The sequence below is a fragment of the Trichomycterus rosablanca genome, chromosome 3 (assembly GCF_030014385.1).
Source record: "Trichomycterus rosablanca isolate fTriRos1 chromosome 3, fTriRos1.hap1, whole genome shotgun sequence".
Classification (NCBI taxonomy): Eukaryota; Metazoa; Chordata; class Actinopteri; order Siluriformes; family Trichomycteridae; genus Trichomycterus; species Trichomycterus rosablanca.
This window is the reverse complement of record NC_085990.1, coordinates 53,271,028-53,415,206: the sequence shown is the minus strand read 5'-3', so window position 1 is coordinate 53,415,206 and position 144,179 is coordinate 53,271,028. Positions and strand designations below refer to the sequence as shown.

Sequence of the window (144,179 nt, the reverse complement as noted above, 5' to 3'; positions counted from 1 at the left end):
ACACCCTGTTTCAGGGTGTCCTGCCTTGTGTCTGGTGTTTTCTGGTGGAACCGGATTTGCCGTGAATTAATGTGTGGCTAAACTGGGATCAGCTGTCGTTTGTTTGTTTGTTTATTAGGATTTTAACGTCATGTTTTACACTTCGGTTCCATTCATGACAGGAACAGTAGTTACTCATTACACAAGATTCATCAGATCACAAGTTTATATCAAACACAGTCATGGACAATTTAGTATCTCCAATTCACCTCACTTGCACGTCTTTGGACTGTGGGAGGAAACCGGAGCACCCGGAGGAAACCCACGCAGAGAGGACCCGGACCGCCCCATCTGGGGATCGAACCCAGGACCTTCTCGCTGTAAGGCGACAGTGCTACCCACCGAGCCACCGTGCCGCCCGGGTCAGCTGTTGAGATGTACGACTTTCTCTTCATGTAAGAGTTTCAGGTCGGTTTCATGATGCAGCGGCGGACTGTGTTAAGCGACAACGGTTTTGTGACTCCTGAGCCCTCGTGACTATATCTATCACAGCAGCAGGACTGTATTTTCATGCAATGCTGTCTGATATCTCAAAGATCACCCATTATCAACAGTGGTTTCCGGAGCAAGATCTCTCCGGATTCGCTGAACCTTTTAACAATTTTATGAACGGTAGATGGTGAAAGATTGTGGATTGCGATTGGACAGTGGCACGAATACAGCACCGCTTGGACTGAAACACACTGAATGTACTGCGTTTTGTTTAGGTTCATTCAAAGCAGCACTCAGTAAAATGTAGTCCAGCTGTGAGTCCATACATGTCAAGCTGATTTCTATTCAATTCTGACACACATTTAGGTCAAGCGACGTGAAATCAATTCGACAGATTATTATTATTATTTTATACAACAGTTAGTTCCGACCTTACAATCTGATTGGTTGAGAAGCGTTCTAACTGTGCTGATATTGGTGATAACAGCGCGGCCTTTTCACACCACAACTGTATTACTCCGCTGACGCGTTGCCATTAACGACGCGTTGCTTCATGCACATAAACGCGCACGCAGCGACACCGACTTTTTTCCCGATCGCGTTTTAAATCCGTTATCTGATACACAATCTAGTGCACTATGTAGGGAACATAAATCCGTGATCTGATACACAATCTAGTGCACTATGTAGGGAACATAAATCCGTGATCTGATACACAATCTAGTGCACTATGTAGGGAACATAAATCCGTGATCTGATACACAATCTAGTGCACTATGTAGGGAACATTAATGTGTTTGTAACGCGAACAGTTAGCTTAATAGCCCAGTTAGCAGCTCATAAAAGTTCTGTTATCACCCATAATCCTTCGGTGTGTGCGAGAGGTTTTTTATTTCTTTTTTTCCCTTCGGAGGTTCTTGCTTTCTTCTTCTTGTTCTTCTTACCTCCCTGAAATGAGTTTTTGTAACTTGGGATGTCTGCTTTGTGGTGTTAAACTTTATATTGGTTGTGGAACTACTTTTTGGCGGAAGGTATTGTCAATATTAAAGCATATTTATTATGAAATTCAGGGCTTCTTTGATTTATTTTCTTTCTTTATTTTGTAAAAACTGTTGTATAAAAGCAATAGAACACGAGAGGTCGTGTGTTATCGCCAATAACATCACGGCTCTGATGATCTACTCACCTTCAGCTCGTGCCTGCGACCGAATCACAGCCGTGATGTTATTGGCGATAACACACTCCCTCTCGTGTTCTATTGCTTAATTGGCACGTATTCTGCATGCCACTGTGGAAAAGCAATGACGTGAGTGTGTTACACTTCACATTTTTACACTGTAGTGACTGCATTTTAATTTAGCACTGATTCCTCTCCATATATATACTACCTCCTTAATGATGAAAAAGGAATGAATGAGTAATAGATAAGATAATAATAATAATAATAGTTACACAAAATACAATACAATACTCTTTTCATTTTGTTTGTTTGTTTGTTTGGAGGAATCTGAGGATTATTTCTGTTTTATTTTGGGTGCATGTTGTCGTTGCTGTTCTCTTTTGTACACTCAGGTTGTGTTTTATGGTGATGGTTTATGGTGCCACTGTTGATAATGGGTGATCTTTGAGATATCAGACAGCATTGCATGAAAATACCGTCATGCTACTGTGATAAATAGTCACATGGGCTCAGGAGTGCTTCAAAACCGTTGTCACGTAACACAGTCGGCCGCTGCATTATGAAATGCGACCTGAAACCCTATTACATGAAGAGAAGGTCGTACATCTTTCTCTGGGCCTTCGCAAAGTGTGAGGTCTTCCCCTCGACCTATTCTACATCTAATGTAGGTCAGTCTGTACATTTTCCATCATGTATTTTTGGTTTATTCCTGGCGTAGGGGTAAATCCTAGTTAACTGATTTTTTTGTATGTTTCTTCCTGTTGCCAACTGGTATCCAGCATCGTCTAATATACAATTATCTAAAATAAAGCATCCTAATGATATTCTTTCATACTTAGCGCTATAAGACTTTTCCACTGAATACATTTACATTTTCAGCATTTAGCGGACGCTTTTATCCAAATCAACTTACAGAACTGTGGCAGTAAACAGTCGAAGCAAGAGCATTAGGGGCCTTGCTCAAGGGTCCAACAGTGGAAACCTGGCCTATCGATTACTAGTCTGGTACTTCTAACCAAAACTTTTTTCTACTCTCACTGTCCATGTTATCAGCTCCACTTACCATATAGGAGCACTTTGTAGTTCTACAATTACTGACTGTAGTCCATCTGTTTCACCCTGTTCTTCAATGGTCAGGACCCCCACAGGACCACCACAGAGCAGGTATTATTTAGGTGGTGGATGATTCTCAGCACTGCAGTGACACTGACATGGTGGTGGTGTGTTAGTGTGTGTTGTGCTGGTATGAGTGGATCAGACACAGCAGCGCTGCTGGAGTTTTTAAACACCGTGTCCACTCACTGTCCACTCTATTAGACACTCCTACCTAGTCGGTCCACCTTGTAGATGTAAAGTCAGAGACGATCGCTCATCTATTGCTGATGTTTGAGTCGGTCATCTTCTGGACCTTCTAGGCGCTGTTGGCTGGATATTTTTGGTTGGTGGACTATTCTCAGTCCAGCAGCGCTGCTGTGTCTGATCCACTCATACCAGCACAACACACACTACCACACCACCACCATGTCAGTGTCACTGCAGTGCTGAGAATCATCCACCACCTAAATAATACCTGCTCTGTGGTGGTCCTGTGGGGGTCCTGACCATTGAAGAACAGCATGAAAGGGGGTAACAAAGCATGTAGAGAAACAGATGGACTACAGTCAGTAATTGTAGAACTACAAAGTGCTTCTATATGGTAAGTGGAGCTGATAAAATGGACAGTGAGTGTAGAATGACCCCAGAACTTTTAGATACCCCCCTGTGTGACCCTATAACTGATATAATAGCAGGATGACACAGTGTTTAGATGTGACACACTACAGGCCTGAGTAAATATCAAACACTACACAAACAGCACTGAATAACACAAGACACCTTCAACACTCACCTAACCAGTCCTTACAGCTCTAACACGTTAAATAAAACACATGAATAAGTAAATAATAACTTACTGTGAGCTGTTTGTGAGGTTTAGAGGTGAGTTCTTTCTCTTTATGGTGCTTTTCCAGTGACTCGCCTGAGCACGGTATCAATTACTCTAACCCAGGTTAAAGAAGGGGGCGTGGCTGCTACGGTCACACACATGACAGACGTACACTTCAAGCAATCAGAACACCCGGATCTCACACAGCAACCAATCAGAATGTACAGTGGGCGGGATTAAGCGCGGCTTCGACAGAAAGGGGAATCAACTTTAGCGAAACTTGGACGTGGACACGTGACATGTCTGAACATGGGCTGTCATGTGACCTGCTCGGCTCACACGCTGGCTGCATGGTTAGCATTCCTGACGCTGTGTGCTAACTTTAATAAGTAATAATCGCTCAGAGGTTAAAGTGAGTCGAATAAAGTGACTTTGAGACTTATTTCACACTGAGATGTAGCCTAGTGGTTAAGGTACTAAACTAGTAAGCATAAAGTTGCCGGTTTAAACTCCCCCAGTTCCAGGTTGCCACGGTTGGACCCCTGAGCAAGGCCCTTAACCCTCAATTGTTTAAACTCAGACATCCCAAGTTGCAAAAACTCATTTTAGGGAGGTGTCACCGGACCCGCCAAAAAAACAAACAAACAAAAAAAAACCTAAAAAACCTCTCACACCAAAGGATATGGGTGATAACAGAACTTTCAGGAGCTGCTAACTGAGCTACTTAGCTTACTGTACGCGTCACAAACACATTAATGTTCCCTACATAGTGCACTAGATAGTGTGCAAGATAATAGATTTGTGTTACATACATAGTGCACTAGATTGTATATTAGAAAATAATTTATGTTCCTTACATAGTGCACTAGATAGTATATTAGATAACGCATTCATGTTCACTACATAGTGCACTAGAAAGTATAACTAGATGATTTGTGTTCCTTACATAGTGCACTAGATAGTGTATTACATAATTAATTATGTTCCCTACATAGTGCACTAGATTGTATATTAGCAAATAATTTATGTTCCCTACAGTGTGCACTAGATAGTGTATTAGATAACGCATTCATTTTCACTACATAGTGCACTAGAAAGTATAACTAGATGATGATTTGTGTTCCTTACATAGTGCACTAGATAGTGTATTACATAATTAATTATGTTCCCTACATAGTGCACTAGATTGTATATTCGACAGTTTATTTATGTTCCCTACACAGTGCGCTAGATTGTGTATCAGATAACGGATTTAATACGCGATCGGGAAAAAAGTCTGTGTTGCCTGCGTGTGTGTGTGTGTGTGTGTGTGTGTGTGTGTGTGTGTGTGTCGCTCTTGGCCGCTCGTTCTAGATTCCGGGAGATTTTATCTGACTTGTGGGCATCAGGGAGCCGCTGTGTATACGCGGGAGACTCCCGGAACTTCCGCGAGACTTGGGATGCCTGTTAAACTGTATACTGTAAGATGCTTTGAATAAAAGTGTCTGCTTAAAATGTAAATGTGTGCACACGTACCTACACTCAAATGTAGCTTTACTGTCATGAAAAATAATAAAAAGAAAGTATTAACATTAAAAAATATAATATATGGACCAGATGGGTGGAAGGTTGGGTTCGGGGGGTGGGGGTTGTACAGTCCCAGCTAATTAAATTACGTTCTGAGAACGTTCACCAATCGTTCCATTTTGGTTGTGGGAACGGTGCATTGGAATGTATCCTCAACGTTATTTTGTCCAGTTTTGTTGATGTTCTCAGTACGTTTTTTTAAAGTTATGAAAACGTTCATAGAACGTTACCTAAACCTCATTTGCAACAATAATTTAACGTTCTAGGAACGTTGTCTTGGAATGTTCTAAGAACATTTTAAATAAGGTCCTCTGAACGTTCCCTTAACGTTCCATTTTGGTTGTATGAATGTTTTATTAGAACGTTCCTTCAACGTTATTTTGTCATTTTTTTGTCAGTTTTCTTAATATTCTCAAGACATTTAATACAACTTAAAGAACATACCCAAAAACATTTTTAAATGTTTTAAATGTTACTTTAATAAACTTTTAACATAACTACAGATAATGTTAATCCAAGACAATGTTAATCCCTCTGTCTCTGTGATATATTGGATGAAGGAGATTGCAGGCAGAGAGAGAATCCATTTAACTCTGCACATTTATTCTCAACATACACACACACACACACACACACACACACACACACTCATGCTTCCAACCTGTTACATGTGCATTCTGAAGTTATATTGAAGTTATGAATAAAAATTAGTTTTTTTATTATGTAATAAAGGGTAAAAGTGTCAGTATAAGAGTTGTAGTATGTAATGTGGGTTACACTTGATAAAATACAAGTTGTTTTGTAGCAATTTGATGAATATTTTAAAAGCTATTGAAGTTATTAATATGCTGAATACTTTAAATGCTGATGAAGTTATGAATAAAAAATCTGTTTTTGCACTGATGAAGGACTAGAGGACGACTAACACAAACTGTGCAGCAACAGATCAGCTATTGGTTGCTTCCTCAATCTGTGCTCTTCTCTGTACTTGCATTCTTATGGACTTGAGAAACGTCATCATTCGCAGCCCAAGTACTGTTCCATTTAAATGTTCACATCTAACAAAGTACAGTCCATATAACCAGATGTTGTTCTTGCTCACCCATATTATTAAGAATGCATCACCACTCTCACTTGTGCCATATTGCTTAAACATTCTAATGTGAGGCTCTATAAACTTACCTGTTATGGTTCTGATTGTGAGTCAGCAGCTGGTTTGACTGGTCAGATTAAATCTTTCTCTTAGGAAGAGCACTTTTCTTACTTGGTCTCTTGGTACAACTCTCTTGGCTGCAATATGGTATTAAACTCTATGAATGTTTTTTTAATAGTAGCAGCAAGTGAAAAAAGATCTTTAAAACGAAAAGAAATACTTTTATGGTCACAACATTGATTGAACCTGAACAGGAGTTAAAGGGACAGAGTATCGTTATTTTCAAAGATAATGTTATTTTTAAAGATAATCTGTTGTTTGGGTGGTCAGTATATTGCAAGAGATATATAAACTTTTGTGATCTCAGCATTCATTTTTATGGTGCACAAAATATTTTATTGCTGAAAAACATGACTTACCTTCACCTGCACTAATGCACTGCCTCAGACAGATGTTCTCTCTCTTTAACTTCTTTATTTTATGCTGCAGTACATCTATTTTGCAAAGTAGCTCAGGTGAACACACCCAATAAACTGTGATAACAGTCGGGGCTTTTTAAGCATACAGAGGTGGGCGAGTGGGCACAGAGGTGGATGAATGAATAGATATTGTCAGCACCAGAACTGAAAAAAGCGAGTTGTTCTACAATATATTTTTACACAAATATATTTTCAACACAATATATTTTAATAAAAAAAGTCCACTAGCACTTACTTCAGTTGATGTAGGATATGGGCTACAGAAACATTGACGTTGTGTGAATCTGGTTGTGGAGCAGTGTACTAAATGTCAAACTTGTTGCCACTATTATAAACCTGAATATGGGCGACCCATCCTGTTGTGCTGATGTGAATGAAGGCAAATACACTGAGACTCTCTCTACCTCCTTCACATGTGGCCATTTTCCTGGAATAAAAAACCTGTTTTTAATTTCATATTTTAAATCTGTAGTTAACAGAATGCTACAATGACTAAACACGATGGCACAGATGCAGGGTTTTACCTGGGTTGTTGGTTGGCTTAGGTGGTTTAAAGCACACATATAAGCTATTATTTGAAAAAAAATTTTGGACCTCCAGTATTTTAAGTGTAACATGCAGGTTAACGTCCACATTTAATTCATGTGTACAGATATGTGTATATGTCATCAAAGGTGAATTGTCTCGTAAGAGATGTTAAAAGCATTTACAAACTTCTCTATGTTCATTTCTAAGTAATATTATCTTAACAAGCATTACTAAGTATTTAAAATGCACAGTGAGAAGGCTAATGTTAACGTTTAGCTAACGTCCCAAGTTACTCATTTGAAAACATTTCATGCTGATACCTGGGTTGTTTTCGACTTTCTACAATGAGCACTTATTTTTAATAACATTTCAGAGATAATCATGTTTATTATTATTAACTGTTTAAGTTTAGCAGGGCGCCGCTTGACGAACATCTTGTTTTAATTTCTCACTGTGGTGTGAAATGCAAAACCTCCCTATATGCAGGAGCAACAACATCTTCTCATTTACCCTGCTGAACTCTCTCCTTAAGCTGCACTTTTGTGTTTTGCTGAACTGGCACCTTTATTTAACACTGACACGTATATTAGCTTTGCAGGTTGTGCATTCTGCTTTCCAAGGATCCCGATTGAGACAAAGGGTGTGTTCGAAAACCTAGTGAGCTCTCTACATTTTACGTCATCCTATGCTCGCTCCCGAGAAGGAGGCTGTTTGAAATCCTAGATGCCTTAATATGTTGTCTAGTTAGGCATCTTAAAATTTCAACTGTTTTTTAACTCAAGAACGAGTGAGCATCGGAAGCGTCCTTAGTGATCAAGACAATCCCAGCATTCAATATGGCACAACTTTTCTCACAGAAAAATAAAAAAACATGGCTGACGGTACGGAGAAACGAATGGAATTATTAAATTATTATTGATGTTTAATTTGTATAAACTTGCACAAGTGTTTTTATTTGCAAGTTCGGGCTTGTCAGTGAATTTAACCGTTTTCGGTACACGGAGGGAGATGTTCGTTGACATGCTAGTGCGCTGTGCCACCTCATCCCATTGGTTTGAATGGCATGATGCTAACTGTGTTAGCTTAGTAAGCAAAACCCGAAGAAATGGTTGTCTAATGCCTGGTTTACTCTACATGATCTTTGCCCTGATTTTCACTCGGCGACTGGTCGGCGCTAGATTTGCCGGCTCGGGAGCAACTCAGCGTTCGCTCGGCGATCAAAACTCGGCTCTCAATCGCTATGTGTGAACTATCAAACAACTCGATCCGACCGGCTCGCCGAGCGCTCGGTGACCGGATCGAGATTTCTAGCATGTCAGATATCTGATCTGAGTTGCACGTCTGGCAGTGAGTGCTGTGTCGAACAGCCAATGAGAATGCAAGATACAGTGTGAGGGGAAACGCAGGAGTGTAAACAGGTGGGACAGGGGGATAATATAGTTTATATCAGAATACATCGGCACACACACACGTTTTACAGTTTTTCTGACCTGATCGTTCTCTACAAAACACCGACACTGCATTGCAAAAAATATTTATTAACCTCCAACTCACTATAGAACAATCCATACTGTTCGTGTTGCCAAATCCACTCAGATTCATTTATTTTTCCTCCTTGATTTTACGCTGCACATCAGCGCACAAACAACTTTGATCACTCGCTACTTGTTGACGTGCATTTTTGGACGTGGTATCATTAAACTTCTCGTCACTACTCACGTTTGTTTTCGTGACAGAACGTAGTTTGTGAGACCAGAGAAGCTCGCCTGCGATTCCAGTTGGTGATGGATCGTATAGTGTGAAACTATCACCGATCAGTCGTGTAGTGTGAAATACACACCGACTGAAAGACTCCCAAGTACAAGAGATCCAGTCGTGTAGTGTGAACTGTACAGCGACCCGGCAAATCAGAAAGTCGTGTAGTGTGAACTTGACATAAGTAGCGCGTTCGTATAACCTGACTTATAAGTCAATGATTTATTAGAATCCTCTCTACTGAGGCAGCTGCTTGTGTAGGCATTAAGACAGCGAGGCAGCTCACTGGGTTTACGAACACACCCAAAAACACAGAATTTTTTTCTGTAATTCGTCTGTGAATTTTCTTTACGCTTGGGAGAAGTGCAAGAAGGCGGGATCCAAAGAGAAAGGTGAAATCAGCGCCAAACACACGTAAAGAATAGCGCACACAGACTACAAAAACCAAATCCCGGAGATTTTTGGTGATTTAGAAATCCCGACCGGACGAATTTTTAGGTCCAGGAAAGAGGACTATGGTCACCCCAAATTATAAAAGATTTTAGAACAACCTATAAAGTTCTGCAATAAAATGGTTGCCATACTCGTGACAAGTGGTGGCTTTAAACCAATGCATTTTAGTTTGGACTTTGGTTTCAGTTTCCCAATTAATCAGATACTTTGTTCTGAGTGTTTGTGTAATATGGTTCATTCTAATTGGTCTTATTGTGTTAGTGTGTGTTAGTGGTGTTTAGGTTGTGTGTCGATGAGTGTTAGCAGTGTGTCGGTGCAGTGACCAGTTGGATGAGGGGACTGGTGTCTTTGCTCAGCTCTTGGTATTGCAGAGCTTTATAATCATGAGATTATAAACACACATACACATAGACTGTAAGGGTATTTATAACATTTATTGACTTCAGACACAAAATAACAAGACATGAAAACTAGACAAGTAATACTTTTCTTTTCTGAACAAGCCATACAATTAAATAAATGATTCATTAAATGAGTTCATTTGGTTTACCCAAAGGTTCATGAATTTATTCAGAAACATGAGTGTAGTGTGGTCAGGATTTGCAGATTACTGTATTTACTGTACACGATATGTTCTAGTGAAAGTAATATAATTGATTATTTAACACTCATTTAAAGAATATCGGGTCGTTGTCGGACTTCCAGGCGTCTGGCCGTTTCCCCCACTTTTCAAACAGGCATGAAAGCTTGTGATTGGCCTTCATGACCACCACGCTGGAGCATGAATCTGGCTTCCGGATCACCTCACACCAGTCTGGATAATCTACTGGTTGCGGATTGCTGTTGGAAGAACGTGGAATTAGCCAACAGGAGAAGGCGACGCACATACTGGAGATGTTTCATTAATTACATCCAGGTTAAAAAATCCAGGTTAAAAACCTTTTTATGATTGAGCTTGAAATTTTTGCTATTACCCTCATTTTACCATATTTCTTTTAGTTTTTCATGCTCTTAATAATTTTTTATAGAGTAGTGTATGAGTGTTTGTTGCTTGTTATAATTTTATATTCTCTAAACTGTAGGGTATATTTTACTATATTTTCTTTTAGTTTTCATGTTCTTAATTGCTTATCTCTCTTGTTTTAATTTCATATTTCTTAAATTGTAGGGTATATTTAACAATATTTTCTTTTAATTTTTCATGTTCTTAATTTTTATCTCTCGTTTGAATTTCATGTTCTTAATTGTAACTAAATGTTTGCAAGAAGTCTTTCTGAGGTTCTAGATCTCAGGAATGTTTTAATGCTTTTAATTTTTCCTTATGTAAAGCACTTTGAATTGCCACTGTGTATGAAAGGTGCTATACAAATAAACTTACCTTGCCTTGCCTTGCCTTACATACAGTTTTTTACTCTAAACTTGGGCTTTAAATAAACAAGATCCACAGGAAGAGAACAATACGTGACTTACTGATCACAGCAGCCCACGCCAAACGGTTCCATACACACACACTGGTAGCAATCTTTAGTGATCCAGCTTTCACCAATACCGAAGGTTTGACCCTGGTACTCACAGCTACCTGTGTACAAGGTACCACAAAACACGTTTAGATGCATCAGCTCCAGTTTTCATTCATTCATTCATTCATTCATTCATTCATTCATTCATTGCAAACTCATGCAAACTCCACACAGAAAGGACCCGGACCGCTCCGCCTGGGAATCAAACCCATGACCTTCTTGCTGTGAGGCGACAGTGATACCCACCGAGCCACAGATCTACAATTCAGAGCATTTTAAGTTTTCTTGTTTGGTTGGTTCGGTGGGTAGCACTGTCGCCTCACAGCAAGCAGGTCCTGGGTTCGATTCCCAGGTGGAGTGGTCAGGGTCCTTTCTGGACTGCCACGTGTTTGTCCTCCTTTGGAAGCGAACCAGATGCTTGTACCGACCATAATTAATTTGCCTCTCAATGGCTTACGAACATTCATTCATTCACTGTCTGTTTTAACAACGTTTTATCATGGTCAGGGTCACAGTAGGTCATTTGGCGAGGTAGGAAACTAGGAAACAACCTGGACAGGTCACCAGTCCATCACAGCAAAAAAAAACACACACACACACACACACACACACACACACACATTCCCATGTTATCCTGACTGCATGTCTTTGCATGTCTACTGTGGGAAGAAACCAGAACACCTGAGGGAAACCCACACAGACACGCAAAGGACCCTAACCACTCCACCTGGGAAACAAACCCTGAGCATTCTTGCTGTGAGGCGACAGTGCTACCCACCGAGTCACCCCCCCCCACAGAATACATTCTTGCACACATACGATCGCCTATCAGAGCAAAAGTCTATTTACTCGTCTGCTCCCGTTAGGGGTCGCCTGCGGATCGTGTCCCGCACCACCGATTTGGCACAGTGTTTACGCCGGATGCCCTTCCTGACACGACCCTCCCTATTTATCCGGGCTTGGGACCGGCACTACAGTGCACTAGTTTATGCATCTAGCGGCCGGGTACCTATAGGACAATTCAGTGTCTCCAGTTAACCTGACTGCATGTTTTTGGACCGTGGGAGGAAACGGACAAAGTGAGAACATGCAAACTCTGCAAGGAAAGGACCCGGACCGCCCCTCCTGGGGATCGAACCCAGGACCTTCTTGCTGTGAGGCAACAGTTCTAACCACCAAGCCACCGTACCACCCCAGTTGTTTTTAATAATTATCTACACTTCAATCTATTGTTATCTATTAGTCTTGTTATTATGATGATGATTATTATTATTGCTATTACCAACTGCATGTCTACACACACACAATCACCTACCTAAGCAAAATTATTCACACCCCCCACCAAATACATTCTTGCACACACACGATCGCCTATCTGAGCAAAAGTATTCACACTATTTTCTATTAAGTACACTTAATGTGGTGGCACGGTGGCTCGGTGGGTAGCACTGTCGCCTCACAGCAAGTGAGTTTGCATGTTTTCCCTGTGTCTGCATGGCTTTCTTCTAGGTGCTCTAGTTTCCTCCCACAGTCCAAAGACATGCAGTCAGGTTAATTGGAACTACTAGAAATTGTCCCTAGTGTAAGTGTGTGTGTTTGCCCTGTGATGTACTGGTGACCTGTTTCCTACTTTTTGCCCGGTAAATTGTACCCGCCACGACCCTGAATAGGATACAGCGGTGGTAAAACAGGCAGTGAATGAATGAATGAATTAATTAATTCATTAATGCACTTAAGGTTCCAATGGGTTCTGACTGGGAACCTACTTTCCATCATGAGTGGGTTGCAGGTATTTAAAATACAAACCAGTGTAGGCAAATAAAATAAAACCTCAGAAACCAGGACGGTGGCACCACCAAGACTCAGTACTGATGGCACCACCCCAGTGCCACGACAAAATAAAACTATATTTTATAAAATGGGAGAGGTGGGAGAGCGACTGTGACTGATACGCTAAATGGTCTGTTTGGTTTTCACTATCACATTAATAGATATTGAAGCTGAAAAACAAAAAACTTACCTTTAGTGTTGAAGGTGCACTCTCCACCGCCGAATCCCGCTGAAGCGAAGGACGCTAGACTTAGGAACACAGCCGCCAGCAGCAGTGCATTGTGGGTGTTAAGCTGTACAGCACCCATCTGCAAAACAGGGCACTGTTCATTCATTCACTTACTCTTCACTTCAGATTCGATAGCATATATATTTAGATGTCATGTGACCATTTTCTACAGAAAATGCTAAGCTTCTAAGCTTGTGGATGTTTAAATAATGGGGACATGTTTACTGCCACGAAAGCCTGTACACGGATTAGGCATAACATTATGACCACCTCTTAATATTGTGTTGGTCCCCCTTTTGCTGCCAGAACAGCCCTGCAACTGTGATGCTCTGTGTATTCTGACACCTTTCTATCAGAACCTGATATCAGAACCTCATAACTTTGAGCTACAGTAGCTCATCTGTTGGATCGGACCACACGGACCAGCCTTCGCTCCCCACGTGCATCAATGAGCCTTGGCCGCCCATGACCCTGTCGCCGGTTTACCACTGTTCCTTCCTTGAAGCACTTTTTATAGATACTGACCACTGCAGACCGGGACACACCCCACAAGAGCTGCAGGTTTGGAGATGCTCTGACCCAGTCGTCTAGCCATCACAATCTGGCCCTCATCAAACTCGCTCAGATCCTCACACTCGACCATTTTTCTGCTTCTAACATCAACTTTGAGGATAAAATGTCACTTGCTGCCTAATATATCCCCCCCACTAACAGGTGCCGTGATGAAGAGATCATCAGTGTTATCTCCCTTTTTCTCTCAATTTATTGTAGCCACTTGGTGTATACCCCGATGGTGTACAAGCAGCGTATATTCTCCTGACACGCCCTCCCATCAATCAGCCAGCAGAGGTCGTAACTGCAGCAGCACACCCTCTCTTGGACTGGCCAATCATTATAAAATATATATGCATAACACTGTAATAAATAAATATGTCAAAAAGTATTCCGTTCTTAATTCTAAATACTGGTACTTGATTTTAAATACTGGTACATTGAATAAATGGAATAGCCTGAGTAATGATGCTGTTTACTCTTTTTAAGCATGTGGAATGAAACCTAAAAGGTATCAAAGAAATTAAACACTTAAAAACACTCTGTAAAAACGTGTTCTAAAGTCTTTTCTAGCTTTGACTCATTTGAACATAAAGCGTACCTTAATTATTTCCCTTATTCTTCAGGGTCTCCTTCTCCGTCTTGATTCAGCTCTCTCGTCTCGTCTTATTCTCCTCCTCTTGGCTCCAGAAGGATCAGGCTGAGCTGTGACGGCTCTGACCCCTCATCTCCGGCATTTATACGTTTCTCGGACCCTCCTCCGTTACGTACGGTCAGATAACAGCCCGTCCGACGGACGCGTACACAATGGCTTTCTCCTGGAGTCTTTTATTGCCGGTACAATGACGCTTGTTTACACAGATGAGCTTTTTATTCCACCTGCCACCCGTCGGTGATCGTGTGATTATTCTTTTCGGGGGCAATTTTAAAGGTTTAGAATGGGAGTGTTTAGAATCATGTAAGTGAGGGACTAGCATAGCTTAAGTTATTTAAAGTGCAAATCGTATTGTAATTGTACGTTTTGAAAGTTGGCAATTAAAAAATACACACGCTCCTCTAGGTACGATCTGTCGGCTTACGATATTTGGAGGTTACGATGAGATGACAGTGATCAGCACGGTTAATATCGCTGTGGTTATAGAGAGCATTTTTTTGGTGATACAGCGGTACCTTGTAACTCGACGTCCCCTAAACTCGAAATTTGTCAAACTCGACACCCTTCGTCAAAGAAGTTGTACCCGTAAAACATCATCATCAAGTGTGAATATGAGCTGAATCTGCATTAGTGTGGATATTTATTCCATTTGACCTTATTTCCTCATATTTTCTACCCATGTCTGATGTACACAATGCACAGAATGTGCACAATTAGAAACGTCTAATATAACTTAACACACTCGTGCTCACAGACTGGTTTGAACCCAGGTCACCAGGTCCCCTATTTCTTGTACCACCTGCTATATTTTAGTTTGTTTGTTTTGTTTATTAGGATTTTAACGTCATGTTTTACACTTCGGTTACATTCCTCAGTTCTCAAGATTATATCGAACACAGTCATGGACAATTTTGTATCTCTAATTCACCTCACTTGCACGTCTTTGAACTGTGGGAGGAAACCGGAGCACCCGGAGAAAACCCACGCAGACACGGGGAGAACATGCAAACTCCACACAGAAAGGACCCAGACCGCCCCACCTGGGGATCGAACCCAGGACCTTCTTGCTGTGAGGTGACAGTGCTATATTTTAGTAAAGGGCCTCAATCCTATCTCTAGTTTAAAGACCAAACATCTAAACAGGCAGAAAATGATTCTACAGTTACTGTAAATATGCAAGTAATTCAAGGATTCATTCATTTACTCATTCTTTGTCTGCATTGTTTTGCCACAGATTCATCCTGGTCAGGGTTGCAGTGGGTTACCTTGTGTCTTTGGACTGTAGGAGGAAACCCACACAGATATGGGAAAAAAAAACAGAGAAAGGGGAATTGAACCCAGGACCTTCTTGCTGTGAAGCAACAGGACCCCGTGCCTAAAAATAATATTACAGTAATAATAATAATATACTTGTGGTAAATGATATATCAGTGGTTAAGGTACACGACTAGCAATCAGAAGGTTGCTGGTTCAAGCCCCACCACCACCACAGGTTGCCACCGTTGGGCCCCTGAGCGAGGCCCTTAACCTCCTCTTTGTAAATTGTATCCCATGGTAATCGTAAGTCGCTTTAAATAAAAACATTGTTGGATTTGTTTGCTCGTGTAATTCATTCATTCAACCGCTTCATCCTGGTCAGGGTCGCTGTGTGTCAGGTTTACCCAGAAACAGGACGCCAATCCATCTCAGGGCTTCGGCCACCCCCCTCGTGTCAGGTAAGCAGTGACCAATAAAGAGAAGCGTGTATGTTTACTGAGCTTATCTGACTGTGTACAGTCTGTATACACTCTGCTTATTGCCCCCATAATACTGCTAATGTGTGTGTGTGTGTGTGTGTGTTGTCCTTTCTTCATATTAGTCTCTTTGTACTTAAATTCTATTCAATTCAAGCGTTTAAGGTCACACCAGACGCACTGTGATGTCATAATGATTTTACAGGGGTTCCAGTGGTCGTTATTGGTCTAAAATGCTGAACTGCTCTTGGTTTGTATTTGACTGGTTTATAAATGCTCCCAAGTCGTAAGTATGTGTGATGATCAGGACACCAGTGATCTAAAGCACGGCACCGTTACACCTCTGATTTGTGGGCACTTAAAGCTGGAACCTGTAGCTCTACAAGCGCAATTGTGGGTATTTTGGGATTATTATCTATGAAAAGAACTCATGAGCAGAAGTAACAGCATGGAAAAATAATACTTGATTAATAAATCTCATTTGTGCTGCTGTTTTGCTGCATTTATAGCATTTTTAACTCACATATTATGATATTATTTTGTTCTGGGTGGGGCAGTGGCTCGATGGGTAACACTGTGGCCTCACAGCAAGAAGGGTCTGGGTTTGATTCCCCAGGGTCCCTTCTGTGTGGAGTCTGTGTGGGTTTCCTCCAGGAGCTCCGGTTTCCTTCCACAGTCCAAAGACATGCAGTCAGGTTAACTGGAGATACTAGAAATTGCAAGTGTGTGTGTGTGTGTGTGTGTGTGTTTGCCCTGTGATGGACCGGGGTGTTTTCTGCCTTTTGCCCAATGAATCAGACCCACTTTGACCCTGACCAGGATAAAGAACTGGTAAAACAGACATTAAATTAATGAATGATTATTTACTTTTGGGTTAAAATTGTTAGTAGTACTTTTACTGTGTGTGTGTGTGTGTGTGTTAAGTGAGCTTGTCTGGCGTGATGCCAGGTACTTTTAGGTGGTACATAAACCTAGTTACTCAGTGGACACATCAGCTCAGATAAATAGGATGGTCGTGTCAGGAATGGCATCCGCTTTGGCGCCCCCTAGTGTGAGCAGCTGAAAAGAGTCATTCACTGTCAACCATTCATTTCATGTGTTTTTTTTAAGGACCCGGTCCATTCCACCTGGGGATCGAACCCAGGACCTTCTTGCTGTGAGGCGACAGTGCTACCCACTGAACCACCGTGCTGCCCTGTAATAGAAATATGCAGAATATGCAGAAAAAAAAAGTGCAGAAAATTTGAAGAATGTTGTGTTTTCATAGTTGGCCAGTGTATGACACAGTATTTATTAATCTACCACTAATAATAAAAAATAAAAAAATAATAATAATGATAATAATAATAATAATAATAATAACAATAATGATAATAATAATAATAATAATGATAATAATGATAATAATAATAATAATAATAATGATAATAATAATAATGATAATAATAATAATAATAATGATAATAATAATAATGATAATAATAATAATGATAATAATAATGATAATAATAATGATAATAATAATAATAATAATGATAATAATGATAATAATAATGATAAAAATAATAATAATGATAATAATAATGATAATAATAATAATAATAATGATAATAATGATAATGATAATAATAATAATGATAATAATAATAATAATAATAATGATAATAATAATAATAGTAATGATAATAATAATAATAATGATAATAATAATAATAATAATAATAATGATAATAATAATATAATAATAATGATAATAATAATAATGATAATAATAATAATGATAATGATAATAATAACGATAATAATAATAATAATAATAATAATAATAATAACAATAATGATAATAATAATAATAATAATGATAATAATAATGATAATAATAATGATAATAATAATAATGATAATAATAATGATAATAATAATAATAATAACAATAATGATAATAATAATAATAATAATAACAATAATGATAATAATAATGATAATAATAATAATAATGATAATAATAATAATAATAATAATAATGATAATAATAATAATAAAAATAATAATGATAATAATAATGATAATAATAATGATAATAATAAAGTTTTATTTATAAGCACCTTTCAACCACAGACATAAAACAGCACAGAGAATAATCAATATAAAGAAAGAAAGAAATAACAGACTTAAAAATAACAAAACTTAAAAATAAGGAGGAAAAATAATAATAATATAAAATAAAAATTCTATGGTACCTTCGTTTTACCTCCTCTTGAGGAGCGTCGGTTCTCCTGTGTACAGATGAGCTGAGCAGAATTGTACCAGGCTCTGTAGGAATATGTCTGATATTTAGTTGACGTGATATGAGGAAAACAACCGAATATCAAACATATCACACAGCGCCCGGCCGGCCTAGGGCATAACCCGGTACCTGGGGTTGTAAAAGGGCGTGAGGGGGTCAGCGGATCAGATCTGGAGAGATAAGTAAGCGAATAAGCAAAGGAAGAGCTGTGCAAAGAAAGACAGGATTGTTTTGTGTTCGGTGTGTAAACAAAGAAGCAGCTGCACACAGCAACACTGTTTTACAATTACAATACGACGTCCAGTGTAAGTAAAGGCGGGGTAACAAACACGTACAATAAAAGACCAGGACCAGGATCGGTAAACACCACTGTCAGTCGAATCGATGATGTCCTAGGGCTGCTGGCGTCCTCAGTGTGTGGAGGGTGAGATGGATTCAGTCAAGTATCAGGAGAACGTCAAGCCTTCTGTGACGACGCTAATGCGCTGGTGTTGTTGAACTTCACAACAGGACAGTTATCACATTTACATTTATGTCATTCAGTGGACGCTTTTATTAAAATCGACTTACAGTACTGTGACAGCAAACTGTCTAAGCAATTTAGGGTTAAGGGCCCAAAAGTGGCAACTTGGCAGTGGTGGGGCTTGAACCAGCGACGTTCGGATTACTAGAATTATTTCTTCGCATATCCAAGCTCGTTTGGAAGCTGCGGTCAGAGCACAGGGTCAGCCATTGTCCAGCGCCCCTGGAGCAGAGAGGGTTAAGGGCCACGCTCAAGGGCCCAACAGTGGCTGGGATTCGAACTCTCAACCTTACAATTGACAGCCCAAAGCTCTACCCACTAGGCTCCCACTGTCCATTACTGACCTGTATGTATATATGACAAATAAAGGCATTCTATTCTGGTAATCCAAAGGTCGCTGGTTCAAGCCCCACCACTGCCAGGTTGCCACTGTTGGGCCCCTGAGCAAGGCCCTTAACCCTCAATTGCTTAGACTGTACACTGTCACACTACTGTAAGTCGCTTTTTACTTACTGGTACAACTGCCTTATGATCACACACATACCTACCAAGACCTGGATTCAGAAGAAGTCCTGGAAGATTCTGGAGCTTGAACCCTGTAGAACATCTATGGTGGGGTTTGAAGAAGATGTAGTACCACTCAAACCCGAGAATATTGGTAAACTAGATGCCATTACCCATGAGGAACGGTGTAAGAAGCTGATGAGGCCTCAGTCGTCATTAAAAGTCATATTTTGTGTTCATCATCAGCCGTAGAACTTACCACAAGTCTGAAAGCTACCACACATCCACCCATATCACGACCACCAGAACGGACGTACCCGGATGCCCCAGCATATGAGTGTGTGAAGTAACTGACGGGTTTATATACACGTAGTTTTTGCACCACACACACACACGTTAATTAGAAGCGTATCGATCGCGAGCCCGCGGCCCTTCCTCCTGCATTAATCCGATCAATAAATGTGATTTTCACACTCACGTTCACAGAGAGGACGGACGGCGGGGTCACAAACGCCCTCGTCCATGTCGTAATCATCCCATCAGGTCGATTCTGTAAATGTGTCCCGATGAGGGTCTGAGGCTGATTTATTATACAAGAAATATAGCAAAATATACAGTACATATAAGCATATATAATAATGAAATATACAGTTTATATTGCATTTAAAAACAAATCCATAGTGTGGCACAGTAAAATGTTACTTACTATAAAAATTGCCGTCTGCAATGAACCAAGAACCAATCAAACACGAACGATTCACACTCAATGAGCACTTTATTAGGAACACCTTTACCTACATTTACTGATTATTTAATAAGCTGCACCCACCATACAGATAAACTTTGTGCTTATTTAATGACTGACTGTAGCCCATCTTTATAGACCCCATTTATTAATAGGAAGGGCCCCCATAGGACCCCCACTAACACCAACAAAGTCACAGGGCTGTGTGTGTTCTGGTATGTTGCAGGTGCAGCAGTGTTGTTGGGATTTTTAACCACCTCAGTGTCGATGCTGGGAGAAGAACAGCGCTCCAGCCAAAAAAATATCAAGCCAACGGCGTCCTCTGGTCGGTTAAATTGGTAACTTGGGTACAGGGAGAGACAAAGGTGTAATGAATAAAGACAGGTGTTTCTAATAAAGTGCTTGATGAGTCTAAATAGCTCAACACGACTAATATAACAAACGGTTTTGCCAAATTCAACACAAAATACCACTTTTAAAGATGACTGCGGTCTCAGAATTATTCAGCCCCTGAATAGAATCCTTTGTAAGAGCACACGTTTGCAAATCAGGTGTTGAATCAAGGGCTTCACTGGTTGTAAACTCATCAAATACCTGGACTGGCTTTGGGTTTGTTGATTGTGACATTTCATAGCCTGTTAAAAACTTGGCTAAGTCAAGAGAGTTGTCCAAAAAGTAAAGAATGCAATTAGGTGATGATATAAATTGAGAAAAAAGTTTTTATTAAAATAAGTAATTAAAAAAAGCAGTCTAAACGTCTAAAAGTCTTTCTATGATACTGTTATGACCTTAGAATAGAAAAGTCCTTGTAGAAGATTAGATAATAATAAAACGAATGAATAAAACACCTGCTGGATGGAGCTAAAAGTGGTCAGATGGGTCAGGATGCTGATGTCTAAAAATTGTTTCATGGATATAATGGTCTTCAAATTTGAAGAAAAGTGGGGTGCTTAACTTCCCCTCATAGAAAAAGGCATAATATATTTATTGATCTAAAATGAAAGTATTCTCTAAGCTGTATTTTCCATGTGATCCAGATCTGTATCAGGTTTGATGCTTTTAACTTAGAGAGTTTTTCTTTATTGGTTTTGTGTTAGTTTAATAGTCTGGTGTAAGAAACTGGAGTCTTTGCATCACGACAAAAGATCGCAAAGGCATTAAATGTACCTCCAGATACAGTTGGAAGCTAAGTTCACAAGTTAAAAGAACAATAGTGACACTACCTGAACGAGAGAGAGGGCGCATATCATATCACCTGAGGAATTCCAGAGGTTTGCGTACTAAACCCTGAAGGACCTCGAGACGTTCACCCCTGCTGACCCAGAAGTACAAGAAAACTCGGCTTCAATCCACTCGAAACTGTATCAACAGGTCGCAGAGGTTTTGCGATTCTGCTCTGTGGAACCATGAAACGAAACTGGAACTTTGCAGGCCTACGGATCAGCGGTACGTCACCATGAATTGAACATTGGTGGGACCAAATATACAAGGGGTGGTGGTGATGGTGCTGGTGGGGGGTTCCCACCGTTCTAAAACATTCCTGCTGTATTAAAAACAAAGTTGATGGGAACACTGGCAGATCCAAAGTTTTTAGATGAGATATATTGGCATTTGGAGCATTTCTAAATGTGTGTTGTGATCACGGTCTTGTTCCAGCTAATGAAAAAAAATGCAGGAAATATTTAAATGTCCCTTAAAATATTATATAAAACTGGGGTTATGTATACGACCTACATTTAAGGTCCAAGCTAACCAGAAGTTACTATGGACTCTTTAAGTTCCAATGTGAAAATACATAATTTATGTACATTCTATATTTACTACCTTTGATTCCATTTAATTATGTTAATTTTTATATGTGCAAATGCTGTGTTGCACCAGGGTGCACTGGTGTTTTTTGGATAACATCTATAAACCCTGTTTCCCTCACCAGTACAATTTAGCCACTTTTAAAATAAATAAAGTGTTTTTATAATAATTATATCAGTAATTTGACATGTTTTAAAGAAAATAAATAGACCAGGGTGCATGTGTTAAAAACTACACGCCTAAAAGTGATTCTGGTGAAAAGAATTCAATAAAGATGTATTTTTTTTTCGCTCTCCACTGTGGCTCTGCTGGATTATAACATGTAATGACCTTCTGGGTGAGCTGGGGCGGAACACAAAGCCCCTAATTGCCCCCTTTCACAGTCGTGAGCCTGGGGGCAACAATGTCATTGGAGGTTTAGGACAGCGAACGTGGGGATTTGGAGGGAGGGGGGGGGGGGGGGCGCTGAACACATGCACACCCGATCCCGAAGTTCACACAGAGTATGTGCAACAGGGAGAATATTACAGACTTTAATCTGACCTGCTCAAAACGCAGAGATAAAATTATAGTTAAAAACAAGTTGCATAATTTTATTTATAATAGTGTTTTCTTAAAACAATGTCCACATCCTGCTACCCCCCATCAATCCCCACAGTTACTGTGCAGACATAAAAGACACAAAAGCTTTTATACGTTTTAGTTTTATTGTGTTATGAATCGATATCTTAACAATACGATTTTATTTATATAGTTTACAGTGGTAACCAGGTACTGGTACTGTAGAGGTTTCTAATTGGTTTGTATCTGTATGAACAGGAATACACCAAGAGAACAGACGGAGGACAATTATGGGTGACAGTAAGAGGTTTCTATACAAAAATTTAATTCAGTTTTTTTATTCTAATATTCTCATTGCAAGCAGTAAATCTACACACTCATGAACGTTGTGACGTCTAATTCAATCACGCTCTCTTTCATTATTAAAAAATGTATTTAGTAATTTATTGAGTATTTCCAAGCAATGTTGCTGTTGTGCAGTTAGTAAGTAATGCATAAAATCTTATAGCTCGGTTCAGAAAGTGTATAAAAGTCTAAAAGATCTCAGCCAATCACTCCAGGACAGAGGAACATCTATCAAAAATCATTATTTTTTAAAATTATTTTTAAGTTTAACCAAAGGCCAGATCTCTCATTCCTCTTCTCCACTCAGGCTCAGCTCAGGTGGCGCAGTGGTAAATCACACTAGCACACCAGAGCTGGGATTTCAAACACATCGCATCGAATCTCAGCTCTGCCATCCGGCTAGGCTGGACGGCTCTATGAACAACGATTGGCCATTGTTCATCCAGGTAGGGAGCTCATAACTGATGCAACTGCAGAGGTGAGGGTTAATGTGATCAGGGTGTGGCTCTCCATAAACAAAGCTGATCTGCATATGAACCCGCCTCGCGCAGGTGAAGAGATGCAGTCGGGTACTGCACACGTATCGGAGGGGGCGTGTGTTCGCTCTCCTCAGTCTCCTCAGTAGAGAGGAAGCGTAATGCAATCGGGTAAAAATTAGATGTGTTTAAAAATGGGGAGGAAAAGGGAGAAAAAATGCAGAAAAAAAGAAGGGACCCACGTTTCCACTGGTGAGAGCCCAACGATTCGGTATTTGTGCTTTTCGACCACAAGAACTCTGATTCCTGAACTCTGTTCCGGCTTCTAAGAACATTGGGGCTTTTTAGAGAACCAGCCCGTGTTTCCAGTTTTTGGGAGCCAAGGATGTGTCAACGGCAGTGGCGATTTCTCTAAGACTGCAAGAGAAGCTCAGCTTCCCCTAAAATGTCAAAAATTAAATGGTCAAATATGTACAGTTGTGTTAACATTTCATTGCCTACAAATGCATTACAACACGCTCATCTCGTCAATGCATTTGCCCGCAGAAGCTCAGCGTCTATTCACTTCTATGGGACTGCATGGAACGGGTTTTTTCATTGCTTCGAAACTCGCCGGTCATTGGATAAATGCCGTGATTTTGTCCCGCCCTTGGACGCTGAGCGTCTCTGGGGGTGAATGGAGCTGTCGGCGGGTCTGGACGCGGAGCTTCTGCAAGATGATTGGAGGATCAGTCGAAAGGCTGAATCCCGTTTTGATTGACAGCTATTTTGAGATCTACACCGTCACTTAATCACTGGGAGCTTCAGTCCCATCGCGGATTTTGCGAGTGAAGTCGAAAGACAAACTGCTGCAACCCATTTCTTGGTATTTGCTTGGTGAAATTACTTGACCATTTCCATTGTTCATTGTGTAAATAAAACACACTCATAGTATTTGTTTTAGGACACTCACTGGTCAAGTCCCTGGAAAAGACGCCTACTTGGTACGATAGGATCACAGGCCATTTTCTCGAAAAGGAACAGAGGGCAGAATTTATGTATAAATAAATTGACAAATTTTATGATGTAAGCCGACAATGAGCTTCCACTCTTTGAAAGACCAGCAGCCGCTACTGGTCAACGGTGACGGCGTGTAGATCACCTGTGAGGATTTGTGCTGCTGTTACAGATCAATCAGCTATTAGTGATAAGAAGGCAACTCTGTTCCTCGTGTTTGTTGCCATTGTTGCTTTCTCTTGTGTATTCACATGGGAAGCGTTTTGCGTATTGCACTTGACTTACCGGTAGTCTCAGCACAAACTGCTGTTTAGTTCAGCGCTCGGCTTAAGCGGTAAAACCTCATCAGTGTGTGAATATGAGCTGAATCTGCATTAGTGTGGAATAAGCATCAGATCCAGGGTTACAGCTCCACATGTATCTGTGTTTATCTGGATTCTCCTCCCTGTTTCACTTTTAAACTTGTGTTACAGCTCCAGCTTCTGAGAAACTGTGAAAATCAGAATCAGCTTCTCCCAGAGTCTAAATAAAGCTTCATTATTACTGATCATAAGTTCCTCCACTAATTTGCTTTTACCGCCTCATATTAAGCAGTTCGTCTCATTGGAGGAAACTTTGTCGAAGTTCAGTCAGGTGTAAGGATTACACAAAGTCCTTTATTTATTGTCTGTTTATTAAATCTTTTGTTAAACTGAGACATGCCTCAGGATGGGTCCCATCTAAAACTTGTACCTTATGGTTTCTTTTTCAGAACATCAGGGAGCTTTTCCTTACCACTGTCATCCCTGGATCGCTCGTTATGTGGTTTGAACCTGGCAGTGCTATATAAATACATTTGGCTTGAATGTTGTACTTTAATTGTTGGTACATTATGTGCCATTAAAGGTAAAATTTTAACCCTTAAGGGTGGCATTACCTTATTGACAATGTAAAGGCTCAGCTTTTTTTTTTGGGTGTACATGTGTAGCAACATCAATCATCCAGCAGAGGGCGTAATTGCAGCACTTATGATGAATTCGACCTTCACCTTATGACGTTGCACCTCATTTCTACCAATCGTTACTCTTCTGGTTGGGTGGCATGGTGGCTAAGTGGGTAGCACTGTCACCTCACAGCAGGAAGGTCCTGGGTTCAATCCCCAGGTGGGGCGGTCCAGGTCCCTTCTTTTTTTTAATTATTATTTTCCACTTTTCCCCCCCAATTTCCCCCCCAATCTCATCGTGTCCATACCCTGATTGCTCCTCTATACTGATCCGACCCTTCACCGCTGACTGAGGACGCCTCTCGACTGACATGCGCCCCCTCCGGCACGTACAGTCAGTACAGACTGCATTTTTCACCTGCACTAATCGAGTTCATACACCGATGGGTACTGTGTACGGAGGGCCACACCCTGCGGCCCCTGCTGGCTGACTGATGACGACTGCACAGGGCTGAGGAATAATGCTGATGAGCATTATTCCTCAGCCCTGTGCAGTCGTCATCAGTCAGCCAGCAGGGGCCGCAGTCACACCAGTTATGAGGACCTATGATCCGACTTTTTACCCTCTAACCCTGAACAACAGCCAATCGTCGTTCATGCAGCCGCCCAGCCCAGTCGGAAAGGCAGAGCTGAGATTCCATACGATGTTGTAACGCTTATGGGCTATGACGGAACAAGAGGGGCGGACACACACACAGAGATGTATAAACTAATATTATTTAATAACAAGACAAGACTGGCAGAACGAGACAAGGGTACACAAAACCAAACACACAACCTATGCTAAGCTAACTGCTACAAGCTAAACACACAAAGATAAATGCTAAACTAACCTAAACAGACACTGAACAGGGCTACATAAACTAAACAGAACTACAAGAACTAAGCATAGACAAACAGAACTAAAGTTAATAAACAAAGGCTAACACACAGAGCTAACACAAAGAGCTAACACATGGAGGATAAACAAACAAAAGGCTAAGGGTAACTAAAAGAAAAAGAGGCTAAACAGGCTCCATAGCACACAGAGGCTTCGAAACCCCAACTCTGGTGCGCTAGCGTACTTTACCGCTGCGCCACCTGAGTGGCTGGTCCGCGTCCTTTCTGTGTGGAGTTTGCATGTTCTCCCCGTGTCCACGTGGGTTTCCTCCGGGAGCTCCGGTTTCCTCCCACAGTCCAAAGACGTGCAAGTGAGGTGAATTAGAGATACAAAATTGTGTTTGATATTAAACTTGAACTGATGAATCTTGTGTAATGAGTAACTTGACTCATTAAAACATGACATTAAAATTACAAAACTCTTCTGGTTGAGCTTTATGCAAGACATCCGAGTGTGTCTGTGGGAATTTGCGCCTATTTAGTGGAACAGCGTTTGGGTGAGAAGGCCCGGCTTGCATTCGAAGTCAGTATTTATCCCGGGTAGGTGCCAGGATTTTCAGCAGGACACTGGAGAACGTGTCAAAGCGAGTCTTAATGGATCTTAAGGGGTCAAGGGGTGGGGTGTCCACATACTTTTGGCCGTGCAGTATGTCTGACTCAGATGTGTGCATTTTTGCTAAACATAGTAGAAACAAAACTGTACAACGTGTCTCTAAGTGAAGAGTGTGTGCATGTGTTTCACTGACGTTACATAAATGATGAAGCTGTTTTAATTTACTTTCATGGATTTATTTAGTTAATTTAGTATTCTTCATTTATTTGCAGTAACAGGTAAGAAGGTCTCTGGTTCAAGCCCCACACCTGCCAGGTCGTCTCTGTTGGGCCCTTTACAGTCTGTTAAATGCAGTAAACGTAAATGTGATGGTGGATGATGATGGGTGATGGTGGGTGGTGGTGGGTGATGGTGGGTATATGAGCCTCCACGCTCACACACGTTCCCCCGCTGATCAGCGTCCGGAGCTCCAGCCGTCTCCTTTCTGATTTCAGGCTGATTTTGGTGCCTCTTTGACTGTATTGTTCGGTGGAGCAGCGAGAGCGATACCACACAGTTTCCTGTTCACCAAACAAAAGAATTAAGAGAGAAAATTAATCACTCTGCAAACTGATCTTATTACTAAAGGAACGTTTCTTAATTTCTATTACTATTGTAGGGTAATTTTAAGTATCTCCAATTAACCTGACTGCAATTTACTGCAATTAATTTCATTAAAATTAGAATGAAATAAATAAGATCATAAATGAATTTATAAGTCAAATATATACACCTCATCTCTAGCAATACCTGCTTATTAGTTTTGCTGCCGTAATGACGATCCAGTGAGAGAAAATACGTTTTTAATGTTAATATGCACAGGTAAAGCATGTATTTATAAGCACAAACAAAGATTACATTTGTAGTCAGCCACTATATTCAAATGTATATACGGTTTTAAAAATAATAAATAAAATAAAAAATAACTTTCAGATATCTATAGTTACATAATTGCTGTAGAATTCCATCACAAGGCACACACACACACACACACACAGGGCCATTTCTGCTAACTCCAGTTAGCCTAGACTCAGGGAGAACATACAAACCACACAGAAAGGACCCTGGGGAATCAAACCCAGGACCTTCTTGCTGTGAGGTGAATGAATGAGGTAACATTCATTATTTATATGATTTTACCTTATTACAGTTATTTAATGAGCACTTGCATCAAGTTTTCCCTCAGACCAGAAAAAGCTCGTCAAGTGAATCTTAAACATATCCGGCGCCCACGTCTGGTACTGACTGTTAAAACAAGGTGTGTCTGTGTGTTACTCACGTTCCCTCGGGCGAGGTCTTGTCGACGTAGCTGCACACTATGCTGTGTTGCTGCATTTCCTTTTTGAGTTGGTCTTTCTGTGCCTTCCAGTCGCCCGTCTTCTTCTTGAAGTCGGCTGAGAATTTAAACCAGTAAGAGAAGATAAACTCTCTGCATTAAAATGGACGTAGTTAAGCTCACAGTGATCTTTCTTATTCTACTTACAAATTTCCCATCATTTTTCTCCCAATCGAGTCATATCCAATTACCCAATTCCCATTTCAGCGATCTTAGGATAGCTGTAACCGATACATGTGAAAACGGCTGCTTCTTATCAGCTGCTCTTGGCGGGTTCATTTGGAGATCCGCATCACGCATGGAGACTCACACACTGATCTCCATTATCCCCCTCGATTAACCAGCAGCTATGGACTCCCACCCTCGGACGAGCCAATCACCGTCCAGATAGGTGGTTGACCTGCAGGTAGCAGACGTCCAGTGACTTTCATTGTGGTACCATCGTAGGGTGCCACCTTTAGAACAGTGTAGTTTAGTAATGTCTGCCTTACTATGGCCGTCCAGAGTGAAATGTGTTAGCTAAGCTACAAAAATGGTGCCCTTACAAGCTAAACAGAAAAAGCCAAGTGATTCAATGCATCACTCGCTACCACGGTTCAAATTACATGGACGATTGGGAGGGTCTGACCCTCCTTTTTAATATTTGGTCCCACCTATATAAGGTAAAAACAAATGTTCGAGGAGCCGGGGTCGTTAGTTAGCTAAACTGTAACTTAATTTATAATGGGGGTTGTTAGTTCGTTAAACTGTCACTTAACTTGTATGGGGGGTCATTCTTTAGTTAAACTGTAACTTAACTTCTAAAGCAGGGGTTTGTTAGTTAGCTAAACTCTAACTTAACTTATATGGTGGCGTCATTAGCACTGATGTCAGTAACGCGTTACTCTAATCTGACCACATTTTTCAGTAACAAGTAATCTAACGCGTTACTATTTCCAATCCAGTAATCAGATTAAAGTTACTTATCCAAGTTACTGTGTGTTACTATTTTTGTCATTTTCCTTAGTAAAAAGATATATTTTTGCTTTCTTTGTGCGTCTCGGGGAGTGACGTCTGGCCTATGCGACAATTAAGTCACGAGCTGCGTCCGGAATCTCATACTTACAGAGTATGCACTAGATTGGAGGAAGTATGAACTACTCGACCGGTAAAAAAGTACTACATCCGCCATCTTACCAACGTCAAGTGATGACGTGGGGACGTGATGACGTAATATCACCATAGTTACAGACTCATTACAAACCCCACTCGCCAAAATTGTGGATATTTTTCGTCTTTTTTTTTTTTGTCTTTAAAAAAAATTATTTTATTTATCTTACTTACACTTGTGAACAGAGGACTCCGCCATCTTTCTTGTTTCTTATTCCGCTTCAACCGCCTATGCAGCTCCAGTTGCATTATGGGATTCTTTAGCGGACCGCATTATATAACTAATAAAGTAACTTGTAATCTAACTTAGTTACTTTTAAAATTAAGTAATCAATAAAGTAACTAAGTTACTTTTTAAAGGAGTAATCAGTAATCAGTAATCAGATTACTTTTTCAAGGTAACTATGCCATCACTGGTCATTAGTTAGCTAAACTATATATTAACTTATATGGGGGTTTGTTAGTTAGCTAAACAAGGCAGTGATAGCTCAGTGGTTAAGGTACTGGACTAGTAAACAGAAGGTTGCCGGTTGAAAACCCCGCCACCATCAAGCTGCCACTGTTGGGTCCCTGAGCAAGGCCCTTAACCCTCAATTGCTCATCGTGTTCAGCTCATTGTGTAAGTCGCTTTGGATAAAAGCGTCTGCTAAATGCTGAAAATGTAAACGTTAACTTAACTTATATGGTGGGGTCATTAGTTAGCTAAACTGTAACTTAACTTTTATGAGCTGTCATTATTTAGCCAAAGTGTAACTTAACTTATATGGGGGGGTTGTTAGTTCGCTAAACTGTACCTTAACCTCTAAAGGGGGGTCGTTAGTTAGCTAAACGGTAAATAACCTTATATGGTGGGGTTGTTAGATAGCTCAACTGTAATATAACTTCTATGGGGGGTCGTTTCTTAGCTAAACTATAACTTAACTTATATGGGGGGTCGTTAGTTCGTTAAACTGTAACAACTTCTATGGGGGGGTCGTTTCTTAGCTATAGATCTATAGAGCTATAAATCAAGCCCAAGCTGTCAGTGTTGCCAGTTCCGCGGTTTTCCCTCGGCTGAAATTTTGAGCAGTTGCTGTTTTTTTTGGGGTGTTTTTTGATTTTTGAAGGCTGTAATTTGGGCTGCATGTAACAGGACATAAAATAGTATTTAAATATTAACTACATTCTTTAGCAAATCATCAGAATTGGCTAACCCGTGCAATGTCTTGTCCTGGATCTCAGCTGTGGTCCATTTGCATAGCTGGAATTTGCTTACTCATTTATTACTTTCACTACCCAACGTTTAAGACGATTTAATTTAAATAGACACATCTTTATAGATGACTTTAACATAATTTAATAATATACGACATGTTGCTTGGCTGCTTTGGGGCTACTTTTTTAGGTAAACGGGCGGGATTTCTGATATGTATCTGGCAACCCTGCATTCTGTGGTTTCCAGAATACAGAACCAAGGTCATCAACTCGACCTAACCTAACTACATATGGACTATAGCACTCACCTTCAGTTTTAGTCTTCTCATTTGATGCAGCTACAGCCTGATCTTGTAGCTTTTTCTGCAAGAAAAAATATATATAACACAATATATTAAACTGCTGCAAAATGAATTGACCTTTAGTGACCACTTCATTCAGGACAGTGCAGGACACCACGCTCCTACCCGTTCAATAACCGTTCAGAGCAGCCAATCCACCTTCTTTTTGCTTTTGGAAAGTGAAAGCACTTGAAAAGAGGTTCAAACCCAGCTAGTCTAAGCCGTGCATAATGCCCATACAAATAGGTGACACAATAGGTCCCTGGGCGAAGGGTAGGAAACACCTTGGACAAGTCGCCAGTCCATCACAGGACACACACACACATAGGACCATTTTAGTATCTCCAGTTGACCTGACAGAATGTCTTTGGATTTGTAGGAGGTAACCGGACCACCTGAAGGAAACAACATTACACAGGGAGAACATGCAAACTCCACACACCCGGCTGAGGAATCACACCCAGGCCCTGCTTGCTGTGAGGCAACAGCACTACCCACCGAGCCACTTTGTCGCCCTAAAACAATACATCATTATATTTTTTGTATTTTATTTTATTTATTTTATCCTGGTATACTTATCCTGGTTTGGGCTGCGGTGGGTCAGTTGCAACCCGAAAATACCAGGCAGAAAACACCCTAAACTAGGCATCAATCCATCACAGGGCATCAGACACTCATGTACTTATATACTTATTCCTAAAGGTTATTTAGATAAGCCAATAGAAAGGCATATTTTGGAAGGTCAAAAAAAATCACAGTACCCAATTAATGCCCACACAGACCCATTTTGCACATGGCAAGTATTCTTACATTGACCCAGGTCCCTGAGACTCCAGGACCCACTGAACCAGCAGCACAACTTCTCCATCCTACTGTTTCAGCCACTGCTTCTGTTAAAGCTTGCAGTGGGTCCAGAACCTATTCCAAAAATATTGGGTGCAAGGCAGGAATACACCCAGTTCAGGATATGTACATGCTGACTTAGGCCTGTGGGCAATTTAACGTAGCCAACACACCCACTGGCATGTTTTTGGGATGTGGTAGGCTGTGCTAATGTTTTACAAGGACCAAATACTTTAGCAGCTTTTTCTTACCATCAATCTGCTCCCACCCTCGGACAAGCGGAGCTGAGGATCAAATTTGCGAGTCTGAGATGTCAGCACTGGTGCACTAGCGTGCTTATATATAATACAAATATAATATAAACACTGAAAAAAAAAGCTGATTCTCACAGATTCTCAGAAGCTGGAGCTGTAACACAAGTTTAAAAGTGAAACAGGGAGGAGAATCCAGATAAACACAGATACATGTGGAGCTGTAACCCTGGATCTGACGCTTATTCCACACTAATGCAGATTCGGGGCAGTTGTAGCCTAGTGGTCAAGATACTGGACCAGTAATCAAAAGTTTGCCAGTTCAAGCCTTACCACTGCCAGGTTGCCACTGTTGGGCCCTTGAGCAAGGCCCTTAACCCTCAATTGCTTGGACAATATACTGTCACAGTACTGTAAGATGCTTTGGATAAAAGCGTCCACTAAATGCTGAAAATGTAAATGTACAAATGCAGATTCGTCTCATATTCACACTTTGATGACGTTTTACTGCACCGCTCAAGCCGATCGCTGAACAAAGCGGCTGTTCATTGTTCATTTGAAATTAAATAAATACATTTAAAAAAACAAACTGAATACGTTGAGTTTAAGGTAAACGTTGAGTTTAAGGGTACAAATTCCTCAACAAAGGTCGCTGAGTTTCAAAGATTTTGAGTTTACAAGGTACCACTGTATTACAATCTATAACACAAACATTTTAACTTGGTTCACTGACAATAAGTGAACCAAATCTTTTTACCCCTTTTTAACAATAAACTGTGCTTTCAAATAAGTAATTTACTATAAAAAATTTATTATTAGGATTCAAACTGGGGTATATCTAATATTCTCTGACATTTGAACATATATTTATATTTCTTTTCACTGGTAGAACTCATTTACAGGAAAATAACACAAGTTAATGAGTTCAAATGTAAAAAAGCAAGAGAAGAATATATTTAATTAGTCTAAATACCTGTCCAGAACATAAACTATGTACAAGTTTACACGGGGTCCATCAAACCCCTAAGCATCTAGCTGAGGGGTCTCTAAGAGCCCAAATAGAAGTGTATAAATTTGGGCAACATTATGAACGCATTATCAGTATTAAATATTGGTTATTTGCAGTGTAGATAAAATTAAGAACTGTCATAAAGTATCACGCTGATTGAATAAAGGGTTAAAATCAATTTAGACACCGTTTTTATGGCTCAAATTATTGCGTAATAAAGTGACACAACGCAGCTATAACGCAGTTCCGATCTAATATTAAGTTCTTCTGTTTCATAAGCAAATGATAACGCTGGTTTAATGGTCTCACCAGTTCTTCATTGCAGGTGCCCACATCAGCCTTCTTCATATCCGCGACCTTCTGCACTTCTTGTACCTCCACCTTGAGCTTTTCCAGCTGCGTCTTGGTGCTCTCCAGCTGTGCGCCGGTGTCTAATAAAAGATCTTTGAACTCCACCAAGACATCGTTGGTCACCTTGTGCTTGATCTGCTCAAAATAGTGGGTCTTGTTGAGCTGGACCTCCAGTTTCCTCTTGGACTGAATGTACGCCATCAGGCCTAGACTGCATCCCAACAGCAGGACCAAGAGCACAATGTGGAGCTTCATGATGCGACCGTGGTGCCAAAATCGGGCTGGTGAAATTAAAAACCCCTACAAAACGAGTTCTGCCGCGTAGAGTCTGAGAGAAGCTGCCTGTCCGGTTCTTGCTTCAACAACACATGCAGATAATCCAGTAACACTATCTGTAAACTTTCTGCTTTTTAATTCCTCCGATATATCATTTCGGCCTAATTCTGTTGTGTAGACGTTCAGATGTTCGCGTTCAGCCAGAGAAACTGGAGCTGAAACTGGAGAAACTGAAGCGAAGAAAGCAGAAAGACCTGCTGGAGGCTCCGCCCACCGCAAACACAGGTAACTCTCACCGGTAACACCGGTGTTCTTGAGGTGTGTCCAGTTCCCTATACATCACAGACACTGCAAAAGATTTACTGTAAACACTACAGACAATTGTTTTCGGTATTTAATGTGTTCTCATAAATATGAACAAAAGAAAATGCATTTAAAAGCATAAATAATAGTAAAAAACATATTTAAAGCAAAGCTGATTAGCCATAACATTAAAACCACCTCCTTGTTTCTACACTCACTGTCCATTTTATCCGCTCGAAGCACTTTGTAGTTCTACAATTACTGACTGTAGTCCATCTGCGTCTCTGCATGCTTTGTTAGCCCCCTTTCACCCTGTTCTTCAATGGTGGTCCTGTAGGGGTCCTGACCATTGAAGAACAGCATGGTGAAACAGATGGACTACAGTCAGTAATTGTAGAACATGGTAAGTGGAGCTGTTAAAATGGACAGTGAGTGTAGAAACAAGGAGGTGGTTTTAATGTTATGGCTGATCAGTGTGTGTATATATATATAAAAATGCATAACATTTCTGTAGAAATGTAAACCTTCATACATGAGTAAGAAAGAACAAGGCTTCATTTATATGATACAAAGCATCCTGAAATTAGTTGTCTGTCTAACAATATTTGCTCTTTCTAAATAAATAAATGCATGTACACTCTGTACTCAAGCTCTAGCTCTGTCTTTTTATAATAATTTACAGATTTTACAGCCGGACTATAAACTCAGCCAACTCTGGGCTATTTTATTGACCCGAGGGTATTCAGCACAATCTTATCAGTCCATAATAAAATAACATTCAAATACGTTCATGCGTGTGATACACGGCTCTGGCTTTGTCTTATTGTTTTTTCCGTGCCACTATTCTGTTGCTTGTTTTGCCACACCTGCAGTATCCTGTTGGACAGGTAGGCCAGGATCCAGAAAGGAGGAGCGGAATCAGGTATGCAGGCAGGCAGGTAGAGAGGGGCAGGGAGGGCGCGAGGGCGGGAGGAACGTCCTCTCACAGACAGCGCGGCTGTAATAAGATCGTAGCGACCATACGAGAGAAAAGAGAAACCGAATCAGACTGCACTTTTCCTCGTAAGCCGGTCTCTACCTCCCGCTCTCTCTCTCTACGGTGCAGGATGAGGGGCCTCATCGCTCTGGTTCTCTTCGCTGCCTGCTTGTTCATGGCCGTGGCCTTCAAGGCCATACGGCAGGAGTTCAACATCCGCAGAATGAACAGCCAGATTCTCGTCAACGGCGAGCGTGCAAAGGGGATGGAGGACGAAATCCTGACCAACAAGCTGAAGATGCAGCAGCTGAACACCGAGATGACTCCCTTGAAGAACCAGATCGAGGGGCTGACGAAGAAGAAGGAGCAACTGAAGAAAGCCAGTGTCGCCTCTGAGACCGGTCAGGGCACCTGCAACAAACAAAAGGTAAAACACCTGAAGTGACGTTCACGCTAGGTCTGGGCTGCTTTACCTTGTAAATCTGGATCAAATCTGTTAGCATTATTATGAGGGTTGTTCGGTGGGTTGCCAGCGTGTGCATCTTTACACATGAATAAAATATAACAAATCAAACCATTATGTCAGAATTAAGTAGGATGAAGGACAAAACTGTGATTTGCTTGTAATTTTAATTAGTGTAGAAATAATGTACACACTTAAATCTTATTATTTATTTATTTATTTATTAGGATTTTAACGTCATGTTCTACACACTTTGGTTACATTCGTGACAGAAACGGTAGTTATTCGTTACACAAGATTCATCAGTTTAAAAGTTTAATCTCAAACACAGTCATCTCCAATTCACCTCACTTACACGTCTTTGGACTGTGGGAGGAAACCCAACACAGACACGGGGAGAAAATGCAAATTCCACACAGAAAGGATCCGGACCGCCCCACCTTGGGATCGAGCCCAGGACCTTCTTGCTGAGGCGACAGTGCTACTCACTTAAATCTTAAAAGCTAGGACAGTTAGTAGAAGCCTAGAGGTTAAGGTACTGGACTAGTAATGGAAAGGTCACTGGTTTAAGCCTCACCATCACCGAGTTGCGACTAAGTTGTTGGGCTCTTGAGTGAGGCCCTTAACCCTTAATTGTGTAGACAGTAAATGTAAGTAAATTAAACCCATAACATTTATAGTGCACGTGTAAAAGCTAGGACAGTTAGTAGAAGCCTAGTGGAAGTAGAAGGTCACTGGTTCAAATTTCACCACTGACAGGTTGCCACTGTTGGGCCCTTGAGCAAGGCCCTTAACCCTCAGTTGCTTAGACAGTTTATAGTCACAGTACTGTGAATCATTTTGGATAAAAAGCATCTGCTAAATGCCAAAAATATAAATTTATAAAGCTCATACTGTGAAGAAACCTGATGATTTAGGTGTGTGTGTTTGTGTATGTGTGTGTGATATACAGTGTATCACAAAAGTGAGTACACCCCTCACATTTCTGCAGATATTTAAGTATATCTTTTCATGGGACAACACTGACAAAATGACACTTTGACACAATGAAAAGTAGTCTGTGTGCAGCTTATATAACAGTGTAAATTTATTCTTCCCTCAAAATAACTCAATATACAGCCATTAATGTCTAAACCACCGGCAACAAAAGTGAGTACACCCCTAAGAGACTACACCCCTAAATGTCCAAATTGAGCACTGCTTGTCATTTTCCCTCCAAAATGTCATGTGATTTGTTAGTGTTACTAGGTCTCAGGTGTGCATAGGGAGCAGGTGTGTTCAATTTAGTAGTACAGCTCTCACACTCTCTCATACTGGTCACTGAAAGTTCCAACATGGCACCTCATGGCAAAGAACTCTCTGAGGATCTTAAAAGACGAATTGTTGCACTACATGAAGATGGCCAAGGCTACAAGAAGATTGCCAACACCCTGAAACTGAGCTGCAGCACAGTGGCCAAGATCATCCAGCGTTTTAAAAGAGCAGGGTCCACTCAGAACAGACCTCGCGTTGGTCGTCCAAAGAAGCTGAGTGCACGTGCTCAGCGTCACATCCAACTGCTGTCTTTGAAAGATAGGCGCAGGAGTGCTGTCAGCATTGCTGCAGAGATTGAAAAGGTGGGGGGTCAGCCTGGCAGTGCTCAGACCATACGCCGCACACTACATCAAATTGGTCTGCATTGCTGTCACCCCAGAAGGAAGCCTTTTCTGAAGTCTCTACACAAGAAAGCCCGCAAACAGTTTGCTAAAGACATGTCAACAAAGGACATGGATTACTGGAACCATGTCCTATGGTCTGATGAGACCAAGATTAATTTGTTTGGTTCAGATGGTCTCAAGCATGAGTGGTGGCAATCAGGTGAGGAGTACAAAGATAAGTGTGTCATGCCTACAGTCAAGCATGGTGGTGGGAATGCCATGGTCTGGGGCTGCATGAGTGCAGCAGGTGTTGGGGAGTTACATTTCATTGAGGGACACATGAACTCCAATATGTACTGTGAAATACTGAAGCAGAGCATGATCCCCTCCCTCCGGAAACTGGGTCGCAGGGCAGTGTTCCAGCATGATAATGACCCCAAACACACCTCTAAGACGACCACTGCTTTATTGAAGAGGCTGAGGGTAAAGGTGATGGACTGGCCAAGCATGTTTCCAGACCTAAACCCAATAGAACATCTTTGGGGCATCCTCAAGCGGAAGGTGGAGGAGCGCAAAGTCTCGAATATCTGCCAGCTCCGTGATGTCGTCATGGAGGAGTGGAAAAGCATTCCAGTGGCAACCTGTGAAGCTCTGGTAAACTCCATGCCCAGGAGAGTTAAGGCAGTTCTGGGAAATATTGGTGGCCACACAAAATATTGACACTTCAGGAACTTTTACTAAGGGGTGTACTCACTTTTGTTGCCGGTGGTTTAGACATTAATGGCTGTATATTGAGTTATTTTGAGGGAAGAATAAATTTACACTGTTATATAAGCTGCACACAGACTACTTTTCATTGTGTCAAAGTGTCATTTTGTCAGTGTTGTCCCATGAAAAGATATACTTAAATATCTGCAGAAATGTGAGGGGTGTACTCACTTTTGTGATACACTGTATGTCAACATTTAATTAAAAGAGTAATAAAATGAGAGTTTGGTTTAATTATTTATTATTCAGCATTTTTAAATCCTTGAATGTAAACAGTTGTTAAAATAAGGTTTAATTATTTATTTTAATGCAGTTTCTTTAATTTGGGACTATAGAACAACTTTGTACACATGTACACTACAATGAAATCCTTTTTTTAGAGTATCCCAACTGGTTTGGAAGCTGGGGTCAGAGCGCAGGGTGGGGCAGCATTATTATTAAAGTGTAATAACAATAAGCGAAAAATAAAGTACCACTACAATTAAGTCATGTGACTCTTGTTCCCCAATTGTCCTCCCAGTCCAATCCACATCCATATTCAATTCACTGCTGCAGACCTCCACTCCTGAGTCGTGACTGACATACAGTACAGGCCAAAAGTTTGGACACACCAGCCAAAAGTTTGGACACACCTTCTCTTCAATGTTTTTTCTTGATTATTTTTATTTTCTACATTGTAGATTAATACTGAAGACATCCAAACTATGAAGAATTATGTAGTGAACCAAAAAGTGTTAAACAAACCAGAATATGTTTTATATTTTACCAACTCTACCTCTGCACAACCCAACTGATGGTCTCAAACACATTAAAAAAGCAACAAATTCCAAAAATTCACTCTAGACAAGGCACAAACATTCATTGAAAACCATTCCAGGTGGAAACCTAATAAAGCTGGTTGAGAAAATTTCAAAGAGTGTGCAAATCTGTCATTAAAGCAAAAGATGGCTACTTTGAAGAATCTAAAATATAAAACATATTCTGGTTTGTTTAACACTTTTCTGTTTACTACATAATTCCATACGTGTTCCTTCATAGTTTGGATGTCTTTAGTATTAATCTACAATGTAGAAAATTTAAAAAAATTAAGAAAAACCACAGGAATGAGAAGGTGTGTCCAAACTTTTGGCCTGTACTGTACACGTGTGCAGAACCAGACCGCTTCTTTTCACCTGCACCAGACGGGTTCATACGGAGATCCGTATCGTGCACGGAGAGTCACGCACTGATCTCCATTATCCCCCGTCTCTGTTCATGTAGCAGAGGTCTTAATTGCAGCAGTTATGATGAATCCCTTGCGACACTCCCACCCTCGGACGAGCCGATTGTTGTACGTATAGGCACCCAGCCGTCACGACCAATTTTGTATCTCTAGTTCATCTCACTTACATGTCTTAAGTATGTAAGTGAGATGAACCCCCCCCAGGTGCATGCGTGTGTCAGCACGCCTTATGTGGCACCATTCAGGTTGTATTATCATATTATTCATAATGATTACCATGAGGTCTCCAGTCATGTCTGTGAGGAGTTTAGCATGGTTCCTCCTGAGTCCATGTGGGTTTCCTCAGCCAATACACCTTCTGCATGTCCCCAAACACATGCAGGAGGTGTACTGGCTACTCTAAACTGCACTAGATGTGTGTCGCCCTGCTCCGAATCAGTTTCTGTCCTTGTGTTTTGGTCCCGCTGGACCCACTGCAGCAGTATCCAGTTAGTGTTTAGTGTTACTGCCTGTGTTTGAACCGGACTGTAATAAATTACTCGATATTTATACTGATATTTATATTTGTCCAGCTTTAACACTGACAGCATTTATAAACAAACACAAAGGCCCACAGTCACTATTTCCTGTTAATACTTGGTATTAAAAACCTCTCATTTGCATGCACACTGAGGTTTGGCACTGTTGACATTCAGATGGCAAAGCGTTCCGCTTCAGTGTCTAGTTTTTGTTTGAAGGTTTTATACATCAGTGTAGAATTAATACCCATCGTTTTTACACGGGTGGCACCAGAGCTGTAACCATCGTTCCAATCTTTGATTTAGATACACGTGGGCACCAGTTCTCTGGGCACTAAGATGATTGATAAATGGGTGACATTTTTGAAGCATGATGCAGGAAATGATCTTTGCATACTTTTGGTCATGTAGTATAAATCACACGAACTGCACCCGACCTTTAAAATTTATATATAACCACTACAGTATTAACCTCAGCATTACACAATCCACATCAGGTCAAGGTTTATTTGTCACATATAGAGTCATACACAGTACAACTGGCAGTGAAATGCTTTAGTGACTACTCGGCCGCATTAGCTACGAAATAGACAAAGTAGACAAAAATATATATATTTATACAAAAAATAGAAATGTTATTAAAATGTAAGTGTAGATCTAAGTGTAATTGAAATTAAAAAGAAACTTAAATATAATTTGAAAATAGAAGCAATTTAACATGAACCAAGTGTGCGAAAGTGACAACAGTTGTGCAAGAGCTGAACATAATACTGACTCTATATTGTGCAACATAATGCAATGAGTGTGAATATTGTACACAAATACAAATCTATATACATATACATATACAGAAAACCTGTATACACGCATGTACATATATACACACACACACACATATACTGTATAATATATATATATATATATACTGTATATTTATATTATTTATATATAGATTTATATATAGATTTGTGTAAATTAGTCCTGAATGCTATTCTGGTCGAGGACCCGAATAGCTTGTGGGAAAAAGCTCCTTCTCATCCTCTCCATTTTGGCTTTTAAGGTGAAGATACAGCGGGGGAAATAAGTATTGAACACATCAACATTTTTCTCAGTAAATGTATTTCTAATGGGACTATTGACATGAAATTTTCACCAGATGTTGGTAACAACCCAAGTAATCCACACATATAAAGCAGTCAAAACAAATAAGTCCAAAAAATAATTTATGTTTAATAAATTGGAATGACACAGGGAAAAAGTATTGAACACATGAAGAAAAGGAGGGGCAAAAAGGCATGGAAAGCCAAAACACCAGCTGAAATCTGTCAGTATTTAGAAAGCAATCCTGCCCCTATCAGTGCAAATTAATATCAGCTGGTTTAGTCCTAATTGATGGCCTACAAAAAGGTTTTTCATTACCATGGTGTCACACAAGAAGCATCTCGTGATGGGTAAAAGCAAAGAGCTCTCTCAAGACCTTCACAACTTTATTGTTGCAAAACATACTGATGGTATTGGTTACAGACGTATTTCTAAACTTCTGAATGTTCCAGTGAGCACCGTTGGGGCCATTATCCGGAAGTGGGAAGAACATAATTTCACCATAAACCGGCCACGGCCAGGTGCTCCTCGCAAGATTTCTTACAGAGGAGTCAAAAGAATAATCAGAAGAGTTGTCCAAGAGCCAAGGACCACTTGCTGAGAGCTTCAGAAAGACCTGGAATTAGCAGGTACAGTTGTTTCAAAGAAAAGTATAAGTAATGCACTCAACCACCATGGCCTTTATGCACGCTCACCGCGCAAGACTCCATTACTGAAGAAAAAGCATGTTTAAAGTTTGCTGCACAACATTTAGACAAGCCTATGAAATACTGGGAGAATATAGTCTGGTCAGATGAGACCAAAATTGAACTCTTTGGATGTCATAGCACACACCATGTTTAGAGGAGAAATAGAACTGCACATCACCCCAAAAACACCATACCAACAGTGAAGTTTAGAGGTGGGAACATCATGGTGTGGGGCTGTTTCTCAGCATATGGTGCTGGCAGACTTCATGTAATTGAAGAAAGGATGAATGGAGAAATGTACCGAGACATTCCTGATAAGAATCTGCTGCCATCTACCAGGATGCTGAAGATGAAACGAGGGTGGACATTTCAGCAAGACAACGATCCCAAACACACAGCCAAGGAAACTCTCAAGTGGTTTCAGAGAAAAAAAATAAAGCTGCTAGAATGGCCCAGTCAGACTTGAATCCAATTGAAAATCTATGGAAAGAACTGAAGATCAGAGTTCATAGAAGAGGCCCTCGGAACCTTCATGATCTGAAGACTGAAGAATGGGCCAAAATCACACCTGAACAATGCATGCGACTAGTTTCTCCATACAGAAGGCGTCTTGAAGCCGTCATTACCAACAAAGGCTTTTCTACTAAATATTAAATACATTTCAGTAAGCGTGTTCAATACTTTTTCCCTGTGTCATACACCTTTATTACACATAACTTAATTAATGGACTTATTTGTTTTGACTGCTTTATATGTGTGGATTATTTGGGTTGTTACCAACATCTGGTGAAAATTTCATGTCAATAGTCCCATCAGAAATATATTTACTGAGAAAAATGTTGATGTGTTCAATACTTATTTTCCCCGCTGTACTGCCGACTGTACTAATGAGGACATTTAACATCACTAGTGCTTTAGTGAAGAACCTGAGTCTGCTCTTCATTATTAAACTTAATAATAATAATAGAGTCAGTTTGTTTTTGGTGTCTGATGTTCTCCTTTTTGTGGTCTGATGTTCTCCTTTTTGGGGTCTGATGCCCTCCTTTTTGGTGTCTGATGTTCTCCTTTTTGGGGTCTGATGCCCTCCTTTTTGGGGTCTGATGTTCTCCTTTTTGAGGTTTGATAGCCTCCTTATTGGGGTCTGATGTTTTTCTTTTTGGGGTCTGATGTCCCTTCTTTCTAGTGACTGATGTCCTCCTTTTTGGGGTTCTTTTCCCCCTTATTTGGGGTCTGATGTCCTTTTTGAGATCTAATGTCCTGTCCTTTTTTGGGGTTTTGGAGGTGGCAGCCCTGAGCTCATCCTCTGATGTTTTCTGTCTCTCTGCAGGTCGAATCTGAGCAGAAGGAAATGGTGACGGCAGAAGCACTGGAGAAACTGAAGAGTAGGTTTTACTCCACCGTTCCTGACGCCCTGGACGTACGACTGTAAACTTTATAATGTTTTTATTTACATGTTTCCTCTCTGCCCTCACAGTCGAACAGGAATCTGAAGAGCAGAAAGCTCTGGAGGAGATCGAGAATTTGCAAAAACAGATTCTGGACAGAGACGTGGCCGTCTGTGCATTTCTGGATCAGAAGCAGGAGGAGGGAAGGTGAGGTTTACATGGACAGTACAGTCAGTGATGGACTTTTCTTGTTTCTTGACTCATTTGAACCCCATTTCGCTGGGTGCGGTTCAACACAGCAACATAACCCCAGAAATCTGTGTTCGAACCTAATCTAGTCACCGTCTCTGAAGGCTTTATGTTTTCAGGCATGTTTAGGTGGGTTGTTAGGTGCTGTTAAGGTTGTTAATCACCCTCCAGCAATAGAATAGAACCCAAGTGCTAGGTTGTACTAGTAATCCCTTTCAGCTGTCCATATACTTTTTAAATGGCTTCTCATAAACCCACACATGTCGTGTTTTGGCCACACTAGCAGTGTAAACACGGTAGAGAGTGTCATGCTGGGTATACACGGGTGTTTATTAACCAGAACACACACCATTACGCCATTGCTGTGGGCCTTATTCTAAACGTTGCCTTCGAGGGCCAAATTGTGATGGCTAGTCAGAGACCAGGGTCAGAGCATCTCCAAAACTGGAGCTCTTGTGGGGTGTTCCCGGTCTGCAGTGGTCAGTACCTATCAAAAGTGCTCCAAGGAAGAAACAGTGGTAAACCGGCGACAGGGTCATGGGTGGCCAGGCTCATTGATGCACGTGGGAAGCGATGGCTGGCCCGTGTGGACCGATCCAACAGACGAGCTACTGTAGCTCAAACTGCTGAAGAAGTTCATGCTGGTTCTGATAGAAAGGTGTCAGAATACACAGAGCAGCACAGTTTGTTGTGTATGGGGCAGCATAGCTGCAGACCAGTCAGGGTGCCCATGCTGACCCCTGTCCACCAGCAAAAGCACCAACAATGGGCACGTGAGCATGGGAACTGGACCACGGTGCAATGGAAGAAGGTGGCCTGGTCTGATGAATCACGTTTTCTTTTACATCACGTGGACGGCCGGGTGCGTGTGCGTCGCTTACCTGGGGAACACACGGCACCAGGATGCACTATGGGAAGAAGGCGTGCCGGTGGAGGCGGTGTGATGCTTTGGGCGACGTTCAGCTGGGAAACCTCGGGTCCTGCCATCCATGTGGATGTTACTTTGACACGTAGCTCCTACCTAAGCATTGTTGAAGACCATGTTCACCCTTTCATGGAGACGCTATTCCCTGATGGCTGTGGCCTCCTTCAGCAGGATGATGCTCCCTGACACAAAGCTAAAATGCTTCAGGAATGGTTTGAGGAGAACAACAACCAGTTTGGCCTCCAAATTCCCCAGATCTCGATCCAAGCCAGCATCTGTGGTCACAACTTACAGGAGTTAAAGGATCTGCTGCTGAGATCTTGGTGCCAGATACCACAGCACACCTTCAGGGGTCTAGTGGAGTCCATGCCTTGACGGGTCAGGGCTGCTTTGGCAGCGAAAGGGGGGCCAACACAATATTAGAAAGGTGGTCATAATGTTATGTCTGAGTTTATTTAGAAGAAACAATCATTTTCTCTTGTTGAAGCAGAACTTGCAGGTCGTGGCGTCTGATCTGATTATTTGTTGTCTATAGTAAAATAATTGTTTGTTTGTTTAACAGGAAGCTGTGTAAGGAGAAACAAAACGGCCAAATCAAATCATGACAGAAAACAAGAAAATAAACTTGATAAGGACGGAACCTTCAGCATTTTTGAGTGATATTTCTTATATATTTATATATTGGGTCGCTTTTCATCTGACTTTGCATCTCAGTGCATCTCTTATAGACTAAGACCTACGTTTTGCACGATACAACACCATGGCTGACCCATCTACAGTTGTGTCCAGATAACAGCGAGGTTTAATTGGTGTGACATGGAGAAAATATTTTATTAAAAAAACTGTCAGTGTCTCTGTGTAAATTTCTGACTTCCTTTTTTATACACTGTTTTTTTTATTTATGCATTTTATATATTGCTGCTCACGCCTCCTCCGACCCACGCGCAGCCCCCAGTGGAACCCTTTTCCACCCATGCACTCTGCACAGGCGCCTCTCTATTCGCCAATCAGGGTCCTTACACAGCGTTTGAAGACCCCGTCCACATAGTCCGGTCATCCAGTCCTAGCAGAGACTGCCACAGGCACTGCCGATTATGCCCGCTAGATTATGCCCGCTAGATGGTGCCTAGCCGACCGGTGGCAACACCCTTTCTAATTTCTAAATTTATGTGTTCGAGCCACAACAGATGCTAACAGGACAGGTGTAATAAATCAGCAATATAAAGGAAATTATATGCTTTTAACTTTGCACCAACAGTTTAGGGAAGGCCCTTTCCTGTTCCAGCATGACTGTGCCTTACAAAGACATGAAAAAAAGCTCGGTTAAAAGAAACTCCAGTGTCCTGTACAGAGCCCTGACCTCAGCCCCTCTCAACAGCTCTAGGATGAACCGGAACAGTTGTCCACATTAGTCTGAGAGCTTAAAGACCGTGTATGTGTAACGTTACATGTATTAAACATGTTTATATGTATCTTATATGTTTGCTTACTGATGATTAACAAACTGGTCTCACTGGACTCGTACCTGTTCAGCCTAGCTCTGTTCAGCCTGTTTTCACGTTCAGAGTAAATGTTCTGTAACTGCCAACGTTTATTTGTTTTTAATCCCTGTGTGATTCTTTACACATGTAAATGATTTAGGTTAATAAGAACAACTGAACACTGTTATGTTTTTAAGCTTTGATTTCAAGAATAAAGTCAAAATAATTCAGAGAATAAAGTCAAAATTATTTAAAGAAAAAAAGTCAAAATTGTTTGAGAATAAAATCAAAATAATTAGAGAAAAAAGTCAAAATAATTTGAAAATAAAGTCAAAATAATTTAAGAATAAATTCAAAATAATTGTGAGAATAAAGTCAAAATAATTTGAGAATAAAGTCAAAATAATTTAAAGAATTAAGTCAAAATAATTTAAGAATAAAGTCAAAATAATTTAAAGAAAAAAAGATCATTTTAAAAATAAACGCAAAATAATTCAAGAAATTATTTTGAAAATAAAATTGAATTCATTTTAATAATAAAATCAAAATTAATAAGACATTAATGTCAAAATAATTTAAGATTAAAGTCAAAATAATTTAAGAATAAATTCAAAATAATTTAAGAATAAAGTCAAAATAATTTAAGAATGAAGTCAAAATAATTTCAGAAAAAAAGTCAAAATAATTTAAGAATAAAGTCAAAATAATAAAAAAAAAAAGTCCAAATGATTTTAGGAATAAAGTCAAAATAATTTCAGAAAAAAAGTCAAAATAATTTGAGAATAAAGTCAAAATAATTTAAAGAATTAAATCAAAATAATTTGAGAATAAAGTCAAAATAATTTCAGAAATAACTCAAAATAATTTAAGAATAAAGTCAAAATAATTTAAGAAAAAAAGTCAAAATAATTTAAAGAATTAAGTCAAAATAATTTGAGAATAAAGTCAAAATAATTTCAGAAAAAAGTCAAAATAATTTGAGAATAAAGTATAAATTATTTTGAAAATAAAATTGAATTCATTTTAATAATAAAGTCAAAATTTTTAAGACATTAAAGTCAAAATGATTTGGATGCTAAAGTTGAAATGATTTAGAGAATAATTGTGGGCCGTAGTTTCCTCCTGGTGTTAAAATGAGGGATGTTCATGATTTGGTAAAGTTATACTTTTGTATCAGTTTCACAAATAAAGACATCCTTGATCTCCTGCACATCAGCACCAGCGTGTTATTAGCGTAAGGAATAACACGTTGTAATAAACTGTGTGTATTTAGAAGAACGAGCACCACCGGCGTGCTCGGCGTCTGCGTCGTCAGCAGTACTACAACCGAGCCTTATGGACTCGTACGATAGACTAAAGCCGTACGGCATCGCTTTAAATGGTTGCATTGACGGGTTTAGTCGTCATGTCATGTGGATGGAAGCGTACAATACAAACAATGACCCAAAAATAATCACAAGTTACTGGATAACCACAGTAACGACGCAGTGGAGGCCGATCCAGGTACTGAGAATTGTGCTTGTACCCCATTGTTATCACAGATCTGGCCTTTTTGCGCTCCTGTGCACCTGCCATGCACACCTTCCCAGGAGCACATGGTGAAGGAGTGTTTGTTGATGGGCCAACACCCCCTCGATATGATTGGTCTCCTGTTAAGGACCCACAGCTGAACCTTGATGAGGGCTGATTCTCTGCGCATTTAAAAAGGCAACGGTGGATCATTCGGAGGAGACGATTTTGCCTACACGCGGCCCAAATTTCATTGTTAATTCAGTTAAACTAGACCAGACACGCCCGGACTTGACTACCTCCATCCTTTTCATTCTAAATATTATTTAAATAAAATCTTCCAGCATTGTAAAGTATCTACAAGGTCCCAGCAAGCACCATCAGAAGAAAAGTGAACCACAAGAAGAAGTAAATGTCTAGTACATTAAGTCTAGTCATTAAACTGTGTTAGTCTCTGAGACTGTGATGTGTTAAACAAACACCAGCCGGAGATTCAGGTCTTCAAGGTGTGTTGAAACCACTGTGTAAACAAAGGAGCTGTCACACAATATAACAAAGATCATTTCATTACACCAAAAGGGCGACGACTGTAAGATTTACAAGACATTCCTAGTTAGACAGTTCCACACTCATGACACCAGCAAACCTGCCAGGCCCCATTAGTACCCTGTGTTACTGCAATAGACTTACAGGATGACCTGATAAAGGCTGGGACAAATATTTAAGTAGCAACCATAAGAAGATCACTTCAGACTTCTCGGTGTACGCCAGTCTTGACCAAGAAGCACAGGAAGGCTCGACTGGAATACACCAGGAGGAATTCAGACTGGCCAGTAGAGTTCTGGAAGTCAGTTTTATAGTGTGATGAATCAAAACCGGAACTGTTTGCCACATGGGCTACAAGAATACAATCCTCAGGGTCAAGCAAGGGCATGGTCAGTCATTTCTGCTGCAGGAACTGCCTGTCATGACTCTATGGCTAGCATGATGGATTCACAGAAATATTGAGACATTCTGAGGAGGAACGTTCTGCCTACACCAGTTCACCAGAAATAAACCATCTACACTACATCAACCAAGATCAGACAATTTATACACCGATCAGCCATAACATTAAAACCACCTCCTTGTTTCTACACTCACTGTCCATTTTATCAGCTCCACTTACCATATAGAAGCACTTTGTAGTTCTACAATTACTGACTGTAGTCCATCTGTTTTAGTCTGTTCTTCAATGGTCAGGACCACCACAGAGCAGGTATTATTTAGGTGGTGGATCATTCTCAGCAATGCAGTGACACTGACATGGTGGTGGTGTGTTAGTGTGTGTTGTGCTGGTGTTAGTGAATCAGACACAGCGGCGCTGCTGGAATTTATAAATACCATGTCCACTCACTGTCCACTCTATTAGACACTCCTACCTAGTCGGTCCACCTTGTAGATGTCAAGTCAGAGACGATCGCTCATCGTTTGAGTCGGTCATCTTCTAGACCTTCATCAGTGGTCACAGGACGCTGCCCACGGGGCACTGTTGGCTGGATATTTTTGGTTGGTGGACTATTTTCAGTCCAGCAGTGACAGTGAGGTGATTAAAACCTCCAGCAGCGCTGCTGTGTCTGATCCACTCATACCAGCACAACACACACTAACACACCACCACCATGTCAGTGTCACTGCAGTGCTGAGAATGATTCACCACCTAAATAATACCTGCTCTGTGGTGGTCCTGACCATTGAAGAACAGCATGAAAGGGGCTAACAAAGCATGTAGAGAAACAGATGGACTACAGTCAGTAATTGTAGAACTACAAAGTGCTTCTATATGATAAGTGGAGCTGATAAAATGGACAGTGAGTGTAGAAACAGGGAGGTGGTTTTAATGTTGTGGCTGATCGGTGTAAGTTTCAGATCATCAATGTAATTATAAAATTAGACCCACCTAACACAAATAAACACAAAGCGCTTTAAGAAATAATGATTTCAATAACTGAAGGAATCGGCTGTTCAGCCCTACCTGGCTCTGTGTGGAACAGTAATTGTCCATTTAGCTACCAAACCAACCAGTTCTCCAAATTTAATGTCAATTGGGTTCAGTTTCACTAGCCACGCCCGGGCATTAGCACGGCCAGACCTGCTGAATGTAAACGTCACTTAAATAAAACCTGTTTGGCAATGTGGAGCAGGCTATAGGTCTTTAAAAGCAGCGTGTGATGCTACCTTCCTTTATCAATAAAACAGCACTTCTCCTATAACTTCATTATCTTGTAAAGATGGCCGACGTTCTATTTTACAGAATCTCTCTAGATCATCCAGGGTTCAGGTCCTCTCTTGTAGACTTTCCCCTTTAAATCACCCCACAGGACTTCAAGAGGTTTAGGTCAGGACACCGATCTTCAGGTCACTCATCTTTTAGTTAAAACTTTAAATTAGTAGGCCGCTACCAGGTATCCCATCTATGCATGAATGGCAAAATGAACTGGCAAAAGTGGCAGCTTATGAGAGGATGTCATTTAGGCTATGGCAGAGGATGGACAGATTTACTATAAAAATGGGGAAGATATTTAAGTTATTTCAGAAGAAGAGGAAGAGATAGAGATAACTGAATGTATGTAGTGGGGAGTTATTCATTTTACTGTACTTCAGCCTATGAGGAACTGCATTAAAAATGTTAATGTTTTTCTAAAATGATAAGGTTTTTTCTTTTGTGAGTTTATGAGGATACATGCTGTATTACTGTGTTTTTCGTTTGGTGTGTGTGTGTTTTTTTATTTATTTAATTATTTCATTTTTACTCTTTCTATGTTGATAGTTTTTTTTTGTTGTTTTCTTTTTTTTACTTACATTTTCACTCTTCGGTATATATGTCATGTATCTGCAGAAGTATTTGTTTTGTTTTACATTGTGAAACGAAGAGAAGAAAATCAATAAAGTATAAATCTTAAAAAAAAAAAAATTAGTAGGCCGCTCAGGTGGCGCAGCGGAAAAAACACACGCTGGAACCAGAGCTGGGATCTCGAATACATCGTATCGGGTTACACGGTTCACGCTGAAAACCCTGAGAACTCTAGTATTCTTTAGTTCCAACTGCGATGGAAACACGCTGAACTGGTTCAATATCGAGCTTGTATCTAATAAAAGAACTAAAGAACAATAAACAATTCTAATAAGACATGAACCAAGGAATGAATATTAATAATAATTATCCATATAATGTGTGTCTATATAAAAGGAAAATGTGCCCAGCATGTGCCCAGCCAAATACCAAAGGACAGAAATACTGACATTTGATTGTTGGCTTTTAACCTCAATAGTGCCAAATATAGTGATTCAAAAGAAAGCGTATGTATTTACTGTATCAGATTAGAATGTCTGTAGTTTTAATGAATATTAATAAATGATTATTCATACAGTGTGTGTCTATATACAGGAAAATCAATAAAACCTCAACACGTTTCCTTCTTCCTCAGGTCCGGTGAGCTTTATTTTATATAAATCATTAATAATAAATGAGCTGCAGTATAGCTGCAGTATAATGAGATCATCTGTGTAAACAGGAACAGAGGTGCTACGTTAGTAGGTGTGGAGGATCAGGAACGTTCGGGAATATTTATGGACGCTTTATGTCATTGTTCATATCCTTTGTTGATAAACAGCCAGACCTCGCTGTCTCAGCTCTACCTCATACAGACGTCTGTCCTGCTCCAGTAGTTTACACAACGCCTCCTTACGAACCTGTAGCACCAAAAACAAAGGTGTTAAACGTATCCCAACCCAGCATGTCAAACAGTATAGTCTTATACAACACAGGAGTCAAATTACCCTGATCAAATTCTACTGATCAAATTCCACCAATCAGATTTTACTGATCAAATTCTACTGATCAAATCCTACTGATCAAATTCCACCAATCAAATTTTACTGATCAAATTCTACTGATCAAATTCCACCACTTACATTCTACTGATCAAATTCTACCGGTCAAATTCCACCAATCAAATTATACTGATCAAATTCTACCGGTCAAATTCCACCAATCAAATTATACTGATCAAATTCTACTGATCAAATTCCACCAATCAAATTCTACTGGTCAAATTCTACTGATCAAATTCTACTGATCAAATTCCACCAATCAAATTCTACTGGTGAAATTCTACTGGTAAATTTCTACTGATCAAATTCCACCACTCAAATTCCACTGATCAAATTCTACTGATCAAATTCCACCAATTAAATTTTACTGATCAAATTCTACTGATCAAATTCCACCACTTAAATTCTACTGATCATATTCCACCAATCAAATTCTAGTGATCAAATTCTACTGATCAAATTCCACCAATCAAATTCTACTGATCAAATTTCATTAGTCAAATTCCACCAATCAAATTCTACTAATCAAATTCCACCAATCAAATTCTACTGATCATATTCCACCAACCAAATTTTACTTGAGTACAATATCTACAATAACTACAATTCTATACAGAAATAACTACAATTCTATACAGTCCAAACTAAATCTGTGTGCAGTATCTGAAAAAACTACAATTCTATACAGAAAAAAAAAAATTCTATACAGTCCAGAATAAATCCTGTCAGACATAAGTGACTGGTGAACTAGTGGTTCAGCAGGTTCAGTAGGTCAGGTTGATGGTTTTGTTTGTATAGAACCAATTTTTTAATCATGATGTGACATTCATCTGATTATAAGGGTTTACTTTGTCTGTTTTTTTAAACAACGCTCCTTTAAATATATAAATCATTTAAAATGTTCTACTGGTAAAATTCTACTGATCAAATTCTACTGATCAAATTCCACCGGTCAAATTCTGCTGATCAAAATTCACCGCTCAAATTCTACTGATCAAATTCTGCTGATCAAATTCCACCAATCAAATTCTACTGATCAAATTCCACCAATCAAATTTTACTGGTCAAATTCTACTGATCAAATTCCACCAATCATATTCTACTGGTCAAATTCTACTGGTCAAATTCTACTAATCAAATTCTACTGATCAAATCCTACTGATCAAATTCCACCAATTAAATTTTACTGATCAAATCCTACTGATCAAATTCCACCAATCAAATTTTACTGATCAATTTCTACTGATCAAATTCCACCAATCATATTCTACTGGTCAAATTCTACTGGTCAAATTCTACTGGTCAAATTCTACTGATCAAATTCCACTGATCAAATTCTACTGATCAAATCCTACTGATCAAATTCCACCAATCAAATTTTACTGATCAATTTCTACTGATCAAATTCCACCACTTAAGTTCTACTGATCAAATTCTACTGATCATATTCCACCGATCAAATTCTACTGATCAAATTCTACTGATCAAATTCTACTGATCATTTTCCACTAATCAAATTCTACTGATCGAATTCCACCAATAAAATTCTACTGATCAAAATCTACCGGTCAAATTCTACTGATCAAATTCCACCAATCAAAATCTACCGGTCACATTCTACTGATCAAATTTCACCAGTCAAATTCCACCAATCAAAATCTACCGGTCACATTCTACTGGTCAAATTCTACTGATCAAATTTCACCAGTCAAATTCCACCAATCAAATTCTACTGATCATATTCCACCAACCAAATTTTACTTGAGTACAATATCTACAATAACTACAATTCTATACAGAAATAACTACAATTCTATACAGTCCAAACTAAATCTGTGTGCAGTATCTGAAAAAACTACAATTCTTTACAGAAATAAAAAAAATTCTATACAGTCCAGATTAAATCCTGTCAGACATAAGTGAACTAGTGGTTCAGCAGGTTCAGTAGGTCAGGTTGATGGTTTTGTTTGTATAGAACCAATCTTTTAATCATGATGTGACATTCATCTGATTATAAGGGTTTACTTTGTCTGTTTTTTTAAACAACGCTCCTTTAAATATATAAATCATTTAAAATGTATTATACATTTAAAACGTATATATTTTTTGGGACCAAGGTAGCTCAGTGTGTAGAGCTTTTGGCTGTGAATCGAAAGGTTGTGGGTTTGAATTGCTGCACTACCAAGCAGCTGTGATATACGGAAATAGAATTTTATTATACTGTACACGTGTGTATGTATATATGACAAACCTAGATTACCTTTATCCTTATATATGTGGGGCGTAGCTAATAATTTACTTTTAAACACTGATATAATGATGTTATGTTCCACACAAATGTTAAAAGCTAAAAGTAAGAATGTAATTACAGTGTGTGCCAAATTCCGCCCTAGGACTTCTTCTACCCACCATTGTGAGAAAAGCTTGACACTGTTTAACTTCTTCCTTTCGGGCAATATCCTGCTGCACCAAAACCCTGGTGAAACCAGTCTGAGCGGCTTCCTGAAAGAGTACAATCTGCATAACATTCCTGTCACTGCCAGTAGATAAACCAGTTATTCAGTACAATCAATTGTCACTAAAAATATCTGACAAAGGCTCTACTCCCTTTTAAAATTGAGGCCAAATGAAAAGAAACACACCTCTCCAGCTCAGCATGTCTCGCAGTTATTATTTCATCTCTCTACAGCATAGAAAGAGAAAAAAACAACACAAATAAGACTTTAGTCAACGTCATTTCATCATGCTGTTAATAATACTGTGAATATTTAGATACAGATAAAAGGGAAGGGATTTGCATATTATATTATATTTCTCTACAGTGCATAATATAATTAACCGATTTAAAGAATCGGGAGGAATTTCAGTGCATAAAGGCCAAGTGCGCAACCTTACGCTAAATGCCTGTGATCTTCCATCCCTCAGACGGCATCGAGAACCTCCACTCAACACTAGCTGATATAACCACATGGGTGAGGGATTAGTTTATCAAACTTTTATCAAGCTCTACAATACAGAATTGCTGCACAAATGATACTTCAAACTTTACTGTGCAAAAAAGACACCCTATTTTAACCATGTCCAGAAGCGGCGTCGACTTCTCTGGGCTCGGAGGCATCTAGAATGGACCATCACACAGTGGAAATGTGTATTGTGGTCAGATGAATCAGCATCCCAGGTGTTTTTTGGAAAAAATTCAAGAACTGGGTGAGAAGGCCTGGCTGCCTATCAACATTCCTTTATAAAACAAACTTGATCAGGCGCCTGAAGTTTCTCCACACCAAACTTATCAAACTCGCTGCTGCTTCATGGACCTGGGCTCAGTCATACTGATACAAGAGCTGGTGTACTACACCTGAAATATTGTCTATGGGGCTAAATATGCTTGCCATCATAAGTACAATTATTTTAACCATTCATATGTCTAACACCACAGTAAATATTATGTTTACAGATGACGAATGCCTGTTTGTGGATGTTCAGGTGGATGCTTAAAGGAACACGTGTGGGCGATTGAGTGTGACAACAGTAAAACATGCCAGTCCACCAGAGCTGAGCTACAGAGCATTCTAGATCGAATCTTAGCTCTGCTATCAGCCTGTGTGGGCGGGACAGTAACCGAACAGGATTTCCTTATAACTGCTGCAATCACGACCTCTGCTGGCAGGTCTCTGGCACTGCACAGAAACGGGAGTTAATGGAACACTCTGTGCACGATACGGATCCCCATATAAGCCAGCACACGTGTCGGAGGAGGTGTGTGATGGGTGCAACCCTTCTCCACATCAGTAGTGAATTATAACAGGGTAATTGGATATGACTAGATTGGGAAGGAAAATTAGGTGTTTGTATTAAATTGCGTTATACACCGATCAGCCATAACATTAAAACCACCTCCTTGTTTCTACACTCACTGTCCATTTTATCAGCTCCACTTACCATATAGAAGCACTTTGTAGTTCTACAATTACTGACTTTAGTTCATCTGTTTCTCTACATACTTTTTTTTAAACCTCATTCCACCCTGTTCCTCAATGGTCAGGACCACCACAGAGCAGGTATTATTTAGGTGGTGGATCATTCTCAGCACTGCAGTGACACTGACATGGTGGTGGTGTGTTAGTGTGTGTTGTGCTGGTCTGAGTGGATCAGACAGTTTTTAAATACAGTGTCCACTCACTGTCCACTCTATTAGACACTCCTACCTAGTCGGTCCACCTTGTAGATGTAAAGTCAGAGACGATCGCTCATCTATTGCTGCTGTTTGAGTCGGCCATCTTCTAGACCTTCATCAGTGGTCTCAGAACACTTCCCACGGGGCGCTGTTGGCTGGATATTTTTGGTTGGTGGACTATTCTCAGTCCAGCAGTGACAGTGAGATGTTTAAAAACTCCAGCAGCACTGCTGTGTCTGATCCACTCAGACCAGCATAACACACACTAACACACCACCACCATGTCAGTGTCACTGCAGTGCTGAGAATGATCCACCACCTAAATAATACCTGCTCTGTGGGGGTCCTGTGGGGGTCCTGACCATTGAAGAACAGCATGAAAGGGGCTAACAAAGCATGTAGAGAAACAGATGGACTACAGTCAGTAATTGTAGAACTACAAAGTGCTTCTATATGGTAAGTGGAGCTGATAAAATGGACAGTGAGTGTAGAAACAAGGAGGTGGTTTTAATGTTATGGCTGATCAGTGTATAGTGTTAGGGTGATGCTTCAATTGGGGGAACTTTTACGTCCCTAAGTTATAAATTTGTGTTAAAAATACTTTATTACAAAACAAATATTTTAGGTATTAAAAAGATCATTCATTGTATCACTAAAAAAATTACATAGCAAAATAATTATGATTTCCATTTTTATGATGATTTAAACATCAATATTTTGCTACTTTGGCCTTGTCCTCAACCCAGACTTTAAAACTTCTCTGCTCTAATAAAATGCTAAAAAGTGATCAATTCATTATAAAAATCACAATCTGTATTTTATAATTTAAAAAGAAACAAATTTTTTTTTTCATATTTGTACAACCTATGCATATTTGTGAGCAATATATTACTGTCCCCGGCATTATTGTCATTACCCCAACAGCGTACGGTTTCTGTAGGGAATCATTTGAAGGTAACACTTGTTATTTTGTAACCATGGAAACAAAGACTCGCAAGGAAGCACATGCCAGCCATGAGAGAAGATTAACATTTTAATGTCTGGAAATGTGAATAATTTAATCATGTATTCCTCCTGATCATAGAGTATATTTATTCAGCGTCATTACCATTTACATCAGTACGGCAGTACTTTACCAAAAAAAAAAAGAAATGTGCTGTACACATTATTTATATGTATTTAAAGTGCATCTTGTACTAGCTGTTGACTAGCTTTAGCAAATCCATGGCCTATCTAGTTTTTTTCTTAAAAAAAAGTACAAATTGTCATTACCGCAACACGTCATTATCAACACATGATGACATTTTGCTGCCACTTCGCAAATAAATATGAAATATTAAAATTCTATATAAGCTCAATTGAAGCCATAATTAAGTCTTTGCTCTAGCATTATCCTGACATAATTAAAACTAAATTATTCCTAATTTTACTTTTCAAAAGTTAAGATGGTCAAAAGAGCCCGCAATTGAAGAATCACCCGTTAACTAATAAACAGTTACATTAAAGGATACTTTTGCAACGTGGACTGACCATAAATGCTTTAAGTATTTTAATAAACAGTCAAATGTAGAGTTATAAAGATAAATCTTGTGTTTTTTTCAAATAAACAGATCAATGTTAGTCAACTCTTAAATGTTGTGGACTCCTACGACTATCTTAAAAACCTGATTGATTTAATGAATGATTAGTGATTACTCATGACGTCATAACATCGTTATTTAAGCAACAATAACATGTTCTGTTTTTATACATTTGAGCAGTTTAATGTTACCTGAATTCTGTCCTTTTGTAACTGAACAAGCTTGTTTTTTGAGCGCCTTTCTGATCGTCCAAACATTGTACCGTCCTCTTATTGTCTGAAACACCGAGTGGCGTTTGGGATTGAAACAGTAACCAAGGCGACATGAACGAAGTTCGGTCAAGTGATTACAGCAGCTGAGCAGAGAGCGCCATCTAGTGGTACAGATGCGTGTTTACGTTTCACCTTCATTTACATTATACTGTATGTACATTTACATTGTCTGCATTTAGCAGTTTCTCTTATCCAGAGCGACTTACAGAAGAGCTTCCATAGTGAACATTACTTTCTAGTTTAAGTAGACAACAGTCCAAGCATACAGATCTGCTGAAAGCCTGTTAGAACTGTTTTAGACCTTGTTTTTAATGCAAATAATAAATAACAGCATTAGTAAGTACGTTTTTAATCGTCTTTCGAAGACAGCGAGAGATTCAGATGTTCGGACAGACAAGGGAAGCTCGTTCCACCACTTGGGTGCCAGTACAGAGAAAAGCCTTGATGCTCATCTTCCTTGAGTTTTGGATGGAGGATCAAGGTGAGCGAGACTATTGGCTCGAAGGTTGCGTTGTACAGACCCTAAAGGTAGCTCGGGGCTTTGTAGGTGAGCATTAGTGTTTTACACCGAATGCGGGCAGCTACAGGAAGCCAGTGAAGAGAACGCAGCAGTGGGGTGATGCGGCAGTGTTTAAGTTGGTTAAAGACCATTGTTGGTGGGTTAAAGAATATTGTTACAAATGCGTGTTTACATTTCACGTTCATTTACATTATATGTACATTTAAATTTTCTGCGTTTAGCAGACGCCACTTACAGAAAAGCTACCATAATAAACCTTACTCTAGCCTGTTAGAACTGTTAAATATCAGCATTAGTAAGTACGTCAGTTTAAGTGTTTAGTAAAGAGGTGATGACGGTTTTTAATCGTCTTTTGAAGACAGCGAGAGATTCAGATGTTCGAACAGACAAGGGACGCTCGTTCCACCACTTGGGTGCCGTACAGAAAAAAGCCTTGATGCTCGTCTTCCTTGAGTTCTGGGTGAAGGATCAAGGTGAGCGAGACTAGTGGCTCGAAGGTTGAGTGGTACAGAGCGGGGTTTGATTAGACCTCGAAGGTAGCTTGGGGCTGGTCCATTTTTGGCTTTGTAGTCGAGCATCAGTGTTTCAAACTGAATGCAGTCAGCTACAGGAAGCCAGTGAAGTGATGATGTGGCAGCAGTGGGGTGATGATGTGGCAGCAGTGGGGTGATGATGTGGCAGCAGTGGGGTGATGATGTGGAAGCAGTGGGGTGATGTGGCAGTGTTTAGGTTGGTTAAAAACCAAGCGAGCAGCTGCATTTTGGATGAGTTGCAAGGGTTTAATAATGGACATAGGAGCTCCTGCCAGGAGGGAGTTGCAGTCGTCCAACCGTGAGATTACAAGCGACTGGACCAGAATCTGAGGCCAAATCTTCCTGATGTTGTACAGGAGGAATCTCACCTAGTTGCATCAACCACAGTTGAATAAATGGTTGTATGTATAGTGGTTAGAATGAAAAATGTAATGTAAATATATGAAATTATATAATAAATGTAAATATATAAATAAATAAATGCATGTATTACATCTTAATGCAAATGAATGTTAAGCAACACCCTTTAGAATTAGAGACAACAAAAAATAAGGTTTATATTAGGTGAGGAACATTGATGTGTGTATATAAGAATGGTTTGACATTAATACAATAAATTATACGAGACTTTAATGGATTTATTTATCTGATTAAATGCACAGTATATATTTTATGAATATTTCTACGTTTTTTTGTTAGTTTTATGACGGTCCCTAACTCGTTAGCTACAAGTGAGCTTGATCAGCCGTTTAATTGTAACGTCTCTTTAAATAAATAGACGTAATCTTACATTTAACATAAATGTACATTTATGTTTAACAAAAATGTAAAAGAAGGATGTCTTTGGTGTTATTTCTAACTCTGATTTATGTGTCAAATGAAAGTTCGTGTTCCAGAGGAAACTATCCCCTACATACTGCAAAGTATTTTATCGTTTATTTTGTAAAATGTCATTAAATTTACCATGAAATATTATGTTTAGGTTGTGTTATGTACGTTAGAATTTAAGAAAGGAATAAAAAACGTAAAATTCCCATTGAATTAAAAGTAAATAAACTAAATAGAGCACTATAGTGAAAATGGGACAGGTCCCTTACGCTGACAGGAAGTGGTACAGTGAACTCATGACAGTGTCGTTACCGGCAAAGTCACCGGTATCGTGTTTTCAATGACTTCTGTGTCCTAATGGTTAAAAAACGATATTTTGTTAGATTTACTGACTAAACACGTATGAAAAACTCAGCAGAATAACTTAAAACCCGTGTTACTGTAGCTGCATTAGCAGCAGGGCTATGTGTAGTGGTTAGCACAGTAGCTAACGCGCGCGCTGATGATACAGCCGGTTGAATAGTGGATGAGTGAATACATGAGCGTTATAACGCGTTATTACTGAGATTCATCATGATACAGCGCTGCTTACAGAGCACCAGGAGACTGAGCTCTCTTCAGTCTGTTATTACACATCATGTGGATGTTATGGATGGGTTTCTGTCTAACAGAGGGGCGCTGAACTGTCCCTCAGCACTGCGAGGATGGAGAGGATTTTCGGTAAGATCTACTGCACTAACACCGCGGTACCACCATCATACCACAGGACTATATTACCATCATACTACTATACTACCATCATACTGTACTACCATCATACCGTACTACCATCATACCACAGGACTGTATTACCATCATACTATACTACCATCATACCACAGGACTATATACATACCGTATATTACCATCATACTATACTACCATCATACCACAGTACTATATACATACCGTATATTACCATCATACTATACTACCATCATACCACAGGACTATATACATACCGTATATTACCATCATACTATACTACCATCATACCACAGGACTATATTACCATCATACTATACTACCATCATACCACAGGACTATATACATACCGTATATTACCATCATACTATACTACCATCATACCACAGGACTATATACATACCGTATATTACCATCATACTATACTACCATCATACCACAGGACTATATACATACCGTATATTACCATCATACTGTACTACCATCATACCACAGCACTATATACATACCGTATATTACCATCATACTGTACTACCATGATACCACAGTACTATATTACCATCATACTGTACTACCATCATACCACAGGACTATATACATACCGTATATTACCATCATACTATACTACCATCATACCACAGGACTATATACATACCGTATATTACCATCATACTATACTACCATCATACCACAGGACTATATACATACCATATATTACCATCATACTATATACATACCGTATATTACCATCATACTATACTACCATCATACCACAGGACTATATACATACCGTATATTAACATCATACTATACTACCATCATACCACAGGACTATATACATACCGTATATTACCATCATACTATACTACCATCATACCACAGGACTATATACATACCGTATACTACCATCATACTATACTACCATCATACCACAGGACTATATACATACCGTATATTACCATCATACTAAAGTACCATCATACCACAGGACTATATACATACCGTATATTACCATCATACTATACTACCATCATACCACAGTACTATATACATACCGTATATTACCATCATACTGTACTACCATGATACCACAGTACTATATACATACCGTATATTACCATCATACTATACTACCATCATACCACAGGACTATATACATACCGTATATTACCATCATACTATACTACCATCATACCACAGGACTATATACATACCGTATATTACCATCATACTATACTACCATCATACCACAGGACTATATACATACCGTATATTACCATCATACTGTACTACCATGATACCACAGTACTATATTACCATCATACTGTACTACCATCATACCACAGGACTATATACATACCGTATATTACCATCATACTATACTACCATCATACCACAGGACTATATACATACCGTATATTACCATCATACTATACTACCATCATACCACAGGACTATATACATACCATATATTACCATCATACTATACTACCATCATACCACAGGACTATATACATACCGTATATTACCATCATACTGTACTACCATGATACCACAGTACTATATTACCATCATACTATACTACCATCATACCACAGGACTATATACATACCGTATATTAACATCATACTATACTACCATCATACCACAGGACTATATACATACCGTATATTACCATCATACTATACTACCATCATACCACAGGACTATATACATACCGTATATTACCATCATACTATACTACCATCATACCACAGGACTATATACATACCGTATATTACCATCATACTATACTACCATCATACCACAGGACTATATACATACCGTATATTACCATCATACTGTACTACCATGATACCACAGTACTATATTATTATCATACTGTACTACCATCATACCACAGGACTATATTTATCATACTACTATATTACCATCATACTGTACTACCATCATACCACAGGACTATATATATCATACTACTATACTACCATCATTCTGTACTACCATCATACCACATTACTATCATACTACTATACTACCATCATACAACACTACTATATTACCATCATACTGTACTGTCATCATACCACACTACTATATTACCATCATACCACACTACTATATGAATTCAGCTTTTACATTACCATCATACTGTACTATCATCATACTACACTACTATATTACCATCATATTGTACTGTCATCATACCACACTACTATATTATCATCATACCACACTACTATATTAATTCAGCTTTTACATTACCATCATACTGTACTATCATCATACTACACTATATTACCATCATATTGTACTACCGTCATACAGTATTACCACTATATCTACTGTACTACCATTACATCTACTGTACTACCATCATACAGTACTACCATTATATCTACTGTAATAACATTACATCTACTTTACTACCATCATACAGTACTACCATAATATTTACTGTACTACCATCACATCTACTATACTACCATCATGCTGTACTACCATCACATTTACTGCACTATCATGATTTCTACTGCACTATCATCACATCTACCATTTTACCATAATACAGCACTACCACATCTACTATATTACCATCATATTGCACTACCATCACATCTACTGCACTACCACCAGAACTACTGCTCTACTATCATACTGTACTACCATTATACTTAATACCATCACACCTACTGCATTACCATCATTCTGTACTACCATCACATCTACTGCACTACCACCAGAACTACTGCTCTACTATCATACTGTACTACCATTATACTTAATACCATCACACCTACTGCATTACCATCATTCTGTACTACCATCACATCTACTGCACTACCACCAGAACTACTGCTCTACTATCATACTGTACTACCATTATACTTAATACCATCACATCTACTGCATTACCATCATTCTGTACTACCATCACATCTACTGCACTACCACCAGAACTACTGCTCTACTATCATACTGTACTACCATTATACTTAATACCATCACACCTACTGCATTACCATCATTCTGTACTACCATCACATCTACTGCATTACCATCAGTCTGTACTACCATCACATCTACTGCACGACCCCAAAGCTACTGCTCTACTATCATACTGTACTACCATTATACTTAATACCGTCACATCTACTGCATTACCATCATTCTGTACTACCATCACATCTACTGCACTACCACCAGAACTACTGCTCTACTATCATACTGTACTACCATTATACTTAATACCATCACACCTACTGCATTACCATCATTCTGTACTACCATCACATCTACTGCACTACCACCAGAACTACTGCTCTACTATCATACTGTACTACCATTATACTTAATACCATCACATCTACTGCATTACCATCATTCTGTACTACCATCACATCTACTGCACTACCACCAGAACTACTGCTCTACTATCATACTGTACTACCATTATACTTAATACCATCACACCTACTGCATTACCATCATTCTGTACTACCATCACATCTACTGCACTACCACCAGAACTACTGCTCTACTATCATACTGTACTACCATTATACTTAATACCATCACACCTACTGCATTACCATCATTCTGTACTACCATCACATCTACTGCATTACCATCAGTCTGTACTACCATCACATCTACTGCACGACCCCAAAGCTACTGCTCTACTATCATACTGTACTACCATTATACTTAATACCGTCACACCTACTGCATTACCATCATTCTGTACTACCATCACATCTACTGCACTACCACCAGAACTACTGCTCTACTATCATACTGTACTACCATTATACTTAATACCATCACATCTACTGCATTACCATCATTCTGTACTACCATCACATCTACTGCACTACCACCAGAACTACTGCTCTACTATCATACTGTACTACCATTATACTTAATACCATCACACCTACTGCATTACCATCATTCTGTACTACCATCACATCTACTGCATTACCATCAGTCTGTACTACCATCACATCTACTGCACGACCCCAAAGCTACTGCTCTACTATCATACTGTACTACCATTATACTTAATACGGTCACATCTACTGCATTACCATCATTCTGTACTACCATCACATCTACTGCATTACCATCATACTTTTCTTTCACATCTACTGTACTACCATCACATCATTCTCTACTATCATACTGTACTACCACTCTCATGCCCAGGATAAAGCGGTTCCACTTTACTTATATATATATATATACATTCTTTGTGTTGTAAATTGTTAAATACTTTTTAGTCATTTGTCCTGCTGCACTGGGGCCTTTGGGCATCAGAATGTCGACTGACTGTATTTTTTTAAACCACAAGGTGTCACTATGGCCCTTCAATGCCCAACCGCGAGACTTCAGCATGCCCAACGCGTCCTGGAGCAAAGAGATGATGGACGTCTACGATCGTTACAATGCTCTGTGTGAGGGACCGACCGAAAACGGCGAGAAACAGACAGCAGCACCCTGGTGCAGGCTTCCCAGTTACAACCGCACTCTCAAATATACTACAGGTTAGTACCATGTTTCTCACACATGTGCACTGTGAGGACCTGCCGGTCTCTCTGTCGGACCCACGTGCACTGTGAGGACCTGCCGGTCTCTCTGTCGGACCCACGTGCACTGTGAGGACCTGCCTCTCTGTCGGACCCATGTGCACTGTGAGGACCTGCCGGTCTCTCTGTCGGACCCACGTGCACTGTGAGGACCTGCCTCTCTGTCGGACCCATGTGTACTGTGAGGACCTGCCTCTCTGTCGGACCCATGTGTACTGTGAGGACCTGCCGGTCTCTCTGTCGGACCCATGTGCACTGTGAGGACCTGCCAGTCTCTCTGTCAGACCCACGTGCACTGTGAGGACCTGCTGGTCTCTCTGTCTGACCCATGTGCACTGTGAGGACCTGCCAGTCTCTCTGTCGGACTTATGTGCACTGTGAGGACCTGCCAGTCTCTCTGTCGGACTTATGTGCACTGTGAGGACCTGCCGGTCTCTCTGTCGGACCCACGTGCACTGTGAGAACCTGCCTGTCTCTCTGTCGGACCCATGTGCACTGTGAGGACCTGCCGGTCTCTCTGTCGGACCCATGTGCACTGTGAGGACCTGCCAGTCTCTCTGTCGGACCCACGTGCACTGTGAGGACCTGCCGGTCTCTCTGTCGGACCCACGTGCACTGTGAGGACCTGCCGGTCTCTCTGTCGGACCCACGTGCACTGTGAGGACCTGCCAATTTCTGCTTTGAGGAATGTGAGGAATTTATAGATCATAAAATTTCAGATTAAAGAAGTCACACCAAGAAATATATGTATTTATTAAAGTATTTATTTATTTAAATACCTAATTCGGGCGACACGGTGGCTCGGTGGGTAGCACTGTCGCCTCACAGCAAGATGGTCCTGGGTTCTATGCATAGGTGGGGTGGTCCGGGTCCTTTCTGTGGGTGGGTTTCCTCCAGGTACTCCTTTACAAAATTTACCGGACTAAGTGAGTGGGGTCTTCAAAAGCTGTGCAGGACCCTGGTTAGCGGATAGAGGCGTCTGTGCAAAAGCACGGGCGTAAAGATGGGGTCCGCTAGAACTGTGCATGCGTCGGAGGGCACGTGAGCAACAGTATACCCTCCTCGAACGCAATCAGCGATCCCCAGCAGCGGAACGCTACCACAGCATGCAATGCAGGACTGCCAGACTCAAGACTGAAGCAAGAGCTTCTTTCCACAAGCCACCAGACTACGTACTCAACTCCCTGTAAAAAACACACAACATACCTGGACACACTTACAGCCTGTCTTAAACATACACTATATTGCCAAAAGTATTCACGCACCCGTCCAAATCATTGAATTCAGGTGTTCCGATCACTTCCATGGCCACAGGTGTATAAAACCGAGCACCTCGGCATGCAGACTGCTTCTACACACATTAGTGAAAGAAAGGGTCGCTCTCTGGAACTCAGTGAATTCCAGCGTGGTACCGTGATGCCACCTGTGCAACAAGTCCAGTCGTGAAATTTCCTCACTACTAAATATTCCACAGTCGACTGTCCGTGCTATTATAACAAAGTGGAAGCGATTGGGAACGACGGCAACTCAGCCACCAAGTGTTACCACGTAAAATGACCGGGCGGGTCAGCGGATGCTGAGGAACATAGTGCGCAGAGGTCACCAACTTTCTGCAGAGTCGATCGCTACAGACCTCCAAACTTCATGTGACCTTCAGATGAGCTGAAGAACAGTGTGTAGAGCTTCATGGAACGGGTTTCCATGGCCGAGCAGCTGCATCCAAGCCTTACATCACCGAGCGCAATGCAAAGCGTCGGATGCAGTGGTGTAAAGCACGCCACCACTGGACTCTAGAGCATCACGCTTCTCCGTCTGGTGATCCGATGGACGAGTCTGGGTTTGGCGGTTGCCAGGAGACGGTACCTGTCTGACTGTATTGTGCCGAGTGTAAAGTGTGGTGGAGGGGGGATTATGGTGTGGGGGTGTTCTTCAGGAGTCGGGCTCGGCCCCTTAGTTCCAGTGAAAGGAACTCTTAATGCTTCAGCACACCAAGAGATTCTCGACAATTTCATGCTCCCGACTCTGTGGGAACAGTTTGGGGATGGTCCCTTCCTGTTCCAACATGACTGCACACCAGTGCACAAAGCACAAGCTCCATAAAGACGTGGATGAGCCAGTTTGGTGTGGAAGAACTCGACTGGCCTGCACAGAGTCCTGACCTCAACCCGATAGATAGAACACTTTTGGGATGAATTAGAGCGGAGACTGTGAGCCGGGCCTTCTCATCTAACATCAGTGTCTGACCTCACAAATGCGCTTTTGGAAGAATGGTCAAAAATTCCCATAAACACACTCCTAAACCTTGTGGAAAGCCTTCCCAGAAGAGTTGAAGCTGTTATAGCTGCAAAGGGTGGCCGACATCATATTAAATCCTGTGGATTAAGAATGGGAGTCACTTAAGTTCATATGCGTGTGAAGGCAGACGAGCGAATACTTTTGGTAATATAGTGTATATAATAGTGTATAATACTGTTATTCTTTTTTCTGTGCAATAACTCAACATTTTTAACACTAAGCATTTTATTTATTACTTCACAGGTGTTATGTTTACAGTTGTACTGTGAAATAATATGATGTAGGGCTGCAACTATGGATTATTTTTGTAATCGAGTATTCTATCGATTATTCCAGCGATTAATCGAGTAATCGGATAAGAAATACTTTTGCTTTAATAAAGAGCAAAAATAAATACATATAAGATTAAATAAGACGCGTCTCTTAAACAAACTGCACATTTTTATTCCTCGCATACAGGCACCTAAAACTAAGGCATAAATAGTAATAATAATAATACATGAACATAAGCCTCTAATTTGTGCAGCTTTCAGAACTAAAAGTTTCAGCTCCAGCTCAGGCGGAACATAAAGCTTTAATATTTAGTCGGGAGGTTTTGTGGTGTTTGTAGGAGGTTCAGTCAGGATTGTATCTCCTAGATAAGGTAGATTTGGTGTTTGTGTGTGTGTGTGTGTATGTGTGTGTTCGCCTGAGCTCTCAGAAAATCCTGTGCTGGTTACAATGAAGAAAAGTAAACGTATCAACACGACGCTCTGATGGTCTGGACGTTGTTCTGAGTTTTAGTTTTTTCCAGCTTAAAATGATCCCAAACTTTCTGTGGTTTTCTCTGTCCAGTCTCGTCTGTTGGCCCCTCGATATTTTCTCTCTCTCTCTCTATATATATATTTTGCAGTCCGCGCTATCAAAAATTATACTTTTTGACTTTGATTTATGTAACTTGCTACTGAGGCCTCAATTTCCTTCGGGATTAATAAAGTATCTATCTATCTATCTATCTATCTATCTATCTATCTATCTATAATATCTATCTATCTATCTATCTATCTATCTATCTATCTATCTATCTATCTATCTATCTATCTATCTATCTATCTATCTATCTATAATATCTAACTATCTATCTATCTATCTATCTATCTATCTATCTATCTATCTATCTATAATATCTATCTATCTATCTATCTATCTATCTATCTATCTATCTATCTATCTATCTATCTATCTATCTATCTATCTATCTATCTATCTATCTATCTATAATATCTAACTATCTATCTATCTATCTATCTATCTATCTATCTATCTATCTATCTATCTATCTATCTATCTATCTATCTATCTATCTCTCTATCTCTCTATCTATAATATCTATCTATCTATCTATCTATCTATCTATCTATCTATCTATCTATAATATCTATCTATCTATCTATCTATCTATCTATCTATCTATCTATCTATCTATCTATCTATCTATCTATCTATCTATCTATCTATAATATCTATCTATCTATCTATCTATCTATCTATCTATCTATCTATCTATCTATCTATCTATCTATCTATCTATCTATCTATCTATCTATCTATAATATCTAACTATCTATCTATCTATCTATCTATCTATCTATCTATCTATCTATCTATCTATAATATCTATCTATCTATCTATCTATCTATCTATCTATCTATCTATCTATCTATCTATCTATCTATAATATCTATCTATCTATCTATCTATCTATCTATCTATCTATCTATCTATCTATCTATCTATCTATCTATCTATCTATCTATCTATAATATCTATCTATCTATCTATCTATCTATCTATCTATCTATCTATCTATCTATCTCTCTATCTCTCTATCTCTCTATCTATCTATCTATCTATCTATCTATCTATCTATAATATCTATCTATCTATCCATCCATCCATCCATCCATCCATCCATCCATCCATCCATCTATCAAATATCGGCGGTGTCTGAAATTGCACTGTCATACTGAACAGTACGCAGGAGCGCTCGCGTGTACAAAAACGTAGTATTCATTAAACTGTACGCGAAAAGTACCCGGATTAAGCCCTGTTGAGTATTGTTTAAATATGAGATTTCGGATGCAGCCCTCGGCTTCTTCACGTCACCTGCACACAGCGTGAACGCGTCGTGAAAGTAAAAGTCGTCCGAAACACCGTGAGCTGTATGTAGTTGTTTAGATTAAACGATGCCTCGATGCGAAAAATCTGAATCGATGATTTTTAGTAATCGAATTACTCGTTTCAGCCCTAATACGATGTCTAGTATGTCTGTTGTCTTGTTATATTTGCACACTGGAGCTTGAGAAACGCAATCTCGTTCAGCTGTGCACTCCTAGTTGTAAAGTCTGAATGACACTAAGGTCCACTTTGACTTTGGAAGACAAATTTGGAAGACTCCTCACACCCTGGCCATAGCTGCATTCAACCCCTCCCCTCCGGCAGGCGCTATAGGTCCATCCACACTAAAACCACCAGATTCAAGAGCAGTTTCTTCCCACAGGCCATCTCCCTCCTAAATAAATAAATAAATGACTGACTATACAGACCTAAGCACAATAATATGCACCTGCTGTCTACACTGTAGTACTCATCCCACATACTGTTTTTGTAAATAATCCACATGCTGCTAAATTGCATCTGTATATTGCCTGTAGTCTCATAGTTTGTATATTTTTGTGTGTAATGTTTAATGTATACATTGCTTGTACACTGTATTAATACTAGAGAGATACCATCACCCGAAAACAAATTCCTTGTGTGTATCCACATACTTGGCCAATAAATCTGATTCTGATTCTAAATCAGAGGGAGAAAATGCATTAAAAATTGACTTCGGTCTGTTGTTGGTATCTGCAACCAAAAGCTTTTGCATGCATTGACAGGTGAGCTAATTTATCGAGCCGATTAATTGAACACTACTGTAATGATAAACTGTTTCAGGGGGCGTATACCTGAGCAAAGTGATTCAGTCCAAGGCTCGATTCTTCACCCGGAGCGAGAAGGAGCAGGGAGCGGCGTTCGAGTACGTGGTCTTCATGAACAAGCAGGAGAAGAGATGCGTGTGTGCGTTACAGTCCGGGCATTTACTGGAAGGGCCTCCCGGGTAAGCGCGTCTTCTGACGTGTCGTTAAAGAGAGGTGGGAAAGTCCCCTGCCAGCAGAGGAAGTAACGCTCGACTGGTTTCCTGTGCTGCAGGCATGTGCACGGCGGAGCGATCGCCTCCATGATGGATACAGTGACGGGCACTCTCGCCGGTTACTTTTCGGGTCCTGTTATGACCGCCAACTTCAACATCAACTATCGTAGGTGTGCAGATTCTCCAGCGTTTTCATCAGCTTTATTTGTGTTTTAAGTGCAGTTATGATTATGCTTTTATTGTTTTTTCCCGTCCTCTTATATTCTAGGTGTCATATTATTCATCTCCTGCGACATCCTGTGTTAGGAAACAAAACTGTACATGTGGTTTTAAAGTGCACCCCCCCTTCAACAAGCTTTTACTCATACGTGTAGCCATCTGTGTGCTGGCATCCTTTACAATCATCAGCCATAACATTAAAACCACCTCCTTGTTTCTACACTCACTGTCCATGTTATCAGCTCCACTTACCATATCCACGATTTTCCTGAACTTTGACCTTTCCCGTGATTCGTAGCTGAAGCCGGTTTTTGACTTCCGGTTACAGTTTACGTTCTGAACGACAGAAGTAGTGGTCATTCGTAACTGGGTTTTTTTAACAAACATGGCCAAAAGCACTCGGTGGTTGAATAGTAAGTGTAGAGCGACTGTCTATTTATGCATTTTGTTAGACGAGTGCACTGTTGTACCCTTATTCCCTCCTCTCGGTGTGTTGTTGGAACGCACCCGGCTCACTCGCATGTTCCGTGTCTCTGCAAGCTGATGCTCCGAACAATAAAGCAGTTTTGTTTTAGTTAAAACCGAGTCCTTTCTTAATTCCTAGCACTTGACAGTAAGGACATTTTAAGAAGCTGTGGTGACCGTGTTCTGACAGTGCTCCACCCTTCCACGCTTACAGAGTGGGTAGATGACATAAGGTTAGCTATATTGATATAAGTGAACCATTTCGTCTTTTCCGAAGCTGTAGACGGTGAGGAGCTACAGAACTATAAAAGCACAGAGGCTTACATGCGTAGGAATTGCTGAAGGTGAACATCAGGCGTGGGTAATGCTGAGGGAAAACATCAGGCGTGGGTAATGCTGAAGGTAAACATCAGGCGTGGGTAATGCTGAGGGAAAACATCAGGCGTGGGTAATGCTGAAGGTGAACATCAGGCGTGGGTAATGCTGAGGGAAAACATCAGGCGTGGGTAATGCTGAAGGTAAACATCAGGCGTGGGTAATGCTGAGGGTAAACATCAGGCGTGGGTAATGCTGAAGGTGAACATCAGGCGTGGGTAATGCTGAGGGAAAACATCAGGCGTGGGTAATGCTGAAGGTAAACATCAGGCGTGGGTAATGCTGAGGGTAAACATCAGGCGTGGGTAATGCTGAAGGTGAACATCAGGCGTGGGTAATGCTGAGGGAAAACATCAGGCGTGGGTAATGCTGAAGGTAAACATCAGGCGTGGGTAATGCTGAAGGTGAACATCAGGCGTGGGTAATGCTGAGGGTAAACATCAGGCGTGGGTAATGCTGAAGGTAAACATCAGGCGTGGGTAATGCTGAAGGTAAACATCAGGCGTGGGTAATGCTGAAGGTAAACATCAGGCGTGGGTAATGCTGAGGGAAAGTGGAGTAGTGGAGACGGTGGGTTACTCGTGCATTGCAGGGTTAGGGAAGTTGTGGAAGGTAGGGAGGGATGAGCCGAGGAACATTCTAATAGCTGTGAAACACTGGAAATAATAAACAATGTATCACGACTGATTTGTTGATTGTTTTTACTTCTACAACAGTGTATACTGGTTCATGAGTGGATGTAAAGCAGGAAAGGGGAGCTAAAGGGACAGAATAAAACGCGTTGCGTTGTTTAATTTACTAAAACAATGAACTGGGAACAACAAACAGGGTATTTACACCCGTTCAGTATTCACTTGCACAAGCCGTGTCTGTCTGGGTGTCCGGATTTAAATGTTATTTGTCCAATTTCTGCAACGCTCTCTAAAATTTTGGACTATACAAAGTGAAACTGCATTATACGATATTATAATTTTTTTATTATTATTTAATTAATAAATATTATATTATTGATATAATTAATATGATTATTATTATATTATTATGGACTGTAACGCGTAAGGCGCAGCGCACCGACAATGTTTACAAATCCGCTGGTGTTCAAAGCACGAACTTTCCAATAACAGCTTCAATTTCTTTGAGTTGTTGTGGCACTCGAGAGCAACACACGTCGAGCCCGAGCTCATATCTGAACCATGCAGTCCTTACCAAAAGTAGTTTAATAATGTTGTAGTTAGTACTACAGCAAATCTAACGCGACCGGAAACGAAAAACCGGCAAACGGAAATAGGGAGGTGTCATGGCAGCCCCCATTGTGTTGCCAGGAAAATCGTGGATAGAAGCACTTTGTAGTTCTACAATTACTGAATGTAGTCCATCTGTTTCTCTGCATGCTTTGTGGACCACCACGGAGCAGGTATTATTTAGGTGGTGGATGATTCTCAGCACTGCAGTGACACTGACATGGTGGTGGTGTGTTAGTGTGTGTTGTGCTGGTATGAGTGGATCAGACACAGCATCGCTGCTGGAGTTTTTAAACACCGTGTCCACTCACTGTCCACTCTATTAGACACTCCTACCTAGTCGGTCCACCTTGTAGATGTAAAGTCAGAGACGATCGCTCATCTATTGCTGCTGTTTGAGTCGCTCATCTTCTAGACCTTCATCAGTGGTCACAGGACGCTGCCCACGGGGCGCTGTCGGCTGGATATTTTTGGTTGGTGGACTATTCTCAGTCCAGCAGTGACAGTGAGGTGTTTAAAAACTCCAGCAGCGCTGCTGTGTCTGATCCACTCATACCAGTACAACACACACTAACACACCACCACCATGTCAGTGTCACTGCAGTGCTGAGAATCATCCACCACCTAAATAATACCTGCTCTGTGGTGGTCCTGTGGGGGTCCTGACCACTGAAGAACATCATGAAAGGGGCTAACAAAGCATGTAGAGAAACAGATGGACTACAGTCAGTAATTGTAGAACTACAAAGTGCTTCTATATGGTAAGTGGAGCTGATAAAATGGATGTGTACTCTACATGCATCTAAACAATTCCACCACTGTCCTCTCTCTCGTCCTCTGTTCTCACACAGTCCGGTCCCGCTGGGCAGCGTGGTTTTGATCCACAGTGCTCTGGACAAGATCGAGGGCAGGAAAATCACCGTCACCTGTAGAGTAACCAGCGCTGACGAAGCCAAACTGCATACAGAGGCGACCGGTAGGTTCACACACGCACACCAACACTCAGAACACTCGTATTTCACTGCTGACACACAGGCAAAGTCATAATTCACTTCAAAGGAACTCTCACAGTGCTGATAAACAGGTATTTCCCCCCGTTTGATTTATTTCTCTGCATATTTCCACACATTTAAATCAATATATAACAAGCCGATCCAAAGTTAACACACATTTTTCTTTCTTTCGGCTGCCACAGCGGATCATTCTGGTCCCATAGCAGATTCGGAACAGTTCTTATTTCAGGTTCCACCACTCTAACACGTGTGCAGTACCGAACGCTTCTTTTCACCTGCACCAGACGGGTTCATTTTGAGATCTGTATCGTGCACTGAGAGTCACGCACTGATCTCCGTTATCCCCCGTCTCTGTGCAGTACCATCTATCAGCCAGCAGAGGTCGTAACTGCAGCAGTTATGATGAATCCTTACAGGCACTCCCACTCTTGGACGGGCTGGGCAGAAGGGCAGTTGTAGCCTAGTGGTTAAGATACTGGACTTGTAAAGGTTCCACCACTGCCAGGTTGCCACTGTTGGGCCCCTGAGCAGGGCCCTTAACCCTCAATTGCTTAGCGTCTCCTAAAAGCTGAAAATGAAAATGTAGAAGTCGGAGTTGGAGGTGGCAGAGATGAAGATGCTGAGAATTCTAGATAGATATACAGATAGATAGATAATCAGGTAGAAGGATAGACAGACAGACAGATAGATAGACAGACAGACAGAGAGATATAGATAGATAGACAGACAGACAGAGAGATAGATAGATAGAGAGACAGACCGACAGATAGATAGACAGACAGATAGATAGACAGACAGGTAGAGAGATAAATAGATAGACAGAGAGACAGACAGACAGATAGACAGATAGATAGACAGATAGATAGATAGATAGATAGATAGATAGATAGACAGACAGACAGAGAGACAGACAGACAGACAGATATATAGATAGATAGATAGATAGATAGACAGACAGATATATAGATAGATAGATAGATAGATAGACAGATAGATAGACAGATAGATAGATAGATAGATAGATAGATAGATAGATAGATAGACAGACAGACAGAGAGACAGACAGACAGACAGATATATAGATAGATAGATAGATAGATAGATAGATAGATAGACAGAGAGATAGACAGACAGGTAGAGAGATAAATAGATAGACAGACAGACAGACAGATAGATAGATAGATAGATAGATAGACAGGTAGAGAGATAGATAGACAGACAGAGAGACAGACAGACAGACAGACAGATATATAGATAGATAGATAGATAGACAGACAGAGAGATATAGATAGATAGACAGACCGACAGATAGATAGACAGGTGGAGAGAGAGATAGACAGACAGACAGATAGATAGACAGGTAGAGAGATAAATAGATAGATAAACAGACAGACAGACAGATAGACAGACAGACAGACAGGTAGAGAGATAAATAGATAGATAGACAGACAGACAGACAGACAGACATGTAGAGAGAGAGACAGACAGACAGATAGATAGATAGATAGATAGACGGACGGACGGACGGACGGACGGACAGATAGATAGATAGATAGATAGATAGATAGATAGATAGATAGATAGACAGGTAAAGAGATGGATAGATAGACAGACAGGTAGATAGACAGACACAGACAGACAGACAGACATGTAGACAGACATGTAGACAGACATGTAGACAGACAGACAGACAGACAGATAGATAGATAGATAGATAGATAGACATAGACAGACAGACAGACAGACAGACAGATAGATAGATAGACAGATAGACAGACAGACAGGTAGAGAGATAGATATACAAACAGAGACAGATAGACAGAAGAAGAAGAATTTATAAAATGTAATGAATTAAATATGTTTATTAAAACCTACTTGATGTCTGTGTGTGTGTTTCTCTCCACAGTGCTGTTCATATCCATCAGCATGGGTCATTTATTTGGAATGTGAGCAGTTCCTGATCAGCTGGACGTTTGTGACCGTGCAAGTGTTTAACCGTCGCCAGATAGATCAAACGTGTAAAACCCTTAACGTACAATGTTGAGTTGCATTAGCACTTCCTCCTTCAGTCTAGTTCATCATTATTTAACACTTTATTTATTTTTAAATATGTATGGTCTCATACAGTGCGATTATGATTAAGGTACCTAGATGAATCACTGTTATTAAAACATTAACACTTATCCTAATCGTGGCTTTTATAAAGGTGTTATATTTGTATATATGGGTGATATGAGTGCTTCCAGGATTCCCAATTAAACGTAATGGTCCATGTCTATCTTGATAATGTGTGGGAGAAAAATGTTCATGTACACTAGAAGAATTAATCATCAAATGCTTAAAAAAATCTAATTTTCAAATTCCAATATTCCAAGAAGGGCGTCAACTACATTTAGTTAGCTAAGAAATCTCTGTTAATGGTGGAATCTTCCACTGTCCTACACGATCACTGATGGGAGTATAAAGGATGATTATGTTCTTTCCTTCTTATCACATTTACCAAGTATCCATGTAAGACTCTGTCAGTGTGATCCTTCTCTGCAGACAAGAATAAAACTCTTCTACTCATAATCCAGTCTCTGAGCTATTTCATTAAGGGTTTTTACATCACAATCTGGCACCCACCACAATAGTATCGTTCTTGATTGACTCACAATGTGCTGTGCAATTTCGGGTTGTTAAAGAATGCAGCCAACCGGACACGTCATACCATTAAAATCACCTCCTAGTTTCTACACTCACTGTCCATTTTATCAGCTCCACTTACCATATAGAAGCACTTTGTAGTTCTACAATTACTGACTGTAGTCCATCTGTTTCTCTGCATACTTTGTTACCCCCCTTTCACCCTGTTCTTCGATGGTCAGGACCCCCACAGAGCAGGTATTATTTAGGTGGTGGATGATTCTCAGCACTGCAGTGACACTGACATGGTGGTGGTGTGTTAGTGTGTGTTGTGCTGGTGGAGTGGATCAGACACAGCAGCGCTCCTGGAGATTTTAAACACCGTGTCCACTCACTGTCCACTCTATTAGACACTCCTACCTAGTCGGCAGTGGTGTATAAAGTACCGGAGGGCCATACTTGAGTAAAAGTACAAGTATCTTACCAGAAATTTACTTTGATAGAAGTAAAAGTCACCTTTTAGAATATTACTTGAGTAAAAGTCTAAAAGTATCTGATGTTTAATGTACTTAAGTATCAAAAGTAATTTGATATTAAATGTACTTAAGTATAAAAAGTAAAAGTAAATGCTGTTAGTATAAATGGAAGCGGTCATTTTAAATATAAAGATTGTTCTTTTAAGCCTGTAAACCACCTTAACAATTAACCTGTTTTCTTCCTTTCATCTGAACATGATTTGTGCCAATTCATGATCATAATCAACTGTTGACATCACCTGTTTGAAATCACATCATTATTTAGTTGTTTTTTTGACTTATTACTAGCCCTAAATGTTCCTGTTCCAACGTTTTTAGAATGTGAGTCGATGTAAATGTAAGAAACACTGCATCTATTTTATTTGTATTTTCTATACTGTCCCATTTTTTTATTTGGGTAGTATATTTCAATAACAAAAAATAATTTTGGCATAATTAATTTAAAGCAAAACTCAGGAGAGTTTAACAAAACGTGTGGCACTTTTATCCCTTTAATGATCTGTTCAACCATTAATTTAATTCAAAATATTTGAGTAAAATAAGCTGTATTTAAATAATATTCTTTGGGGCCGTATCTACTCACTGAATGGCATGTTTTAAACTAAAAAAATATTGGTATTCTTACTTTAAGAAAACACCATTTCTAACTTGAAGCCAACAGCTGAAAGATCATAAATAATAAGTTGGATAAGATGATTTTCTTGTTGAGATGATTAAAGGGTTAAAGACGTGCTGCATGTTCCTCAGCACCATGAATCTCTCCTCCGGTCTAATACAGAAGTTCTCTGAGGAAATATTTGTCTGTAGGTGAGTTTTTAAAAATAATGGACGTGTCTTCATGAGTTTTGCAGTCAATGAATTCCAAACAAATGTAATGATTTATGAAACGTTTTATTTGTGGTTGGAATGTAATGGGTAAAAATGGTAGGTAGATATCTCAACAATGTTAATGCTAATAATATAAAAAAAACCGCTGATGCTGCAGCTTTACTTTGTTCATCATTGTTAACTTACATCAGTGTGTTGGACGGGGAGCTTCTGAAATCTCCATATTTGCGTGTCTTTGGGTGAAAGACGCACTTTTAGAAAACTCCGATAGCTTGCAGTCCGTCACATCTCACATCATTTACCTTCATTCTGTAGTAACGAGTAATGAATTTACATACAGCGAATGTACCGGAGTAAAAGTACACCATTTCTTTAGAAAATGTAGTGGAGTAAAAGTGAAAGTTGCCGAAAATTTTTATACTCCAGTAAAGTACAAGTACTTCAAAAAACTACTTAAGTACTGTAACTAAGTATTATTACTTCGTTACTATACACCACTGCTAGTCGGTCCACCTTGTAGATGTAAAGTCAGAGACGATCGCTCATCTATTGCTGCTGTTTGAGTCGGTCATCTTCTAGACCTCAATCAGTAATTATATTTACATAATACAATCAAGTTGCTTTGCCAAACATTTAGGTAACTGCTTTGCACTTTAGTACAAAGTCTTGTGTTAGAACATTAAGAAATCAGTATCAAAAGTTCCAATATTGTTTGCTGTAGTGGGAGGAAACATACTATTATATTTTACCTGAAGCTGCAGTATGCTATATGGCCAAAAATGCTATATGGACATCTCTCCTAAAGTTTGCCACGCCCTTTGCTAACAGGTGTTGCCAACATCTCTCCTAACTATCATTTCCTGTCTGCCCTGTGTTCCGGCTTCATAATATTCTACATGTTCCCTCTGAAACTTCCTCCACAGGTCTTTGTAGTGTAGTGACTCTCTGTGTGTGCCGGGCCTTCTGGTCATGTCTTCTAACTGTACTTTGGCCATGGGGAAAATCCAAGCTGCATGAGGGCCTTCTGGACGACAAATTCCATACCTCACATGCTTTCTGTGACTACATTCATAAGGCACATCAACTGCTTCTCCACAGACATTTACATTATCATCCACTATCTTTATGTTTCCGGGCACTGTCTTTGCCTCCCTGTCCACCATGATCGTTATCATTATCAGCACGCCCATCGTTGTCGTGGTTGTTGGTCCATTGACTTTGTTTCTTTGGTGGCTTTTAGTTGGCATGTAGCACTACAAACAGCAAAGCAGCTCTAGTCTTTTCTCTGACTCTTCTTCTACTCCCTCAACTTTTTCAGCGCCTCCCACGCCAATACTGCCGCTGTGCACGCATAGTATTGAGCAACACAGTGTTCTGTGCTGAGCCTTGACCTCAGCCGCAGTAAACACTTTAGGGATAAAATAAAATGACAGTTGCAAGCCAAGCCTTCTCATCCAACATCAGTGACTGACCTTGCAAAAACTCTTTAGACTGAACGGACAAAAATTCCCACAGACACTTTCCAAATTAAGCATTGTGTTTAGCATTTTGCTATTGACTCACCCTGAAAAGCCTGAAATATAATTAAATTCTGACAGAATTTGTTTTTGTATTAACTAACTTTTTACAACGTGTAGATCTCAAGCTGCTTGCAGTAACACAGTTCTACCAGAGAGATCTCCAGCTGTCCAGATTACACACCGCAGCTTTAATGCTCAAATGTAAACAAAAAAACAACATCAACATCACAAGATTTATAATATAGATATTAAAATTGTTTAACAGCTTAAATTATATTAAGATTTAATTAGCTCTGGGATCGAAAGACTTCTCCCTGCTGTGTACCTTAGTGTACCTTGCACCTCCATCATTACCACCTCCCCCCCTTCTCTTCTGTTATTATTCCAGTAAGACGATGTGAATAAACCACAGCGTGACGGTAATAAATGACACACTGTCCACATCTGAAGGGGTTACATTCATATGGCGAAACCTTGAGGCAGCACCTCAGTGACAACAGTCGTTCAAATTGAACCTTTCACCTTCGTCTGTTCACCTTCACATCCCTGCTGCAGCAGATTCGAGGAGTTATTTATCTGTTTATGGACGTACAGGGACGGAAGGTCCTTCTGCGAGCTATGAAGGATAAAATCCTCTAAAGGAGGAAAGAATTTTATCTAAAAACAGTCCATAGCTGCACGATCAGGCGTGCATAATTTAGAAATAGATGATTTGTTTCCTCTCAATTTAAAGTGCAGTGTTTTCTTTTTAATAGAGCTTGTTTTGTGTGTGTGTGTGTGTGTGTGTGTGGTTGTGCGTCCCCGTCCTGCTCTCCAGCAGCGGGCCCCTCATCTCTCTTTATCTAGAGCACACATGAATCCACAACCCCCTCCAAAAAAGTGTGTGTGCGTGCATGTGTGTGTGTGTGTAAGTGTGTGTGTATTAGCGCTAGCGTTCGGCCGAGGTGAGCTCTGGTCACGTCGGCTCTTCATCAGGGCTTCTGCGGGCACACTGATGCGAGGATTGGCTGTGGCCTCTTTTTCCATCCGTGGTATTAACGTTAAACACTCTGTCACGTAACATTTCCTCTCTCTCTTGCTTACCCACGGTGAAATAAGTCACGATTAATGTTACAGGTAGTCGCTGGCCTAAATAAATTAACGTACCGTGTTTTACATTTTAGTGCCAAAGTTACAAGGTTTAGGATAAAAATACAACATTTAAAACAAATGTGATAGGATGTATTGCAAGGGCAATAGAGGCAAGTTGTAGCCTAGTGGTTGAGGTACTGGACTAGTAATTACAACCCCTGGCAAAAATTATGGAATCACCACTCTTGGAAGATGTTCTTTCAATTGTTTAATTTTGTAGAAAAAAAAATAAATCACAGACATGCCACAAAACTATCATTTCTCAAACTGTCAACCCTCTGGCATTAAGAAACAATAAAAAAAGAAACAAATATAATAGTTGTGGTCAGTCACAATTGCTTTTTTTTAGATCAAGTAGAGGAAAAAAATATGGAATCACTCAAATCTGAGGAAAAAATTATGGAATCATTAGAAAACACTGCACCATTATTACTTTGTTGCACCACCTCTGGCTTTTATAATGGTTTAAACTCTCTGAGGCATGGAGTTAACTAATGTCAAACAGTATTCTTCATCAATCTGCCTTCAACTGTCTCTTATTGCTGTTGCCAGATCAGCTTTGCAGGTTGGAACCTTGTCATTGACCATTTTCTTCAATTTCCACCAGAGATTTTCAAATGGATTGAGATCCGGACTATTTGCAGGCCATGCCATTGACATTATATGTTTTCTTCAAGGAAAGTTTTCACGTCCTTTGCCCTATGGCAAGATGCATTATCATCTTGAAAAATGAAGTCATCATCACCAAACATCCTTTCAACTGATGGAATAAGAAAAGCGTTTCAAGTTTCAATGTGGACTTTGGCATTTATTGAAGACCATCTCCCCTGTGCCTTTACCCGACATGCAGGCCCATATCATCAACAACTGTGGAAATTAACATGTTTTCTTTAGGCAGTTATCTTCATAAATTTCATTGGACAGACACCAAACAAAAGTTCCAGCATCATCACCTTGCCCAATGCAGATTCGCGATTCATCACTGAAGATCACTTTTATCCAGTCACCCACAGTCCACGATTGCTTTTCTTTAGCCTACTTTAACCTTGTTCTTTTCTTTTTAGGTGTTAATGATGGCTTTTGTTTGACTTTTCTGTATGTAAATCCCATTTCTTTTAGGTGATTTCTTACAGTTCAGTCACAGACATTGACTCCACTTTCCGGCCACTTGTTTCTCATTTGTTTTGTTGTGCATTTTCTGTTTTCAAGACATATTGCTTTGTTTTCTATCTTGATGCTTTGATGTCTTACTTGGTCTACCAGTGTTTCCCTTTTACAACCTTCCCATTTTGTTTGTACTTGGTCCAGATTTTAAACACAGCTTACTGGGAACAACCAACATCTTTTGTGACATTCCACAATGATTTATCTTCTTGAAGGAGTTTTATAATCCTCTCATTTGTTTCAACTGACATATCTTGTGTTGGAACCATGATTCATGACAATCTGCTTTGTGCAACAGCTCTCCGAGGTGTAAGCACTCTTTTTAAACTGAAGAATAATTAGCAAATCTAATCTGCTGCAGATGTTTTGTTTTTAAACTGCAAATTACAGAGTGATTCCATAATTTTTTCCTCAGATTTGAGTGATTCCATATTTTTTTCCTCTACTTGATCTAAAAAAAGCAATTGTGACTGACCACAACTATTATATTTGTTTCTTTTTTTTATTGTTTCTTAATGCCAGAAGGTTGACATTTTGAAAAATGATAGTTTTGTGGCATGTCTGTGATTTATTTTTTTTCTACAAAATTAAACAATTGACAGAACATCTTCCAAGAGTGGTGATTCCATAATTTTTGCCAGGGGTTGTAGTACAACAGAGCATAGTAGAGTAAAGCAGAGTACAGTAGAGTATAATTGAGTATAATAGAGTTCAGTAGAGTATAATAGAGTACAGTACAACAGAGTTTAATAGAGTACAGTAGAGTATAACAGAGTTTAATAGAGTACAGTAGAGTATAACAGAGTAAAGTAGAGCACAGTATAGTATAATTGAGTATAACAGAGTACAGTAGCGTATAACAGAGTAAAGTAGAGCACAGTAGAGTATAATTGAGTATAATAGAGTACAGTAGAGTATAACAGAGTTTAATAGAGTACAGTAGAGTATAACAGAGTAAAGTAGAGCACAGTATAGTATAATTGAGTATAACAGAGTACAGTAGCGTATAACAGAGTTTAATAGAGTACAGTAGAGTATAACAGAGTAAAGTAGAGCACAGTAGAGTATAATTGAGTATAATAGAGTACAGTAGAGTAGTACAGAGTTTAATAGAGTACAGTAGAGTATAATTGAGTATAATAGAGTTCAGTAGAGTATAATAGAGTACAGTACAACAGAGTTTAATAGAGTACAGTAGAGTATAACAGAGTTTAATAGAGTACAGTAGAGTATAACAGAGTAAAGTAGAGCACAGTATAGTATAATTGAGTATAACAGAGTACAGTAGCGTATAACAGAGTAAAGTAGAGCACAGTAGAGTATAATTGAGTATAATAGAGTACAGTAGAGTATAACAGAGTAAGGTAGAGCACAGTAGAGTATAATTGAGTATAATAGAGTACAGTAGAGTATAACAGAGTAAAGTAGAACACAGTAGAGTATAACAGAGTATAGTAGAGTACAGTGAAGTATAATATAGTACAGTAGAGTATAGTAGAGTACAGTAGAGTATAATAGAGTACAGTAGAGTATAGTAGAGTACAGTAGAGTATAATATAGTACAGTAGAGTATAATAGAGTACAGTAGAGTATAGTAGAGTACAGTAGAGTATAATATAGTACAGTAGAGTATAGTAGAGTACAGTAGAGTATAATAGAGTACAGTAGAGTATAGTAGAGTACAGTAGAGTATAATATAGTACAGTAGAGTAGATCTGTTCGCTCTCAGTAGCAGGACCACGTTACATAATGAGCGGTGACATAAGCCTGGATGTGGCCGGTGGAACAGCTCAGCTCCAGCTCTCACTGCACCATGACTCCGGGGAAGCTGGTGCACCGGTGCTGCCACCCCACAGGTACCGTTCACACCCCCCTCAGTGGTGGAAATGATCTGGGGGTAACAGCACTGCTGGAATGTCTGAGAGGGAACATGAAGAACAGGACCTGTAGCTCGCTTGTGTTTGTTCCACGGTGCTGATAGGAGAGTGATGGAAAATGCTGACCACCAGTGTGACGAGCCGAGGATTAAGAACACAGAAACGGAGACAGGTAAGAACTGCACACCTTCATAACCTCTCTGTGAGCGTTAATAAGGAGTTTATTACTTTTAATGAGCCCTAAAAGTCTCTATCAGCAAACGAAACTATTAATGTTCCTGCCAGGGTAGAACATCTAACCCACATCTACTGATATGTGCCAAGGCCATGCCACATATACCTATGGCATATTAATCTGTTTATCACTGCAACCACTGAGCCACACACACATTATGGTTGCTAATACCAACACAGCCGGTAAAGTGGGTGCTGCATGGCACTAGCTGTCCTAGGGAACCTGGGTTCTATCCACTACTAGTCCCTGTTTGTAAGGATTTGTATGTTCTCCCTGATTCTACATGCTTTACCATTCCAGCACTGGGGTTTACCTTTACCTCCCAAAAACATGCCAACCACACTACAACAATGAATTCCTGATAGCACCACTGATGGATCATTATTTTTAATTATACTTATTAAATCTAGTGGAAATAAACTGTGGCGGGGGGTGGGGGGGGGGGGGGGGGGTGTAGGTCTCCAAATATATAAACATCTTTCATAAATAAATTAAACTTAATAGTTTGGGTGTTTGTGCAGGTGTAATATTTAGATGTACATAAACATGTTCCATTCACACGTTTATTTTGCGTAATGTAAGAATCCACCAGTGTTCCCAGTAGTTGTTGATACGACAGAAATGTTTTAGAATGGCAGCACCATCCCCCTCACAACCCCCACCCTCATGACTACGGCTGTGCAGTATGCTAAATGCTAATAAAGACACAATATTAATGGTTTACAGCAGGGGTGTTAAACTCATTTTCACCGAGGGCCACGTCTGCATTATGGTGGCCCTCAAAGGGTCGATTGTAACGTATCCTGCTGTGATTGCAGTCGCCTTTTAAGTCCTGGACAATTTGTTGTTTTTCTTGGAGGCTAAATTCTGTGTTTGGTGTCAAAATGTCAAATTTATCTTGTATATTTATAACGTTTATCTACATTTATATTGTTCTCCTTTACTTCAGACACGCCTCATAACACAAGAGACGTACCGGTTTCTCTTCCTGAAGCACAAATTTTGGGATTATTTGTAAATATTTCTCAGCATCTTGTTGGAAAACCGCCTCAGTTAAACGCTGATGTGGAAACACTGCATATCTAGTAGCTGGCTGCAGTCACTTTGCGGGTCACAAAATCGGCATGCATTGTGGGAGATGCAGTTTATGTACGCTTGTGTACAGGGTATTTTAAGACAATCATACGACCTTTAAGCCACATAAAATGAAATTGCGGGCCGAATTTGGAAAGCGGGACTTGAGTTTGACACATGTGGTTTAGTGTATTATGTTTATCATGGTGTCATATTTTTTTTAGTCTTAACAACATGCAATAATTCTTTGGGGACAATATTCGTCACATCTACTTCTTCTCTTATATTGCTGATTTTTTGGAGAAAGAACTTCAGCTTAGAGTCGACCATTGAGGCAACATTAGAGGTAAATGTTGGCATAACTGTAACCAAAGCAGAGCTTAACTCTTCGGCTGTGCTGCCATGCTTGCTGCCTCATCTGTGACAACACACTGTTGTTTGTGTGTGTCACTTTTTTGGCAGCTTAAGGATCTATTTAGTTACCTGACGTACCCCAAAACAATTCCAGGGACATGATATGTAGAAAAGAGTTGAAGACTACGTATCTTGTCAGGCTGTTTTTAGGAATAAAAGCCAGGATTTAATAGCTCAGATAGCGGAGCTCCAGGTCTGCATCACATGACCTCCTTGTTATTGTTTTAAATGTAATATCTGTAGATTTTAGAGGCTTCTCGGCACGGTGCAGTTTAAGGTAGCAACGCCACCCCAAACCAAGGTGCTCAGTCTACCATACTGCTTTGCATGGTGCATTTTTTCTGGTTGTTGCCAAAGGAACTTCTGTCTGATCTGCCCATACAGTTTCAGTATCACTGAAGAACATCCAGATGACCTTGAGCAGAAATCTAATGACCTTTGAATGAGGCTTTAACAAGTTCACTCACTCACTTACTTACTATACCGCTTATTTTGATCAGGGTCATGGGGTGGGGGGGCACACAGAAACACCCTGGACAGGGTGCCAGTCCATCGCAGGGCAGAAACAAAAACACATTCACATCTTTACACAATATAGACGATTTCTGTCTTTGAAATGTGGAAGGAAACCAAAGCATCCAGAGGAAATCCACACAGAAAGGACCCAGACTGCTTATTAACCAGCTCTTATGTAACATGTTAAGATGCATTTTGTTCTACAATCTTTTGAATATTTTATTTATTTATTTATTTTATCAAGGGAGGGTTATGTGAACATGGGAAATGGAAAAAATGATTTTGTGTGTGTTTACTGCATTTTATGTCATTGTCTTAATCAGAATCAGGTGTACATGGTATTCTTATGGTGCAGGTGTCTACATATTTTAGATGTAATAAAATATTATTAAAAAAGGTATACAATACTATATATAGACAAAGAATAGAGACATAAATAGACAGTACACTATCAAACTAAGTAAAAATTGTGCAATGGAGATATTAATGAACTGAGTATTAAGTATGTATTTCAAGGTGCATATGTGCACTGACTGTATAAAGGAAAAATGTGAGAGACACTTAACCAGGAGGGTTATGGTATATAATCTATATGGTGATAAAGTGCGTGTTTAAAGCTGTTTAAAGCAGAGGGATGTGGAAATTGTCTTTAAGACCTGAAGGAGTCTTTAGGACTCTCATTCTTAAATTGAAAAGTGGTAACTTTTGGAGACGTCGTTAAATGGCTTAGACACAAACAGCAAACATACAGATCAGTTAATTATATATTTACATGATATTATATTTTACCTACAGGACTAAAAAGTCATTTTTACAGTTTGCTAATTTGTCCTGCAGTGCTAACAGTTATATCGTACTTATGTATTTAATTTATTGGCTAAATTAAGAATGTTTATTCTGTCAGTTTGACTGGCACTGTTTACACTGGTCATGAATTCACCGTCTTCTCTTTCGGACGCTAAATGAAATTCAAGCTAAAACTGTGGCTGATCCCACAACTACAGGTGTGTCTGAGTCAGTTCCTGTACCAGTACTTCCCTTTACCTTTTATGGTCATGTTTATACCCCTGAAAATCAACTTGGCTTTATGAACTTTAAGATTTGACCTGGTGTTTTGTGTGTAACCTGCAACCTACAAGTGAAAATGCCACCACAGCGACCGCAATCAACATTTTGGAGCAAACGAAAAGATTTAGAAGGCATGAGTGCTACTAATCCTGGCAGTGCACAGATTCTGTTATTTGTTTATATTAAACAGAGTTAAAGTGCTGAATTGGTTTGAAGTCCATGGTGTATCAATGCCTTGCACTCAGTGTTTTGGGGTGACACTAAACACCACTTAGCACCTCATCTTTCCTAAAAAGTGGTTAGAAACTGCGTGATGAAATATCACCTGCTGCTAAATCATTAAATCACATTGTAATACCGTTGGTCTAATCATATTATGACAAATGCAGGTTCCTGAAAACTACTATCAACACAATCGCATCAACTATGATTTCTTTCTAGAATGCTAGTGTCGCAGTACTGAACTAGTCCTAGTTTAAGAAGGACGAGGGTGGCAAAAAAGAACTGGAATCTCCAGAGAGACAAAAGAAAGTAGACAGGAGTGTAAAGATATGTGTCGTAAGACAAAGAGTGAAGAGGAAAAGGTTACGGAAATGAGGAACAGAGCTGGGAAGGATCTACAGCAGGTTAGAATGATAAAGTATGTAGGTGGAGAGTGTGCTGACATGAGGAGAGTGTAGTAAGTGAAGCGCGTCCAATTTTTTACCCAATTGCGTTATGCTCCTTCTTTACTGGTGCTGACCCTCGTCCCGACTGAGGAGAGCGAGACTGACACATGCCCCCTCCGACACGTGTGCAGTACCCGACTGCATCTTTTCACCTGCACGAGGCGAGTTCATATGCGGATCAGCTTTGTGTACACAGAGCCACACCCTGATCCTCGATATTCTTTGACTCTGTGCAGACGCCATCAACCAGCCATGCATGAACAACATCCAATCATTGTTCATGTAGCCGCCCAACCCAGCAGAGCAAATCAGGTATAATTACACTATAGGGCCAAAAGTATTTGGACACCTGACCATGAGATTGTCGGACATCCCATTTCCGAAACAAATATGACCTCTGTGTGATTTTTTTAGCTAAGGCAGATCTAAACATTTACATTCGTAGCATTTAGCAGACGCCTTTATCCAAAGCAACTTACAGAACGGTGACAGTATACTGTCTAAGCAATTAAGGGTTAAGGTCCTTGCTCAAGGGCCCAACAGTGACAACCTGGCAGTGGTGAGGCTTCAACCAGGTTACTAGTCCAGTACCTTAACCACTAGGCTACAAATGCCCTAAGTGTTGTAAATCTGACTAGCAAAAAGCATCGATAGGAAACATACTTGATGTTTTTGATTCCAGACATTTCACCTGTGCTAAGACCAGGTCATGTGCTTTAATTCTATTAAAGAAATTACTGTAAAATTTTCTGTATCAGAAAACCACTGAGCCGCTCAGGTGGGGGGGAGGGGGACAAAGAACCGGACGTGGGTCTCTCTCTGTTAGAATGCGATTACGACCTCTGCCGGCTGATTAGAGGCGCCTGCACAAGAGATGAGGAAGAGTGCCCTTAGGGTGTGTCTCTCCGCATGCAACGCTAGGTGGCACAACACTCATCAATGTGTGGGTGGCAAAAATGCAGAAAACACTTGAAGTAAAGCAGGAGCCAGGTTTTGCTAACATTCATGGGGCCACACTGAGAGTTTTGTGAAGTTCTGCATTAAATGCTTTAAAAAGTAATGGATAGAAGAAGAGGTTATTGGTTTTATTCTCTATTTTGTGTTTGTTTTTTTCCATGGCCGTTCTGTTTAGTTCATGAAATAGCTACAGTCTCTCTCACACTCATCTCACTATAAAAATCCCTTGTTGTTGTTGTTGTGTGTTGAAAATAATGAGGATTAGGGGAAAGATTAGTGGTTAATGAGCCGGTTTAGACGGCTGATCTGTTACTAGAAGTAGATGAGCTAATGTCAGATTTGCAGACTTACTTACACTGTGGAAAAAAGTATTAGGACGACCCTTCTAATCACTGAATTCACGTATTTCAGCCACAACAGTCGCTAACAGGTGTAATAAATCAGTGATATATAAGAAGTGATAGGCTTCCCACCTTGAAGCAACAGTTTAGGGAAGGCCCTTTCCTGTTCCAGCATGAGCAAAACTGAATGGGCACAAATTCCCATACACAGACATACTACAGTTTTGAGAAGCCTTGCTGTTGAGCGCCTGTTGTTCAAGCTGAAAAGATCACACAGAGGTCACTCTATTTTAATACTGTTTGGTTTTGAAATCAGACGTCCAATATACTGTATAATATATACACATACACTGATCAGCCATAACATTAAAACCACCTCCTTCTACACTCACTGTCCATTTTATCAGCTCCACTTATATACCATATAGAAGCACTTTGTAGTTCTACAATTACTGACTGTAGTACATCTGTTTCTCTACATACTTTTTAATCTGCTTGCACCCTGTTCTTCAATGGTCAGGACCCCCACAGGACCACCACAGAGCAGGTATTATTTAGGTGGTGGATGATTCTCAGCACTGCAGTGACACTGACATGGTGGTGGTGTGTTAGTGTGTGTTGTGCTGGTATGTGTGGATCAGACACAGCAGCGCTGCTGGAGTTTTTAAATACAGTGTCCACTCACTGTCCACTCTATTAGACACGCCTACCTGGTTGGTCCACATTGTAGATGTAAAGTCAGAGACGATCGCTCATCTGTTGCTGCTGTTTGAGTCGGTCATCTTCTAGACCTTCATCAGCGGTCACAGGACGCTGCCCACGGGGCGCTGTTGGCTGGATATTTTTGGTTGGTGGACTATTTTCAGTCCAGCAGTGACGGTGAGGTGTTTAAAAACTCCAGCAGCGCTGCTGTGTCTGATCCACTCATACCAGCACAACACACACTAACACACCACCACCATGTCAGTGTCACTGCAGTGCTGAGAATCATCCACCACCTAAATAATACCTGCTCTGTGGTGGTCCTGTGGGGGTCCTGACCATTGAAGAACAGCATGAAAGGGGGTAACAAAGAATGCAGAGAAACAGATGGACTACAGTCAGTAATTGTAGAACTACAAAGTGCTTCTATATGGTAAGTGGAGCTGATAAAATGGACAGTGAGTGTAGAAACAAGGAGGTGGTTTTAATGTTATGGCTGATCAGTGTATGTCTATCTATCTATCTATCTATCTATCTATCTATCTATCTATCTATCTATCTATCTATCTATCTATCATCTATCTATCTATCTATCTATCTATCTATCTATCTATCTATCTATCTATCTATCTATCATCTATCTATCTATCTATCTATCTATCTATCTATCTATCTATCTATCTATCTATCTATCTATCTATCTATCTATAATCTATCTATTTATCTATGCAAATTCAGCTGATTCTTGTCTGCTATCAAATAAACGTTGAAGTAAACACTGCATTTTTGCATTTTCCATTGCATTTTAATGCATGTCCCAATTTGATTTGTGGGTGTAAATTAAAGGCCGTGTGAACTTTGAAACTTATATCTAATTTAAGCTTAACAATAAAAGGTGTCTGTGAAAGTCTTTTGTTGTTTTTTTTTCCGAGTGCATCTCTGAGCTGAGTTCACCTGTCGTGTGTTTATTCCACTACATAGGCAAAATTCTTATTTTCTCTTTTTTTTGAAAAGCCACAAAGCCCTTCAAAGACTCAGTACGAGAGAGAGTGAGGGAGTGTGTGTCGTGCACCTCACTGTCCAAAGATTTATATCTCACCTGCCCTGGATCTTCAGACTCGCAAACAACCAGCTAAAAATATCCGTCGGAAACGGCAGAGCCAGCATCAAATCTCGACTTACGTTCAGTGTGGTCAAACGACAGCGTGTTCGTTTGCGTGGGCAGCCAGGGGCTTTTTACTATCACAGCTTACCAAAGAAGTGGGTGTCTGTGTGTGAAAAAACACTAGTCTCACATATTTTCCCAGGGTTAGAAAGCGTCGTCTGAGAATTTTACATGAGAAAACTTCAGAGAGGAGTGAAATTAAAAATATACATTAATTTTGGGGGTGAATAAACATTGTTCTACTGATGTAATAATCCATATTATAGGTGCAAACTCACTCACTCACTTACTTAACCGCTTATACAATCAGGGTCGGGGTGGGTGCTGGAGCCTATGCTCTTTAATGGGCACAAGGCACACAGTAACACCCTGGACGCGCCAGTCCATCGCAGAGCAGACACACATACAAACACACACATACACACACGCACATATACACACACATATACACTTACACACACACCCACACACATACACATACACATAAATACACTCACACACATACATACACACACAGTGGTCATAAAGTCAGAGATAACAAAGCTTGTTCATTTAGACGTTCACATTCCAACACAAATTGAATAGACATGTATGAAGGTTTTTTTTTTGCTTAGAATTAGATAAAATAAAATTAGAACTGAGCATGTATTATATTATATTATATTATATTATATTATATTATATTATATTATATTATATTATATTATATTATATTATATTATATTATATTATATTATATTATATTATATTATATTATATTATATTATATTATATTATATTATATTATATTATATTATATTATATTATATTATATTATATTATATTATATTACAACTTGCAGATTCAGCAAGTGTAGGGCAAATGTAGCCTAGCTGTTAAGGTACTGGAATAGTAATCAGAAGGTTGCTTGTTCAAACCCCACCACTGCCTGGTTACCAGTGTTGGGCCCTTGAGCAAGGCCCTTAACCCTCAATTGCTCAGACTGTATACCATCACAGTACTGTTAGTGGCTTTGGATAAAAGCGTCTAATAAATGCTGAAAATGTAAATGTAAATAGTTATTATTATAATTGTTATCATTATCATTATTATTATTATTTCAGTATTATTATTATTATTATTGTTGTTGTTGTTGTTATTATTATTGTTTTGTTTTTGTTATTATTATTATTATTATTATTTCAGTATTATTATTATTTTTGTTTTGTTATTGTTATTATTGTTATTATTATAATTATTATTGTTGTTATTATTATTATTGTTATTATTAAAATTATTATATTATTATCAATATTTTATGATTATTAGTATTATTAATAATAATATTATTATATTATTATTATTATTGTTATTATTATTTCAGTATTATTATCATTATTATTATTATTGTTGTTATTATTATTATTATTGTTATTATTGTTATTATATTACTATTATTATTATTATTATTTCAGTATTATTATCATTATTATTATTATTGTTATTATTATTATTATTATTATTATTATTGTTATTGTTATTGTTAATGTTATTACTATTAATATTATTATCATTATTATTATTATCATTGTTATTATCATTATTGTTATTATTATTGTTATTATTATTGTTATTATTGTTATTATATTACTATTATTATTATTATTATTTCAGTATTATTATCATTATTATTATTATTGTTATTATTATTATTATTATTATTATTATTATTATTATTATTGTTATTGTTATTGTTAATGTTATTACTATTAATATTATTATCATTATTATTATTATCATTGTTATTATCATTATTGTTATTATTATTGTTATTTTTATTGTTATTATTGTTATTGTTATTGTTATTATTGTTATTGTTATTGTTATTGTTATTATTATTATTATTATTTTTATTATTATTATTATTTGGAAGTGTTTTAAAAAATGCAATAAAAATAAAACCTGATATTAATTCTTCTTATTTTGTTATTTAGAATGTTTAATAAATATATAATTACAATTGTAAGTTAATTTGATATTATAATATTTTTAAATGGCAAAAATGATTATTTAGCCATATTTACAAAAACTTCCTTGTTGTAAATACTGTTTATATTTATTATTATTTTGAATACTTTTTTGAATAAAATAATGAAAATATACATTAAATTAAATTTTTTGCTCAGTGTTCCTTACATCTCTCAAAATCATGCAGAAGCTGAATGAGGCTCCTCGATCATATTGTTTACCATTTGTTATCTCTCAGAACTGTTTTACCTCCTGAGATAATCCTAGACGGGGTGGCAGTTCACACACATCAACTTACTCAAACACTGTGCAGCCTGACCTGCATGTTTTGGTAGTGACCGACACTGAAGCACTGACGTTTGAACATTTGGGTGAGGGGGCAAATCTACCTGGGTGTGGGAGGATTGGGGGTTCCTGCCATTAATAACTAATGGAACACTGACGGATCCTAACATTATAAAAACCTACTTAGTGGATTATGTGGGCACTTTGAGTATATCTAAATATTTATATTGTGCTTACAGCCTTGGTTTAAACCCAGGATCGAATGAACTACATTGCTGCGCTGTACCCGCTCTACCAGCTGCACCACCACACTGCTTCTGCGCCAGCTTCTATAATTAAAAGAAGCGGGATAAAACGTCACACATTACTATTTACAGTGTGTGTGTGTGTGTGTGTGTGTGTGTGAGGAACACAGATGTGCCATCATGCCCGGAGTGTGAATGAGTAAATCTTGTAAAAGAAAGGTGGTTGGTTAGGCGGGCATGGAGACATGCGGGAGGGTAAACGCACCTCTACACCTGTTCAACACATATTATTTTACTTCAGGAACACGGGCCGTGGAGATGCCATTGTTTACCACCACACACACACACACACACACACAGTTTCTCCTTGTCAGCGACGGCTCTGGGTGTGTGTACCACCTGAAGCTTGATAACATCTCAGCGTATGTTGGTGAGGCCGCCGTTCAGAACGTATGTGGCTCTTTATTACACCTGCACAATGTGCACGCCGTACGTTCAGTCTCGTCTCACAGCTCGTTCTTACTGATTATTATCTTTTTAAATATGGCAAGTCCGTACCATACCTTTCCCATTATTCAGAAACGCTTCATTTGCCCCTCTCCCAATATACCCGAACTTTGTTTAGTGTTAGGATGCACCAGTTTTCCCATCTGTTGTTCATAGAGCAGTAATGGTTTAGAATTTAGGAACCCCCTTCCTTCTCTGTAGATTTGGTCCCCTTCAATGTTTAATCTATGGCTACGGCCTTGAAAAGGGCCATGAAAAAGGATTTGCCTCCTTCTTGATGTCTTCTGTCTGTATATTTGGACGAAATTGAATAGACAAACCAAATTAATTAGCCAATTCATTGCCATTTTTGACCCTTGGGACAGGGGTACACAGAATGTTAAAACCACACAAGGGTTAAAAAAGTGGAAGAAAATTTCTCCTTATTGATGTACAAATCTGATCTTCATGTATCAGACGTGTACAGTCTATGCACCTTATATAAACATACATCCTAACAACCTACAGATACACTGCCGGCCAAAAAAAAGGTCACACACTCTAATATTTGGTTGTAGCGCCTTTAGCTTTGATTATGGCACACATTCGCTGTGGCATCGTTTCCACAAGCTTCTGCAATGTCACAACATTTATTTCTGTCCAGAGTCGCATTCATTTTTCCCTCAAGATCTTGTATTGATGATGGGAGATTTGGACCACTGCACAAAGTCTTCTCCAGCACATCCCAAAGAATGGGGTTCAGGTCTGGACTCTGTGGTGGCCAATCCATGAGTGAAAATGATGCCTCACGCTCCCTGAAGCTCTTCCACAATCTGAATGAATCCTGGCATTGTCATCTTGGAATATGCCCGTGCCATCAGGGAAGAAAAAATCCATTGATGGAATAACCTGGTGGTTCAGTATATTCAAGTAGCCAGCTGACCTCATTCTTTGGGCACATAACGTTGCTGAACCTAGACCCTGACCGACTGCAGCAACCCCAGATCATAGTACTGCCCCCACAGGCTTGTACGGTAGGCACTAGGCATGATGGGTGCATCACTTCAGCCGCCTCTCTTCTTACCCTGATGCGCCCATCACTCTGAAACAGGGTAAATCTGGACTCATCAGACCACATGACCTTCTTCCATTGCTCCAGAGTCCAATCTTTATGCTCCATAGCAAACTGAAGCTGTTTTTGCCGGTTAGCCTCACTGACGAATGGTTTTCTTAAGGCTACAAAGCTGTTTAGTCCCAATCCCTTGAGTTCCCTTCACATTGTGCATGTGGAAATGCTCTTACTGTCACTATTAAACATCCCAGAGTTCTACTGGAGTTTTTCTACCATCTGATTTCACCAAATGTTTAAGTGATCGCCGATCACCATCATTCAAGATTTTTTTCCGACCACGTTCCTTCCTGGACGATGATGCCCCCCCCCCCCCACCCCACTGTCCTTCCACTTTTTAATAATGCGCTGGACAGTTCTTAACCTGATTTTAGTCGTTTCAGCTTCTCCTTGGATGTTTTCTCTGCTTGATGCCAATAATTTGACCCTTCTGAAACAGATTAACATCTTTTCCACGACCACAGGATGTGTCTTTCCACATGGTTGTTTAACAAATGAGAAGCTACTCACTGCATCAGTTAGGGTTAAATAACTTGTTGCCAGCTGAAACATAATCACCCATGCAGTAATTATCCAATGGGAGGCTCTTACCTATTAGCTTAGTTAAATCCAGGTGGTGACCTTTTTTTGGCCAGGCAGTGTATATTAAACACCTTAACGACCATTTATAAACACTACACACACTGCCATACTGAACACAACTGTCACACTGTCACTTTAACCATCTTGTGATTTGTTGCTGCTTAGTTTTGCTGCTATAGTTTTCAACATAAGCTGCTGCAGTTCTTGTGCAATACTTTAAATGTAAATACTTTTTACTTGTTCTTTTTTAGTTTCTTAGTTTATTCTATTCTTATACTTATCTTAGTTTATTCTTAATTCATTCAAGTCACACACACACACACACGCACTCCGAGGCCTGGGTAACTGTATTTCGTTCTATCGTGTACATGGCTGAATGACAGTAAAGCTGTCTGAGTGATCAGTTGGAGCTGTTGCAGCTATAGTGGCACAACCAGTTGCTTTGTGTGTGTGTTTGGGGGGGGCAATAACTTTTTCACTCAGGGGGCACTTTAACTAAACGAGTTGGACACATAAAAATCAGAAGGGGGACGAATAAGTTCAGCTTTGTGTACTGCGTATACACATAGCTACATATAGATAAAAGTATGTAGACACTCTTTTTGATTATTGAGTTAAGGGGCACTCACTGCAGAAACAGTAAGCTAGATTTTATACGTTTAACTTTGTAAGGGAAGGCTCTTTCCTGCTGCTCCATGCACAAAGCCAAGTCCATAAGCCTTGAGCTCAACCCTGTTGATGAGTTTTAAAGATGAATTAGAACATAGACTTTGAGTCAAGCACTCTTGAGAATTATTCGAGCTTAATTTCACACCATTTTGTTTGATTTAATAGTCACAAATTCCAACAGACACACTTTAAAATGCTGAGGAAGACTTTCACACTTTCTTGAAGAGTAGAGGCTGTTACAGTTGCAAAGCGTAGGCAGAAAGTATTCAGACCCATGAACGTTTTACACTTTATTTTTGAGTGTTGAGGATATGAGTGTGAATGGAGACAACTGGTCTTTTTAACCACCAATCTACACTTAATCAACCATATGGGCAAAGTGAATAGTTTTTTTAATGGCTTTAGCTAACTGCACATGATACTGCCCTGTGTGAGACTCCGCCTCTAGCAGGTAAAAAGAAGCGGTCAGTGGCTGCACGCCTCGGCCCTTTTTGATTAGAGACGACAGAGATATACACCGACCAGGCATAACATTATGACCACTGACAGGTGAAGTGAATAACACTGATTATCTCTTCATCACGGCACCTGTTAGTGGGGGGGATATATTAGGCAGCAAGTGACATTTCATCCTCAAAGTTGATGTTAGAAGCAGGAAAAATGGGCGAGCGTGAGGATCTGAGCGAGTTTGACGAGGGTCAGATTGTGATGGCTAGACGACTGGGTCAGAGCATCTCCAAAACTGGAGCTCTTGTGGGGTGTGTCCCGGTGTGCAGTGGTCAGTATCTATCAAAAGTGCTCCAAGGAAGAAACAGTGGTAAACCAGCGACAGGGTCATGGGCGGCCAAGGCTTACTGATGCACGTGGGGAGTGAAGGCTGGTCCGTGTGGTCCGATCCAACAGACGAGCTACTGTAGCTCAAACTGCTGAAGAAGTTAATGCTGGTTCTGATAGGAAGGTGTCAGATTACACAGAGCATCACAGTTGCAGGGCTGTTTTGGCAGCAAAAGGGGGACCAACACAATATTATGAAGGTGGTCATAATGTTATGCCTGATCGGTGTATACACTGTTTGGACAGACTTATTGGGACACCACTTTTAACACTTTAAATGTATGTGTTTCAATCATTCATTTATTCATTCATTCATTCATTCATTCATTCATTTTCTTATCTGCTTATCCAATCAGGGTCGAGGGGGGTGCTGAAGCCTATCCCAGCTTTTCAATGGGCGCAAGGCACACAGTAACACCCTGGATGGGACGCCAGTCCTTCGCCGGGCAAACACACACACACACACACACACCCATTCACCTATAGGGCAATTCAGTGTCTCCAATTAACCTGACCGCATGTTTTTGGACTGTGGGAGGAAACCGGAGCTCCCGGAGGAAACCCACACAGACACACTGAGAACATGCAAACTCCACACAGAAAGGACCCGGACTGCCCCGCCTGGGTATCGAACCCAGGACCTTCTTGCTGTAAGGCGACAGTGATACCCACCGAGCCACCGTGTTTCAATCACTATGTGTGTAATAAATTAGTTATACAAAGAAACTCTGTACAAGACAAACTTTTTAACTGTACAAGACAAAGTAATTTTGTATATATAATATAAATGTGTTCGCTGCCACCGCTGCCACGTCCCAGTCTGGGCAGCAGGTGTATAACAGTAGGAATGAACTGACGCTCGATTCGTGTGTTCAGACGTAACTTAACGAGGATGAAAATATCTTGAGTCGGTGTGTTCTCAGTGGCTTGTGGTTGTTGTAACTGCGCGGTGATATCACAGGTTTGGTATCGTGCGTTACCTGATAATCATCGCTGCTTTGCACGAAAGATCGAGGACGGCGAAGTGGAGGGGAGTGGGCGATCAAAGGGTCATGCGAGGAAAATATTCGACTGTCTGTGGTCTCGAAAGATTCCTAAACACAAACACATTTGCATTTATTACCATCATTTACTACGATTTACTGCATATGGATTAGAAAGTGTGTAAAATGTGTGATCAGATTTGTTATAATGTTAGATGAGCGAGAGAGAGAATGTACAGTTAGTTTACATGTAAGGGACGGACCCACGCAAATGCAGACACGTGCCCTCACACACACACACACACACACACACGCACACACACACGCACACACACGCACACACACACATGTGTCAACAGTAACCTATCTAATCTCTCTCTGATCTCCCACACTTTAACAGCATCATCAGTCAGATAGTGAGAGTGAGTGATATTTACACTTTTACCAAAAAGCTCCTCCTGAGAGGTTCGTACCTTCTGTGAAGATGATGCGAGGTAGGACCCTGTGTATTTTATTCATTTATAAACATAGAAATGAATAGAAATTAATTATGAAAGTGCAAGAGATGCTCGCTTTTATTAAAGCATCATTTCCGTTTTCCTCCCTGTCGAGTTAAACTGACCAGATCAATCATTTTATTGATGTTGTTTTAAAAATTACTTTTATTAATCAGTCGTAAGCAGTCTCGCCAGGATCTCTCTGACTTTTTCTGTGTTTGCTGCAGACTAAAATGCTTCATAATTTCTTCCTGTTTGCAACATAATTTGCAGCTTTTTCGAGGGCACAGAGATGCACTCAGATCTTCTGTGATTTGTGCTTGTAAATCTCATAATATCCGTTTGACTAAGCATTGAATTTTCAGATTTGAAAGTTTCAAAGTGCACACTTTGTCTTAGGACATTTATAAAGGTGTTATTGACATTAGCAAACGGAAATTTGCAATAAACCCTGAGACATTTGGCATCCTGCGTTACTGCTTTGCACCCAGTGATTCCGGAAGCCGGACTGTGACCCTTAAACATAAAAAAAATTATTTTAAATAATTATAAAATTGCAATAAAATAAGGCTATTTCTTGGCAGTACGAAGAGCAAACATGCTGGGTCTTGTTCCGTTAGGGGCCTATGACAGCCCGGCTTACGCTTTTATATTTTTATAAATAGAAAATTTACACCACAGCTCATGAATAGATAGATAGATAGATAGATAGATAGATAGATAGATAGATAGATAGATAGATAGATAGATAGATAGATAGATAGATAGATAGATAGATAGATAGATAGATAGATGATAGATAGATAGATAGATAGATAGATAGATAGATAGATAGATAGATAGATAGATAGATAGATGATAGATAGATAGATAGATAGATAGATAGATAGATAGATAGATAGATAGATAGATAGATAGATAGATGATAGATAGATAGATAGATAGATAGATAGATAGATAGATAGATAGATAGATAGATAGATAGATAGATAGATAGATAGATGATAGATAGATAGATAGATAGATAGATAGATAGATAGATAGATAGATAGATAGATAGATAGATAGATAGATAGATAGATAGATAGATAGATAGATAGATAGATAGATAGATAGATAGATAGATAGATAGATAGATAGATAGATAGATAGATAGATAGATAGATAGATAGATAGATAGATAGATAGATAGATAGATAGATAGATAGATAGATAGATAGATAGATAGATAGATAGATAGATAGATAGATAGATAGATAGATAGATAGATAGATAGATAGATAGATAGATAGATAGATAGATAGATAGATAGATAGATAGATAGATAGATAGATAGATAGATAGATAGATAGATAGATAGATAGATAGATAGATAGATAGATAGATAGATAGATAGATAGATAGATAGATAGATAGATAGATAGATAGATAGATAGATAGATAGATAGATAGATAGATAGATGATAGATAGATAGATAGATAGATAGATAGATAGATAGATAGATAGATAGATAGATAGATAGATAGATAGACAGACAGACAGACAGACAGACAGACAGACAGACAGACAGACAGACAGTACAGGAGTATTCAAGTACAAAATTACTAGAGTACAGAAGTATTAAGTACATTAAGTACAAGATACATTAAAGCAAAAGTATTAAAGTACAAAATTACTAGAGTACAGTAGTATTAAGTACAGAAGTATTAAGTACAGGAGTATTAAGTACAGGAGTATTCAGGTGCAAAGTATTAAAGTAGACAAGTAATGTTGTACACACTATGTAATTAAATAAATAGAATAAGAAATGTAGTATGTAATATAAAAAAAACTTTAAAAAGTGTCATTGCAGTAAATATTGCCAAATAATAATAATAATTAATAATTATAATAATAATAATAATAATAATTAATAATAATAATAATAATAATAATAAGAGGTTACACTTATATAGCACCTTTAACCAAGCTCAAGGACGCTTTACAGAGAAAATGATATACAGGAAAACAAAAAACAGGCAAAAATAAATATATGTGTATATAAATATAATAAACATAATGGAAAAACAGACAAGGAGTTTTAAGAAGAGATTTGAAATGAGAGAGGGATGAAGAGGAGCGGATGAGATGTGTAATACGTAATCTACTAAACTGTTGTAAAGTGTTCTCTGTAGTAAATATTAGCAGATGTGTAATGTAGTAATGTAGGCTCCATAAACAGGGTGCTAGATCATGTTCCATGGGTCTGTCCTGACAGTAGCTCAGTGTTTGATGATGTTTCGAACCAGTGAAGTTGTAACTAGACCAGTTGTAGCCTAGCGGTTAAGGTACTGGTTCAAGCCCCACCACTGTCAGGTTGCAACTGTTGGGCCCTTAACGCTCAATTGCTTAGACTGTAAGTTGCTGTGGATAAAAGCGTCTGCTAAATGCTGAAAATGTTAATGTAAATATATTTTTAAAAAATACACTATATGGCAAAAAGAATAAAGACATCTGATTGAGAGCTTGTTGGGCATCCACTGGCGTCCCATTAGCATTATGAGGGCAGTTGTAGCCTAGTGGTTAAGGTACTGGACTAGTAATCAAAAGGTTGCCACTGGTGGGCCCTTGAGCAAGGCCCTTAACCTTCAATTGTTAGACAATATACCGTCACAGTGATGTAAGTCGCTTTGGATAAAGGCGTCTGCTAAATGCTGAGAATGTAAATATAAGCGAAGTGTTATACATCATGATCGCTTCTGGTACAAACCATCTCCTGTACTGTTCTTTGTTACAGCTGAGCTTTGTGAGCTGAAAGTGCTCTGCTGTCTGACTAGATAGAATAAATAGATAGAATAATTTAGCAACCTGCTTTATTAGCCCGTCACCTTCAATAACAGCTGAATGAATAATAAACGTACGCTTGTAAATTAAACTGCATTAAAAAAATTCCAAGCTTTAATGGTTGTTTTGGGTTCGATGAAAGTGATTTGTGTGTGTGAGGCCTAATATCAAATGCAAATCTACATCAGTACGTGTTCTGTTTAATACAATATTCACATTTACATGCTGCCGAGTTAATACATTAAAAAATAAAACAAAACAAATAAGTTTCTACAGGAAGTTTTAGGAAAATAGTCAAATAAAATAACGTCTAATCATTTAGGATTATTTTCTTTTATGCCTCATGGGTGCAGAAGTTAATTGTTTGTGTCTTTATGATGTTTTTCACACTAAGCACAATAACAGTAAATTTAAACAGCATGTTTAGATTTATTTAGCATTATAAATGAGATGTTTACTTGGGTGTTTATTGTTAATCAGAATCAGAATCAGATTTATTGGCTCATTAAGTATGTGGATACACAAAAGGAATCTGCTTCCAGCTGATGGTATCTCTCTAGTATAAATACAATATACAAGCAATGTATACATTAAACATTACACACAAAAATATACAAACTATAAGACTAAATACAGTACAGGCAATATATAGAAAATGTATAGATGTATGTACAGTATTCAGTGACCAATGTATGTATGTACTGTACATATAAGCAGAGGTACACAATATCTGGTAACGTACCGATGGTAATATACAGATATGTAAGTTAGCAGCGTAATAAAATGTAATAAAATGTGGTTCTGTAGATATAAGTTGCTATGCATTAACAGGATGTAATCAACGGCCTACGGGACGGGAAACTGTAACCCTGTTTGCACTTATTTGGGTACCGGGGACCTGGGTTTGATCCTCACCTCTGGTCACTGACCATAAGATAAGATAAGCTTGGGGAGGGCAGGGTTCAAGAGAGTTTGGTTTGCCGTCTCAGTAGTTATGGGTTTGTGTCTGGGTGGAGGTGTAATGGAGTCAACATTAACACTATTAACAACATTAACACTTAACAACATAAGAAGTTTAACATGTCTTTCTGTGTCTGTATGGCTTAAATTTGTACGGTCTCGAACACAAACATGCAGAAGGTGGATTAAACCAGAATCAGTTTGAGGAAAATTATGTGCCCTGCATATATTGGTGGATTTGCACGATTTTCCAAACTAGTACGTGAGTCGCACTGTAACCTCACAGCGAGAAGGTCCTGGGACCGAGCCCTTTCTGTGTGAAGTTTGCATGTTCTCCCCGTGTCTGCGTGCGTTTCCTCCGGGAGTTCCGGTTTCCTCCCACAGTCCAAAGACGTGCAAGTGAGGTGAATACAAAATTCGATATAACCTTGTGATCTGATGAATCTTGTCTACCGTTCCTGTCATGAATGTAACCAAAGTGTAAAACATGACGTTAAAATCCTAATAAACAAACAAACACAAACTTAAAGTCAGCTCACCTTAGTGGAATGGTTCTCAGTAAGTAGAGATGCTCTGCAGACGGTGTGTGAAATGTTTCTGCATGACAAAATTCAATATAAAAAACAACAACATTAAAGGGTTTTGAAGAGACATTTAAGAATCCTAAAATGTTTCATGAGTGATGAGGGTGTAGGATGAAAGCTCACAGCAGCAGTCACGAACGGTACAGAATCACTCACAAAGAAACGCTTTCATCTCTCAAAGGTACCAGACCTGATATTCTCAGTTAAAAAATATATATACAAATACAAAATACAGACTCATAAAGTGTTTCGGGTGTTTCTGTGGGTGTGGGATTGACAGGAGCTTCTCTTTGTCAACTGCAAGAAGGGGTTTTCGTGCCTCCTCTGACACAAACCTGAACGTTAAAAACGCCACAACACACTTAACGTTCACCTTCATCTTAAGTTCAGAAACTTCAGAGTCGGTACAAATTCTCTCTTTGATATAAATGCAAAAAATCTGGGGGGTTTTCTCCATTAATAAAGCATTATATGTCTGCAGCGTATGTGTTATACATTATACTGTATACATGATACGACAGTTATGTGTAGCGCTAAATACTGACTGGAGAAAATAAGTGTACGTATAATAAATGTATATTTTAAAAAGAAATGCAGCTGTGTAAACGATGTGTAGTGATAATATTATAATTCAAATTCTAACAAAGATACTTAAGTCAAACTAAGTATAGATCATGAGGTTTTAAGGCCTGTCTTGGCATTACTGTCTTATTCATTTATTTATTCATTTATTTTATTTATTAAATTAATTTATTTAATAATTAATGTATTTATTTATTCATTTATGTATTCATTCATTTATTTATTCATTTATTTATTTATTCATTCATTCATTTATTTATTTATTCATTCATTTATTCATTCATTTATTTGTTTATTTTATTTTCTAATTCATTTATTTATTCTTTCATTTATTTATTTATTCATTTATCTATTTATTTATTTATTTATTTTATTTTTTCATTTATTTATTTGCACCCTTTTTTAAATGTGCTAAAGTTTATTTGCAAAATGTAACATATTAAAAATAAACATAAAATCTGGCACATTTAATATTAATATTTGTGATTCCCCAGTGTATTAAATGATAAATAATAAATAAAAATAATAAATAATAAATATCAATAACTACAATTCACAAAAAAAAAAATCACATATAATTTTTAAAGAATTACAAAGCCAACTTTATAGTTTTTTTTTACTTTAAAAATTGAACAAAACATGGGATTTTGTGTATTTATTTTGCATTAATTAATTTGTATTTAAATAATTATTTCACTGCAATTGTTCATACACTACAAAAGGTGTGTATTTTTCTGTAGATATAAGCTATCTATGCATTACTGCGTTACTAACAGGATTATGTAATCAACGCTCTACATCAGGGATGTCAAACCCATTTTCACCGAGGGCCACGTCTGCATTATGGTGGCCCTCAAAGGGCCGATTGTAACGTATCCTGCTGTGATTGCAGTTTGTTGTTTTTCTTGGAGACTAAATGCCAAATTTATTCTGTATATTTATAACGTATATCTACATTTATATTGTCCTCCTTTACCACAGACACGGCCTCATAACACAAGAGATGTACCGGTTTCTCTTCCTGAAAAACAAACTTGTTTTCACTTTCACATCTTTCAGTAAATTCTCTTATTTCTGCTTCAATTTTCTCTTCTTGTACATTTTGCGATTATTTGTAAATGTTTCTCAACATCACTTGTTGGAAAACTGCCTCAGTTAAACGCTGATGTAGAAACGCTGCCATCTAGTGGCGGGATAGATCTGCATGCATTGTGGGAGATGCAGTTTATGTACGATTTACAGTCTATTTTAAGACAATTGTACATCTTTTAAGCTCTCAAAGGCACTTATTTGGGTGTCAGGGACCTGGGATTGATCCTCACCTCTGGTCACTGTCTGTAAGGGGTTTGACCTGTCTTCTTTCTGGGTCTATGTGGCTTATATTTATAAACATGCAGAAGGTGGATAAGCTGGTTGAAATTACAACTTGTGAGTGAATGTGTGAGTGTTTGTTGAGCACTGATGAATTGCAGCCACTGCATGAGTGTACGCCACATCTTCCTGTGCTCCGGTGATCTCCTCTCATGGCTGTGGTTGTAGACCTGGTTCAGAGATGGCATTTGTCATTGGTGCCCTCGCTATTCATACTGCCAAATATTGTGTTGGCAAAATGGTGAGACATTTAGAGACTGAGCATGAGGACTGTGACTCTTTTATTGGGTTGTTTCACACCTATTCTCAAACCATCCTGACGTCATACTGTTATATTTATCACATATTTTTGTCCGGTCATTTCTTTCTGGACTCCACTAGACCCCTGAAAGTGTGCTGTGGTATCTGGCACCACGATCTCAGCAGCAGATCCTTTAACTCCTGTAAGTTGTGACGTGGGGCCTCCATGGATCGGACTTGTTTGTCCAGCACGTCCCACAGATGCTCGATTGGATTGAGATCTGAGGAATTTAGAGGCCAAGTCAACACATCAAACTCATCGTTGTGCTCCTCAAACCGTTCCTGAAGCATTTTAGCTTTGTGTCAGGGAGCATCATCCTGCTGAAAGAGGCCACAGCCATCAGGGAAGCGTCTCCATTAAAGGGTGAACATGGTCTGCAACAATGCTTAGGTAGGAGCTACGTGTCAGAGTAACGTCCACATGGATGGCAGGACCCGAGATTTCCCAGCAGAACGTCACCCAAAGCATCACACTGCCTCCGCCGGCTTGTCTTCTTCCCATAATGCATCCTGGTGCCCTGTGTTCCCCACGTGATGTAAAAGAAAACGTGATTCATCAGACCAGGCCACCTTCTTCCATTGCTCCGTGGTCCAGTTCCGATGCTCACGTGCTCATTGTTGGCGCTTTCGGTGGTGGACAGGAGTCAGCATGGGCATGATGCCTAATATATCCCACCTACTAATAGGTGCCATGATGAAGAGATAATCAGTGTCATAATGTTATGCCTGGTCGGTGTACATCACAGTACTTATATTTGAACACTTGCATAACAACACTAACTTACATCAGAATTAGTGTTGTGTCTAGAATTAGAAACGAGGTAAATAAGAGAGTATTTAAACACTGTGAGTACCAGACACAGATGTAATTAGAATCTGCAGGATAGCACGATTGCACTGCACTAGATTCTTCACACATGTGGAAACATCAGGAACACACTGCCAGTGAAAACTCAACCAGCTGCAGAGATGCTCTCGGCTGTGGTCAGCCGTTCAGCGGCGAATGTGTGTATAGATATGTTTAGAACAGTGTGTGTGTGTGTGTTTGTGTGCAGGTGTGCATGCATACTTTAGTTTTATATAGTTTTGCATCCATCCTTGTGTCATAAATCCCGTTTATCATGCAGGGTGACGATAACTGGTAAACAACAAGCAAGTCATTTAAACTAGTAATGATGTAATTAGATTTGGTCCAACAATTCTACAACCCCAAATCAGAAAAAGTTGGGACAGTATGGAAAATGCAAATAAAATACAAACACAGAGTTTCTTACATTGACTTTGACTTTTATTTGATGTCAGACAGGATGAACCTGAGATATTTCATCTTTTATCTGCTTGACTTCATTTCATTTATTAATAAACATCCATTCCTGCATTTCAGGCCTGCAACACATTCCAAAAAAGTTGGGACGGGGGAAATTTAGGGCTAATAATGAGGTGAAAATGAAAATGTCAACAGGTGATTGTAATCATGGTTTGGTACAAAAGCAGCATCCAGGAAAGGCTGAGAGTCTCTGATGAGTAAAGATGATCAGAGGATTCAGTTTGTCCACAAATGTGTGAGAAAATGATTGAAATGTTTAAAAACAATGAACCTCAAAGAAAGATTGGAAGGGATTTGCATGTTCTCCCTCTACAGTGCAGAATATCATTAAACCATTCAAGGAATCAGGAGGAATTTCAGTGCGTAAAGGCCGAGAGCACAAACTTAAGATGATCGTTTGTGATCTTCCATCCCTCAGCCCCCGAACTGTTGTACACCTTAAAACGTGTTTGCAGGAAGAACGAGACAAAATAAAAGCTGAAACACTAAATCACTTGGTCTCCTCGGTGCCAAAACCTCTTTTAAGTGGTGAAAAGGAACAACAACATTACAAAGTGGTAAATGCTTTACTGTCCCAACTTTTTTTGGAATGTGTTGCAGGTCTGAAATGCAGGAATGGATGTTTATTAATAAATGAAATGAAGTTGAGCAGATAAAAGATGAAATATCTCAGGTTCATCCTGTCTGACATCAAATAAAAGTCAAAGTCAATGTTACATTTGTTTTTATTTTACAATATACAATTTCCATACATATTATATGTATATGTTCTATTTTTTGATTATGTGAAACACGAACCTTCACATTAACATTTTTGTTCTTTCACCTGCACTAACAAAAGACCTTACAGGTAAACAAACCCTCCCAAAGCTCAAATTATTTATGACTAAGGTGCAGAATTTATGAGCTGTTGCTGTAACTTGAACAGATATTATTTATTATTATTTTAGCATTATTTTAATTCAAACTAACTAAAATATTAATATTAAAATCTGATTAAATAAACCGATCTAGATATTACTAAATGTGAAAGCTAGAAAAGAGCTCAAATATTTATCTGTAGAGTTGCTGGATATCAGTACGTTAGAACAAGTGTGTAGCTGTTTTTATTTATTATTTTTTATTCTTTTTAAAACAATTATAATTCGGGATAATAAGAGCTAGTGCTGGGCGGTATGATGGTACATTTGGTATACTGTCTTTGATTCCTCATACGGTATGGATTTTTTCAAATACTGGCATACTGTAACACAGTTAATACAACAGCTGTAGCCTTAATATGCAGCAGATCATATAATATTGTTTGCTGCTTAAAGCGCTGTGGAGGGCCGTGCAGACTGAAAACAACGACATTACGAGCGCAGTAACGATCCACATATGCAAGAACACTAATTCTTTATAGACAGTCGAGAAAGAAGTTTTCAGAGCAATGTCTTCAGGTCAGTCTCTAAACCAACGTTATGAGTGAACTGGAAGCGGAGATGTTTTAAGTCGTCCACTTTTCTACAACAGACCTGTGGTCAAGCTGTACAGTGGAGTTTGCAAACGTGGTTTTATTTGTTAAAGGGAGAGCTAAGGGTAATTGTGCAATACATAAATATTAAATAAACTATAAACATCATATATATTGCACCTGTTTCAAGCGTACTGATTCATCATATATTGAGTCATTTTGTGAGCCCAAGCAAAGCTTATAGTCCTCGAAACCTTCATTATATACATGCTGAAATGATAATGTTTTATATTCAATGTACTTACGACAGTAAAATCAGTCACAGACATATAAAACGTCCCAGTCATACAAATAAAAGACATCGTGATATACCGTGAAACCGTCAGAATCTAAAAAAAATACCCTGATACACATTTTTGGTCATACCGCCCAGTCCTAATAACAGCACTCAGTGACTGACGAATCCCGTTTTCATCCAATAAATGAGCTTATTTGTGGCAGTTTACATTCCAGGAATATAAGAATTCAGGTTGACCTGTTTAAATGATAAAACTAAAGGTAAAATTAAACTAAAGCATTTTATTTCTTAATAAAGCAGTTTGTTTGTAGTACTGAGACGTTGCTACGTCTGCTTTTTCCTTTCCGTCTCTCTGTTTGTGTTGATGAAGCAGTCTTGTGTTCGTCGTGAGGATTTCCGTTAGTGGAATCTTGAGGTTTTTTAAGTGTTTAGAATGCAAAACGCTGAGTGAGGTTTTAGAAAGAGAAAAAAAAAGAGTTTAAGCGACGCTTTTATCCATTATTTACCGAGTAATCCAGGGGGTAATTCCACTGCACCAAACCACATCAAACACACGTTACTCATGAACATGGTGTACAGTATCAGTGCTGAAATGACACATGTGGATGAACTGTTCATCTCAGACACGATAGTAATTTAGTATAAAATCACCGGACTACAGGTCCACTGGACTACAACATGTCCTGCTGTGAGTGTGTGTGTGTGTGTGTGTGTGTCTCTGTGTCTGAGAGAGAGACAGACAGAGTGCCAGAGAGAAAGACAGAAACAGACAGAGAGAAACAGGCAGAGACAGACAGACAAATAGATAAAAACAGACAGACAGAGAGACACACACAGAGAGAAAGACAGACAGGCAGAGAGAAACAGACAGACACAGAGAGAAAGAAAGACAGACACACAGAGAGAAACAGACAGACAGAGGGAAAAACAGACAGACAAAGAGAAACAGACAAACACAGTGAGAGACAGACAGACAGAGAGAAACAGACAGAGACACAGTGAGAGAGAAAGGCAGACAGAGAGAAACAGACAGACACACACACAGAGAGAGACAGACAGACAGAGATAAACAAAGACACACAGAGAGAAACAGACACACACAGAGGGAGAAAGACAGCCAGACAGAAAGAGACAGACAGACAGAATGAGAAAGACAAGCAGACAGAGAGAAACAGACAGAGACACACTGAGAGAGAAAGACAGACAGACAGAGAGAAGCACGCAGAGACAGACAGACAAATAGATAAAAACAGGCAGACATAAACCACTTCTTATAACACTCAGATGCCAACATGTACAGTATATGGCATGAATGAAACGTACATTCCTGCATTTAACCAATGCTTTTATCCAAAGCGACTTACAATTATGACGGAATACAGTTTAAGCGATCGAGGATGAAGGGTCTTGTTCAGGGGCCCAACAGTGGCAACTTGATGGTGGTGGACTTGAACCAGCAACCCTCTGAAAAGATAGCCTTTCATTATCCCACAGGGGAAAATTTGTAATGTTACAGCAGCTTTCAAAAATATAAAGATATAAGTGTTTACACATAGGGCGGCACGGTGGCTCAGTGGGTAGCACTGTCTCCTCACAGCAAGGTCCTTGGTTCGATCCCCAGGCGGGGCGGTCCGGGTTCTTTCTGTGTGGAGTTTGCATGTTCTCCTCATGTCTGTGTGGGTTTCCCCCGGGAGCTCCGGTTTCCTCTCACAGTTCAAAATGCAGTCAAGTTAATTGGAGACACTGAATTGCCCTATAGGTGAATGTATGTGTGTCTGGGTGTGTGTGTGTCTGCACTGCGATGGACTGGCGTCCCGTCCAGAGTGTTACTGTGTCCCTTGCGCACATTGAAAAGCTGGGATAGGCTCCAGCAACCCAACCGCGACCCTGATTGGATAAGCGTTTAAGACAGTGAGTGAGTGAGTGAGTGTTAAAAACATAAATGTAAGACATGCTGCTGTAACTGGCTGCCACTGGAGTGGTGCCGGAACTGGAACTAGTCCAGTACCTTAACCACTGAGCTACCACCGTTCCACCACAAGCCGACAGACCAGCTTCAGTGCACCAGCTTGCCGTCGATTCCAGAACTCTGTGGAACTATTTAGGATTCAGTTTTGTTGTTTTAACAGTGCGGAGTGGAAAAGTGGCACCAGTTTCATCATTCTAACGGGGTGCAGTAATCAGGGTTTTCCTGCCCTTTCTAAACACCGCTGTAACCCTGTTGACATTCGCGGCAGAAAGTGCGCTGGTAAACACACGAGTGTTACGTTCTCGTTTAGGATGGTGGGCGAGGGGTATAAGAGGGCACTGAAGGGTACAGATTACGCTGACTGATTCTGGGGTGTGTAATGCGGACATACGACCATACATGTAATATATGTACAATAATTTACAGTAAATCCATCAACAAGGTGTCCAACAGTAAGCCCAAATAATAAAATAACAATAATAATAATAATACTGGGTTAGCTAAACACTGCTTTTAATAACCCAAAACCACAGCATGAACCCAAATCTAACCATGCTGTTCCCCCCCCCCCCCCCCCCCAATTTTCCTCCCAATGTAGTCACATCCAATTTTCTCAAGTTTGTATTTCACCTCTACCGCTGCAGACCTCCACTCCCAACCAAGAAGAGCGGTACTCCAACAAGTATGCACATGGAGAGTCACGCACTGATCTCCATTATCCCCCGTCTCTGTGCAGCACCATTGATCAGCCAGCAAAGGTCGTAACTGCAGCAGTTATGAGGAATCCCTTCCCTCCGTATAGGCGCACAACCAGTCATTAGCAGAGCTGAGATTGAAACTTGTGAGCTCGAGATCCCATCGCTGGTGGACTAGCGTGTTTTACCTCGGCGCCACCCAAGCAGTGTTTTCTAAGTTTTTGTAGTAATGTGTTTATTTATTTACTCATTTGTTCATTCTTTTATTGGGTATTTTAGGGCCACTGTAATATAAACAGTCAGCTAAAAACTACTGCAATTTTTGGTAAAAAGAAATCATTATAAAAAGGTCCATGATTGATTAAAACATAAAAATTTAAGTGAAATTTAACCTATAGTTTGGGGCTGCAAATTTGCTAATTATTTAATCAATGTTAATCAAACAGCGACTTCTTTAAGACTGCTGGTTATTGATTAACTAATTAATTATTAATGTAACTACAGTACTTTCATAGTTTTTTCCAATAAGTGAATTTATTCCAAATTAAGTAAATACACTGGTGTACCGCTCAGGTGGTAAAAAACACACGCTGGAACCAGAGCTGGGATCTCGAATACATCGTATCAAATCTCAGCTCTGCCTATCGGCTAAGGCTGAGCAGTCACATGAACAACGATTGGCCCGTTGTTCAGATATGGGCGGGACTAAGCCGGATGGGGTCTCTCTCTCATGACTGGTGCGGTTACGACCTCTGCTGGCTGATTGATGGCACCTGCACAGAGAAAAGAGTGCTCTCAGGGTGTGTCTCTTCGTACACAACGCTGAACTGCACTCGTCAAAGTGTAGGTGATAAAATGGATACGGCATGCTGCCCACGTGTTGTGTTAGCTTCGTTCTCCTCAGTCAGAGCAGGGATCGGCATTGGTGGAGAGGAAGCGTGACGCAATCGGGCAATTGGACGCGCTAATAGGAGGAAAAAGGGGAAAAAAATTCATAAAGAAAATATATATATAAAATAAAAGTAAATACACTGGTACCTTGAAACTCAACGTCCCTTAAACTCGCCCCTCATTGAGAAATATGTACCCTTAAACTCAACGTGTTCAGTTTGTTTTTAAAAATGTATCACATGTATCTGTGTTTATCTGGATTTTCCTCTCTGTTTCACTTTTAAACTTGTGTTACAGCTCGAGCTTCTGAGAAATTGTGAGAATCAGCTTTTTATTTCAGTGTGTTTATATTATATTTGTGTTATTTTCAGTGTATAAGTGTCAAAAACAACATCATTATTTTACATGAGACTAAAATATATGCAGTTGTACAGGACCATGGACGCATTAACAGGTTTCCCAAACATCTTTATGGGAAAAAATACCTAAAACTCAACATCATTAAAACTCAACACCACTCCCAGAACCAACTGATGTCGAGTTTCAAGGTATCGCTGTAAGTGAATAAGTGAAATAAGTGAACTTATTTATTTAGAAGAAATCAAAACAAACAAAAAACAGTAATTTTTAACACACCCTTGTGTTTTAACTACTGGCACCCCTGCATTAAACCGGGGAACAAACGCAGTCAAATTTCATGTTTTGAATTTTAAAATAAAAAAAACTATTCAATCTGCATTGCAATTGCAATTTCTGCAATTTGTATTTAATTGCTGAATGTAACATTTTACAATTTAACAATCTAAACAGACCAGGCATAACATTCTGAGCACTGACAGGTGAAGTGAATAACACTATTTATCTCTTCATCACGGCACCTGTTAGTGGGGGGGTTATATTAGGCACCAGTGAACATTTTATCCTCAAAGTTGATGTTAGAAGCAGGAAAAATGGGCGAGCGTGAGGATCTGAGTGAGTTTGACGAGAGCCAAATAGTGACGGCTAGGCGACATCTCCAAAACTGCAGCTCTTGTGGGGTGTGTCCCGGTCTGCAGTGGTCAATATCTTTCAAAAGTGGTAAACCGGCGACAGGGTCATGGGCGGCCAAGGCTCACTGATATACGTGTGGTCCGATCCAACAGACGAGCTACTGTAGCTCAAACTGCTGAAGAAGTTCATGCTGGTTCTGATAGAAAGGTGTCAGAATACACAGAGCAGCACAGTTGCAGGGCTGTTTTGGCAGCAAGAGGGGAACCAACACAATATTAGGAATGTGGTCATAATGTTATGCCTCATCGGTGTAAATGCACCAAGACTTTTGCACATGTCGGTTTACCTGTGCATTAAATGTAGAAACATTTGTTTCCTGAAGACTCACTTTTCTGTAATGCTTGATGGGATTGATGGGATTGATGGGATTGATGGGATTGGATTGCTTGTGGAGATTTTTCGTTGTTTTCATTCTGGTTTGCATATTTAATTGGGTTCCTGATGCAGCCCTGTTTATTTTATCCCGTCATTAAGATGGCCAGGCTGTTAGCTTTTCTCAATACTGAATCTCTCAAAATCCTTTAGCGTCTTGGTTCCATCGTTTTTACACATCGTTAGCAGGTGCGGTAAGCTAACAATCGTGGAGCTGACTGTATATGATAGGGTGGTATTGCATACAGGGCAGGTATAGACAATACCAAGGGCTCCAAGTGGAACAAGACAATGCGTTAAACTGTTAATATACATTTTGCTGTATTAGCAAAGCTACCGTAGCTATCACAGATAGCATCAGACTTACGGTTCTAGGGCAAACGCAAGATTCTATCTGTGTTTTCTGTAAATGAGCTTAACTACAGAGGCACATTTAGATCAGAACTGATTGAGGTACCTTCATTTCCACGATAGTATTCGAAGATTATCTGATTCTTCAATTTTGGAAAGAAACAGACAGTGAACGCACTGATTTAAAACCTCGCTAAGTGAGGTGTTCCATATGAGGCTTTCCACAAGTGCCCATGGAGTCCAAGGGACATTTCTGAGATCAGACACTGATGTTGGACGAGAAGGCCTGGCTTGCCATCAACCTTCTAATTTATTCCAGTGGTGATTAATGGGTTTGAGCTCAGGCTACTAAAAACAGAATCGTGTTGATCCACGTTGATTCAAGCCTTTGTAATAGTTTTGAAATGATCCTGCATGGGTTGATTGTGTGTAATGTGTGTTGATACACCGCTGTGTTGGAATCATCTAATTGATTTGATCTAAAACTCTTACATTATATGTCCTGAAAACATCTCATTTTAAATAATCATCATCATGTCTCATGTAATATGTGTTTAAAATATCCAGTCAGGCATGATCGTTTAGATTTCATGCAGAAATCTCAAGTAACACATTTAAACGATCTAATCAGACGAGTTCATTCTAATTCATTACATGTGTTTAAATTCTCTAATCAAACCTACTCATTTCATGCAGAATTCTCAGGCAATCAAATGTGCTCAATATCATTTTACACAACAATCCAATGTAGTACATGTTTAAATCTTTTAATCAGACATTGTAATTCTGATGTAATTTGTGTAGAAATGTAATGCAATATTTGAGCAAATTCTCTATTTAACATTTTAATTTTGAATTCATGTAGCAATCATATATAATACGTGCTTAAATTCTCTGATCAGACATTTTAATTCAATGTAGCAATCTTACGTAATACGTGTTTAAATTCTCTACTACAGTAATTTTGTGTCAAATCTGCTTCAAATTATCTAATCTAACACACACAATAAACAATGTTCATTGTAAAAAGCGCTATATAAATAAATTTGACTTGACTTGACTTGAAATCTCAGTAACGCTTATTTTGATTGTGTGTAGAAATCTTAAACGGTGTGTTTGAATTCACTAATCAGTGACAATCATTCTGATTTAGTGTATTAGACGTATATAATCTGTTTAAATCTTATGTGTAAATCTTATGTAATATGTGTTTAAATTCTATAATTTATTACAGTGATCTTGTGTCATATCTGCTTAAATTATCTAATCAGACACGTGTATTCTAAATTAGTGTGACTTTTATATAATACGTGTTTAAATTCTATAATCAGACATGGTCAATCTGATTTAGTGTACCAGTCATATATAATGTGTTTAAATTCTATAATCAGACATGGTCAATCTGATTTAGTGTACCAGTCATATATAATGTGTTTAAATTCTATAATCAGACACGCGTATTCTAAATTAGGGTGACTGTTTTATGTAATATGTGTTTAAATTATCCAATCAGGCATGCTCCATCTTATTTTATGCAGAAATCTCATGTAACACATTAAAATGATCTAATCAGACGAGTTCACTCTAATTAAGTACAGCGATTTCTTGTAATACGTGTTTAAATTCTCCAATCAGACATTTTAATTCCAATGTCCTGCAGAAATCGTATGTAATACGTTGAAGAACGATCTAATTAGATATTTTATTTCTAATTTCACGCATAAGGTTTATGTAATACGTTTAAATGATCTATCCAGACATGCTCAGTCTGATTTAGTGTAGAAATCTTATGTAGTTCATGTTTAGTTCATGCGTAAATTTTAATTACATGCAGAAATCTCATTTAATATGTGTAGTAATTATCCAATCAGACATGTTCAATCTGATTTAGTGTAGAAATCTTATGTAATATGTGTGTAAATTCTATAATCAGACATACATATTCTAAATTAGTGTGATAGTTTTATATGAGATGTGTTTAAATTATCTAATCAGACACGTTCAATCTGATTTAGTGTAGAAATCATGTACAACATTAAAATTTGTCTAATCTAACACACTCATTTTGATTTAATGTGTAGGAATTTTCCAATCAGACATGCTCAGTTTTACAGCAGCCGTATGTAATGTGTTTACATTTTCTAATTTAATTCTAATTTCGCGCAAAAATCTCATGTAACACATTTAAATGATCTAATCAGACAAGTTCATTCTAATTTAGTACAGTGATTTTATGTAGTGTTTAAATTCTGTAATCAGACATTTTAATTCTAATTTCAAGCAGAAATCTAATATAATACGTGTAGGAATTCTTTAATCAGACACAGTCAGTCTGATTTTATACAACAATCTTATGTAATATGTGGAAAAAAATTTGAATTCTAATTTCATGCAGAAATATTATGTAATATGTGGAAAAAAATCTCTAATCAGTATAGCTCATTCTGATTTAGTGTGGAAATCTTAAGTGATGTGTGTTTAAATTCTATAATCAGACATGATCGTTCTGATTTAGTGTATCAGTCGTATATACTGTAATACGTGTGTAATTTCACTGTGATTTAATGTACAGTAGAAATCATGCGGAGGTTGTGTTGGAGATAACTTCTCTTGTGTTTGGTGACCTGAACCATTATCTGGTCGTATCTTTTCTCTCATTAGTTCCGTTTGTGTTTTGTTCTGGTAAGCTGATGCGTCTCTTCCTCTGAGAGCGGTTTAGTTTAGGGAGAGATTAGCTGGTTGACACTGAGAACAGGAGGTCTGAGATAAGGAACGAGGCCAGAATAAGAGAAACGTGAAGGTTTCTGGTGTGTATCAGCGTGTGATCGAGGAGGCGATCGTTTACTCTTTATCAGCGTGTGGTTTTGGTGGGGGAGGACGAATTAGAATGCGGCGTGTGCTTTGTTTGAAAAGTCTGAATGTTTGTGTGTGGCACGGTTTATAGCACGGTTTATCTGGTACATTGATATTTTGTGATCACAGGACGCTGTTGACTGTAATTTTTTTTAGGTTGGAGCAGGATTCTCCTCCCAGCATTTACGTTAAAGTGATTAAAAAATCCCAACAATCCTGCTGCACCTGATACATTCGTACCAGAACACACACTACTGATATTAACACATTAGTGCATTGCACTGCAGTGTTGAGAAAGGTCCACCACCTAAATATCACCTGGTCAGTCTGTTCAGTTTGGGCACTGTGGGTACAGAGCAACCCATGGGCTACAGGCAGTAATTGTATACCCCACGTTTATCTGTATAGTACAACCCCAAATCAGAAACAGTTGGGACAGTATGGAAAATGCACATAAAATAAAAACAGTTTCTTACATTTACTTTGGCTTTATTTTGATGTCAGACAGGATGAACCTGAGATATTTCATCTTTTATCTGCTCAACCTCATTTCATTTATTAATAAACATCCATTCCTGCATTTCAGGCCTGCAACACATTCCAAAAAAGTGGGGAGGAGGGAAGTTTAGGGCAACAAGAGTAATGAGGTGAAAAAACTAAATAATGATGTGATTCCAAACAGGTGATTGTAATCATGATTTGGTACAAAAGCAGCATCCAGGAAAGGCTGAGAGTCTCTGATGAGTAAAGATGATCAGAGGATCCAGTTTGTCCGCAAATGTGTGAGAAAATGATTGAAATGTTTAAAAACAATGAACCTCAAAGAAAGATCAGAAGGGATTTGCATATTTCTTCCTCTACAGTGCAGAATATCATTAAAACATTCAAGGAATCGGGAGGAATTTCAGTGTGTAAGCTTAATCTGAACGCTCGTGATCTTTCATCCCTCAGACGGCGCCGCATCAAGAACCTCCACTCAACACTAGCTGATATAACCACATGGGTGAGGGATTAGTTTATCAAACCGCTATCAAGCTCTACAATACAGAGTTACTGCACTAATTATACTTAAAACTTTACTGTGCAAAAAAGAAGCCACCATGTCCAGAAGCTGCGTCGACTTCTCTGGGCTCAGAGGCATCTAGGATGGACCATCACACAGTGGAAACGTGTATTGTGGTCAGATGATTCAGCATTCCAGGTCTTTTTTGGAAAAAAATGGACGCTGTGTGCTCCAGACCAAAGATGAAAAGGATCCAGACTGTTATCAGCAACAAGTCCAAAAGCCTGAGTCTTTTCCAGACAATGCAAATCCACCTGCTGCACACATTACAAAGGCGTGGCTGCGGAAGAAGAGGGTACGGGTACTGGACTGGCCTGCCTGCAGTCCTGACCTGTCCCCAATAGAGAACGTGTGGAGGATTTCGAAACGACGACGACCCCCCGTACTGTTACACATCTTAAGACGTGTTTGCTGGAAGAACGAGACAAAATAAAAGCTGAAACACTAAATCACTTGGTCTCCTCGGTGCCAAAACCTCTTTTAAGTGGTGAAAAGGAACGACAACATTACAAAGTGGTAAATGCTTTACCGTCCCAACTTTTTTTGGAACGTGTTGCAGACCTGAAATGCAGGAATGGATGTTTATTAATAAATGAAATGAAACTGAGCAGATAAAAGATGAAATATCTCAGGTTCATCCTGTCTGACATCAAATAAAAGTCAAAGTCAATGTAAGAAACTCTTTGCATTATTTGCATTTTCCATACTGTCCCAACTTTTTCTGATTTGGGGTTGTATAACACACACCTAGAAGTGAAGTAGAAACAAAAAGAGAGAGATGTTCAGGTCTCTGTGGTTGACTCAGTCGTTATTGCAAACCTCAAATAACAGGAAATTCACCGGGCGTGCGTCTGTACTTTTCACCCACCAGTGCACACACACACACACACACTCAGTAAAGAGCAGAACGTCCTTGACCGTCTTCACGCGATGCCGTTGCATAACATGCTCTCATCGCGTTCCCACGCACGGATGTGAGGAGCCTGCTGGAGTTCCTCTCCGGCCCGAAATCAGGGCAACGCGTGAGAGCTGACACACTGACATAAACACACACTGACACAAACACACACTGACACAGAAACTCCAGACACGTCGACTTCCATGAGCGACTCTGCCGTGTGAGCTGAAGTGTCGCAGGGGAAGTCGAACCCGTGTCATCTAAAAGAAAAAAATTGTAAATAAAAAAATTGCCACAACTGAGACTCCCGTAGAAGATCAAGCACAGAAAGGTAACTGGGTAAAGTGGGCATTAAGCAACTAAAAAGGCACAAAAGGAAGGACAGTATTCAGACAGTAGGCAGTGATAGCTCAGTGGTTAAGGTACTGGACTAGTAAACAGAAGGTTGCCGGTTCAAGCCCCGCCACCACCAAGTTGCCACTGTTGGGTCCCTGAGCAAGGCCCTTAACCCTCAATTGCTCATCGTGTTCTGCTCACTGTGTAAGTCGCTTTGGATAAAAGCGTCTGCTAAATGCTGAAAATGTAAATGTATTCGAGAAGCCACAGCACATTTGTGGTTCTCCAAGAGGCATTTAATGGCTTAGCAAACTTAACAAATAGAGAACAGTTTTTATCAACAAGGACTGGAAAGCTGATCAGGCAGTGTGAGCTTCATGGAAGAGCCACACACTCACACCTGTGGTTCCCCAAAATGCATTTAATGGCTTAGCAAACTTGTGAAAAGGTGTAAAAGGGCGAAAACACCAGTCCTGGTCCTACAGTAAGGTAACATGACGTCAGCATCGTATTGTGGCGACATTTTCATCAACAAGGACTGGAAATCTGTTCAGGCAGAAGGCCAACCACAAAAAGGTAGCTGGGTAAAGTGGGCATTAAGCAGAGAATCAACAAAAAGGCCAAAGGTGACTCGGACACAACCTGAACACATGGAAGAGTGGCAAGAAGAAGGACACAATTCAAAAAAGCCACATAGGAAATCACATCTGTTGTTCTCCAGAAGGTGTTTAATGGCTTAGCAAACTGTTCCTACAGTAAGGTAACATGCTGTCAGTGTCATATTGTGGCGACATTTTCATCAGCAGAGACTGGAAAGCTGATCAGGCAGTGTGGAAATCTGCTTTGGCATGTTGAACCCATATAATTAAAAAGAAAACAATAGAAAAATGAATAAATTGGCACAATTGAGACTCTACCTATAGGACCAACCACAGAAAGGTAACTGGGTAAAGTGGGCATTAGGCAGAGAAGCACTGAAAAGGTCAAAAGTGACTCGGACCCTTCACAAAGCTGAGCTTCATGGAAGAGTGGCTAGAGTAAGGACAGCATCCAAAAAAAGCCACAAAAAAAAACATATTTGTGGTTCTCAAAAAGCATTTATAATTCATAATGCCAAGTTCACACTGCACGACTGGATCTCTTGCACTCATGAGTCTTTTAAGTCGTTGTGGTTTTCACACTACACGACTGATCGGTTATAGGGGGTTTCACACTACACCATTTTTTCACCAGGAGGAATCTCATGTGAGTCTATCTGGTCTCACAAACTACGTTCTGTCATGAAAACACACGTGAGAAGTGACGAGGGGTTTAGTGACACCACGTCCAAAAATGCACGTCAACAAGAAGCGAGCGATTAAAGTTGTTTGTGTGCTGATGTGCAGCGTAAAAGCAAAGAGGAAAAATAAATTAATCTGAGTGTATTTTGAACGTGAACAGCAGGGGGCGTCGGTTCTTTTCTGCACTCAGTTGGAGATTAATAAATATTTTTGCAATGCAGTGTGGGTATTATGGTTTAGCGTGGACGATAAGTCACAAATACTGTAAAGCTTGTGTGTGTGTGCTGATGTATTCTGATCTAAGCTATATTACACCCCTGTACCACGTTTTTACTCCTCCCCCGGGTTCATCTCACCCTGTATCCTGCGTTCTCATTGGCTGTAGTTCGACACCGCAATCGCCACCGATCGCAACACCTTTCACACTGAAGGATTTTAAAACAGCGACAGGTCCAGATATTTAACATGCTAGATATTTTTCTTCGGTCGCAGATAGAGTCGTTGAACAGTTAACACATGATGATCGAGAGCTGATTTTCGATCCCCGAGCGAACGCCGAGTTGCTTCCGAGCTGCCACATCTAGCGGCGACCAGTCGGGGCAAAAATCATGTAGTATGAACTACGCATAAGCAAACTTGTGAAAAGGTGGAAAAGGGAGAACATACCAGTCCTGTTCCTACAGTAAAGTAATGTGGCGTAAGCTTCATATTGTAGTGAAGTTTTCTGGAAAGCTAATCAGGCTGTGTAAAAATCTGCTCTGGCATGTGGGCTGAAATGTAGCACTACCAAGACGCCTATAGAAGGCCAACTTGGGTAACTGGGTAAAGTGGGCATTAAGCAGAGAAGCATGGGAAAGGCTGCTCAGTAGGTAACTCGAACATAACCCGGAAGGTAACGTGTCACTAGTGTCATATTGTGGCGACATTTCATCAGCAGAGACTGAAAATCTGCTCTGGCGTGACGAACCCGTGCAAGACGCAATAAACCAGGAGATCAAGTGCTGTATGATTCGATCCACTCGTATAAGCCACTGCACGATGAACCTAAAATAAACCTGCCACAGCAGCTTCTCTGTAACTTCTTCAGATCCACTGTGGAGAGCATACTGACAAGCTGCATCACGGTCTGGTACGGCAGTGCCACTGCTGCTGAACACAAGGCCCTTCACTGCAACCGCACTTCCATCCATACTGGACATCTACAGAAAAAGATATCTGAGGAAAGCCAGGAATATTTCCTCTGACCCCACACACCCCAGCCACTTATAAAATGTTTTTATCCACGAGCAGTTAAACTGGTCACTCCTGCAACACCTACCAGGACATAACATACCTAATTCTGACTGTCACTACCCAACCCTGCACAATAAACTCATAAGACTGTACCTTCATTGCACTTTCACTTAAACTGGACTTTGTTTACCTAAACCTGCTACCACTACCTCAGATCTGTCTATGCACCTTGTCTTTGTCTATACACCTTTTTTTTTTAAACCTCCCCCATCCCCTCTCCCCCATTGTTTTTGCACTTTTGCACTGTAGCCTGACAGTGTTTCGTTATACTGTACAACCCTGTATTGTATAATGACAATAAACTTGAATTGAATTGAATGATCAAAAAAGAGGAAGCGTCGGGGGAAGAAGCTATGATGAAGACTTAGAGGGCGTGGGAAATAAAAAAGGAGAAGGGGGAGGTGGACATTCCTGGCAGTAAGAACCCAGATAAAAGCGTCTCTTACCGGCAGGCGAATCCTTTGTGAGAGAGATAGAGAAAGAGAAGGAAAGAGAAGCGAGCGAGGGCATGAAAGAGGACCAGTCAGAGCGAGAGAGGCGCCAGTAAACCACTTAAAACGATTCTGAGGTTCACACTTCAGGTCCTCCTCTTCAGTCTGTCAGATATTCCCCCACTCTCACTTTATTCTTCTGCTCGTACCCTCCACACGCTTCACCCCAGCTCTTATTTTACTTGTTCATGTTTTAATTCGGCTCCCCTTCACTCTGCAGAAGCTTTGATGGTCCTGAAGAGGAAACTTTAATTATGTCTAGTAAAAGGTCAAACTAATACGACTTCTGATTTCTGATTTCACTAATCACAAACATCATAAACTCACGGCCTGTTATTGTAGAATTATCACTGAATACAAGCTTTATACATCAGTAGTGATTTAGTTCTAACCTGGAACTAACAAATAAAACTCAATACTGATTCAGTTCTGACATTCTCACAGTTCATCTCAGTGATGCTCAGTGTTATAAATAATGTATAAAATTTTGTGCCTCACATGTTCTTTCTTTCTTATTTTCTCTCTCTATTTCTTTCTTTTGTTTTGTTTTGTATTTCTTTACTTCTTTCTTTCTATCTAATTTTCTTTTGTTCTTTCTTACTTTTTTACTTCATTCTTTTACATTCTTTTTGTTTATTTTTCCTTTTGTTTTTTCTTTCTTTCTTTTTTTATCTTTCTTTACATTTTACTTTCATTCTTCATTTATTTAGTTCTTTGTTCTTTCTTTTGTTCTTTTTTTATTTCTTTCTTCCTTTTGTTTTGTATTTCTTTCCTTCTTTCTTTCTATCTTACTTTCTTTTGTTCTTTTTTGTTCTTTTTTCTTACCTTATTTTGTTCTTTCTTTTTTTTACTAAATTTTTTATATCTTTTTGTTCTTTATTTATATTCTCCTTTTTTTCTTTGTTCTTTCTTTCTTTTTCTTTCAATCTAATAAAATTTAAAATTTAACTAAGCATGTGGCAGCGTGAAAAAAGTAACTGTATTTCTGACGACCTGTTATTATATAATTATAACAATGAAAACAAGGTTTGTACAATTAATGCATCAGTAATGATTTAGTTCTTACCTGTAACTAAAGATTTAGTTCTGGCATTCTCAGTTCATCTCAGTGATGATCAATGTTACAAATGATGTAAAAAATTGTGTACCTTCTTGTTCTTTCTTTTTTTTTCTTTTTCCTTTTTGTTTTGCTAACTTTTTTACTTTCTTTTTTCTTTATTTCTTTTTTCTTTTTTCTCTCTTACTTTCTTTATTTATTTTGTTCTTTCTTTCTTTTGTTTTTATTTCTTTCCTTCTTTCTATTTTACTTTTTCTTTTGTTCTTTCTTTCTTTTTTACTAACTTTCTAGTTTTTTTCTTTCCTTTTTTCTTTCTTTTGTCCTTTTTTAATTTCTAATTTCAATTTCTACAATTTCTAATTTCATTAAGCATAAACGGTGGCATAAAAAAAAACACTGTGTATTTTTGACGGCCTCTATTATTGTATTATTATCACAGTGAATTTGAGGTTTGTACAATTAGTGCATCAGTAGTGATTTAGTTCTAACCTGGAAGTAAAAATAAAACTCAGTACTGATTTAGATCAATACTGACATTCTCACAGTTCATCTCAGTGATGCTCAGCATCTGTGCCTTTTCTTTCTTATTTTCTTCATTTCATTCATTTTTTCTTTCTTCTTACTTTCATTTTTGTTTTTTTCTTTCGTTCTTTATTTATTTTGTTGTTTGTTCTTTCCTATGATAGTAATAAAAATAATAATAATAACAGCAATAATAATGATAATAATAATAATAACAGTAATAACAGTTAATAGTTAATTAATAGTAATAAAAGCAATAGTAATAATAATAATAGTAATAATAATAATAATAATAAAAGTAGTAGAAGTATTAATAAAAAAATTAAAATAAATAATAATAATAATAGTAGAAGTAATAATAATAAAAAATAATAACTAATAAATAAAAACAATAATAACTGTAATAATAATAGTAGTAGTAGTAGTAGTAGTAATAACCTAATTATAATAATAACAATAACTGTAATAATAACAATAACTGTAATAATAATAATAATAATAATATTTGTAATGTGTTGAATTATTGATGGTTGTTTTTAATGTCGTTGCTATCATGATCTGTGGCGTTTTGGTTTTGGACACCACACGGTCACATGAACACATTCAAGTTCCAAGAAATCTGACAGTTAAATTTACCAAAATATTGACCACGAGTACACACACACACACACACACACACACACACACACACACACACACACACACACACATTAGTTCTCTTCCTGCTATCTGTTGAATCTCTTTGATGTGTTTCTGACTGATGTTTGATTAAATCTACATTACTTGAGGATTTATGTTATATACAGTGTATCACAAAAGTGAGTACACCCCTCACATTTCTGCAGATATTTAAGTATATCTTTTCATGGGACAACACTGACAAAATGACACTTTGACACAATGAAAAGTAGTCTGTGTGCAGCTTATATAACAGTGTAAATTTTTTCTTCCCTCAAAATAACTCAATATACAGCCATTAATGTCTAAACCACCGGCAACAAAAGTGAGTACACCCCTTAGTGAAAGTTCCTGAAGTGTCAATATTTTGTGTGGCCACCATTATTTCCCAGAACTGCCTTAACTCTCCTGGGCATGGAGTTTACCAGAGCTTCACAGGTTGCCACTGGAATGCTTTTCCACTCCTCCATGACGACATCACGGAGCTGGTGGATATTCGAGACTTTGCGCTCCTCCACCTTCCGCTTGAGGATGCCCCAAAGATGTTCTATTGGGTTTAGGTCTGGAGACATGCTTGGCCAGTCCATCACCTTTACCCTCAGCCTCTTCAATAAAGCAGTGGTCGTCTTAGAGGGTTTGGGGTCATTATCATGCTGGAACACTGCCCTGCGACCCAGTTTCCGGAGGGAGGGGATCATGCTCTGCTTCAGTATTTCACAGTACATATTGGAGTTCATGTGTCCCTCAATGAAATGTAACTCCCCAACACCTGCTGCACTCATGCAGCCCCAGACCATGGCATTCCCACCACCATGCTTGACTGTAGGCATGACACACTTATCTTTGTACTCCTCACCTGATTGCCGCCACACATGCTTGAGACCATCTGAACCAAACAAATTAATCTTGGTCTCATCAGACCATAGGACATGGTTCCAGTAATCCATGTCCTTTGTTGACATGTCTTCAGCAAACTGTTTGCGGGCTTTCTTGTGTAGAGACTTCAGAAGAGGCTTCCTTCTGGGGTGACAGCCATGCAGACCAATTTGATGTAGTGTGCGGCGTATGGTCTGAGCACTGACAGGCTGACCCCCCACCTTTTCAATCTCTGCAGCAATGCTGACAGCACTCCTGCGCCTATCTTTCAAAGACAGCAGTTGGATGTGACGCTGAGCACGTGCACTCAGCTTCTTTGGACGACCGACGCGAGGTCTGTTCTGAGTGGACCCTGCTCTTTTAAAACGCTGGATGATCTTGGCGACTGTGCTGCAGCTCAGTTTCAGGGTGTTGGCAATCTTCTTGTAGCCTTGGCCATCTTCATGTAGCGCAACAATTCATCTTTTAAGATCCTCAGAGAGTTCTTTGCCATGAGGTGCCATGTTGGAACTTTCAGTGACCACTATGAGAGAGTGTGAGAGCTGTACTACTAAATTGAACACACCTGCTCCCTATGCACACCTGAGACCTAGTAACACTAACGAGTCACATGACATTTTGGAGGGAAAATGACAAGCAGTGCTCAATTTGGACATTTAGGGGTGTAGTCTCTTAGGGGTGTACTCACTTTTGTTGCCGGTGGTTTAGACATTAATGGCTGTATATTGAGTTATTTTGAGGGAAGAATACATTTACACTGTTATATAAGCTGCACACAGACTACTTTTCATTGTGTCAAAGTGTCATTTTGTCAGTGTTGTCCCATGAAAAGATATACTAAAATATCTGCAGAAATGTGAGGGGTGTACTCCCTTTTGTGATACACTGTAATATTGATCTGATGTCCTGCAGTAGAATTGAAAGCAGGTTATCGTAGTTACTGTAGTTACTGTATTTACCGTAGTTACTGTAGTTTGTTACCGTAGTTACTGTAGTTACCGTAGTTACTGTAGTTTGCTACCCTAGTTACTGTAGTTACCGTAGTTACTGTAGTTTGTTACCGTAGTTACTGTAGTTTGTTACCGTAGTTACTGTAGTTTGTTACTGTAGTTACTGTAGTTACCGTAGTTATTGTAGTTTGTTACCGTAGTTACTGTAGTTACCGTAGTTACTGTAGTTTGTTACCGTAGTTACTGTAGTTACCATAGTTACTGTAGTTTGTTACCGTAGTTACTGTAGTTACCGTAGTTAATGTAGTTAGTTACTGTAGTAAGTTACCGTAGTTATTGTAGTTGAATTGTGGTGATCGAGTGCTAAGGAGAGTTAGTAAAGTAGTTAGTGAACGTGTCCTGAACCACAGAGCACCACAGGGTCTCACAGCACTAAAACTCAATACTGATTTAGTTCTTACAGTTCATCTCACTGACGCTCAGCCTCACAAGAAATGTAATGATGTGTCTCAGATCTTCTTTCTTTCTGTCTTTTTTTTTTTTTTACTTTTGTCGATTTTATTTCTTTCCTTTTATTTTTTTCTCCTTACCTTTTTCTTTCTTCTTTTCTACTTACTTTCTTTTTTGTACTTTCTTTCTTATGTTCTTTTGTTGATTGTTGTTCTTTTTAATTTTTTTTCCTGTCTTTTCCTTTGTTTTCTTTCCTTCCTATTTTTGCTTTCTTTCTTTCTTTATTTTTTATTTATTAATTTTTTTTTGTCTTTTTGTCCTTTCCTTGCTTTTGTTCTTTCTTTATTTTGTGCTTTATTCATGTATTTATGTATTTATTTATTTATTTATTTATCTTTTTCTTTTTCTTTTGTTCTTTATTTATTTATTCTCTTTTTCTTTGGTTCTGTTTGTTTTCTTTTTTCTTTTGTTCTTTCTTTCTTTACTTATTTATTCTCTTTTTCATTTGTTCTGTTTGTTTTATTTTTTCTTTTGTTCTTTATTTATTCATTCTCTTTTTCTTCTGTTCTTATTTATTTATTTACTCTCTTTTTCTTTTGTTCTTTATTTCTTTTTTTTTTTTTTTTTTTTTTTTTGTTCTTTCTTTCTTTCTTTCTTTCTTTATTTTCTTTCTTTTGTTCTGTTTGTTTTATTTTTTCTTTTGTTCTTTATTTATTTATTTATTTATTTATTCTCTTTTTCTTTTGTTCTTTTTTTTCTCTTTTTTCTTTATTCTCTTTTTCTTTTGTTCTTTATTTTCTTTCTTTTGTGAAACTGAAATTTGACATTCTTTGCGTCAGGCGTAATCTGTGTTATATCAGTACATACCAGAACATAAATAATAACATCAAGTATCTCAGTGGCTCAGTTAGGGCCTCATTTAGGGGCCCCACATTGGTAGCTTGGTGGTGGTGGGGTTTAAACCAGGAACCTTGTGATTACCAGAGCCTCCCTGACAGTTGATGTTCTTGTTGTTGTTGTTGTTGTTGTGTGTGTGTGTGTGTGTGTGTGTGTGCAGCTCAGATCGAGGTGATACCCTGTAAGATCTGTGGAGATAAATCCTCAGGTGTTCATTATGGTGTCATCACCTGTGAGGGCTGTAAGGTGAGAACTGCACTCATCACTGAACCTGACGCCTGAAATAAACACCGTTTATTACCACCTGTTTACTCTTCTTTTACATGTTTACTCTTCTTTTACCTGGTTAGGGTTTCTTTAGGCGGAGTCAGTCCTCCAGCGTTCAGTACTCCTGCTCCCGACAGAGTAACTGTCCTATCGACCGTGCCAGCAGGAACCGCTGCCAGAGCTGCCGCCTGAAGAAATGTGTGGCTCAGGGGATGAGCCGAGACGGTGAGAAATAAGATTTATGAATCTTTTATTCATCTTTAGTGACTGATTTGTTTTGATCAGGGATCAGATCAGATCAGAGTCCTCGGTCACACAAAAACCTAAAATAATTACTGAAATTCTCTCACCACAAACACCCACCGTCCCTCAGAACAGCACAGCACCTACAGAATGTTCCAAACTCCAAACGTAACATAATCACAACTAGAGGAAATAGAACTAAAATATATAGAGAGAGCGTCAGATGTTCTTTCTTGCTTTTTATCTGATTTTTTTCTTCCTTTATTTTTGTTCTTTATTTTTTTTCTTTCTTTTATTTGTTCTGTCTTACTTTCTTTGTTTTGTAATTTTTTCTTTGTTTTATTCTTTCTTCATTTTTTTCTTTATCTTTTCTTCATTTTTCTTTTTGTTTGTTTTTGCTTTATTTTGTTCTTGCTTTATTTATAATATTTTATATTATATGCTTTTATTTTGCTTTATTTTTTTCTTTCTTTATTTTTTCTTCATTTGTTTTTATTCTTTTCTTTCTTTTATTTTTTTCTTTCTTTTGCTGTACTAATCTCAGAACGCAGAACTTAATCTCAATCTCTAAGCAACTTAAAATCTGTTAAAATTGAAAATTTTCTCTGACTATATAACACATGGAACAGTTGTCCACCAGTCACCTGATGCTAAAATGAAATTTGTCCAGATGATTATAGTTAATCTGAAAACCATACAGCCGCAGTTCTGCCATGTATGTCATCTGCTGGAGCACGAGGGTCACTGTCCACAGCCGAGCAGGCATTGCCATCAGCGTAGAGGCGACTGGGCGAAGAAGAAGAAGCTGCTGATGATTTTATTTTCCATCTGATCAGCAACAGTTTATCATTTCACTGCAGACCTCTTTGTTGGGAATAACCGCGCTGTCTTCCTCCTCAGCCGTGAAGTTCGGCCGGATGTCCAAACGTCAGAGAGACTCTCTGTTCGCCGAAGTCGAGCGTCACCGGCAGCAGCAGCAGCGTCTTCAGGCCAGCCAGCCCGAGACGGAGCCGCTCCCGACCTACAGACCCAACAAAGAGCCCCGAAACCACCCGCCCCACCTCATCCAGCCCCTGGTCCCTACATTCTCTTACCCGCTGGACAGAGAGCTCGGCTGCTCGTCTGAGGTCCACCACCCGTACCAGTGCGGCGGTCCGGGCGAGGACCAGGGGGCGGCGCTGGCTCACAGGAGGGCTCAGAGGGGCGGAGAGGCCAGCAGCAGCAGCTTTTCAACAGTGAGAGGTGAGAGACGATTACGTCTCGTTATTTTATCTATCCTAACGGCTCCGTCGATTGTGTTTAATCGTCTCTACTTTCTAGGCTTTGACTCCAGACGGTCCACACCCGAGTCCGTTCTGAGCTTTCCGGGAAATGACACGGGGTTCCATGTTTTCGAAACGGAGAGCCTGTTCTGCCCCTACTCTACCTCGATGCATATAGGTAATAAAATAAATCTAATATGAATAGTTGATTGCAGATGATAAGCACCAGCGCATTATTACACATAAACAGATTTATTTATTCTACATTTTCCCAATTTTCCTTCCAATATAGTCATATCCAATTACCTGGCTTCTTGCTTACTGTCATATGGAGATCTGTATCGTGCACGGAGGGTCATGCACTGATCTCAATTATCCCCCGTCTCTGTGCAGCATCATCGATCAGCCAGCAGAGGTCGTAACTGCAGCAGTTATGATAAATTCCATCCGACACTCCCACCCTTGGACCAGCCGATCGTTGGCTGGTAGTAGAGACGAGATTCTGTTGTGCTAGCGTGGGGTTAAATCCCCAGTCATGACTCAAGGACTAGCTTAGAATCCTGGGGCGTCAGTGCCATGCTGAATTACAGCGTATTCGTTCATTCATTAATTCATTCATTTAATCTACACTTATACTCCAGTCTTAATCATGTTAATCGTTCTACACTAATAATCTTGTTTATATTTGGGACTTGACTTGGACACCCAGATAATAACAGAAAACGCTGACAGCGCCTCACTAATGTGTGTGTGTGTGTGTTTGTGTGTGTGTGTGTGTGTTTGTGTGTGTGTGTGTGTGTGTTTGTGTGTGTGTGTATGTGTGTGTGTGTGTGTAGAGGAATTGTGTATGAGCATCGTACGCTCTCACAGAGAGACGAGTCAGTATCGGGTGGAGGAACTTCATGCTCTCAAGTGGAAGCAATTCAGCAGTGAGGAGATTTATGCCTACCAGAGCAAAGTACTTCACCATCACATCATCACTATCACATCACCATCACATCATCATCATTACTATCACATTATCACATAACATCACCATCATTACTATCACATGATCGCATCACCATCACATCATCATTACCATTACATAATCACATAGCATCATCACCATCACATTGCCATCATTACCATCACATAATCACATAGCATCACCATCACATTGCCATCATTACCATCACATAATCACATAGCATCACCATCACATTGCCATCATTACCATCACATAATCACATAGCATCATCACCATCACATTGCCATCATTACCATCACATAATCACATAGCATCATCACCATCACATTGCCATCATTACCATCACATAATCACATAGCACCATCACCATCACATTGCCATCATTACCATTACATAATCACATAACATCATCACCATCACATTGCCATCATTACCATTACATAATCACATAACATCATCACCATCACATTGCCATCATTACCATTACATAATCACATAACATCATCACCATCACATTGCCATCATTACCATTACATAATCACATAGCATCATCACCATCACATTGCCATCATTACCATTACATAATCACATAGCATCATCACCATCACATTGCCATCATTACCATTACATAATCACATAACATCATCACCATCACATTGCCATCATTACCATCACATAATCACATAACATCATCACCATCACATTGCCATCATTACCATCACATAATCACATAGCATCATCACCATCACATTGCCATCATTACCATCACATAATCACATAACATCATCACCATTATCATTACAGCATTTCCATATTATTACTGTCAATACCATCACGTTATCACATCACATCACCATCACATTATCATTACATGATCACATTACCATCCTATAATCATTACATCACCATCACATTATCATCATTACCATCACATAATCACATAACATCATCACCATCACATTGCCATAACATCACGACCATCATCACAGCATTTCCATCACATCATTACCATCAACATCATTACAATCACCATCACATAACCACATGATCACATCACTATTCTATAATCATTACATCACTATCACATGATCACATCACAATCATATAATCATTACATCACCATCACATGATCACATCACAATCATATAATCATCACATTAACATAACATAATCATATAATCATCACCATCACATGATCACATCACCATCACATAATCATCAATCACATCACCATCACATGATCACATCACCATCATATAATCATTACATCACCATTACATTGCCATCAAATGATCACATCACCATCATATACTGTAATCATTACATCATTACCGTCACATAACCAAATCACCATCACATTTGTTTTCTCCACACTGAACTAAATGATTAGAAGCTTTTATAGATGAAACAGGATGAATGGTGCTGTTCTCTAATCCCCATCACCACTAATCACCAAAAGAACTGAACACTATCTTACACTTTTACTTTAGCTTTTATATCTTAATATTTAAAAACAACCTGTACTACTTATTTTATTAATTTTACTGTATTATTTACTGTTATTTACACTGTTCCTGTGTAACTGTGTGCAGTCTATGGATGAGATGTGGCAGCACTGTGCCATTCGCCTGACCGACGCCGTGCAGTACGTGGTGGAATTTGCTAAACGGATCCCAGGTTTCCGTCAGCTGGGTCAGAACGACCAGATCGCTCTGCTGAAGAGCGGTGAGACGCTTTTAAATGGGACCTTGTTTCAATTCTAGCATGTGAGACGGGTCTGCACCATAGGGTTCACTCATGGGTCTGCACCATAGGGTTCACTCATTTGTATCTGTATCTTCTTTGTCCTGAGTCGTGTATATTCCTCTCTGCTCAGGTTCTATGGAGGTGGTTCTGGTCCGTATGAGCAGGATGTTTAATACTGAAAACGGCACCGTCTTTTTTGATGGCAAGTTCGCTGGACCTGAGATCTTCAAGTCTCTTGGTAAGAGAATAAAAAATAACAGAAAAAACAAATAAACACAAATAAAAACAAGTGTAGCTTTTATTATTTGATTGGTTTGTGTATTGTCTGATTGTGTGTGTGTGTGTGTGTGTGTGTGTGTGTGTTGCAGAATGTGCTGATTTTATTGCCTGTGTGTTTGAGTTTGCCCGGAATCTCTGCGCTCTGCGGATGACTGAGCAGCAGGTGGCGCTGTTTAGTGCTCTTGTGTTAATAAATGCAGGTACGAACAGAACAACAGAACAGACATTCAAGTTTAGATTAATTTCATTCTATTTCATTAGATTCATCATTGTATTCTTCATCATACTGTTCTTCTGCTATTATTATTATTATTAATATCAATATTAGTATTAGTAGTATTGGTATTAATATTATTGTTACTATTATTATTATTATCAGTATCAGTATTATCAGTAATTTTATTATTATGAGTAGTATCAGTATTTTATTATTATTATTGATATTATTATTATCATCAGTGTTTATTATTGATCCTAGTAGTAGTTGTATCAGTTTTATTATGATTAATATTAGTGTTGTTGTTATTATTATTATCAGTAATTGTATTACTATTAGAAGTAGTATCAGTATTGTTATTAATTGTTATTATTGTCAGTATTTATTATTTATATTATAGTAGTAGTGTTACAATTATTATTATTATTATTATTATTGTCGTTATTATTAGTAGTATTTGTTTTTTAGTAGCAGTGTTACAATTCTTTTTTATTATTATTAGTAGTAGAATTACAATTATTATTATTTATTGTTATTATTTTATTTGTCGTAGTAGTACTACAATTATTATTATTATTGTTATTATTATTTAATATTATTAATATTGTTATTATTATTATTTATTATTATTATTTATTATTATTAATTGGTATTCTTGTTATTTAATAATATTTATTATTTATATTTATTATGTATTATTATTTATTATTATTATTATTTGTAGTAGTAGTATTACAATTATTATTATTGTCATTATTATTACAATTATTATTATTATTATTATTATTATTACAATTATTATTATAATTATCGTTATTTGTAGTAGTAGTATTACAATTATTATTATTATTATTATTATTACAATTATTATTATTATTATTATTTGTAGTAGTAGTATTACAATTATTATTGTTATTATTATTATTACAATTATTATTATAATTATCGTTATTTGTAGTAGTAGTATTACAATTATTATTATTATTATTATTATTATTACAATTATTATTATTTTTTTTGTAGTAGTAGTAGTAGTATTACAATTATTATTATTATTATTATTACAATTATTATTATTATTATTATTTGTAGTAGTAGTATTACAATTATTATTATTATTATTATTATTATTATTATTATTACAATTATAATTAATATCATTATTAATATCATTATTATTATTATTATTTGTTGTAGTAGTATTACAATTATTATATTTATTATTATTATTTATTATTATTGTTATTGTTATTTGTAGTAGTAGTATTACAATGATTATTATTAATAATAGTAGTGGTATTATCAGTATTTTGTTATTATTGTTGTTGTAATTATCATTTTTATCAGTAGTAGCAGTAGTTTTATTAACATAATTTTATTTTTCGTATTATTATTTTATAAGTTTGGTTTAAAGATACTTCAGTGTCCTGCACAGAGTCCTGAACTCAGCCCCACTCAACAGCTCTGGAATGAACCTGAACATCAACATCAGAATCCAGCCGTACAAACGCTGTCATGTTTTGTCTAACTGGGCACAAATTCCCAAACACAGACATACTTCAGTCTTGTGAGAAGCTTCTCAGAAAAGCTGAGGTCACTTTTCTTCTTTAACAGTGTGTGTGTGTGTGTGTGTGTGTGTGTGTGTGTGTAAGCAGATCGGCCGTGTCTGGAGGACAGAGACAGAGTGTTAAGAGTGAGAAAAGAAATGGAACTGGCGCTCCTTCACATCCTTCACAGAGACAACCAGGAAAGTCTACTGCACAAGGTGTGTGTGTGTGTGTGTGTGTGTGTGTGTGTACGTGTGCGTGTGTGTGTGTGTGTGTGTGAGAGAGAGAGAGACTCCATGTCAAACTACTACATTTCAAAAAATATCATTTATCTTAAACAGCATTCTGATCACTAACTGTGTGTTTTACACTAAACACTGCAATGATGTGAATCTAAATGTGAAGCTCTTCAGTAATAAACACTTTAATCCCTCATATTAACCCTTTTATTCTGATAACACTGATGTCACTGCCTTGTTCTTCGTGGTACCCGAAACCCCAGTGTTGTGTGGGTAAAATAGAATTACATCTAAATTAACCAAACTATTAACCTAATCAACCACAGAGAGAGAGAGAGAGAGAGAGAGAGAGAGAGAGAGAGAGAGAGAGACATTTATAAGCTGTGTGTATGCCTAGGTGTTTGTGTGTGTTTATATGTGTGTGTTTGTATGTGTGTATAAGCATGTGTGAGTGTTTATGTGTATGTAAATGTGTGTGTGTGTGTGTGTGTGTTTGTTTATATGTGTATATACACTGATCAGCCAAAACATTAAAACCACCTCCGTGTTTCTACACTCACTGTCCATTTTATCAGCTCCACTTACCATATAGAAGCACTTTGTAGTTCTACAATTACTGACTGTAGTCCATCTTGGATCAGACACAGCAGTGCTGCTGGAGATTTTAAATACCGTGTCCACTCACTGTCGATCACTCATCTATTGCTGCTGTTTTAGTCGTTCATCTTGTAGACCTTCATCAGTGGTCACAGGACGCTGCCCACGGGGCGCTGTTGGCTGAATATTTTTGGTTGGTGGACTATTCTCAGTCCAGCAGTGACAGTGAGGTGTTTAAAACCTCCAGCAGCGCTGCTGTGTCTGATCCACTCATACCAGCACATCACACACTAACACACCAGCACCATGTCAGTGTCACTGCAGTGCTGAGAATGATCCACCACCTAAATAATACCTGCTCTGTGGGGGTCCTGTGGGGGTCCTGACCATTGAAGAACAGGGTGAAAGGGGGCTAACAAAGCATGCAGAGAAACAGATGGACTACAGTCAGTAATTGTAGAACTACAAAGTGCTTCTATATGGTAAGTGGAGCTGATCAAATGGACAGTGAGTGTAGAAATAAGGAGGTGGTTTTAATGTTATAGCTGATCGGTGTATATGTGTGTGTATAAATGTGTGTCTGTATATATGTGTATGTGTATGTTTATATGTGTGTGTATCAGTGTGTGTATAAGTGTGTGTATGTGTGTATATGTATATGTGTGTGTATAAGTGTGTTTGTGTGTGTGTTTATCTCTGTGTATAAGTGTGTGTGTGTACAGTATCTCACAAAAGTGAGTACACCCCTCACATTTCCAAATATTTCATTATATCTTTTCATGGGACAACACTATAGACATGAAACTTGGATATAACTAAGAGTAGTCAGTGTACAGCTTGTATAGCAGTGTAGATTTACTGTCTTCTGAAAATAACTCAACACACAGCCATTAATGTCTAAATAGCTGCAACATAAGTGAGTACCCCCCACAGTGAACATGTCCAAATTGTGCCCAAAGTGTCAATATTTTGTGTGACCACCATTATTATCCAGCACTGCCTTAACCCTCCTGGGCATGGAATTCACCAGAGCTGCACAGGTTGCTACTGGAATCCTCTTCCACTCCTCCATGATGACATCACGGAGCTGGTGGATGTTAGACACCTTGAACTCCTCCACCTTCCACTTGAGGATGCGCCACAGGTGCTCAATTGGGTTTAGTCCATCACCTTTACCTTCAGCTTCCTCAGCAAGGCAGTTGTCATCTTGGAGGTTGTGTTTGGGGTCGTTATCCTGTTGGAAAACTGCCATGAGGCCCAGTTTTCGAAGGGAGGGGATCATGCTCTGTTTCAGAATGTCACAGTACATGTTGGAATTCATGTTTCCCTCAATGAACTGCAGCTCCCCAGTGCCAGCAACACTCATGCAGCCCAAGACCATGATGCTACCACCACCATGCTTGACTGTAGGCAAGATACAGTTGTCTTGGTACTTCTCACCAGGGCGCCGCCACACATGCCGGACACCATCTGAGCCAAACAAGTTTATCTTGGTCTCGTCAGACCACAGGGCATTCCAGTAATCCATGTTCTTGGACTGCTTGTCTTCAGCAAACTGTTTGCTGGCTTTCTTGTGCGTCAGCTTCCTTCTGGGATGACGACCATGCAGACCGAGTTGATGCAGTGTGCGGCGTATGGTCTGAGCACTGACAGGCTGACCTCCCACGTCTTCAAACTCAACTTCTTTGGTTGACCCTGGCGAAGCCTGTTCCGAGTGGAACCTGTCCTGGAAAACCGCTGTATGACCTTGGCCACCATGCTGTAGCTCAGTTTCAGGGTGTTAGCAATCTTCTTATAGCCCAGGCCATCTTTGTGGAGAGCAACAATTCTATTTCTCACATCCTCAGAGAGTTCTTTGCCATGAGGTGCCATGTTGAATATCCAGTGGCCAGTATGAGAGAATTGTACCCAAAACACCAAATTTAACAGCCCTGCTCCCCATTTACACCTGGGACCTTGACACATGACACCAGGGAGGGACAACGACACATTTGGGCACAATTTGGACATGTTCACTGTGGGGTGTACTCACTTATGTTGCAGCTATTTAGACATTAATGGCTGTGTGTTGAGTTATTTTCAGAAGACAGTAAATCTACACTGCTATACAAGTTGTACACTGACTACTCTAAGTTATATCCAAGTTTTATTTCTATAGTGTTGTCCCATGAAAAGATATAATAAAATATTTGCAGAAATGTGAGGGGTGTACTCACTTTTGTGAGATACTGTATATGTGTGTATATGTTTATGTGTGTATGTATGTGTATATGTGTGTGTCTATGTTTATGTGTGTATGTATGTGTATATGTATGTGTGTATGTATGTGTGTATGTATGTGTATATGTTTATGTGTGTATGTATGTGTATATGTGTGTGTATATGTTTATGTGTGTATGTATGTGTATATGTATGTGTGTATGTATGTGTGTATGTGTGTGTATATGTTTATGTGTGTATGTGTGTATATGTGTGTGTATATGTTTATGTGTGTATGTGTGTATATGTGTGTGTATATGTTTGTGTGTATGTGTGTATATGTGTATATATGTTTAAGTGTGTATGTGTGTGTGTATATATGTTTGTGTGTATGTGTGTATATGTTTATGTGTCTATGTGTGTGTATGTGTGTATATGTGTGTATGTGTGTGTGTGTATAGGTGTGTATGTGTGTATGTGTATATGTGTCTATGTGTGTGTATGTGTGTGTATGTGTGTATATGTGTGTATGTGTGTGTGTGTATACAGTGTATCACAAAAGTACGGTGGCCGAGAAGTGCAAAACAAATTTACATTTCAGAAAACAAAATTACAAAAAAACAAAAACAAATTTACAAGTGCTCGGGTACCCAGTGTTTGTAAATTTGTTTTGGCATATGTAAAAGTGTTTCAGCACTTGTAAATTTATTTTCGGCATATGTAATTTTGTTTTCTAAAATGTATATTTGTTTTGCACTTCCCGGCCGCACATATTTGACGGAAAAGGCAGGGACAATAACACCGGAAGTGCGTCTTGCTTACCTGCTGTCAATCAAACTGTTTCTCAGCGATAAAGTGAACGGAGTTTGTGATGGTGACGATAAACAAGGTTTTGTCTAGTTTGTGGAAATCATTTTATCCAGTTGACCCGCTATTGTTTTTCTTGTGGAAAGTTTTGTGCAGATGTTTAGACGTGGCGTGTGCATCTCTATTTACCGTCCGCTCTTCTAAACATCTAAGGAATTCCCACAAGAACAACAAAAGCGAAATAATGAAAATAATTAACACAAAATGGACAAAACATTGTTTATTAGGGACGGAACATTTGATACCGAGGCTTTAAAACTTGTTTCACTTTTGTAACACTGGACTCAGTGTATCGGAGCTTATATTAAAGCAGCATGTGCGGGACTGATGAAGCTTTGTGCTGTGTTTTATCTCACTCACTATATAAGAGACAATCAAACCAGGGTTACCCACCGTCCTGTAACATACAGAATCCTGCTTTATCTGGAGACCAAACACCGCGTTCAGTATTGAACTGATACAGGACGCTTTGTTCCGTATTTTTATCAATGGGAGACGGTGTGGTGTATAAAACAGAAGGAAACTGCTGCTTAATTCATTATATTAAGTAGTGTTCACTTTTATTCTTAGTAACGTGACATAACCTGTTTAATACACCGCTGTATGTGTAGCACAGTGGGCGGAGTGCGTTGTTTTGCCTAAAATATGGTTCTGACTTTTTATAAAGAATGAAAATAATAAATTTTAAACACCATAAATAAAACCTTTGTTCTCATGACTGTGTAAGGTCCCCCCCTGCTGCTATAACCAGCGCACACACACCGTTACTAAGAATAAAAGTGAACACTACTTAATATAATTCCCTCAGTCTCCCATTGATAAAAATACGGAACAAAGCGTCCTGTATCAGTTCAATACTGAACGCGGCGTTTAATCTCCAGATAAAGCAGGATTGTGTATGTTACAGGACGGTGGGTAACCCTGGTTTGATTGTCTCTTATATAGTGAGTGAGATAAAACACAGCACAAAGCTTCATCAGTCCCGCACATGCTGCTTTAATATAAGCTCCGATACACTGAGTCCAGTGTTACAAAAGTGAAACAAGTTTTAAAGCCTCGGTATCAAATGTTCCGTCCCTAATAAACAATGTTTTGTCCATTTTGTGTTAATTATTTTCATTATTTCGCTTTTGTTGTTCTTGTGGGAATTCCTTAGATGTTTAGAAGAGCGGACGGTAAATAGAGATGCACACACCACGTCTAAACATCTGCACAAAACTTTCCACAAGAAAAACAATAGCGGGTCAACTGGATAAAATGATTTCCACAAACTAGACAAAACCTTGTTTATCGTCACCATCACAAACTCCGTTCACTTTACCGCTGAGAAACAGTTTGATTGACAGCAGGTAAGCAACACGCACTTCCGGTGTTATTGTCCCTGCCTTTTCCGTCAGAAATGTGCGGCCGGGAAGTGCAAAACAAATATACATTTTAGAAAACAAAATTACATATGCCGAAAATAAATTTACAAGTGCTGAAACACTTTTACATATGCCAAAACAAATTTACAAACACTGGGTACCCGAGCACTTGTAAATTTGTTTTTGCTTTTGTTGTAAATTTGTTTTTGTTTTTTTGTAATTTTGTTTTCTGAAATGTACATTTGTTTTGCACTTCTCGGCCACCGTACAAAAGTGAGTACACCCCTCACATTTCTGCAAATATTTTATTATATCTTTTCATGGGACAACACTATAGACATGAAACTTGGATATAATTTAGAGTAGTCAGTGTACAGCTTGTATAGCAGTGTAGATTTACTGTCTTCTGAAAATAACTCAACACACAGCCATTAATGTCTAAATAGCTGGCAACATAAGTGAATACACCCCACAGTAAACATGTCCAAATTGTGCCCAAATGTGTCGTTGTCCCTCCCTGGTGTCATGTGTCAAGGTCCCAGGTGTAAATGGGGAGCAGGGCTGTTAAATTTGGTGTTTTGGGTACAAATCTCTCATAATGGCCACTGGATATTCAACATGGCACCTCATGGCAAAGAACTCTCTGAGGATGTGAGAAATAGAATTGTTGCTCTCCACAAAGATATAAGGGCTATAAGAAGATTGCTAACACCCTGAAACTGAGCTACAGCATGGTGGCCAAGGTCATACAGCGGTTTTCCAGGACAGGTTCCACTCGGAACAGGCTTCGCCAGGGTCGACCAAAGAAGTTGAGTCCACGTGTTCGGCGTCATATCCAGAGGTTGGCTTTAAAAAATAGACACACGAGTGCTGCCAGCATTGCTGCAGAGGTTGAAGACGTGGGAGGTCAGCCTGTCAGTGCTCAGACCATACGCCGCACACTGCATCAACTCGGTCTGCATGGTCGTCATCCCAGAAGGAAGCTGACGCACAAGAAAGCCCGCAAACAGTTTGCTGAAGACAAGCAGTCCAAGAACATGGATTACTGGAATGCCCTGTGGTCTGACGAGACCAAGATAAACTTGTTTGGCTCAGATGGTGTCCAGCATGTGTGGCGGCGCCCTGGTGAGAAGTACCAAGACAACTGTATCTTGCCTACAGTCAAGCATGGTGGTGGTAGCATCATGGTCTTGGGCTGCATGAGTGTTGCTGGCACTGGGGAGCTGCAGTTAATTGAGGGAAACATCAATTCCAACATGTACTGTGACATTCTGAAACAGAGCATGATCCCCTCCCTTCGAAAACTGGGCCTCATGGCAGTTTTCCAACAGGATAACGTCCCCAAACACAACCTCCAAGATGACAACTGCCTTGCTGAGGAAGCTGAAGGTAAAGGTGATGGACTAAACCCAATTGAGCACCTGTGGTGCATCCTCAAGGTGGAAGGTGGAGGAGTTCAAGGTGTCTAACATCCACCAGCTCCGTGATGTCATCATGGAGGAGTGGAAGAGGATTCCAGTAGCAACCTGTGCAGCTCTGGTGAATTCCATGCCCAGGAGGGTTAAGGCAGTGCTGGATAATAATGGTGGTCACACAAAATATTGACACTTTGGGCACAATTTGGACATGTTCACTGTGGGGTGTACTCACTTATGTTGCCAGCCATTTAGACATTAATGGCTGTGTGTTGAGTTATTTTCAGAAGACAGTAAATCTACACTGCTATACAAGTTGTACACTGACTACTCTAAGTTATATCCAAGTTTTATTTCTATAGTGTTGTCCCATGAAAAGATATAATAAAATATTTGCAGAAATGTGAGGGGTGTACTCACTTTTGTGATACACTGTAGGTGTGTTTATGTGTGTGTCTGTGTTTGTTTGTGTGTAGACAGAATCTATATAAAATTAGGAATGTTAGAAACGTTAAAATTAGGATGACGTATCGAGCTGATTTAAAAGATATTTTGGCCCCGAGGGTCTCAGGGGCCCCTGAACAGAACATGAGGGTTTAAATCTGCGTTTGTTGTTTGTTGTGATTTGTAGCTCTACCAGAAGGTGGCGGTGCTGAAGAGCCTGTGTGCGCTGCACATGGAGAAGCTACGTCACTTTCGCCAGTTCTACCCGCTCACCGCACACTCGCTGTTCCCTGCTCTGTACCGGGAACTGTTCGTGTCGGACACCGACGTCCACACCATGGCTAGTCTCTGAGCGCACACACACACACACACACCAAACTGTACCTTTTTGAACAGATAACCTTATTTTTATTATTGTAACAGAAAGTGTATTAGTCTGTATTTTAATACTCTGGACCTTTTAGCCCAGTGTTTCACAACCAGGGGGCCCCAGTCCACCAGGGGGCCCCAGTGAGCCTTTACATTTTACTAAGAGTAACATGCGTTAGGACGAGAAAATCAACAGGCGGTTGTCATACTGAAGATCTTGTGATGTCATACACTGATCAACCATAACATTAAAACCACCTCCTTGTTTCTACACTCACTGTCCATGTTATCAGCTCCACTTACCATATAGAAGCACTTTGTAGTTCTACAATTACTGACTGTAATTACTGACCCTGTTCTTCAATGGTCAGGAGCACCACCACAGAGCAGGTATTATTTAGGTGGTGGATGATTCTCAGCACTGCAGTGACACTGACATGGTGGTGGTGTGTTAGTGTGTGTTGTGCTGGTATGAGTGGATTAGACACAGCAGCGCTGCTGGAGGTTTTAAATACCATGTCCACTCACTGTCCACTCTATTAGACACTCCTACCTAGTTGGTCCACCTTGTAGATGTGAAGTCAGAGACGATCGCTCATCTATTGCTGCTGTTTGAGTCGGTCATCTTCTAGACCTTCATCAGTGGTCACAGGACGCTGCCCACGGGGCGCTGTTGGCTGGATATTTTTGGTTGGTGGACTATTCTTAGTCCAGCAGTGACAGTGAGGTGTTTAAAAACTCATACCAGCACAACACACACTAACACACCAGCACCATGTCAGTGTCACTGCAGTGCTGAGAATCATCCACCACCTAAATAATACCTGCTCTGTGGGGGTCCTGCGGGGGTCCTGACCATTGAAGAACAGGGTGAAAGGGGGCTAACAAAGCATGTAGAGAAACAGATGGACTACAGTCAGTAATTGTAGAACTACAAAGTGCTTCTATATGGTAAGTGGAGCTGATAAAATGGACAGTGAGTGTAGAAACAAGGAGGTGGTTTTAATGTTATGGCTGTATCAATCTGTTATAAGTAAAATGATGTCACAGTGTATCATGTATGTAGGAGGCGCACAAGTAAACATTAAAAAGGCTCTAAAATATGCCACTCCGTCTCTCAAAAACAAGCACAGCCTTGAAAATGTTGTCTGAATGTTCCTGGTTCGTTCTGTTCCTCCTCGGTTAATGTTATGTAAAGAATCTGAGCAGCTTTCTGAGATATGATGTTATGATTTAGGTTATTTCGAAGTCCAGTAAACGTACGAATAATGAATGACTGCACAGACTGCATTAATGATTTTTGATTTTGTATAAACCAGCAGATACCAACAGATTAAACTGAAGAAAAGCTGGAATGAGCAAGTGAGGAAACATAATGAGAACAGGCACTGGATTAAACCGTTTTGTATCATTTTGCGGGTTGTTATAGGTCAGTTATTAAAGCAAGGGGTGGCAGGAGCTTTAGTCGCGTAGATCTATAAAAAAAGAACATTTTATTCATCCCCTTTTCCTCTGATTGAGGAGAACGAAGCTAACCCACACCCCCTCCGACACGTGGGCAGCAGCCGTATGCATCTTATCACCTACACTTGATGAGTGCAATGCGGATCAGCACTGTGTACGGAGAGACACACCCTGATCAGCACTCTTTCCTCGTCTCTGTGCAGGCGCCATGAATCAGCCAGCAGAGGTCGTAGCTGCATTAGTTATGAGAGAGACCCTGTCCGGCTTAATATCCCACCCCTATATGAATAACAGGCCAATCGTCGTTCATGTGGTTGCTCAGCCCAGCCGGCAGGCAGAGCCGAGACTCGATACGATGTATTTGAGATCCCAGCTCTGTTGTTCAGGCCAGTCTAACTTTTGGAGAGTCATGCGCTGATCTCCATGTACAGGCGCCTCAGGCTACTTACCAGGGTCCTTACACAGCCTCGAAGACCCCGCACACTTTTTAGTCCCGTCTTTTCCACCCAGCGGACTAGTGCCCGATTGTGCCTACTAGGGGGGCGCCCTCAATTTTCTATTCCTTCGTTTCAGTTGTAGAAACATCAGGTGCAGTGAGACTGTTCTGGTGATTCGTAGTGGCCCAACACCTTAAAACATTAATTTTGGTGCCCAGATGGCACAGCAGGATATTCCTCTAGCACACCAGCACCGAGATTCTGAACTCCTTGGTTCGAAACTCGGCATTGCCACTGGTCGGCCGGGCGCCATCTAGCGGGCATAATTGGCAGTGCCTACAGCAGACACGTTTCTGCTAGGGTGGGATGACTGGACTATGTGGGCGAGGTCTTCAAACGCTGTGTAAGGACCCTGATTGGCAGATGCATGGGTGGAAAAGGGTTCCACTAAGGGCTGCGGGCGGGTCGTCGGAGGAGGCGTGAGCAGCAATATACCCACATTTGGTTTTGACCTTCTTATGAGCTGTGGGCCCCAACAGGCCACATCAACAACCAGAAACCCGTTCCAAGGGCCACACACTTGCATTAATAGAGTAATAGGCCGGTAGTATGGCAACACAAGCGACAACACACAGGTTCCAGGCTAATTCTTACCATACACGTCACATTTAGTGACCTTAAATGTTTCACTTATTTGGGTTTAAACAGAGCTCAAAACCCACTCGTTCTAATCTAATCTTCATAATTCAGTCTATACAAAGGGGTCCAAAAATGTAAACACACTTCATTTGTCGTTATCTGTTCTCTTTCTTTTTAAACCGGAATCTAATTTGGTGGGCGATGTGTAGTGTTGTGTCTCTAAAGATGAAATGACTAGAAATTCGAGAACGGGGGTGAAGTACAGCGATGATGGCAGGGTGAGTTTGGAACAAAACTGACGATCGCACGCATTCCTGATAAGGTTCAAACCCACTGCGCCGAGTGTGATGTGCACGAGCGAAGGTCCGGCAGGCGTCGCACAGCGACAAGTCCTGCTTCCTTGGATGTGGTGTCAGAACAGTTTACACAGCAACTTTCTGATCTCTATATAAATCTAGTAATAAAGCGTTTACAACCCCAAATCAGAAAAAGTTGGGACAGTATGGAAATTGCACATAAAATAAAATAAAAAAATACAGAGTTTCTTTTATTTGATTGCAGACGGGATGAACCTGAGATATTTCATCTTTTATCTGCTCAACTTCATTTTATTTATTAATAAACATCCATTCCTGCATTTCAGGCCTGCAACACATTCCAATAAAAGTTGGGACAGGGGCAATTTAGGGCTAGTAATGATGGGTGATTGTAATCATGGTTTGGTACAAAAGCAGCATCCAGGAAAGGCTGAGAGTCTCTGATGAGTAAAGATGATCAGAGGATTCAGTTTGTCCACAAATGTGTGAGAAAATGATTAAAATGATTAAAAATAATGAACCTCAAAGAAAGATTGGAAGGGATTTGTATATTTCTCCCTCTACAGTGCAGAATATCATTAAACCATTCAAGGAATCAGGAGGAATTTCAGTGCACAAAGGCCAAGGGTGCGAGCTTAAGCTGAACGCTCGTGATCTTCCATCCCTCAGACGGCGCTGCATCAAGAACCTAAACTCAACACTAGCTGATATAACCACATGGGTGAGGGATTAGTTTATCAAACCTTTATCAAGCTCTACAATACAGAGTTACTGCAAAAGAAGCCTTATGTTAACCATGTCCAGAAGTGGCGTCGACTTCTCTGGGCTCGGAGGCATCTAAGAGGCAGTTTCCATGCTGTCCCAACTTTTTCTGATTTGGGGTTGTACATCTGTCATGTTGAAATGCTAAATAAACATTTTTGGCCCCTCTGTGTTTCACTTGCACTTCATTGGCTGTCATTATCGGGCTCTGCATCATTTTATGCTACCTGTGAATTTGTTAATGATCAGCTCTGAGGTTGTCATTTCAGCCCAAATTAATAGAGGTGTGTGGTGATCCCTCCGGAGAACCCGTGATTAAATCTGTGAGTTATTATCGCGTGTGCTTTATTATTGTAGCACTGATGAGGATGAAGGACGGGAGGAGGAGGAGAGTCAGCGTTATCATTGATGATTGTTTTGTGTTGTTTATAAGAGTGTGATACGTGTTTAAGTCTCTCGTCTCTTATCGTTTAACTTAACCACTCCTGTGAATCTTACACTTTCCTACCTGTATTTTGTGACTTTTATTTTAGAAAAAATGCTTTACATGCTTCTGTTTACTATTTGTCTGTGTTACAGTTTTAATCATGGTTGATTTGATTGGTCAATAAATATTTTAAATAAATAAATAAATATAAATTAAGATAACTCTCTTGTCTTGTTTTGTTATTGATACTTTTGCTCTCCATACAGCCTCAAAATCCCACACAAATTACCCAACATACA

The 144,179-nt window shown here is 39.3% G+C and overlaps 5 protein-coding genes and 1 long non-coding RNA gene across 6 annotated transcripts in view; 3 read left to right on the top strand and 3 right to left on the bottom strand.

Annotated features, from left to right (window-relative positions):
* Window positions 1-3,704, bottom strand: part of si:dkey-17m8.1 (C-Jun-amino-terminal kinase-interacting protein 4) — a 43,307-nt gene extending 39,603 nt beyond the window's left edge. The window contains exon 1 of the mRNA XM_062991469.1: window positions 3,604-3,704. The gene's annotated coding sequence lies outside the window, so the exon portion shown is untranslated. The remainder of the gene's footprint in view (window positions 1-3,603) is intronic.
* A 6,473-nt stretch (window positions 3,705-10,177) lies between these two features.
* LOC134310700 (prostate-associated microseminoprotein-like) lies at window positions 10,178-13,167 on the bottom strand. Its single transcript, XM_062992327.1, has 3 exons — window positions 13,050-13,167; window positions 10,980-11,088; window positions 10,178-10,349 (listed from the first exon to the last, which is right to left on the bottom strand). Exons 1-3 carry the CDS (start codon window positions 13,165-13,167, stop codon window positions 10,178-10,180), a joined length of 399 nt encoding a protein of 132 aa, XP_062848397.1.
* A 13,761-nt stretch (window positions 13,168-26,928) lies between these two features.
* Window positions 26,929-33,475, bottom strand: zgc:174935 (uncharacterized protein LOC796019 homolog). The gene is made up of 4 exons (XM_062992250.1): window positions 33,160-33,475; window positions 30,715-30,769; window positions 28,007-28,121; window positions 26,929-27,248 (listed from the first exon to the last, which is right to left on the bottom strand). Exons 1-4 carry the CDS (start codon window positions 33,454-33,456, stop codon window positions 27,179-27,181), a joined length of 537 nt encoding a protein of 178 aa, XP_062848320.1. The 5' UTR covers window positions 33,457-33,475; the 3' UTR covers window positions 26,929-27,178.
* Window positions 33,476-34,855: 1,380 nt separating this feature from the next.
* On the top strand, window positions 34,856-44,530 carry si:dkey-87o1.2 (uncharacterized protein LOC796684 homolog). Its single transcript, XM_062992249.1, has 4 exons — window positions 34,856-35,183; window positions 42,482-42,536; window positions 42,629-42,746; window positions 44,276-44,530. The coding sequence occupies exons 1-4, from the start codon at window positions 34,887-34,889 to the stop codon at window positions 44,316-44,318; spliced, it is 513 nt and encodes a 170-aa protein (XP_062848319.1). The 5' UTR covers window positions 34,856-34,886; the 3' UTR covers window positions 44,319-44,530.
* A 14,361-nt stretch (window positions 44,531-58,891) lies between these two features.
* rorc (RAR-related orphan receptor C) lies at window positions 58,892-139,817 on the top strand. The gene is made up of 15 exons (XM_062992247.1): window positions 58,892-59,203; window positions 63,582-63,774; window positions 69,092-69,254; window positions 69,347-69,457; window positions 72,439-72,563; window positions 125,970-126,055; window positions 126,160-126,301; window positions 127,220-127,561; window positions 127,640-127,759; window positions 128,418-128,539; window positions 130,144-130,276; window positions 130,428-130,535; window positions 130,666-130,776; window positions 132,449-132,558; window positions 139,653-139,817. The coding sequence occupies exons 1-15, from the start codon at window positions 59,057-59,059 to the stop codon at window positions 139,815-139,817; spliced, it is 2,178 nt and encodes a 725-aa protein (XP_062848317.1). The 5' UTR covers window positions 58,892-59,056.
* LOC134310614 (uncharacterized) lies at window positions 70,151-70,943 on the top strand. Its single transcript, XR_010011328.1, has 3 exons — window positions 70,151-70,186; window positions 70,249-70,315; window positions 70,867-70,943. It is a non-coding gene; the product is annotated as an uncharacterized LOC134310614 (long non-coding RNA).
* Window positions 139,818-144,179: the final 4,362 nt, after the last annotated feature.

Coding starts and splice junctions, on each gene's coding strand:
- LOC134310700 (XM_062992327.1), bottom strand. CDS start 13,167: ATGGGTGCTGTACAGCTTAACACCCACAATGCACTGCTGCTGGCGGCT. Junction 11,089..13,049: donor GTGCACCTTCAACACTAAAG/GTAAGTTTTTTG, acceptor CCTTGTACACAG/GTAGCTGTGAGTACCAGGGT. Junction 10,350..10,979: donor GGCGTGGGCTGCTGTGATCA/GTAAGTCACGTA, acceptor TTCTTCCAACAG/CAATCCGCAACCAGTAGATT.
- zgc:174935 (XM_062992250.1), bottom strand. CDS start 33,456: ATGAAGCTCCACATTGTGCTCTTGGTCCTGCTGTTGGGATGCAGTCTA. Junction 30,770..33,159: donor GCACCTGCAATGAAGAACTG/GTGAGACCATTA, acceptor TTTTTCTTGCAG/AAAAAGCTACAAGATCAGGC. Junction 28,122..30,714: donor TGAGAAGACTAAAACTGAAG/GTGAGTGCTATA, acceptor TTAAATTCTCAG/CCGACTTCAAGAAGAAGACG.
- si:dkey-87o1.2 (XM_062992249.1), top strand. CDS start 34,887: ATGAGGGGCCTCATCGCTCTGGTTCTCTTCGCTGCCTGCTTGTTCATG. Junction 42,537..42,628: donor AGCACTGGAGAAACTGAAGA/GTAGGTTTTACT, acceptor CTGCCCTCACAG/TCGAACAGGAATCTGAAGAG. Junction 42,747..44,275: donor CAGAAGCAGGAGGAGGGAAG/GTGAGGTTTACA, acceptor TTTGTTTAACAG/GAAGCTGTGTAAGGAGAAAC.
- rorc (XM_062992247.1), top strand. CDS start 59,057: ATGATACAGCGCTGCTTACAGAGCACCAGGAGACTGAGCTCTCTTCAG. Junction 128,540..130,143: donor TTTATGCCTACCAGAGCAAA/GTACTTCACCAT, acceptor AACTGTGTGCAG/TCTATGGATGAGATGTGGCA. Junction 130,777..132,448: donor TCTTGTGTTAATAAATGCAG/GTACGAACAGAA, acceptor GTGTGTAAGCAG/ATCGGCCGTGTCTGGAGGAC.